At 39.8% G+C, this 144,179-nt stretch overlaps 9 protein-coding genes across 22 annotated transcripts in view; 4 read left to right on the top strand and 5 right to left on the bottom strand.

Moving 5' to 3' along the window:
- LOC124145164 overlaps positions 1-7,186 on the top strand; it is a 9,216-nt gene extending 2,030 nt beyond the window's left edge. The window contains exons 2-6 of the mRNA XM_046514852.2: positions 2,902-3,270; positions 4,242-4,604; positions 5,132-5,221; positions 5,828-5,924; positions 6,731-7,186. Of these exons, the coding sequence (XP_046370808.2) occupies positions 2,902-3,270; positions 4,242-4,604; positions 5,132-5,221; positions 5,828-5,924; positions 6,731-7,118 (1,307 nt within the window). The 3' untranslated portion in view covers positions 7,119-7,186. The remainder of the gene's footprint in view (positions 1-2,901; positions 3,271-4,241; positions 4,605-5,131; positions 5,222-5,827; positions 5,925-6,730) is intronic.
- Positions 7,187-19,863: 12,677 nt separating this feature from the next.
- On the top strand, positions 19,864-20,734 carry LOC125373227. Its single transcript, XM_048384224.1, has one exon. It carries the CDS (start codon positions 20,021-20,023, stop codon positions 20,732-20,734), a length of 714 nt encoding a protein of 237 aa, XP_048240181.1. The 5' UTR covers positions 19,864-20,020.
- Positions 20,735-37,347: 16,613 nt separating this feature from the next.
- LOC124145232 lies at positions 37,348-48,078 on the top strand. Its single transcript, XM_046514960.2, has 5 exons — positions 37,348-37,829; positions 38,709-39,041; positions 40,010-40,126; positions 42,459-42,534; positions 42,825-48,078. The coding sequence occupies exons 1-5, from the start codon at positions 37,748-37,750 to the stop codon at positions 43,663-43,665; spliced, it is 1,449 nt and encodes a 482-aa protein (XP_046370916.1). The 5' UTR covers positions 37,348-37,747; the 3' UTR covers positions 43,666-48,078.
- Positions 48,079-72,659: 24,581 nt separating this feature from the next.
- LOC124145230 (E3 ubiquitin-protein ligase XIAP-like) lies at positions 72,660-81,391 on the bottom strand. Of its 5 annotated transcripts, none has more exons than XR_007218308.1 (4): positions 80,884-81,390; positions 78,924-80,666; positions 74,618-74,763; positions 72,660-74,416 (listed from the first exon to the last, which is right to left on the bottom strand). XR_007218308.1 is itself a non-coding variant. In XM_048383910.1 (4 exons), exons 2-4 carry the CDS (start codon positions 75,649-75,651, stop codon positions 74,372-74,374), a joined length of 486 nt encoding a protein of 161 aa, XP_048239867.1. In that variant the 5' UTR covers positions 75,652-75,655; positions 78,924-79,666; the 3' UTR covers positions 72,660-74,371. The 5 variants fall into 5 exon arrangements, 3 of the variants coding, with proteins under 3 accessions (XP_048239867.1, XP_048239866.1, XP_046370914.2); XM_048383910.1 differs by lacking the exon at positions 80,884-81,390 and adding an exon at positions 75,357-75,655 and having other exon boundaries at positions 78,924-79,666; XM_048383909.1 differs by lacking the exon at positions 80,884-81,390 and adding an exon at positions 75,357-77,959 and having other exon boundaries at positions 78,924-79,665.
- A 2,495-nt stretch (positions 81,392-83,886) lies between these two features.
- LOC124145215 lies at positions 83,887-109,397 on the bottom strand. 4 transcript variants are annotated; one of them, XM_048384025.1, is made up of 13 exons: positions 109,235-109,397; positions 106,430-108,759; positions 105,608-105,783; positions 105,347-105,404; positions 104,698-104,802; positions 103,858-104,196; positions 101,290-103,561; positions 94,354-96,899; positions 93,930-94,078; positions 89,402-89,729; positions 88,853-88,998; positions 86,571-88,091; positions 83,887-84,376 (listed from the first exon to the last, which is right to left on the bottom strand). In XM_048384025.1, exons 2-7 carry the CDS (start codon positions 108,576-108,578, stop codon positions 103,326-103,328), a joined length of 3,063 nt encoding a protein of 1,020 aa, XP_048239982.1. In that variant the 5' UTR covers positions 108,579-108,759; positions 109,235-109,397; the 3' UTR covers positions 83,887-84,376; positions 86,571-88,091; positions 88,853-88,998; positions 89,402-89,729; positions 93,930-94,078; positions 94,354-96,899; positions 101,290-103,325. The 4 variants fall into 4 exon arrangements, with proteins under 4 accessions (XP_048239982.1, XP_046370867.2, XP_046370870.2 ...); XM_046514911.2 differs by lacking the exons at positions 93,930-94,078; positions 94,354-96,899; XM_046514914.2 differs by lacking the exons at positions 93,930-94,078; positions 94,354-96,899 and having other exon boundaries at positions 103,248-103,561.
- On the top strand, positions 93,283-97,566 carry LOC124145228 (baculoviral IAP repeat-containing protein 7-like). Its single transcript, XM_046514952.2, has 4 exons — positions 93,283-93,334; positions 93,874-94,181; positions 96,811-96,956; positions 97,253-97,566. Exons 2-4 carry the CDS (start codon positions 93,878-93,880, stop codon positions 97,301-97,303), a joined length of 501 nt encoding a protein of 166 aa, XP_046370908.2. The 5' UTR covers positions 93,283-93,334; positions 93,874-93,877; the 3' UTR covers positions 97,304-97,566.
- A 2,306-nt stretch (positions 109,398-111,703) lies between the features above and the next one.
- Positions 111,704-115,434, bottom strand: LOC124145225 (putative inhibitor of apoptosis). 3 transcript variants are annotated; one of them, XM_046514944.2, is made up of 7 exons: positions 115,249-115,434; positions 114,644-114,771; positions 113,715-114,488; positions 112,901-113,067; positions 112,706-112,754; positions 112,326-112,400; positions 111,704-112,014 (listed from the first exon to the last, which is right to left on the bottom strand). In XM_046514944.2, the coding sequence occupies exons 3-7, from the start codon at positions 114,463-114,465 to the stop codon at positions 111,773-111,775; spliced, it is 1,284 nt and encodes a 427-aa protein (XP_046370900.2). In that variant the 5' UTR covers positions 114,466-114,488; positions 114,644-114,771; positions 115,249-115,434; the 3' UTR covers positions 111,704-111,772. The 3 variants fall into 3 exon arrangements, with proteins under 3 accessions (XP_046370900.2, XP_046370898.2, XP_046370899.2); XM_046514942.2 differs by having other exon boundaries at positions 113,715-114,771; positions 115,249-115,433; XM_046514943.2 differs by having other exon boundaries at positions 113,715-114,767; positions 115,249-115,433.
- Positions 115,435-117,696: 2,262 nt separating this feature from the next.
- Positions 117,697-121,928, bottom strand: LOC124145221 (baculoviral IAP repeat-containing protein 7-B-like). 3 transcript variants are annotated; one of them, XM_046514934.2, is made up of 6 exons: positions 121,815-121,928; positions 119,704-120,477; positions 118,893-119,059; positions 118,699-118,747; positions 118,319-118,393; positions 117,697-118,007 (listed from the first exon to the last, which is right to left on the bottom strand). In XM_046514934.2, exons 2-6 carry the CDS (start codon positions 120,179-120,181, stop codon positions 117,766-117,768), a joined length of 1,011 nt encoding a protein of 336 aa, XP_046370890.2. In that variant the 5' UTR covers positions 120,182-120,477; positions 121,815-121,928; the 3' UTR covers positions 117,697-117,765. The 3 variants fall into 3 exon arrangements, with proteins under 3 accessions (XP_046370890.2, XP_048239992.1, XP_048239993.1); XM_048384035.1 differs by lacking the exon at positions 121,815-121,928 and having other exon boundaries at positions 119,704-120,576; XM_048384036.1 differs by lacking the exons at positions 118,319-118,393; positions 121,815-121,928 and having other exon boundaries at positions 119,704-120,576.
- A 4,283-nt stretch (positions 121,929-126,211) lies between these two features.
- On the bottom strand, positions 126,212-135,214 carry LOC124145213 (baculoviral IAP repeat-containing protein 3-like). 3 transcript variants are annotated; one of them, XM_046514908.2, is made up of 7 exons: positions 134,836-135,214; positions 130,442-132,676; positions 130,047-130,222; positions 129,766-129,811; positions 129,123-129,227; positions 128,336-128,866; positions 126,212-127,768 (listed from the first exon to the last, which is right to left on the bottom strand). In XM_046514908.2, the coding sequence occupies exons 2-7, from the start codon at positions 132,603-132,605 to the stop codon at positions 127,536-127,538; spliced, it is 3,255 nt and encodes a 1,084-aa protein (XP_046370864.2). In that variant the 5' UTR covers positions 132,606-132,676; positions 134,836-135,214; the 3' UTR covers positions 126,212-127,535. The 3 variants fall into 3 exon arrangements, with proteins under 3 accessions (XP_046370864.2, XP_046370865.2, XP_046370866.2); XM_046514909.2 differs by lacking the exon at positions 134,836-135,214 and adding an exon at positions 133,870-134,826; XM_046514910.2 differs by lacking the exon at positions 134,836-135,214 and adding an exon at positions 133,875-134,826.
- Between the last annotated feature and the right edge of the window lie 8,965 nt (positions 135,215-144,179).

Raw genomic sequence — 144,179 nt, 5'->3', positions numbered from 1 at the left:
CACTTATTAAAACCATCAACTTCCTCAGTTACTTACTCATAACAACCGTCCACTTTCTCAGTTACTGACACATTACAACTGTCCACTTCCTCAGTTACTTACTTATTACAACCATCCACTTTCTCAGTTACTTACTTAAAACAACCATCCACTTACTCAGTTACTCACTCAATACAACCATCCACTTACTCAGTTACTTACTCATAACAACCGTCCACTTTCTCAGTTACTTACTTATTACAACCATCCACTTTCTCAGTTACTTACTTATTAAAACCATCCACTTCCTCAGTTACTTACTCAATACAACCATCCACTTCCTCAGTTACTTACTTATTGCAACCATCCACTTTCTAAGTTACTCACTTATTAAAACCATCAACTTTCTCAGTTACTTACTTATTAAAACCATCCACTTCCTCAGTTACTTACTCAATACAACCATCCACTTCCTCAGTTACTTACTCAATACAACCATCCACTTCCTCAGTTACTTACTCAAAACAACCATCCACTTCCTCAGTTACTTACTCATAACAACCATCCACTTACACAGTTACTTACTCATTACATTCAGCTGTACACAACCCTAGTTACTTACTCATTAATACCATCAACTTTCTCAGTAACTTACTCATAACAACCATCCACTTACTCAGTTACTTACTCATAACAACCATCCACTTTCTCAGTTACTTACACATTACAACCATCCACTTCCTCAGTTACTTACTTATTACAACAATCCACTTTCTCAGTTACTGACACATTACAACTGTCCACTTCCTCAGTTACTTACTTATTACAACCATCCACTTTCTCAGTTACTTACTCAATACAACCATCCACTTACTCAGTTACTTACTCATAACAACCGTCCACTTTCTCAGTTACTTACTTATTACAACCATCCACTTTCTCAGTTACTTACTTATTAAAACCATCCACTTCCTCAGTTACTTACTCAATACAACCATCCACTTCCTCAGTTACTTACTTATTGCAACCATCCACTTTCTAAGTTACTCACTTATTAAAACCATCAACTTTCTCAGTTACTTACTTATTAAAACCATCCACTTCCTCAGTTACTTACTCAATATAACCATCCACTTCCTCAGTTACTTACTCAAAACAACCATCCACTTCCTCAGTTACTTACTCATAACAACCATCCACTTACACAGTTACTTACTCATTACATTCAGCTGTACACAACCCTAGTTACTTACTCATTAATACCATCAACTTTCTCAGTAACTTACTCATAACAACCATCCACTTACTCAGTTACTTACTCATAACAACCATCCACACTCTCAGTTTACTCATTACATTCAGCTATACTCAACCCTAGTTACTTACTTATTACAACCATCTACTCTCAGTTACTTAGTCATGAAAACCACCCACTTTCTCAGTTACTTACTCATAACAACCATCCACTTTCTCAGTTACTTACACATTACAACCATCCACTTCCTCAGTTACTTACTTATTACAACAATCCACTTTCTCAGTTACTGACACATTACAACTGTCCACTTCCTCAGTTACTTACTTATTACAACCATCCACTTTCTCAGTTACTTACTCAATACAACCATCCACTTACTCAGTTACTTACTCATAACAACCGTCCACTTTCTCAGTTACTTACTTATTACAACCATCCACTTTCTCAGTTACTTACTTATTAAAACCATCCACTTCCTCAGTTACTTACTCAATACAACCATCCACTTCCTCAGTTACTTACTTATTGCAACCATCCACTTTCTAAGTTACTCACTTATTAAAACCATCAACTTTCTCAGTTACTTACTTATTAAAACCATCCACTTCCTCAGTTACTTACTCAATATAACCATCCACTTCCTCAGTTACTTACTCAAAACAACCATCCACTTCCTCAGTTACTTACTCATAACAACCATCCACTTACACAGTTACTTACTCATTACATTCAGCTGTACACAACCCTAGTTACTTACTCATTAATACCATCAACTTTCTCAGTAACTTACTCATAACAACCATCCACTTACTCAGTTACTTACTCATAACAACCATCCACACTCTCAGTTTACTCATTACATTCAGCTATACTCAACCCTAGTTACTTACTTATTACAACCATCTACTCTCAGTTACTTAGTCATGAAAACCACCCACTTTCTCAGTTACTTACTTATTACAACCATCCACATTCTCGGTTACTTACTCAATACAAGCACCCACTTACCAATAACTTACTAACGACAATCACTCACATCACCTTTTTCATACTCATTCCAAACATCCACTCCCTCAGTTACCCACTCAAAACAACCTCCAACTTTCGCAATTACTTAATCATCACAACCATTCGCTTCCTCCGTTACTTACTCATTACAACCATCCACTTCCTTAGTTACTTACGAACGACAATCACCCACAACGCCAGTTACTTTCTCGTCACAAGCATCCACTTCCTCAGTTACTTTCTCATAACAACCATCCACTTCCTCAGTTACTTACTAACGACAATCACCCACATACCAAGTTACTTTCTCGTCACAAGCATCCACTTCCTCAGTTACTTACTGATTACAATCGTCTTCTTCCTCAGTTACTTACTTGATATTGCTATCGCCGTGATATTGCTGGAATATTGCTAAAACGGCGTAAAACCATACTCACTCACTACTTATTACAACAATTCACTCTCTCAGTTACTTACTCATTACAATTATCCACTTACTTAGTCAATTACAGATTCGATTGCTAATTTGACTTCACATAACATTCACAAAAACCACAACGATCAAGAGATATTTGAAGCGGCACGAACTGCATTTCGAGTTTAAACGTTCTTCGAGAGAAGCCTCTTATAAGAGTATCTGTCCCGGTGTATTGTAGTGTCCTCCCAAGCCTGGAGGATCTCCACAGCGTGTTACGGGAACGTGGGCCTCAACTGTTCCTTCCACTACTTCCGGTGTGCAGCTACTGACCACGTGGCGGTGAATGGTGCGGAATACCTGTACAAGGACAGTCCTAGGTGTGGCACGGGGGTGGGCAACTGCGACTCCCACCAACACACGTGTTGCACCCCGCAGCAAGAAGACTGCTCTCTCCCCTACACCCACGCGGATCTTGAGCGACTCAAGCTTTGTCTCAGACATCCGCCGTGCATCTTCAAGACCCCGTGGAGCACCCACAAGTGTGTTGCCAACAATCATCTTGTACAGTTTTCTAGCTACTCGGTTATCTTCTATGAGTGCATTAAAGGTATGTTTTTATTTTTACATGCTTTGTGTGTACGTCTTGGTACAGCTTTTAAGGTCCAGTTATTAACTACACTGATGGGACAAACATCATAACGTTCTTGTAATGCAGAACACTCGGAGCCACAACTCTTTTAGAGGCAGACTATGCTGACTGAAAGAATATTCTGTCTCAAAGAATGTTACATGATCGATCCCAAACTTCCGCCTTTGCCAGGAGACATTTAGAGAATAACCAGCCAGCTACGAGGAATTACGGATTAAATGTTTGGATGAAATGTTTGGCAAATGGATAAACACATGGTACAAAGATGGTACTTGTTGTTATCATGTCTGACGCTCGGTATTTGGCGGCTAAAACAAGGACTGGTCGGCTCTGAGTGGGATATTCATGTTGAACTGTGGCATGGTATGTCCGTAGGCTAGCACTATAAAATCGACATTAGTCCGTACAAGTACAAACAGCCACACACAGAGGCACACAAACGTTCAATAATCTTGTACGCGACGTTAAACCCCTTTTCACCTCACCTCTTTGTAGACTGACTGTTAGTCTATGATTCTCTTCTACGTCGCTTCAGATCAATTGACTTGACACCTGTCGCTAGGCAGCAAGTGAAAACATACCAGGAGACATCCTCAGTGATACGATTGGGGGAGGGCGCTGACAACTCTAGAAACATAATCAGAGCGAATCTGGAATTCGAACCATCGATCACAGATTTCTGACACCCTAAGGGACGCAACCCTGCATGCAAATTGCGACGCCTCGACGACTGTGTCCACGGTTTAATGTAGAAGACTGTTCCTCCTGCAATAGAAGGACGTGACTATTCAACAAATCTTCTCTTATATCACTACGAATCACCTTTCAACATAATAATATGTTGTGGGAAATCCACAATTCATTGTTTTGTTGATTCTGTTTCATATACGTGCGTCATATATGTGACTGTGAATGTGCATATGTTTCAGATGAACATATCGTGAACTTCTGCGATGGCTCTATCACTGGCACCTCTGTTTCCATCATGTATGACCAAGTTCGAAAGCCGGTTGACTCAGACACAACATGTTCGTGTAGGACTTCCGGTACAGGTCAAGGTCAAACGCCTCTCTTCATAGAAGCCCTCGATGTCCACCTTGGTAACAACTCCTCCGCAGGCTGCTCGTCACTGATGCTCAACGCACACGACCGGAACAGCATCTACGACTGCAACTCCTACGTCATCCATCCCTCGCAGATTCTCATATCGGTCAACGGAACTCTCCCCATTACTTCACAGCTCACAGTAGCGAAGAACAGTCCTCCACACAGAGTGTGGATGCGTATTCAAGGTATTGAGTATCCAAATCCCTGAAAACACCTTGTTTGTCTGCCAGTTCACCGTTTTATGTATATCAGTTTAACAGTTCATAATTACCATAGATACAGAGTGACCATGGATCCGTTTCATATATGTTGTTATTTGCACTATCTGGAACGTGGCAGAAAATGAAGAATATGCTCCCTTGAAAATATGACTCAAGATACAGACATTCAACAGTGGGTAGAGGACCTATTGCATTTATTATATTTTTCCAATACATTTTATGTTAATAACAGGCCCCCCAGCTTTAGGATCAGATTTACCTTTCTTTAATTGGATTATTATTTCATTTATTTAATGATTTTGCTGTTAATAAGTAATATTGTGGTCGGTTACTGTCAGATACAATTGTTTGAAATATTAGGAAGACGCAACTGTTAGGAATAAGTGACGGCAAATCTTTAGGACTGGTATTTAGTATGTATGTATTTATCATTATCATTCAGAAGACATTCTGGTGTAACTGGTTCCTTTTATGGTTTTGTCGATTTACAGCTAAGACACCTATCAAGGTCACGTGTAGGATACTGACCAATCAACAGCCGGAAGTTCAGATAAACTCGTCTGATTCAACTGTTTCAAAATGTAAGCTGATTTTTTTTTATGATACTTTAAGTTTCGAAATTGTTGTGACAGATATTATACTATTTACTGTACTGTGCTAAGCATGTATTGAAAAAGGTGGGGATTAATGGGTATTGCTATTCGTATCTCAGTGTGTTTGTTGTTTGACTCTGAACTCAACAATATTACCGCCATAGCACTGTGTTTTGTAAATAATCGAGTCTGGACCAACCTAACCAGGGAATATTATGAGGAACGTTCCACGCCGTCGGGGTACGATGACATGCAATCAACCAAGTCACAGAGTCTGACGATCAGGTCCGTTTGCTTTGGTTGCCACGTACGACAAGCATACTAGGTTAATTGGAGCCAATCCTAACATGGAATCCCCACCAGGTGCCAGATATGAAGAATGTCTCGTTGTGTTAAGTCTAATTTATCCTTTGTGCAATACACAAATATCGGCCTTAAGACACTGGTTTATGCCCAAACACACATGTTTGTCCAAAACATACATCTATTTGCTTTGGCATTATTTATATCTTTGGATGTGTTTTGTATCTCCGCATCAGTATCAACATGAGCAAGCATGACTACTTTCTAAGCATGTCTCTGTCTCTCTTCCAGCTTCTCTTGCGAAAAACATCTGGATTATCTTAGGCGGCAGTGCCGGGGGCATCGTCCTCGTCGCGGTTGTGTGCATCGTCTCCATCTGCTGTATAAGGTGGGTTTGACGGGGCAGGGCGGGGCAGGGCAGGGCGGGGCGGGGCAGGGCGGGGCAGGGCGGGGCTGGGCAGGGCAGGGCAGGGCAGGGCAGGGCAGGGCAGGGCAGGGCAGGGCAGGGCAGGGTGTCCTCTCCTTGTGGTTTGCAATGTACCGTGCTTAATGTTACCACAATACTACTCATAGCATGCAACACGTAGCTACGTCAGAATTGCAATATTCCATTATGATTTCGAGAAATAGATTGCAGATTTACATTGTGATACATTTTACATGATGTATTACGTTTTGTCTCTCAAGTACATAGATGTCTATGGAATGTATTTTACTATTAATATGTAAATCTCAATCACTTTCATTTGTTCAAGGTATAATATCATCAGAATATGAATGTGCGTATGAAATAAAATCCTAAACTGCCTGGAAAAAGAAAGCATATATTCATGTTTTGTGGTAGCTGAAATTAAACAAACAAGAAATGGTTATTCGACCGTGGTGTATTTGATTCTGAAGTCATAGTTGTTTTTTGGACCTTAAATTTGCAGTGTTTCGGAGACTATTTTGAATCTTGTAACGTTTTGATATTTGATAAAGTTTGTAATTGCTGTGTCAAATCCAATTAGCCAGTGTATACTTTCTTCTGCTCGACAGTTTAGATGCTATTTACACTCGCTGACTGCTTCGAATTGCTGTTAGGATCAGTTTTGGATTAATCGCACATTCATCTCATTTTGGAATGACACATAAAGGAATAGAAATAAGTGTTATTTGTGTTACCGTGTTTCTGTACCAATCTACTCTTTATAGGAAGCACCGGCAGAAGAAGACAGCTGATAATACAAAAGAGCCGCACGAATATTTTGAAATTGAACCCCCTGGTGTGTTTTCTGTGGAGAGAACCACAGAGTCCAGTGATTACTATGAAATCAGGGACAACGAACCCAGACCGGTCACTGACCATTACTATTCCAGTGCTGATAGCTTGGAACGGGTCAAACACTCGGCGCATGCGCCAAATCCCAACGTTGTATCCGGTTATGATCATCTTCGTCTGAAGAGCGGAAGTGACGCCCCCGTGGCGCCCCACTACGGACGTCTTGGAGCGGTGACGTCAGAGCACAGCTATAACCACCTGAACGAAAGTAGAAAAGTTGTGTTTAAAAGTGAATATGACAGGACTTCAGTGGCAGTATAGCACATTGTTGATTAAAGAAATTTTAAGATCTCTAACAAATATTTTTGTTAAAAAAATAAAACAATATATATTGAGACATATAATTTGTCATTTTCTGTGTGGGTTGGTCTTTATGATTTGTGCTTCCTTGAATCATTCATATGCTTTTCCAGAACAACTCAAAGAATCACTACCTCGATCATCATTTTGTGGCGTAAGTGAGCGCCGTATCCCAATTGTCCGGGTGCATAGCTGCGATTCGCAGATGCGTCACTGCTACTAGACCTGGCCAAATAGATTTGGCAATTAATGTGTCCGACTATGCTTGTCGTAAGAGGCGACTAACGGGATCGGGTGGTCAGGCTCGCTGACTTGGTCGATGCATGTCATCGATCCCATTTGCGTGGATCGATGCTCATGGTATCGATCACTGGATTGTCAGGTCCAGACTCGATTATTTACAGACTGCCGTCATATAGCTGGAATATTGCTGATCGCGGCGTTTAACAACAAACCAACCAACCCACCGTCTGGAAGAATATGTTTTCACAGAGATAACCACTTATTCTGGGTTTATCCTCAGTCACCCAGTGTATCATGTCCCCATCCTATTATAAGAAATGGGGCGGTCGGGTAGCCTAGTGGTTAAAGCGTTCGCTCGTCACGTCAAAGACCCGGGTTCGATTCCCGACATGGGTACAATGTGTGAAGCCCATTTCTGGTGTCCCCCGCCGTGATATTGCTGGAATATTGCTAAAAGCGGCGTAAAACCATACTCACTCACTCACTATTATAAGAAATACCCTGGACTAATTCACAATCCTAGCTACGTTTTTTGACGTCGCCGTTCCCATTTCCATCACGATATTGCACAGACTTTCTTTCGCCCGTGAGAGTATTTTGATTGGACTATTTTAACTGTCAAAGGGAGGTCCAGACGAAACTATAGTTGTGACTTGGTCCATGGTATTGCTGATGATAATAGAATGAAGATTTAACACACGGGATACTGGAGATTATCATATACCTGTCAATATGAGTGAGTTTTAAGCCGCTTTTAGCAATATTCAAGCAGTATCACAGCGGTAGACACCAGAAATGGGCTTGACACATATCCATGTCAGGAATCGAACCCGGGTCTTCTGCGTGACGAGCGAACGCTTTAACCACTAGGCTACCCGACCGCCCCTGTCAATACGAGGTATTTTATATGTGTGATTGAGCCAACAAAGAGACGGTCATATCACAGGGGGTGTCATGACCAGACCTGTATTACACACCTTAACGGCTGACGTGGCTTGTCAATGCATTTTGAATGAGCGATCGATATCAACCCGGGTGGTAAGAAATTAGAGTTACGCCCCTTAGTGCGTCGTCTGCTCGGCTAGTTTCCAGTGCAATGTCTTCCGAGCAAGGCAAAAGTGTATTGTCTTCATTTGCAAATAGATACACTTTACAATTTGAAGTTATGAAAAGGTTACTATAGGTAGTTTTTAACTTCCCAATATCACCCCTCTGGCATTCGGCCCTCGGGATGATATGGAGATGATATGGGGGTATGGTATGATAAAATAACCCTTAATTGTCTTACCCCCTTCGCGTGATTTTGATAAAATACTACGTATTTAATAAATATTTCTGAGCTTGAGAACCATTCTCTTATATCCCGCCACGAAGCAAAATGCGACACGTTGTCGAAAGTCACGTGTCATACCACGAGTTAACCTCACCTGAATCGAACATCTTTTTAATTCTTTTATAATGCAGATTTAAATATGTCGACAAGATAACTTTGTGATAGCAGTATCACTCGGGGTATATGTCCTGATTTTACGTTCCTCGTTAGGTTCGAGGGTATAAAACCTAGCGCGGTTTAAAAAACCCACACATATACCTTCGTGATACTTATATTGAAAAAGATCTGCACATTATACTGGCCAAACTACATGAAGCGTTATAAAATCAGTTTCCCACTTCTGCCATACTCCATACGGTGTATAACTAGAGTGAGTGAGTCAGTGAGTTGGGTTTAACGCCGCTTTTAACAGTATTCCAGTTATATCACGGCGTGTCAGCTTAATGTGGGAGGAAAGCCCGAAGTGATGTAGGTCTTAGACGTTTACCACTTCGGTGAAACCAACGAGCACGGGTATGGTGCTGACAAACCTAGAAACATAATCGGAGCGAACCGGGATTCGAGCCCACGATCATAGGTTTCTGGCGTGCCCAAGGGACGCAACTCTGCACAGCGAATCGCGGCGCCTCAGACGACTTGGCCAGCCGTGCCCCCCGTGTGTAACTAGAAGTGAGTGAGTATGGTTTAATGTGTAACTAGAAGTTAGTGGTCATAAATATCAGAAAACGATGAACTGTTTTAAGTATATGTTGTGAATTTGCAGTAATCGCCTGCGTTCTGGGGATCAGTGCATAAAATGCATGTGCTTCTCACAATTCATACATGTAACTCTATCTGTTTACTTTTACAACGTGAAGACTCGTGAAGATCCGGGGTAGAATAGATCTTCAGCAACCCATGCTTGCCGTAAAAGGCGACTAACGGGATCGGGTGGTCAGACTCGCTGACTTGGTTGATGCATGTCATCGATCCCAGTTGCGTGGATCGATGCTCATTATGTCAATCACTTGATTGTCTGGTCCGGACTGGATTATTTACAGACCGCCGTCACATAGATGGAATATTGCTGAGTACGGCGTAAAACAACAAACAAACACAACTTTTACAACTAAAATATGAATAAGTGAGTGAGTCGGGATTAACGCCGCTTTTAACATTATTTCAGTTATATCACGGCGTGTCAGCTTAATGTGGGAGGAAAGCCCGAGGTGATGTAGGTCTTAGACGTTTACCACTTCGGTGAAACCCACGAGCACGGGTATGGTGCTGACAAACCTAGAAACATAATCGGAGCGAACCGGGATTCGAACCCACAATCATAGGTTTCTGGCGTGCCCAAGGGACGCACAGCGAATCACGGCACCTTAGACGACTGGGCTACCCGTGCCCCCGAACTAAAAGATAAAAAGCTACACAACAATACCACGGTATATCACGCATAAGAGGCTGATGAAAAATTGTTGCTTTATTCATATGTGATAGTCAAAACAGCTGGTTTCCCCCATGTCTATGTGGCTATAGTGATATTCTGTGACTGGGCGTGTTCACAAATAGTTTTACAAACGGAAGAAGCCCCTCCTTTCATCACAAAACATCTTAAAATACAACGCATCTTTAGATACCACCATGTTTAACAACTGGCGATATAAAACCATATCTCTGTTCGAAGCTACCTTAGAAGAGCCCTTCGTGATGTCAAGGAAATATGTGCAAGCTTTGTCTTGTGAAAGATTTATTTCTTTATAAGTATTTGTACACCGCATCCCCGTTCCATAAAACATATCTGGTTCAACAAGGTTTTCAAATAGTTTCTTACAAAGGGATATGGAATGCAAGATCGCGAGAATGTCCCTTACAGTATTCCATAGATATGACATGCCTCCAGCTACAGTACATTTTGTAATTGAAGATTTCTCACTGAAGTTTTTTTTTTCGTTGGAGTCATATAAATGTTTAAAGCACCCTTCATCTATAGCCCAACTGAACAGTTGCATCTCTGTGTATCGCGCCAATTGAGAATCATAGCTAGGACAATGGTGGAGTCGACTAACGCCTACAGTGACAAAGGCGTCCAGTGTTACATAAACATCTTTTTGAATCTGTGACTGTCTGAGCTACCCGTCCAGTATATTGTCAACTAAATATCTACGAAGCATCATCGATGCACACATGACGTGCACACAGCTTCGGCCGCCACAGTCGTGACAGACGACATATCCCTGCACACCTGTGAATGAGAAACATTCCAGAGATAACTGGTGTCAAACATGCGTGTGAGATAGAATTCGAGGTCCGTGATCAGCTGTACAGTGTATCATTTATAAAGCATATTAAAACAAATTCTAAAGGCAATATTAGCAGCGAAGAAAACGTCAAAAACCTACTCGTATTCCGGAAACTACCGAGAGTTAATGAGATTTATCATCACGACACCTGACGTCACAGCGGAGAAATGAACTTGCAGACGATCACTGTTTCCGTGTAGCGTTCGCCATGGCATCACCAGACAATGTCATTAATGAAATCGTTGGATTTCTATCATATGGAATGCGACAATGCGATAAATGGGAAAAATGTCGCGTTGTCGCGCTTTGGTTAATTTTGACACTTTTTGCTTGTTTTTGGTAGGGCGACAATGCGACAACGCGACAATGTCCCTTTTAGGATTCCATAGACTTTCGCTCAAAGATCTTACACACATTCATAAGTATGAGCCCGTGGTAAGTCAAAACTATCTTGACAGCAGCGAGGAAAGCGAACTAGATCTATCGAGTGAAAACGATCAATCAGATGTTAACATGGAAAGAATTAGCGAACATAATCTATTAAACGCCACCCCGACATTTCTAATTGATATGGATGTTTGTCTTATCAAAAATCGTGAGACAGTAATTCAGGTAGATTGACGCTTATTAATGTCAAACATTGTCCATGTGTTGTCTTTACGCCAAGGGATAAAACCAAGGGATAAATTAGCCTAGGGATAAACCTAAATTTGTTTTCTGGACAAATGAACGTTATGTATTGATTGTAATGGCCAGTGATTGTTGGTTCAGTTAATACTGCCGTTTAAACAGTTGAAATACTATTTAAAACAAAGTCACATGAATGTCGCATTCATGCTGTAATCCTCCAGTAGTCGGTGTGTTGCAGATAAACTCTCGAATAGTTAAGAACTAATGTTCACCCTCCAATAGCTTTTAGCTCCATTAGCCGATCATGCCAGTCGAACCGTGTTTGTGATCTTTGGTAGACAGTACGTATAAACGCATCCTCTCAATCAGTTGAGGAACTGCGCTCACCATGCATTGGTTTGCATATACCACTCGACGTTCGCACGTTACCCTGCAACACATAACCACAGTGGTTTTGCAGGCTTTTCTTTTTGCAATGAACATGCCGCCGTGATATCGATTGAAAAAAAATGAAATTCTGTTTGTGAAAAGGGCGCTAACCCCCAAATACACGAACCGTCCTGTATTTGTCTTAACACTTTAAAACTACCATGATTTCTGACCTCTGAGGTAAATGAAACGTCGACACATGAGAAATTAAATTTATTTCGCAAAAACAGCGACGGAGTTGCCCCATCTGGTATCACCAGTTTCATGGAGTTCTTTGCTGCACTCTCGGCTGTAGTTGTTTCAGTAATTACTGCGAGAGTTGATGTTTAATCTCGATATCATGTCTTTGGAGACAGTATTGCAATGACGCAATCAGTTCATATAACGTATTCAGTCAAAGAATGTTTTTAACATTTAATACAGATACATTTTATATATACAATATATGTTTAACCAAGGTCTTCTTGTTTGTTATTTCGGGGTCCATCGTCGTGATATTGCTGGAATATTTCTAAAAGCGGCGTAAAGTTCACTCACACACACACTGTTTTAGTATGTCTAGATCTCTCTTATAGACTGATGCCTCAAAATGGTAGGAACACTACACGACATGCCCATTCAATTTCCCCTTTTCTTCACGCTGACATCGCTGTATCTAAACTTTCGCTTTGTAATGTAAAGGAATGACACTTGATAGTTTTGTTTGATGAACTGGTACACTTCCATTTTATATCATTGATGTATTTTTGTATATATTTTATCGTTGTGTATTACCATTTGTTTCAATGACATATTGTCTCTCGAAAGTCGACTAGCGACTGGTTGTAAAAGTTTATTTTATACTTCTTTTGATATATTGTAACTGTATTCTACGAGTGAGACAAAAATAAACTTGTCTCTGACACAATAGCCCATTTGGCGTCTTCAATACGCCGAGAATAACGGAAAATCACTTCTTTGTCATGTTCACTAATGCACTGTAAACAGAGGGAAATGGCGTCGACTCACCACTGCGTCGTCACCCCTGCAACTCGGCCTTCACCTGGGATTTCGATATGCATTCACATTGGTGTTGGGATGTGGACAGTTGCTTTTCGTTTTTCATATAACAATGAAATCACATTTGACACACCACTTCGTGGTGGAAATATGTACTCTGTATGACTGTTTAACATGTTTTAAAAACTTCAATAGATCTCCTTAAACATTGGCATATTTACTAACATCAAGAAACGCCATTTGAATATATATAGTTTTACACAAAATTACACCGCCATAGATTACTATTTCCAGACTGTTGCAGGGGTGAGTTGTGAAATAGACATTATCAAATTTAACAACAATTCTTTCAATTTTAATAACCAACAAAATACAAAATTCGGTATACGTTCTTGCTGCAGCCTTTTCGGGCCATTTGTTTTGATGTTTTTTTCTTGAAATTTCAAGATATTTAACTTGAATTTCAAGATGTTAAGTTGAAATTTCAAGATACTAACTTGAAATTTCAAGACACATACAAAGTTGAAATTTCAACTTGTTTCAACATAACATTGAATTTCCAAATAATGATCTTGAAATTTCAAGATACAAGATAACTTAGTATCTTGAAATTTCAACTAAGTATCCTGAAATTTCAAGATCATTTTCTTGAAATTTCAACATAACATTGAATTTCAAGATAATGATCTTGAAAGTTCAAGATACTAAGTTGATATTTTAAGATACTAACTTGAAAATTCAAGACACATACTAAGTTGAAATTTCAAGACAATGATCTAGAAATTTCAAGATACAAGATAACTTAGTATCTTGAAATTTCAACTTAGTAAAAAAAATTAATCAAGAATATTTTCTTGAAATTTCAACTAATTTCAACATAACATCTTGAAATTTCAAGAAAAAAAGTAAAAAACAAATGTCCCTAAACAAGACATGATTTCATCTTGTTTCAAATCAGAAACATTACAAGTGGGTTATACTTGCGCATCGCCTGTGGCGGTACGTGCGCTTGAATTGTAGTTTTATTGAAAACACGCTGTGGTCATATCAAATCATATATCATCTCAAATCACATCAACTCGTAAGGCTAAGGGGACGATTAATATACATAACACAAACAAAGAATATCCGTGACAGATAGTTAACTTAAAGGTGTCCATCGATCGCTCATCCCACGCACTGCTTGATATAAAAACGAGGGTTATTATCGTGTTCCTTTTGGCATAAATCCTAAATAGTAGCTGTACCACTGACATCGTGTGCGGAAAGGAAATTCCATTGTGACGTAGTTAGGTCACGTATTACTCTCAATCTGCCCTTTTAAAAAATTCTTTAGACAGTCTCTAATAGCACAATTCTCCTCGGTTTTCGATAATGGTAACTCATAAACTCGCAATACCAATACATCCATTCTACATCGCCGTGTCGTTGTGGAGGTTCTGCGCTAGGTTGTGTGGCCTCAGAAGAATTCCTGATGGTGTTCTCAGAGAAACCTGTTTCTTTTCAGAAGTCACTGGCATCATTTGCGTCGCTGCCTCTAAAGCGGTCTGTGTTGGTGTAACTTCGCTATCGCAGCAACAACAAAAAGATCGGATGGTCTTCCGGAAAGGTTTAAACAATTTCATGAATAGAAATATCTTGAACATGTGATATGAATAGTAACAAATTGCAACGAAGCTAGACACTCCAGGAGTGGTGACCTTGCAAGCTTGGACAAGGTGTAGAGGAAGAAAAGATGTGATATGCAAAATCATTATGACTATGTTCATCAACGCGAGCTTAATCTTCCTCGACGTGTGGCTATGTTCCCCGTTTGTGACCACAGCGGGGAGGCCTCTGGCGTACTTCCTGATCTTGTAGAAGAGCCCAAAAGTGACACACAGCGGCATCAAGATAACATTGGTAACACAAAGGACACCAAACCACCAGTTTCTGCTAGTGTAAGTTGGGAACAGTCTGAGAAGCCGTTCGTCCCAAACAAAATAGTCATTCGTTGTGTAGTGAAGGAAAGGTAAAACAAGGTTGAACAACCATGAAAACAGGATGATTTTTGCCAGTTTGCGCCACGTCATATCAAACCGATATGTCAGGTGTCCACATGTAGCAAGGTAAAGATTCCAACCGAATGCCATTATACTGTAAGCGACGATGCCATGAAAAGCTATCCCAAGAGTCGTCAGAATCCGGATAAAGTCCGGCGATATGATCATGGCTTTCAACGGTACATGAATATATATTAAAATAGTTATCTCTAAACAGATATCCGCCACCGCCTGACTTGTGAGCAGTTTTCCAGAATATCCCTGCAGAGATTTAGTTTTCGTGGTTGTAGCAATGATGACCCCGTTGCACATTATACTCCAAAAGTTGCAGGAAAGCGTTAGAGATGCAATGGGTAAAGAATGTGACTTGTAGGTGTCATTTTCAGCCATGTTGTATTCGTAATATCCACTGTACAGTGTCCTATGATATCAAATGTGACGCTCAGTATACAGTTCTCCCCCTTCACAAACTCTCGACTGAAAGAGTGTGGAATATATATTCTCACATGGACCAGTCAATATATCTTGAGGGTGGAGGTGGGTACATGTGAGAAATAATCTGAATTCATGGATCCCAGACGTGATGGGGTTCTTATACTTATGACCGGTAAATTTACGCAATGTGTTGAACGCATTTCGAAAGAAATACTTTGTCCAAAGAGAAATTCAAGATACCCCCGTTAACCTAAAATGGTTTGTCCCTGATAGGAATTGTAACTTATTATTCGTCTTTCCATTGACAATACATTTGAGCTGAGGCGAAGATAGTTAATGCTAATGATGTCAATATTGCTTCATAATGGGCATGAAAACCAGCTGACGATCTGATGCATTATAGGATCAAGTGACTAATGATGTTATTGAAATGTACACGGTAGCCTTGGGTTAAAAACTCCATAAAGCATGAACATCAACGGTTAAGCTGGATGTATACATGGCAATGTGATCTATGAGGTATTGGCACATGGAAATAATATGATCTTATCTGCTGGGGAGTAGGAGATCTAACGGGTTCTAAAGGTTGGTGTGGTGAGATGGTGGCGCACAAGCTTGTTAAAGAAGTCGGGGGTCAAATTCGAAATTTGCATTTTGCAGCCAACGTCACTAATATCTGGTCAAACCACCTCTGTTCGCCAGAAATACACGAATTCTTCGAGGCATGCTTCAGATACGTCGACCAATGTCAGCTTGACTTATGCTGTTCCAATCATCAGTGAGAGCAACAGCGAGTTCTTTGAGCGTGGTAGATGGATTTTGACGTTGGCGTACACGTCCAGTGACGTTAGGACTGAGTGCTGACCATGGCATGACATGGATGTTTTGCTGTTGGAAGAATTAGGTCACAATCCCGGCACAATGAGCACATGCATTATCATTTTGAAAGAGGAAACGTTGCCCAGTAGGTTGTGCAAATGGCACCACGAACGGTGCACTGATGTTGTCCCGATGGTATTGACCTGTGAATCTGCCCTGCATAAAATGGAGCGCAGATCGGCCAGTCATTGTGATACCACACCACTGACACCTCTCGTACAGCTTCACAAAGATGGCGGCTGCCATAGGCGACGACCTACTCGATCATTTAACGGAAACATCAGCGATTTCATCCCTGACACACATAAAAACATAGGCAATCGTTGCGGGGTTTAAAAGATGAAAAATATATATTCGCGTCAAGTAGGACAGGCAGCGGTAAATCACCAACATTCGAAGGTATACCAGTCGTGGATCTTGCTTTTGTGAAACGTTCTCTGATTGGACTATCGTTATGTACGGTAGTCCAATCATATTTAGCACAAGAGAGTGGGCTTCACATGGAAAGGGCGGAAACAAGACTTTGACGAGTGGACGCTCTTGCCTCGGGTAGATGAATTGGTCTTGCGCAATCAAGCGAAATACATCAGGTGTAAAAAACGTGCTTGATTTACAATGTAAACAAAGCAGAATTAAGGTTTCACACTGAAAAACATTTTCGAATTTTTGTTTGTTTGATTAACGCCGCACTCAACAATATTCCAGGTGTATGACGGCGGTTTGTAAATAATCATGTCTCGACCAGACAATTAAGTGATTGACATCAAGAGAAACGATCCACGCAATTGGGATACGGTGACATGCATCAATCAAGTCAGCGAGCCTGACCACCCGATCCCCGTTTGTCAAGGAAAGTCGTCTTTTACGGCAAGCATGGGTTCTGAAGACCTATTCTAACCCGGATCTTCTCGGTTCGCAGTTTCTAATGTTTTGACAGATCCGTTTTACTATTTGTTGCATATGTTGGGATAATTATCGTAGCCTGAATAAGAGAAGCCAAAGTAGATACAAAACAGTGATTTAGTAAATATAAACAGGTTTTATTAGGCGTAAAATGCACTGACATTTATTTCGCGAAAAGGGTAAGCATGTCCTGCTTTACCAGTAGCTCCCGCCATTCACACATTTTGCAAAAAAGTAAGTATTTATTTCTTGTCAAACGCCTCATAGCATGTACTCCTGCCATACGACGGGGGCCTGTGAACAATCGAGTATCGACCAGACAGTCTAGTGACAAGAAAGGGCGTCTACTGTTATTGTTGGAATTAAACACCATATGTTAACTTTGGATGACCTTTTGCTGCATGCGAATGCAGAGATTTTTGTGTTTTACAAGGAAAAGGAAACACGTAAATATTTTTGTTTTGCACCACGAGAGCAGTTTTTATATGTTGGCTCTAGCCTTTTTGTTTGCGTTTGTACCATTCAACGGCGGCGGTATTTATCTGCATTTTCGTCGCAGTCTGTTGGTTACAATGAAACACAAAAAACGAGTAACAAAGGATGACGATTGATTCAGATTCACATTACATAACTCATTAATGTGTATACGATCTCTGTATCAACGAAAGTCCTCCTCTGAACATCCCGTAAACCACTGTCAGTGAACACAACATTTTGTGAAAGATCACCGGAAGTGATGTCATACGTCAACATTGCTGTACATACTTGGTATTTTCTTTGAGATAAAGATAAAATAAGATGCAATGTACACATAATCAATCATGTTTACATTTTCAATCATGATATTGAATTCGCATTTCTTAACAAATATATTTTCACGGAATACGTTACACAACATGTGTACATGTGTAAACGTGTTGTTCAACGTCATAATTATTATAGGCTAATAATTATTATAGGAGTTAACTTTTTGTTCTTATAAGAAGTTGATAAACATCGCGTGATAGTATATTTCTTACCTTAAAAAATGGTTCTCGTTTATTAACAAACTTTTTTGTATGATGTAATCAATTGTTGGACCATTTTGTTTAATCTGGAATTCACAGGATATTAAACTGGTTACTTGAATATTTTTGTGTGAAACGAATTGTTAAAAGAACCCTTGATTACTATTAAACCTGACAACGTCATATGAAAAGTACGTTTTGGCATTTCGTTACCTTACAATAAATGTGACCCGTGAAGATCCGGGGAGGAATAGATCTTCAGCAACCCATGCTTGCTGTAAAAGGCGACTATGCTTGTCGAGAGATCTAGAGGCGACTAACGGAATCGGGTGGTCAGGCTCGCTGACTTGGTTGATGCATGTCATCAATCCCAATTGCGTGGATCGATGTTCACGATGTCAATCACTGGATTGTCTGGTCCAGACTCGATTATCTACAGACCGCCGTCATAAAGCTGGAATATTGCTGAGTGCGGCGTAAAACAACAAACCAAATCATAAAAATACAATAAATGTATAATACTGAGGAGGCGGGGTGGCTGTTTGTACTGTTTGATGCCGATTTATAGTGCTAGCTCATTGAGATACCATGCCGCAGTTTAATATGAATACCCCACTCAAACACAGTATACTGACTGCAAGCCCACCAGTCCATGTTTTAGCCCCTTTATGCCGAGCGCCACACAGGGTAACAACAAGTACCATCCATAAACGTCTTTTGGTATCACGAGGTAAGAAGATCGAGTCATCGCTCTCCGGGTAGACGCTATATTCAAAGGACCATGAGACCCGTGAAGATACGAGTAGAGAATAGGTTTTCAGCAACCCATGCTTGCCGTGAGAGACGACTAACAGGATCGGGTAGTCAGGCTCGCTAGCTTGGTTGATGCATGTCATCGTATCCCAAATGCGTAGATGGATACTCATGATGTCAAACACTGGGTTGTCTGGTCCAGATTTCTTTTTACAGACCGTCGTCAAATAGCCGGAATATTACTGAGTGCGGCTTTTACCAACAAACAAAGAACCAAGCAAACTTAAAGCTTGAGGTGAAAATGATAAAACGGTGTAATACAAAAACATTATATCTGCTTCATTACACAATCATTGATATTAACCCTGGAAAAAACGTAAAACACCACCCCTTTGATCTTCCTATACCCCTAATGTCCATGTGTCTTTTGTAAAAATCTACATATTGCATTGCTATTATTTTGATAATTGTCTTCGACTCCGTCGATACCTACTGAGCCATTGTTACAAGCACAATGCATTTCTCTCGAGATGATTGCAAGCACTTAGTCACATCATATGATGCACTGAAGCAGTTGAACGGGTCGTCCGCTCTCCGGGCTGACGCTCTATCACTAGACCACGGAGACAGTGGTATAATATTGAGACAACTGCTACAACATTATGATGAAACACGTGCGTTTGATTTAATAAGTATATTTGTTTGTTAAGAAAATAAAATATTTTTTGTGTACTTGATTAATATACAATTTATGCCTATATAATTTCTTTCGTTTGAGGGACGAATTAGAACGAAATTATTTTCTCCTAACGTCGGAAAGCACAACAAAGGGAGGTAACCTGGTTTCGTAATGGGTATATAAGTAAAGGCGGGAAGTTGAAACTTCATTCTCAGGTGCGGTGCAGTCGGGCTGGCTATATTAAACATGGACGCTCACAAGCCCATATCGGAGAAGTTAGACGAGATTCTTCGCCAATTGGAAAGATCAAAAGCCGAAATAGCGCAATCAGTTGAAGATCGTTTACTTGGTTTTCGTGAAGAATTTGAGAAAACGACCAAAGAGATATCCAAGTTGAAAGCTGATAAGGAATTTGTGTGGAAACGAGAAGGTTGTAGAATACAACACTCATTCAATACTGAAACTTTGGACAATTTAAATCAGTTAAAGTTTGCCTTAGAATTTAAGAAATACGACTACGCGGCGGAGCTTGTTGAGACGGAAAAAACTCGGATCGAGCAGAGAAACAAACTTATTAAGATTGCCGATACGTCGGAGGGTGGATGGGAGACTGTAAAAAAATATGTTGCACAAGATGTGGCGTCCGACTCTGAAGACGACAAGAAAATTACAAGAGCAGAAAATAAAGCTGTCAAGAAAATCAAGTCCAAGATGGGGCGTTCTGCACGCAGTCCGTACTATAGACCACGTGGTGGTCGTGCTCCTAGTGCTACTGTCTCTTCTGCAGAGCCAGCGGCAGTCAACAGCTTCTCCATGTTCAATCAGCCCTTTCGGAGGAACTCATCAAGGGGAGCGTGCTTCTCATGTGGGGGATTTGGCCATTTCAGACGTCAGTGTCCGATGTCCGGAGAACAACAACCCGCTCAGACTACAGGACGAGGAGGAGGATCTGCCCATTAATAAAGAAACTGACTCACAAGTTAAGTATGACGTAGGTCATAGTGATAATCATATGTTACTGACTGATGATTATTTTGAATATGAACAGGGCCATGCAGAAATCATTGTGAAGGATAGGCTAAAACAAAACATTGCTTTTTGGCGTCGAATCGGAAGTTCAGACTACGTCACTGATATCATAGAAAATGGATACAAAATTCCTTTTTATTCAACACCACCCAATACGGTTTTAGGCAACAACAAGTCTGCTAGATTGCACGAAGAGTTTGTATCAGAAGCTGTGTCTCAATTACTCAAAAAAGGTTTAGTGGTGCAGTGTGATATAAAGCCTACATTTGTTAATCCTTTGTCAGTGTCAATCCAATCTTCAGGTAAGAAGAGACTGATCTTAGACTTGTCATGGGTCAACAAGCATGTATGGAAACAATCGGTGAAATATGAAGATTGGAGGACATCCATGATGTACATAAACAAAAATGACTGGCTTGTAAAGTTTGATATTCACTCGGCTTATCACCATATTGACATATTTCCTCTTCATACCCAATACTTAGGTTTCTCATGGGGGACTGGTAAAAAAATGACATATTACAAGTTTCTTGTTTTGCCATTCGGGCTTACATCGGCGCCTTATGTTTTCACCAAGGTGACCCGTCAGTTTGTAAAGTATTGGCGTTACAAAGGCTATAGAATTGTTACTTTTCTTGATGATGGTCTTTTGTCCAGTGACTCTATGGCTAATACTATGATTATTGGAAATGCTGTCAAGCAAGATCTCATAAAGTCCGGTTTTGTACCAAAAAGTGAAATTTTTTTGTGGGCTCCATGTCAGGTTATGGAATGGCTAGGCTTAATAATTGACACGAAGTGTATGAAACTATCAATCCCTCGTCGGAAGGTTGATAAGTTACATCAGAGTATCATCCCGTTATTGAAAGGTAGCGGTATTGTCCCGGTTAGAAAAGTGGCTTCAGTCGTGGGGCAGGTGATAAGCATGAGTTTGGTTGTAGGATCTGTCGCTCAGCTCATGACTAGGGCTTTGTCTCTGCAGACGGTGAGTATAACATCATGGAATGAGTTTGTTGTTTTGACACAGTACAGCAAACATCAACTCGAGTTTTGGTTACATGAGATAAATAAATATACAGAGAGAATATGGTGTGATCAGTCCATAGTAACGAGAGTGGTATACAGTGACGCCAGTAGTGTCGGCTACGGAGGGTATTGTGTACAGTTTGGTGAGGAACAGTCTCATGGGCAGTGGTCGGTGGAAGAAGCTGCGTTGAGTTCTACACACAGGGTATTAAAGGCAGTGTATATGGTTCTGCAGAGTTTTCTCCCTTTGCTGAAGTCACACAGAATCAATGGTTTTCTGATAATAAAAATGTTGAATCGATTGTAGCTAAAGGATCTATGAAATCTGGGCTGCAAAACATTGCTATGGACATTTCTAATCTTTGTCTCCAAGGTCAGATTCAGTTCGAAATGCAGTGGATACCCCGGTCAGAAAATGAGAGATCAGATTATCTTAGCAAGCTTGTGGACACGGACGATTGGGGAATCAGTGATTTTGTATATCAGCACATACAGAGTATGTGGGGTCCATATGATATAGATGTATTTGCCTCGTATCATAACAACAAGGTTGCTAGGTTTTATTCCAGATATAGGAATCCTGGATCATGTGGAGTGGATGCATTTACCATGAGTTGGTCTGAAGGCAACAATTGGATAGTGCCACCTGTTTATTTGGTATCTAGCTCATTACGGCATTTGAGAATGTGTCAAGGCAGGGCTACGTTGATAGTTCCTGTTTGGTATTCAGCTACTTTTTGGCCATTGTTATGTCCTAGGGGAGAGTTTGTTTCATAGGTGAAGGAAGTGGTTTATCTGCCTACTTACAAAGATGCATATGTCCCAAGCAGACAAAGCAATGGTCTGTTTGGTGTTTATGATTTAAATTTTAACATGATGGCGATACGGGTTCAGTTTTGAATTTCCTGTTACAGGTGTTTTTGATCATGTGTTTGGTGACGAGATAGCAGAGCTACCGCCGAGTGTGAAGGAATTAGCCAAAGCAATACCGGGACTGCTTAATCATGCCAGAGCGACTTCCACGTGCAGAAAGTACAAGTATGGTTTCCGTGCCTGTAGGGTTACCGTTATCTCCCTTACATTGTGCGCTTTATTTGCTGTCAGTTATACAGCGGTCGGGTTCTTTTTCGCCCGTGCAGTCAGCGTTTTATAGTATTCGACACTTTCATGTTATTGTTGGTTTGCCCACTCCCACGAACAACACGTTGGTGATAAATTTGTTGGAGGCAGCCAAAACGGAAGTTAGTTAAACCCGTTAAAAAGAAAGAGCCTATTACGGTTGAAGTAGTTGAAAGGATGTTTGATTGCAAAATGCAAAACCAAAATGTATATAATTTGAGAACTGTGTGTATGTGTTTGCTTGCATTCGCAGGTTTTATGCGGTCTGCTGAGTTGCTTAATATTAAGCATGGCGATTTGTTGTTTTTGGATTCTCATATGACTGTATTTATAGAAAGGTCCAAGACCGATGTATACAGAGATAGAGCTTGGTTGGTTATTGGTAGAACAGGGACAAAGATGTGTCCTGTGAAGTGTATGGAATGTTTCTTGGAAAAATCTGGATTAAAGGAAGAAACTAATTCAGAAACTTATCTTTTCAGAAATCTGTCCAAGACCAGTGATGGCTATATATTTAGAGCCGAAAACAAACCGATGTCTTATACTCGGTTGAGGGAATTATTTATTGAAGCCTTTAAGCCTTATGTACCTGCTATAAAATGCTACGGTTTGCATAGTTTGAGGTCAGGTGGAGCAACAGTGGCAGCCAATAGAGGCATCCCTGATAGAATGTTTAAACGACATGGTCGCTGGAGGAGCGAGAGTGCCAAAGATGGCTATGTTAAGGACAGCATCGAAAATAGATTAAAAGTGTCTCTTTCTTTGGGGCTTTGAATTGCCCGTTCTTTGTTTCCTCAGTCAGTGCACCGTACAGTATCCCAATATGTTGTAGTTGTGTATTTTGTTGTGTTAAGGGGGAGAAGGAGGAGAAATATAATTTCTTTCGTTTGAGGGGCGAATTAGAACGAAATTATTTTTTCCTAACGTCGGAAAGCACAACAAAGGGAGGTAACCTGGTTTCGTAATGGGTATATAAGTAAAGGCGGGAAGTTGAAACTTCATTCTCAGGTGCGGTGCAGTCGGGCTGGCTATATTAAACATGTTCGGTTATCTATGATGCCGATTGGAGTACACGTCGGTTGAATCAATATTTTTTATTATTTATGTGTGTAGTACCTGCGGCTGTCCATATGATGATCAGGATGTTATGCGTTGCTTGCAAGTTGTGCTGGCGAGCCATGATAATACGTCGTGAGATGGATCGGTATCCATAGTTGAAATCTCGAACACTCCAGTTGTGAGAGTATGGATTTGGGATATACTCTGATGAGTATGCGCTGACGAGCCATTAGAATACGTAATAAGGCGTCGATGCCTGTGTATATGTACACGTTGAAAATATGAAGCATCGAATCTATATTCATGTAAATTACGGTTGGTTGATGGTCATGATGCTGGTGATGTTCCTGATGCGGACGATGTTCATGATAATGTGAATACTTGTTGAAGAATAAACTGCGGTCAGTCAGTGCACCGTACAGTATCCGAATATGTTGTAGTTGTGTATTTTGTTGTGTTAAGGGGGAGAAGGAGGAGAAAACAAGTGCGTTTCTTGTCCATAGAATTAAAAGAAAAAATATTGTTACTTAAAAGTGAAAATCATTAATTTTATGTTGTGTCGAAAAAGCGTCAAATTCTGACACACAAATGTGTTTTTAATACTATGAACGCAAATTAGGTCAGATATATTAAGTAATACAGAAACGTCATTTTTTCTCTGATTTTGATAAAGACAAATACAAGCCATGACGCCAGTCAGAAAACGTGGTCAAATTTTATGTAATCCATAACGTTTGATGACATAATGGTACAACCTGAGGGCAATGTGGAAGTCAAACGCCAAGGGCGGAAGTCTCAGTCTTAGAATAGGCTCGCGATCCCATTTCGCTTTTACTTCAAAATCGATATTGTATGTCGGTTACTCGCGAGCAGAACAATACAAAACAAGGGACGGGGGGACACGGGTGTCCTAGTGGTCTACGGCGCCGCTGTGCAGAGTTTGGGCACACCAGAAACCTATAATTGTGGGTTCGAATCCCGGTTCGCGCCGATTATGGTTCCTGGAACTCCATATAACATGTACATTAGATTAATATTATCCATAAGGATAGAATGATCAGGTGTAATAACTTTCAGATATTAGTACATGCGCAGTTTAGTAATTCTCAATGCTGATTGGTCAATTGAGGTCATATGACGCCAGTGCAAAATACGATATAACACCATCCATTGTTCACGACGCCACAAACTGATCACAGAAGCGACTGATCGCATCATTGATTCATCTATTATATAAGATGGCAAAATGATGGCATGTTAAAATACACATCCTGGCCGCGATACAATTGCGGTAAATATGAATAGTATTACGTATTAGTGAAAGTATGTTAACCGTTTACTTTTCATTTTTAGGAGGATTATGTGTAGACCCGTAGACATTCATTCAGAAAAAAATCAGGAAGATAAGTATGAAACGAAAACCTCCTTAAATTCTTGACACCTTTAACAGTAAACGCCTGAACCTAGCATTTCAGTGTCCTCGTACATCATGACGAATAACGCAAAGAAATGTATATTGTTGGATGGTACAGGTACTTAAGATGACATACAATTACAGTGTTCGTTTCTCTGAATGTTTGAGGTGTGCCTTTGTTTTGGGCCCAGCATGCATTAATCGGCAGCGGGCTACCCTTTTCTATCTGGAAAATATATCACGTCAACGCCAGAGCATAACCAGTCTCAATTACCTGCTGAAACAGATTCCATTGAGCGTTAGAGGTAAAATATGGTGAAATTATATGAATGAATCACTAAAGCTCAGTGATGACACCAGGTATTCGCGATGTGTTGTGTACATAGTCACAATCTTTATTGTCTGTACCATCACATTTTTTTATCAATGTGCAGGCTTCAATGTATTTACATGTTCACATATAGCACCCATATTGGTAGTGGATACCAGGAATGCAATAATAAGTACACAATGTGAATCCGGTACCCATGCATACCGATTGCTATGTGTGCATTTGTCAGGCCATGTTGGGTTAAAGATAAAGCGCGTATGAAGCTCTGCGTTTAGACATCTCAGACAGTCTTGTTGAATACAGAACATGTATGTAGCTCCATGTTTAGATATATCAGACAATGCTGTGTTGATCGAAGAGCGAGTATGTGGTCTCATGTTTAGATATATCAGACCATGCTGCGTTGCACATAGAGCGTGTATGTAGCTTCATGTTTAGATATATGACTATGCTATTTTGAACATAGAGCGTGTATATAAGATCCTAGTTTAGATATGTCAGACTGTGTTGTGTTAAACATAGAGCGCGTATGTAGCTCCATGTTAAGATATGTCAGACCATGATGTGTTGAACAAAAGAAAGTGTATGTAGCGTGGATGTAGCTCACCGTTTAGATATATCAGACCATGTTGTGTTGAACATAGAGCCTGTATGTAGCCCTTTGTTTAGATATATCAGACCATGTTGTGTTGAACATAGAGCGTGTATGTAGATAAGTAGATATATAAGACCACGTTGTGTTGAACATAGAGCCTGTATGTAGCCCTTTGTTTAGATATATCAGACCATGTTGTGTTGAACATATAGCATATATGTAGTTCCATGTTTAGATATATATGACTATGTTGCGTTGAACTTAGAGCGTGTATGTGGCTCAATGTTAAGATATATCCGATAATGCTGTGTTGAACGTAGAGCGTGTATGTAGTCTCATGTTTAGATATATATGACCATGCTGTGTTGAACATAGAGCGCGTATGTAGCTTCATCTTTAGATATATATGACCATGGTGTGTTGAACATAGAGCGTGTATGTAGCTTCATGTTTAGATATATCAGACCATATTGTGTTGAACATAGAGCGTGTATGTCACTCCATGTTTAGATATATCAGACCATGTTGTGTTGAATATAGAGCGTGTATGTAGCTCCATGTTTAGATATATCAGATAATGTTGTGTTGAACATAGAGCCTGTATGAAGCTCCATGTTTAGATATATCAGACTATGTTGTGTTGAACATAGAGCGTGTATGTAGCTCCATGTTTAGATAAATCAGACCATGTTGTGTTGAATATAGAGCGTGTATGTAGCTCCATGTTTAGATATATCAGATAATGTTGTGTTGAAAATAGAGCGTGTATGTCACTCCATGTTTAGATATATATGACTATGTTGTGTTGAACATAGAGCGTGTATGTAGCTCAATATTTAGATAAATCAGACCATGTCGTGTTGAACATAGAGCGTGTATGTAGCTCCATGTTTAGATATATCAGACCATATTGCGTTGAACATAGAGCGTGTATGTCACTCCATGTTTAGATATATCAGACCATGTTGTGTTGAATATAGAGCGTGTATGTAGCTCCATGTTTAGATATATCAGATAATGTTGTGTTGAACATAGAGCCTGTATGAAGCTCCATGTTTAGATATATCAGACTATGTTGTGTTGAACGTAGAGCCTGTATGTAGTTCCATGTTTAGATATATATGACTATGTTGTGTTGAACATAGAGCGTGTATGTAGCTCAATATTTAGATAAATCAGACCATGTCGTGTTGAACATAGAGCGTGTATGTAGCTCCATGTTTAGATATATCAGATAATGTTGTGTTGAAAATAGAGCGTGTATGTCACTCCATGTTTAGATAAATCAGACCATGTTGTGTTGAATATAGAGCGTGTATGTAGCTCCATGTTTAGATATATCAGATAATGTTGTGTTGAACATAGAGCCTGTATGAAGCTCCATGTTTAGATATATCAGACATTGTTGTGTTGAACATAGAGCGTGTATGTAGTTCCATGTTTAGATATATATGACTATGTTGTGTTGAACATAGAGCGTGTATGTAGCTCAATGTTTAGATAAATCAGACCATGTTGTGTTGAACATAGAGCGTGTATGTAGCTCAATGTTTAGATATATCAGACCATGTTGTGTTGCATATAGAGCGTGTATGTAGTTCCATGTTTAGATATATTAGACTATGTTGTGTTGAACACAAAGCGTATATGTAGTTCCATGTTTAGATATATATGACTATGTTGTGTTGAATATAGAGCGTGTATGTAGCTCCATGTTTAGATAAATCAGACCATGTTGTGTTGAACATAGAGCGTGTATGTAGCTCAATGTTTAGATAAATCAGACCATGTTGTGTTGAACATAGAGCGTGTATGTAGCTTCATGTTTAGATATATCAGACTGTGTTCTGTTGAACATAGAGTGTGTATGTAGCTCATGTTTAGATATGTCAGACAATGTTGTGTTGAACATAGAGCGCGTATGTAGCTCCATGTTAAGATATATCAGACCATGATGTGTTGAACAAAAGAAAGTGTATGTAGCGTGTATGTAGCCCCATGTTTAGATATATCAGACTGTGTTCTGTTGAACGTAGAGCGTGTATGTAGTCTCATGTTTAGATATATATGACCATGCTGTGTTGAACATAGAGCGTGTATGTAGCTTCATGTTTAGATATATATGACTATGTTGCGTTGAACATAGAGCGTGTATGTAGCTCCATGTTTATATATATCAGACCATGTTGTGTTGAACATGAAGCGTGTATGTAGCCCCATGTTTAGATATATCAGACTGTGTTCTGTTGAACATAGAGTGTGTATGTAGCTCATGTTTAGATATGTCAGACAATGTTGATTTAAACATAGAGCATGTTAGTCGCTCCATGTTTAGATATGTCAGACAATGTTATTTTCAACATAGAGGGTGTTAGTCGCTCCATGTTAAGATATGTCAGACAATGTTGTGTTGATCACGAAGCGTGAGGGTATGTCACTCCATATTTAAATATATGACTATGTTGTGTTAAACATAGAGCGTGTATGTAGCTCCATGTTTAGATATACCAGACAATGTTGTGTTGAACATGAAGCGTGTGCGTATGTAGCTCCATGTTTAGATATACCAGATAATGTTGTGTTGAAAACATAGAGCGTGTATGTAGCTCCATGTTTAGATATACCAGATAATGTTGTGTTGAACATGAAGCGTGTGCGTATGTAGCTCCATGTTTAGATATACCAGATAATGTTGTGTTGAAAACATAGAGCGTGTATGTAGCTCCATGTTTAGATATACCAGATAATGTTGTGTTGAACATGAAGCGTGCGTGTATGTAGCTCCATGTTTAGATATACCAGATAATGTTGTGTTGAACATAGAGCGTGTATGTAGCTCCATGTTTAGATATACCAGACTATGTTGTGTTGAACATGAAGTGTGTGCGTATGTCGCTCCATGTTTAGATATACCAGACTATGTTGTGTTGAACATGAAGTGTGTGCGTATGTCGCTCCATGTTTAGATATACCAGATAATGTTGTGTTGAACATGAAGTATGTGTGTATGTCGCTCCATGTTTAGATATACCAGACTATGTTGTGTTGAACATGAAGTGTGTGCGTATGTCGCTCCATGTTTAGATATACCAGATAATGTTGTGTTGAACATGAAGTATGTGCGTATGTCGCTCCATGTTTAGATATACCAGATAATGTTGTGTTGAACATGAAGTATGTGTGTATGTCGCTCCATGTTTAGATATACCAGATAATGTTGTGTTGAACATGAAGTATGTGCGTATGTCGCTCCATGTTTAGATATACCAGACTATGTTGTGTTGAACATGAAGTGTGTGCGTATGTCGCTCCATGTTTAGATATACCAGACAATGTTGTGTTGAAAACATAGAGCGTGTATGTAGCTCCATGTTTAGATATACCAGACAATGTTGTGTTGAACATGAAGCGTGTGCGTATGTAGCTCCATGTTTAGATATACCAGATAATGTTGTGTTGAAAACATAGAGCGTGTATGTAGCTCCATGTTTAGATATACCAGATAATGTTGTGTTGAACATGAAGCGTGTGCGTATGTAGCTCCATGTTTAGATATACCAGATAATGTTGTGTTGAAAACATAGAGCGTGTATGTAGCTCCATGTTTAGATATACCAGATAATGTTGTGTTGAACATGAAGCGTGCGTGTATGTAGCTCCATGTTTAGATATACCAGATAATGTTGTGTTGAACATAGAGCGTGTATGTAGCTCCATGTTTAGATATACCAGACTATGTTGTGTTGAACATGAAGTGTGTGCGTATGTCGCTCCATGTTTAGATATACCAGACTATGTTGTGTTGAACATGAAGTGTGTGCGTATGTCGCTCCATGTTTAGATATACCAGATAATGTTGTGTTGAACATGAAGTATGTGTGTATGTCGCTCCATGTTTAGATATACCAGACTATGTTGTGTTGAACATGAAGTGTGTGCGTATGTCGCTCCATGTTTAGATATACCAGATAATGTTGTGTTGAACATGAAGTGTGTGCGTATGTCGCTCCATGTTTAGATATACCAGATAATGTTGTGTTGAACATGAAGTATGTGTGTATGTCGCTCCATGTTTAGATATACCAGACTATGTTGTGTTGAACATGAAGTATGTGCGTATGTCGCTCCATGTTTAGATATACCAGACTATGTTGTGTTGAACATGAAGTGTGTGCGTATGTCGCTCCATGTTTAGATATACCAGACAATGTTGTGTTGAAACATAGAGCGTGTATGTAGCTCCATGTTTAGATATACCAGACAATGTTGTGTTGAACATGAAGCGTGTGCGTATGTAGCTCCATGTTTAGATATAGCAGACTATGTTGTGTTGAAAACATAGAGCGTGTATGTAGCTCCATGTTTAGATAAAAAGACTATGTTTTGTTGAACATGAAGCTTTGTGTGTTTAGATTATAAAAAGACTATGTTGTGTTGAACATGAAGCTTTGTGTGTTATGCCATGTGTGGTAAGTCCATCCTCAGATCGTTCTTTGTTCTTTGTTGTGTTAAACATAGAGCATATGTATAGTTCCAGGTTCAATCTGATAACACCAACTTGTGCTTGGATACATACAGTTACTACTGATCATACTTATGCCAATGTCCAGGTGAACAATTGCCTTGCCTCTATATGTGTTTGTGACGTGAAACATAACTTGGTCAAACCGGGATTCGAACACGCTATCATATGATCCAAGGGACGCAACTCTGCACAGCGGATTGCGGCGCTTTGTACGATTTGGTCACCCGTGTCGCCGCATTTAACGGGATATCTTTTGATTATGGTTAGGTTTTGTTTAGACTGTTTGGATACACACAGAGGTATCACTGATACATACACCAGTCGGTTACATGTCTTGAGATACGGTCATATCCGCATATCATGTATCAGGCATACACGTATCAAGTGTACATACATATGCAGATATGAATTATATTCACATAAAGTAAATGTATGATGCTGGGATACAAACAAATATTTCGTAAAATGCTAATTTTGGGACACATACAGATATCAATTATACTGTTAACCAGATTTAGTTGGGAGACAACCATTTTTTACAGATATAAAAAATAGTCCTTTCTAGTAAACGTTTTGTTTGCACTTTCGCAAACGCCTGGGATGATTGCTGATTTCAGTGATGCATTCATATAATTCTCACCGCTCGTTTCCCTTTACGCCGAATGGTACTGACATTTTGAATTGGGTTCGTGTCCATACAGTTATCAATGACACATTTTTATCGTTTCTTTAGGCAATCCCTCAGGAGGGACTATGTCCCTGGCGCCCATTTTCTGACGAGATGTTGACGTTGTAATTGAAACTGAGATGATTGGAGTTCCCAGACAAACTAAGTGGGATTTGAGAGACTAGAATCATATCTGCAAGACTTGCCAATTGTCCTGAGCCTCGTCCTCTTTTCAGCCTCGATTAAGTCGTGATATCAAACACATAGCACCCCGGTGCTTTCACTCGCATAAAAAATAGCCAAGAAGAATACTACGGTGCAAATGGTCGTTCATGGTGAGTTTAAAATGGTGTCGATGATAGGGCGTCACTGAACAGGGTATTTCTGACAGCTATGGCTGTATCGCCTGTCAACAGAATGTCGTTTGTGATGATATACTGTAAACAGACAAACGGCTTTATCAGTTACCGGTAAAACCGGTATAACTGGTAATTTTTTTACACCGCCTGTATTCACATACGCGAATTACCACACTGCACATTCTCTTCACAATGTTAAAGCTTGTATGCGTGGATAAATGCATTGATTATATTTCTTTAGCGAGACAGAATTTAAACGTTGACATTTTGAGTCAGTATTTTGGATTTTAAAGTTTTTTTCCTACTTCTCTGTCTGACACGGTTATTGCCGAAGAACAACAGGTTGAATGGCATAAAGAGTTATAGTTGACTGCGCAAACTGTACATATTGTCCTTATCACTAACATGCCGATTTATAAATTGAATACAAGTGCAGTGTATATACAAGGTCAACGCGGGAGATTTTCTACCGAAACAGATTTTTTTGGGCGTAAAAGGCAAGATCGCGGTGAAAATTATGTGAATGGATCATTAAGAATCTGTGATGACATCAGGTTTTGTGAAAAGGGTAAGCATGTTCTGCCCTAAAACATCGTTAATTAGAAGACCTAGGACCATGGAAGATATATCGAGTTACCGGTAGATTGAAACAAGCGGGGTGAGAAAATCTGATTTTTACTGATTCGGCAGGGTTTATCGTCTTAAGGGCATGTCTTCATCTGGCCTACTCCTCATATCGCCTACACTACTATCAAAACGAATTTATGGATGAGTGCACATCACACTTGTACCCTTATCCCTTAAGTAAAATGAACTCTTCCAACAAAATAACAAAGAATGTAAATGACTTTTGATACTGGAATTTCATTTTGTATATGAGATCATCTTCACAACTCAAATGTTTTCAGAACATTAAATATCATAAATATTATCATAGCAGTGTACATTTATATCCATCATCTTCATGTTTTATAACATTAGCACTACATCATTACTAGCAAAATTACTGTAATTTGATGAAATGTCCAACTGCATCCAGAAACTGGATCACTGATCTTCTGCCAGTAGCAAGCTGCTGCTTCAGTCTCTCGATCCTTGCACCTCGGTCTCTGTTAACACCAGCACGAGGTCTCATGGCATCGGATTAGTTCAAAGGCCCATGTACTCAGGTCATTAATTCATATTAATGAATGAAATCATTAATGGGTTAATGGACAGTACCATTCTACACAACAGGGGTGAGGAAGTAACCATTTGTATTTAGTGAAGGCCATATGAGGTGTAGGCGATATAAGGTGTAGGCCAGATGAGGGCAAGCACGTCAAAGGAGTTCGGTTTTATAACGACTTTTCGATGTTAATGAAATCGCGCTACCAAGAGACACGCAGACATTTGCCATACGGGAAACCCCCTTCAAACCTTACTTGTCTGATTATTCATTATAGATCACTCGTTTAATTGTTGTTCACGGTAAACGTGCACTTTTTGTCACTTATTATATTAATTCCACAGCTAGTAGAATCCGTTGTTTCACTTGTATCTTTGGTTTTAGACAGTTTATCGCACACGGACGCACACGGAAAAAAAGGCCCTGAAAACAAATTTCATATTGTCAGTGACTGGCAGAATGAGATACAGTGATACTAACTGTGTCATGACTGTGTATCAGTGTAATGACCGATATGTTAACCTAAGCCATATGTTCCCGTGTTTTTTAGGGGAACACTGGACTTGCCTTTGCATGTGTTTGTGCCGGCTTTCACCAACAAGTAATTCAAAAATACACGATTATGAGACAGTCGGACAATGGACTATGCTTTTAGCAGAGATTTCGTTGTCAGACAACACACACTCACATTTGTGTACAAATTGAGAGAGTGGCGGGTGCTACCAGTAAGGCAGCACATGTTGACCCTTTTCACGAATCCCTGGTGTCACTACAGATTTTTTTCTGATTAACTATAAGCTTCAACACAAAGTCTCTACCTACAACGTGGTGCTATTTAACTATAATCTTCGATACATCGTCTCAGCCTACAACGTGATGCATGTTCAACTATAATCTTCAATGCATCGGCTCAGCCTAGAACGTGATGCATGTTCAACTATAATCTTCAATGCATCGGCTCAGCCTAGAACGTGATGCATGTTCAACTATAATCTTCAATACATAGTCTCAGCCTACAACGTGATGCATATTTAACTATAATATTCAATACATCATCTCAACCTACAACGTGATGCATATTTAACTATAATATTCAATACATCGTCTCAGCCTACAACGTGATGCATGTTTAATTATAATCTTCAATACATTGTCTCAGCCTACAACGTGATGCATGTTCAACTATAATCTTCAATACATAGTCTCAGCCTACAACGTGATGCATGTTCAACTATAATCTTCAATACATTGTCTCAGCTTACAACGTGATGCATGTTCAACTATAATCTTCAATACATTGTCTCAGCTTACAACGTGATGCATGTTCAACTATAATCTTCAATACATTGTCTCAGCTTACAACGTGTTGCATGTTCAACTATAATCTTCAATACATTGTCTCAGCTTACAACGTGATGCATGTTTAACTATAATCTTCAATACATTGTCTCAGCTTACAACGTGATGCATGTTCAACTATAATCTTCAATACATTGTCTCAGCTTACAACGTGTTGCATGTTCAACTATAATCTTCAATACATAGTCTCAGCCTACAACATGATGCATGTTCAACTATAATCTTCAATACATTGTCTCAGCCTACAACATGATGCATGTTCAACCATAAGCTTCAATACATTGTCTCAGCCTACAACATGATGCATGTTCAACCATAAGCTTCAATACATTGTCTCAGCCTACAACATGATGCATGTTCAACCATAAGCTTCAATACATAGTCTCAGCTTACAACGTGTGTAAATATAAGCTTCAACATTTAGTTTCAGCCTACAACTTAATATCTTGAGGTACGTTATGATAATTCTATATACACAGAATGGGTTTGTGAACACTACGAACACCTGGTGTCATGATTATAGCTATTTGATAGTGATTCATACACACAAGCTTTTGATACAGTCGGAAACGTAGATTTCTGACGAATATGGAAACTATGTTTTCGCTTTTATCGTAAGCAACATTTTTAGTAACTGTTTCCTTTTGTCATTGCAAAGCAGTCATTATTTCCACGCTCCAATTTTACTGTCACACCTATATCGTACCTACATATAGCTTTAACATAATTTGCAAACAGGCTACTATGTACATACATAACACTCATTGGTATCTACAGATGTCGACAGATACTGACAAATATTTTATTCCATTTCAAATCGAGTAAACTGTTGAAAATATGATGTAATGATTCATGAATACATGAAATGTATTACTGTGGTTATACAAAGAAAGAAAAAAAAACAAATAGACAGACAAACAAACAAACAAACAGTAGTTAGCCAGCTGTGAGAGTGTGTCACACAGTGCGTGTTGATTCACGTCTGTCTGGAGTTTGCCTGTACCGATTCATTTATTCACGATCATAAGACTCAATCAATGGGCATTTATACAGTGGCTATAAGCGATATAGATACAATGAAAATACAGAACGATACGAGACAGTGACAGGGTTACTCGGGTATGGTAGTGTTGTAACAATTCCTTTCACGTTAGGGAGAGGGAGTTGGGTGGATGGAGGGCTGAGGGTTGGTGGCGTGGGGTCAATAGTGCAACTGATAATGTTGTTTTGGGAGTGTGGGTGGAGGTTACTGAAGTATGGGTTGGGGTTTGTAAGCTTAACTTGTATGTATTTGTAGATTGGTGTGGTCGTGGGCAGGTGGGTTTGATATCTCATTTTTGCGTTGATTTTAGACGGATGTCTTTGCATCGAATATATTTCGAAGTCAAAGAAGTGAATTAAAGAGTGGTGAGTGTAGAAATGAACAATTAACATTGGTCGCATTGCACCTACTCCCAATCTGTTTGATGTTCAATCTGATTCATTAATATTCAGGTTTAGTTGTATAATATTGTATAACTTACAAGCAGCTATTTACAAAAGAATAATACTAGTTTAAGTCAAATTAAGGAGTTTAATAATTTCCTAAGATGAAAATCTCACGACCGCGATGATAAACAAAATGTTGGAAATACCATATGCCACACATAAACATGTGAAAAACATATATTTTCTTGAGGAAAATGGTGATTATTTGTAGTATTTAAAAGGAGAGTCAAGAGGAATAGAAATGAAATGAAAGTTTCCATCGACCTTACAATATTGGAAACATTCAAAGACCAAGGCTAAATAAAGCACAAAATACCAATTCTTGAATATCTTCTTCTCCAATAAAGAAAGTAAGAATACTAACTAATCCTTCAACAGATTCTGTTTCTGCACTGTTGACTAAGTCAACGCATTATTCAACATATTCTGTTTCTGCACTGTTGACTAAGTCAACGCATTATTCAACATATTCTGTACCCGCATTGTTGACTAATTTAACGACTGAGGCTCTTGTGTCTCGTGTGTATTGAATAAACAATTTGCCCAAACAATACAAAATCAATATCACACTTCCTTTGTAAGTCTAAATAAAGGTGAACAATGATAATTTGCTTAACTTTGGCGTCACCCGAAGCTATATTAGCAGCTCATTACTCAAAAAATGAAAATATACACAACAAATATTTGGTCATTGCTACAAAACACGCATTTTATTGCTGTCAATTGGAGAGCCTAACAAATTATATATTTCACAACAAATTAATTTCAGGACGTTCATCTTGACAACGAGATATGTTTTGAGTAAACACTGAGGACAATTTATTTTTCTGATATGTTCGGTCCTTTCGCAGATGTAGGCCAGGTGTACTACCATCCAATACAGCCTAGTCGTCTCACGGTGAAGATAATAGGCCATAAGCATGTGGACGCACTGGATCGTGAAGTAGAGAGCAGGCAGGTTGGTGGCGTCAACATAGGAATTATTTGTCGCCTTGACAAGCTAAAACACATCCTGCACGCTACATATACAACACATAGAATCATATTAACACCCTTCTTATTCCCGTAGTGGGAATATTGAACCTGAAATGAAAATGATAACCCCAAACGGCATTGCATCGACAAAGTGTTTATAACAGTCGGATTGACAATGTGTTACAACACTAGCCAGCCTCGATTTTGTCTAATGGATGCATTTCCAGCCAAGCGAGGACAAAGGGGATCTCGTGACGATGGTTCTGAGGTCAAATATTTAGAGGTATATATTGTGCTGGTACAGCAAAACTAAGTTATTTGTCCCGGTCGGGGTATATGTACACTTCTCTGAATTGACCGCGTTCTTATTCCCAGATATAGTATAATTAATACATCAGCTTACATGTTAAACACACCAGGCTTTCAGCAGCGGTTCCGGTTGAATGATATCGTTAAGAAACCCGTCAGATGACATATCAATCTTGTACCTGCTACAACAAATAGGCCGCAGCAATATACGGGACGCACCAGGGGTGAATATAAATAGCAGAAGACCCTTTCATAAGTACTTTGAAGAACACAGTTACACCACAGCCACAACACATATGTATTGACGTGCTCATACACCCGATCTACCAGTCGCAAACCTGTTTCGTCCCTCAACTTCTAAGAATGGAAATACCTCCGCTGGATACACGTCTGCGGGATAACATGATATCGCTTCTATGTTTCCCATGTAAATGTTATTGATTCCATTTATCTATTGGATGGGGAATATGTGTTTTTTCAATGTCTGCTGTGTTCGTCGGCTGTGAGTGTAGACAGGAGGCTGATTCCAGCTGACGGTGGACCAAATACAATGAAGAGGAGAAAATGCGTCGCCATGTTGGTGTTCTCGTGGGCTATTGTTGTGGTGTTAACATGCATCGGCATGGCGGAAGGTTGGTGTCTTGTAGGATTTCTTTTGTTTTCCTAAGTTAGATTTACAAATTAACGAGTCTGGTGTGGGTCACATGCCATTTCGTCACATTCCTGACAGTGTCATAATGTTGCACATACCGGCGAAGTGAGTCACGAACGTCAACTTGCTGTCTTCTCGTTGTGTGTTCTCTACCCATGAATGCATTTCTACTAGGTTCTATCATTTGCACGAGAGCATTCACCCTATACCATTCACCCTATGCATACTATAATGAATTGTTCGAGCCAGGATATAAACCTTATCCCAAATGTGATGTACTTCACACAACATGCTATTTGGACTTATTCGATAGTCAATCGGACACGCGCATGGGCATTTACGATTTTATTGAACTTTCCACAATGCAAACTCGTGCATTAACATGTGTACAAATCATTCCGTACTTAAATGCGTTAGCTCTTCCTGGCAGGGTCATGGCATGACCATGGTTCGAGTTTCATGCATGTAAAACGTATGTATTGACGTCCTCGCTGCGATATGAATTCAAAAGAACTTCAAACGACTCATTTACAAACATACCATATATGTCATGTATATGGTTGAAGAGTGATGGCGTAGTCTGACCAAATCAGTTGGCTTATTCCTTATGCTACCAGGCTCTCCCAGTTGCATTTGAGACGATATCTAGTAATGGTTATAACGTGGCGTGTTTCAAGCATAAGAGTTGAGTACATTTAATTTTATGGCCTAAGTCGTTGCGTCAACTCAAAACGAAGCAATGATCGGAAATAGACCAGGGTAGTATCGTACTTTACTGGAGACATGATACACTGGCTACGTTTTACCAATGGAACAGTGCACGGGCTCTTAAATATGGCATTTTTATATTATTCAACAGGTTTGACCACATGTCTGGATGATATAGTTTATCAGGATGGAAGGATCAATCTGAACATCGCTCTGTCCGAGCTGAATGGATACAATGGGAACTGCTCTTGCAAATTACAGAGGGTCAATATCGACTCTAATGTGACAATTACGGCCAACGATGTAACTAAAATGTGTGAGGTTGGTGTATTGACAATATCAACCTGGGATATATGTGAACAAGTCCAGCAGGGAGTTACAACATGGAACCTATACCTTTCTGTTATTGAGCAGAAGATATTGCTTGACGTAACAGACAACAAGAACCAGTCTGTTGGGGGAATGATAAGCTTTACATCATTAAGTAAGTTACAACATTCTTCTTGAAAGCATAGTTTAAATGATGACAGATAAATGTAAGTGTAATAAAACATTCATATCTGGAAACAGAACCCATTCTAATTGTACATAAAACCCATTCCACAGTGTTATGAAATCTCTGCTGTAAGGAGAGTCCATTATACGATTCCAACTATATAATAATCACATGTTTATGAATCACTATCAAATAGGTCAGCTTATTTTACCCCATATGAGGCTACATGCACATGTCACAAACATGCAAAGGCATGTCAATTGTTTTACTAAAAAGACACGGGAACAAATGAGATTGATGACAATCGAGAATTGCATTGAACATATTTTTTGTCAGAAGCCACCATAACAGGTTATAAATGTTGTTATCCCGAAAGCAAGAGTCGTGTGACGCTCTTTGAAATCTACCTAGAAAGAGCATGTTGACTAACCTCATAATTTGTGAAAAGTAGACCCTAAAGGCTGGAGCTGATGGAATTTCGACCTATAAAATTTTGCATTTGCTAATCTGTCACAGAATATATTTATATCTATATTGCTATTCTGACAAAACTATAATACCTTGAGGTTTTGTTATTGATTGTACTATTAAATCACGATATGTTAGGAGTTATTTATTTAGTCGTTGAATGTCATTTAGAATTGACACACATAAGGGTGAGAATGTATAGGTGTCATCTTCTTTATTATCAGGAACACAACGTTTCGGAGCATATACCAACGCCTTCATCCCCTTCACCTTTCTTCATCTTCCTTCATCAGGTGAATCATTCACCTGATGAAGGAGTAAGTATATACTCCGAAACGCTTTGTTCCTCATAATAAAGAATTTGACATCCATAAATTCTCTTGCTAATCTAAATATATTATTTGCTATTTTGAGTGAGATTTCAGAGAGGGAAAATAGCCGGCTGAAAGAGAATGTCAACATTAGGGTTTCACCTTGTCCATTTTCAGAAACCATAAGTCTTCGGTGTCGAGGAGCCAATGTGATTATACCGGAAACAACAACGCCAAAAATAACAACGACACCCATCACGACGACAACAACGGAAGGGCCCATTGAAGGGACACGTAAGCTCAATAGTTACATTTGTTATACTTGGTATAAGACCAGAAGAATTGTATAAATGCAGCGTAACATCAACCTCCGTCAACCACAATCTATGTCAATACATTTGGCACAGTTGAGCCCTCATTAGCAGCCTTCCTTGGCGTGTCAGCCCTGTGTTAGTAGGTTTCACCCAAGTTGTAAACGTCTACGATCTTGGTCAATTTCTTATTACCGACTAGCGTAACCCGTGACACACTGCAATATTCTTCAAAACGGCTTTCGTCCAAACTAAAGTACAGACATAACTACAGTACAATATTAAATGACATATCGTTAACTGGGAAGCAATGTTATACTTATCCTTCGAGTACATACAACACCAGGCTATATTCATTTTTTCGCTGCCAAGCTCCAGTTCAATGTGAACTGTGGTCGTCATCCGTACACATGTGGTCACAGGAATCTTGTGACAAAGCAAACAAACTTGATCAAATATTGTACGATAATGTTGTGAGCTTGTATTGGTTTTCACAACATTAATTCTATTTCGGACATAAATAATGTCATATTTTTTCTAGAATAACGTACATTCCAACACCAGACTACACAAACAATGGAGATACTTTTGTGATCACGAAACGTTTCAAAGGAGTAAATCCCATTTTTCTTGTTTGAAGGTATCAGATTTTTTTTAGGATTCAGCTCGCAGCAAATAAACTGTCGTTTGTTGTCTGGTCTTGTTTATAAAAACACACACCATAAAATGAAGGTAATTATTGATGATAAGGCAAATACAATCATAAACAATAGTGAGTGAGTGAGTGAGCGAGTGAGTGGGGTTTAACGCCGCTTTTAACAGTATTCCAGTTATATCGCGGTGTGTCAGCTTAATGTGGGAGAAAAGCCCGAAGTACTGCAGGTCTCATCATAAACAATAGAATTGAAGGTAAGATCTTTGTTCGCACTAGGAAGATGTTTTGGTGCAAGTTAAAGCACATGCTTCATAAAGGTGGTAGGAAATGTTAAAAACCAAATACTAGAGTCTGAATCTATACCGCTAGGTGTGAAATACCTGTATGGCCTGGTTCGTGTGTAATTGGAATAATTCTAGGAACAATTTGGACAGTTATTTGGGTTTGGTTGACGTGATACTGAGTGTAGAAACATGATATGTTGATGGTCCAAACGTAATGAAATATACAGAATTTACCTAATTTCCTCCAACAAAACTCAAGTAGAATGATGGTCAAGTAACACAACATTCTACACATGATGATTTACTGTCCGTTTAGTAAATGTAACCACCAATGAGGATGTTTTACGATTTGGTTAACTTCCACAAAGTTGTATTCAGATAAATGTTTCCAATACATGTTCAACATTGCCGGAGATTCCAAGGCAGGAATGTCCGTGCACATTATCTCATACTTGTTGTAAGAGCCTACTTATCAGGATAGGGCGCTTACAATGTGTACAATGAGTGATTGTATGTCTTCATGCTCCGCTGGTCGTTCCTCAGACCTCCGGGTTAATATATGCACAGGCTGCTGTGACATAAAGCTGGACCAATGCAGTCTGCGAGGGAGTAAAATATCCGCTTACTGTCTGCAGCATTCATCGGCTCGTACAAGTAACGCCCATATATGGTGCCCCTCGCAGTGATATTGCTGGAATATCGCTACAGGCGGCGTAAAACCACGCTCACTCACTCAGTCATATTATGTGTCATGATGTACAACAAACCTCCTTCCTCTCTTTCTCTCTCTCCCTCACTTTCTTTCTCCCCCTCTCTCTCCCCTCCCTCTCGCCCTTCCCCCTCCCTCTCCTCCTCCCTCTCCGCGCTCTTTCCCCCTCTCTCTCCCTCTCTCCATCCCTCCCTCTCTTTCCTCTCCCTCTCTCCCTATCTCCCCTCCCTCCTTCACTCTCTCTCCCTCCATCCTTCCCTCCCTCCCCTCCCTCGCTGTCTCTACCTCCACCCCTCTCTCTCTCTCCCTCCCTCTCTCTCTCCTCCCTCCCTCCCTCTCTCTCCCTCCACCCCTCTCTCTCCCTCTTTCAATCCCTCCCTCCCTCCCTCCCTCGCTCCCTCCCCCTCATCCCTCCCCCTCTCTCCCTCCCTCGCTCTCTCTCCCTCGCTCTCTCTCCCTCCCTCTCTCCATCCCTCTCTCCCTCGCTCTCCCTCCCTCGCTCTCTCTCTCTCCCCTCCCTCCCTCGCTCTCTCTCCCTCCCTCCTCTCTCCCTCTCTCACCCTCCCTCGCTCTCTCTCTCTCTCTCTTTCTCCTAGAGAGAGAGAGGAACGTGGACAATGTAAACTTTAATGTAAAGCCAATATAGTTTATATTCTTATGTTTTCAGTTCTGGCTTCAGCGTTCGGTGTGTTTGGTGGATTTGTCATATTGCTTGTACCAGTATTTCTCTGTGTAAGATACAGGTATGCCCATATTTGAATTATCGAAACTCCGCACGGCATATTGCCTTACCATTAAGAAACAAGTTGCGTCGGCGAACTATTTATATCGTTAGGAGCCCTGCAAACAAAGCCAAAAAGAACAGTGTTGTGTTGTTATTCAATTACTTCATTTCGAAGACAATGTATAATAACAGTAATGAAATCTTCTTTTTGCAACTCGTAAAATTGAATAGAATGTGCTTCAATCGTTCTTTAATGCCGGTCTTCAAATCTGAAACATACTTAACGTATTTCCTGTAAACCTATTGCAGAGAAAGGAGGAGAGAGAAGCACAACGCAAAGAAGGCAAATGCAGAACAATCAGTACAAGCCGTAGCAAGGGAAAACAAAGACCCAGAGATGCTGAGGTACTCATGGTTTAAAACTCTGACTATTAGGATAAAGCGACTCTACTATGGAGAGCCTAGACGAGGAAGGTCGCGGAGCCGAAGACGTCCAGCGCCCACAGGCTCTCAGGCAGGAAGAAGGTTTCGGAAACTGTTTGCCAGCAGGAAGGGTTCTCCTAGTTCTACAAGCACTAACAGTTTAAGCGCCAGTCAGGGTCCAGATAACAATGTGCCTGAAGTTCTAAATGAAGAAGATAATGACGATGTCTTTGATGTCGTGAGTCCCCAACAAGGTGGTGGAATTTTCATGGACCGGTGCAGTTTCAATGAAGAGCTGATGGACGTTCCTGAAGAGGCGTCCACCTCGGTAGATGTCCATTACGATTCTCTTGTGCCAAACCAGCATGCCGGTGACGATAATCAGCATGACGTGAGTGATGAAACAGTTGAAGGAGAATTGGTTAATTCCTTGTTCTCGGGTGTGGGTGACGATGAGGATACCGAGCACTCTCCCGGCATAGGGAATCTGAAAGTGGACGTGGAAGGTTCAATTGAGAACAACAACGGTCTCACTGAGACTCAAAGGAAATATCTCGTTGGTGACGAACAGGTGACCGCAATTCCTGATTCTGAGGTCAATCAAGACAAAACGAACGGGACAGGAATATTAGCCAATGGCCACCCCCCTGACTATGTCAATGCAATGTATGCAGTGCCTATCAAGCCACCTAAAAAGGCAAATGGTACCTCACATTTAAGAATGTAACGGGTGGATTGTGCCTTGGCTGGATGTATATATCTTTAATGAGTATGTGTTGAAAAAGTAGAGTGAAACAAACAAAGCCAAAATAGACGGTTTCATTCGTATGGATACCATGTTGCACTTGTGTTGAGCTATTATGCTTGTTGAAACATGATACATGATGTTTTTAAATACTTCACCAGCTACCGGTGATGGCGCTTGCTCAATATAATACAGGAGAGTGGGAGAGTAGTAAACAGGAAACTGAGTTTAATATTATGTATATTTGTAGGAGTAACACGAACCTTAAATGCAAAATTATAGCATGGGGAATGTTTAGATTCTTTGTTTTGAAATTGAAAATTTCCAATTTAAACTCTTATATTATCTGACACTTTTGCTGTGTCAGGAAACAAACACTTTTCATGCACATTGTGTGAGTGGGGGTACTACCGGGTGGGTAGGACATGCTCATCCTTATTATGAACACCTGGTGTCGTCATCGATTTTCAGTGATCCATCCAAATAATTCCCACCGCTATAACACGCCTAATGGAATCTGTTCGAGACTGATTATTCTCTGGCGTAGACGTGTTGTATTTGCATAAATATAACACGTCAACGCCAGGGAATATCCTGTCCCAACGCCAAAACAAATTCCATAGGATTTTAAACTCAAACAGCACTAAACATTATATGACTGGACCACTGAAAATCAGTGACACCAGAAGGTGTTCGTGGTAAGGATGTGCTCCGCTACCGAACAGCAAAGGTCAGCTTCTGATTTTGTTCAGGTTTAATTCAGTTCTTTACCCTACTGCAACACGTATAAAAAAGCAATTTGTCGAATTGACTTATTCTTTTCGCCATATATTCGTAAATCAAAGTGAGTGTAACTTTATAAGAACAGTGCTTTACGAAAGTATACATATAGTTTCTTCCCATGTGAAGCATCAGTTGGGTGATACGCTATAACCAACAACATGGATCTTTGTGTGAGATGTCTTGTTCACCCATGTGTAATGTATACCCGGATTTACATCTTTCGCGACATATTTTCATTGGAATTTGAAATAAATGGGCTTGTGAATGTATTCTGTGATGCGAAGAAACACCCTTAATGTGTCTCTCCCACTGACAGCTGTGCTTTAGCGTTGATGGGCCAGAGGCTGTTCAGTTTTCCAACGGTCGGTGTACATTCTATTGACCGTTGTGGAACCCGGCCCAGTCACGATCGCTGTGTAGGTTTGGGCATGTTGTCTGTATGCGTGGGCCTACTGTATGGAAGTATTTTATCATACCTTTACATTTATTCAAACCCTCTATGAAAACACGGTTCTATTATTATCAGCACGTACCTCTGTGTCCAATGTTTGTGGACTTAGGGTACGTAAACCAGTTAGACAAGTATGCCTCTGGGAGTGATTATGTTTGGAGTGTTGTCCTCAAATACACGCATACATTTGAACCCTGCATACACTCGCAAACATTTCCATCCGAGGTGAACGTTGTGTGTCGTGGGAACAACTCACTCGTGATACATCAAGAATTTAACGAAGACGCGTGCACTTTGTTTTCATATCATCATATACAAAATGTTGTACTATTTGGCTATCTGAATTTGAACAGTAAACGTACATTTTGTATAACTATGTCACTAGCATATTGTGCATGTATGTATGCCCAAATCATGTTACAGTAAACTACGGTTATAACGAACACGCTTATAACGAACTGACGGATATAACGAACTTATTTTTTAGTCCCGACTATTTGCTGTAGTTGTACCGTATATATGCTTATAACGAACTACGGTTATAACGAACTAAAAACAGTAGTCCTTTTGAGTTCGTTATAACCGTAGTTAACTGTATTTATGTGAAAAATTCTTGGACGTTGAAAATGAATGTAACAACAACTGACTTCATTTTATCTATAAAATCTCAAACGAGCACCCGAGGTTATTGACTTTAATTGATTCCATTATGTAAGCAATTAGTCAGAGGTTTTATTATAGCCTGACTAGGACGATAAAACACGCTCCACAGACGCTCAGTAAAACGCTACTATGTAGTTAAAACATAATTTTTCTCCTTCAAGTTATAAATAGTATTTTTATTACCTATAGTGTATAGTTCACCACGATCGAAGGATAACATACCAATTTTTTAAAGGCCTACGGGTCATTAGGTTACCTAGAATGCCATGGCGACGGTCATATCGATGAGACAAACAATAACGCTTGTTCGGGCGTCTTGATCCGGCAGAAATGATGTTGATGGAAAAATAATTTGTCCCAACCGTCGTTGCATGTCATGAATTTTGTATGTGTAGTAACCTGTTCTAGATAATCGCTCCCTTGTAATGAATACTTCATGAATATAAAATATGATTCTAGAAACTAGACAAATGGAATTTGTATACAGGTAATTTGCATGTCTTTCATCGCTACCGAGATTACCCCACCGAGTCTGGTGATGTACATAATTTGAACACAACACGCTGACATTTCAGAATTGATGCATTGCGTTTTATAATACCATTGCCTAATACATTATACCATCTGTTTTTTCTATTACAGGAGGCAGCAACTGCCTTGTAAATGCTTATAAAACAGGATGTATTTATCTGGCATTCAGATCAAAATGTCTCATGTGATAAAAAAAGCTCTTTGATGTCTAGTATAATGTGATACATTGTTGTGATGCGTATAAGTGTGTATTGTATCGTGTTTTATAGCCTTGTAATTCTGATAAGGAATTCGCCTTGTCAGAATGTTCAATGTACTTAAACTGCAGGACAGTTTGCTATTTGATTATGATAGAGATATGGTACGTATGCTATATTTAAGATATATATACTAGTACAAGTGCTTATGTATGTATTTCCTATGTAAAGATATTACAATTATGCATACATGATTCCTATAATTTTAAATGTAAAACAATCCTATGTTAAATCAAAATATGACCATCAAATGTGTAGATTATCTGTTTACTGTTAATAACAATAACCCCTGGATGATGGAGGGAATGTAGATAATATCAATATACGTGTACATAAATGAATACCGTATTCGACGTAATAAGCGTCCCGCTCTAATAAGCGCCCACGGTGACATTTGCTGATATATTGGCTGGTGAAGAATCCCAATTAGCACCCCTTCCGATTGATCAATGTTCACAAGACTTATTTATTCGCGTTTAATACACACTCGTGTGCTATATATGCACCCTTAATTATGGGCAATAAAGTTCTGGAAAAAATATATCTGTCGTACATTAACATTTCAGACTGTCAGCATGAAATTTATCTTTCAACTCTGTCTTTTTTCACCAAAATAATATTCTAATAAGAGCCCCCTATTTCTAATTTTGAGAGCGCCCTGGGCGCTTATCACGTCGAATACGGTACCCGTTGTTAGTGAAGGAAACAAGACACCCGGTGTTGTGTCTGCTCCTCACCTGGGACGATTGAGTGAGGCTGTTACCTGCTTTGATATTTTTTCCTGTAGCAAATCAACAAGATAAGGCTTCAGAAGTGTACATAGGTGTAGAGTCAAACGCAGGCCCTGGCGTGTGATCACGTTGATCCAAGGGTCGTGGGTTCGAATCCTAGATTCGCTCCGATTATAATACTTTGCCAGTTTCCAATATAGCTGTGTAATGTCATCAACTCATATACTGCCTCACGTTGGGTTGTCCCCCCATAATATGCTGACACACTATGTTTACTCATCTTCTCGAAGCAAGGGAGTTAACTGACTATAAAGTCCAGTTTCCACCCTTGTCGAAACTGGTTGGAATTTCTTGGCTCGTTCGTAGTGGTGATTACCACTAACTGTCACGAGTTATGTCCTTTCTATGTTCCTTCGATTGACCAAACAGACTCCACCTCTCATATCATTTGCATTTACTTAAACAAATTGGCGGCACTCATTCAAAACGATCTGATCGATAATCAAGATCTATATTGTAAAAAAAACCCGGGTCTTACGTCGCGAGGTGCATGGAATGGAACTGGACTTTTATAGTCAGTTAGCGCCCTTGCCTCGGGAAGATGTGATCACTCAACTGATATTTTATACGGATCTCAACCCTATCCAATTCACATTAGGTTTCCCATGGAATGAAGAGTAATTGATCTCAACAGTGGCAACTGCAATTCTATTGTACATTCCTTAAAAACGTACATCCGTCATATAGTTTCCATTAACGAAGGACTGGATGTAGCACGTGTGATGAATACTACTATATGCAGGCATCGATGAAGCATTGGACTAACAGACTCGTATGGTGATTAATGTCCCGATTGTCTTGAATTACGGCATTCCATTCTATGTTAGAAATACTTGGAAATCTGTGCCTAGATTATAACAATTGTTTGATATATGTGACATTCTATTTTTCTATATTATACAATGTTATATAGTAAAAATTGTTTTGTTGTGTTTACAGATAACCATTTATATGTGTCAACGTTATAACTTGTATTCAAATGCAGGAACACGACTCAGTGTTAAAAGTCATGAGCTGTTTATTAGAGACGTGCAATTTTCAAAAACGTGATATCAGTTTTCTTATACAAGATGAGCTCACTTTGTCACTAACATGTAGTATTAACTCCATTTGAAAGTGCTTTTCAAAATACATGCTCATGATGTAGTCATAATAGTACCATGAATTATTCTTAATGTTATAGAAGTTGATGTCGCTTTTGATATACAAGATACGGCGAAGCCCTATTACCTCGAACGCCATTATCTCGATATATCATGTATTGAGACAATGTGACACTGTGGTTCATTATCAGTGCATCGCTTGTTTCGAACTACGCGTAAATCGATGACACCAAGTATTGACTGTCGAATACCCGAATGCCCGGCGTGTGTCGAAATGTTTCTTTTTATCCGTATTTCGATACAAATAGAGTTTCTGTGTAAAACAATTTAAGGAGTTAAAAAAGTTGACAGAACCGAGAATTTGATGTCTTGGGTTGGAGAATATTAATTATTCGCTGGTAAAATGCGTGTTGTGAAGCCGTTATCGCAACATATCCTGTTTCTAACAAAATCACTGCGACCACCCCCACCCCCGCAAAACACACACCATCCCACTCATTGTATATTAAATGGAGGATTGCTAACTGTTTGTGGGTTCAAATGAATCAAGGGAAGGGTCTAAGGATTTTGTCACGACAGCGTTACAGACTTGGAACTACATTGTATTATAGCATTGTCCCCCGATCGTTACAACGACGCCAGCCATTCGGCCGCTATGGTATTCTACACACAGCTATAGAAAAGGCAATTACACGGCCCCCATTCAAGTAACGTTTTATATTCCTATTGTCGCGTTGGTCTGTCAGGTATATTTACGTAATGTGCAATAGCTGTTGAGCGGACTTCATTGACAATGGAAGGAAATCAAATCATCCCTTTAAAGAAACTGATCAAGCTATTGCTAATGCATAACTGATCTTTATGGTGGTGACAAGGCGTTATATTAGTGGCATGTTGTATGAATGGAAACACACCTAATGTTGACTGCAGACATCTCCAAGCATTGAGCGTTTGTTATATACTGAATATCTTGACAAAGACATGAGATCTTGCAATCATCAAATAAAAATCACTTATCCATGTTCACAAGACGGCGTAGTAGCCTGGTGGTTGAAATGTTCACACTTCACGCCGAAGACCCGGGTTCGAATCCCTACATGGGTACAAAATGTGAAGCCATTTCTGGTGTCCTTTGCCGCGATATGGCTGGAATACTACTAAATGCGGCGTAAAAGCATACTTACTTGCTCATTCACTGTTCTTCAAAACCATTGTTCATTCTGACAATAATAGGTTTAAACTTTTAATTTGAAATTGAAACAACAGGAACAAAATATTTACCAAAGTAGGGTCACTGCCGCTGTTACGTAATACTAACGTAAATATACAAATTCAAAACCAGTGAATAACCAGTCTCGATTATCCACCGAATAGGATTCCACTGGTCGTTAAAGACAAAACAGCGGCGAAAATTATATGAATGGATCACTGAAAATCTATGGCCTACTATTTTAACAATGACTCTGAACAAAAAGCAGACTGACCTGTCAATACAACCTGATATGACCCGTAACAAAAGCTCTGTTGTGTCAACCAAAGGCGTAGCACACAGATGCGTGACTATTCTCACCCACATCACACCACAACATCATCATTTGAGGCAAACTCTTTTACAGGCGAAAACTACAGTACTGATAAGTTTGATGACATAACGAGTTACTCTTCCAACGTCATGCTTGTACCGATTGCGGAGTCTTGATCGGGAACATGTAAGGCCAACATCACACCAAGACATGGTGCCCCGAGAACAAACGGAAATAATTGAGAAAATGTACGAGTGACAATGAGGACAGCGACAGCAAGGAAGCCGTGCCGCAGCAGAATGGAGACAAAGTCCAAAATGAAAATACGTTTGATTGGAAATGAATGGCAAGAAGTCGGCCTGTAACGTGTGTGGTCTCGTGTCTATAACATGTATCGGGAGAATGTGAAACTTAAACGGAAAAAGCATCGAGATCATGGAAGGTGGATTGATAGGAAACTGAAAAGAAGAAAGGAAGACAAGTTTGTCAATTCATTGACTTGGAATTGTATCCTTTAATTTACAAGCTATTCTCAGTGGCACCATAGTTTCATTCTAGACTGGATGGATTGAGTGACACACGATGAAGCGTCTAAAACGAATAATGACAGTCAGTATATTTCATGTAGATGAGACAGAGGAATAAAGTGTATCTGAATCTGATAATGCTGCTGATGATACGAGTGACCAAGACTGACAATATAAGAAGAGAAGATCTTTAAAGGTTGGACACTGTTACGTCTGCATCGGTTGTGATTGGTTGGTGCCAAATCAGCACCACAAAAATATGTACATTATGTACGTGAACCAGAACCAGTATGATCTGACCAGTCTGACAAAACATTATAATCAACTACAGTGCAATGTCTACAAACTCGGTCTGCCTTGGCTAAGGACAATTCCTAAGAATTACTGGATATGAAGTGCTATTACATTTAAATTAGTGCTTTACCAATTGTATGTTTGTAAACGTCCATAAATGATTTTAACCATCATGTGTTAACACTTCACCCCATTTCTTGTTTATGTATATCTTTCTTTTCTTAGTTTTTTTTATAAGTACCACATCACATGTTATTTTAAGATATAGATGGTTTGTATTTGCGTGACATATTGAACCGAACCGATAGTGTAAAGCGACGGTATCCATACGATCGATACAACTTCGTTGTCAGCAGCTCGCGTTGCCATGATCATGAGGTATGCTCACACCCAGGTTGTAGCTACTTATTCAAAGTAATCTTGTCACAGTTTCCTCAACACAAAGGACTTATCTGGAGGGTTTATAAATACGTTAGGCGGGGATAGCATTTTAGTATGTCGTATTATCTCCAAAAACCACTCTATGCGTGGCTTAGTTAGACAGATTGGCACTCAGCTTAGGAAATAAAGTATGTTTTACTTGACCCCTTACGATAAGTGGGGCATAGACTCTCGTTTCCTACCGGCTATAAGAGTACAAATATTGTGGCTGATTTTGAAAGAATCTTTCCTATAAACTAGATGTTAAACCACGGACTTAATATAATAGGGGGGGGGAGTAACTTTTACAAAGCTGTATGGCTAGACTACTGACAAGTATATTCTTGAAGATCGTTTTAAACAAATACCTAACACCTTCAAAATATATATGCCTGTACTTCAGACATTTTGTATTGTTCAGTACATAATATAAGATACAATACAGCATGGAGTTGGATATTGTTGTATGCGACGTACGACATGTTCTGAGCAGGTTCAGATGTTTATTCAGGAATGTTACAGTCGTTCATCGCATTCAAGATGGCTGACCCCTGGCGAGCACATGTGATATGTCGCACGCGAAGATCCATGCATGTGACGCACCTCTCACGTGAATAGATACCCAACAGAGTTACCTCCCCTACAACAATACGTGCCTGTAAAGCAACGCTACCACAGACATCTAGTATTGTTGTGAGATTTGTTTACGTTACTATATTCTTTCCTGATGTTAATATCACTGGAAGAAGTATTTAAAAAAAATAACAGTTATCCGAATATAATCATACTCTTCTGTTAATATGTTTTCAGGTTCGACCCACTATTATCATATCTTATAGATTAAAATAAATAAATGCAGCAAAGAGGGTTCGGGTGATCTTGGCACAGTCAGGCTGGTTAGGCTCATCATCAGCTCGGGGCCCTTGCCCCCATTTACACACATCCCAGACAGTTAATGAGACTTCTCCTGGGAAGCGTTGTTTATTCGAAACCACCAAGATCGTTTCGGAGAATGTGAAGACTTCCCAACACTACAGCTTTCTGCAGAGTGTCAGGGGGGCTGTGCAAACCCGGGTACTCTCCCAATGTCAGTCAACAGAGAACAACGGGGAGTCGGACAACTTGGTACTTGGGATGCAATCGTCACATTTCATAAACCAGGTCTGCATATTTGCCATGTTTTTCCTGAATCTTGTCAATCATATTACAGTAAACTACGGTTATAACGAACTCAAAGGGACCACTAATATTAGTTCGTAATAACCGTAGTTCGTTATAAGCATACATACAACATAACTACCACAAATAGTCGGGACAATAAAGTAAGTTCGTTATATCCGTCAGTTCGTTATAAGCGTGTTCGTTATAAACGTAGTTTACTGTAGTGTCAAACGGGACAGAGAATTCAATGATATAAATGATTTCATTGGATTTATCAAAAAGGAGATGAGGATCAGGTTCGTTGGCCTTGATATGCCTGAGGTTGTATACGGACCGATAGTATCATTTTCCATGACGCCCTCTACATGTACAGGGTCGTACCATTGATGGACGTCTGAGTCAAAACCACGAGCATGCCGAGGACGGCGATAAAATGATCGAGCCAGGCCATCATATCGCTTAAGGTACTGTGTTCGTGCACAAACCGAGCAACTGCTGACAGTGTAAGACAGTCTCATTACATTCATTCCATAATGAGCACTTCTGTTTCACTTTTCAGGTCAGTCGACATCATTCAAGAAAAGGACTCTGCATTCAGGGTTGCCCGACTTCTCAACACACTGCACATACAGTGGTCGTTCAGTGAGCCTTCCGATTTTATATGACACTTCGCTTGGTTGACACGCATTTCTGTTCCGTCCAGCAGTACAGAACCATCAACAAAATCAACACTGACATTGCGATTATGTCCGGCATCCTTGGCTCGTTTAAGAAAACTGTGGAATGCCTCGTTTTCATCATGACTCTTGACATGCTTCACAAGAGGATCGTCAGACAAATACATGTGTGTAAAAGTGCACAATACAATTATATCATGGCGGTCCTCCACGTTAATCAAACCACACCTTCCCATTATATTTGGTGAATATAAGCGATTGAGGGAAGAGCGAGGGTGGTGGGATCTGTTGTCTGACATGACCTTTCGTGTCGATGCCGTGAATTGCTTGTTTTGTCCAGTCAACAACACCAAAAGAATACAAAAGTAAGCGTACAGCATAAGTATTTGTGACTTTGAACTTAATTTCGAGCTTTCAGCTTTGACCACCAGGTTTTCTTAAGTCTACATTTGTATTCCGCCCGACGTTTGTCCTTTATATTATTAGTACTAACAAGGATAGATGTAAACTGTTAAGAATGAACTAGTATATAGTTTCATAACTATCAGATGCTGATAAAATGGTGCTTGGGAATGTTAGGGGTATTGCCTATGTGTTTGCTGAGCGAGCCAGTTTCGCTCGCTTCTCAGACCACCTCATCTATGAACAAAGGAATTTATCCCGACTTTGTTGATGACATTTTCCTTTCGTGTCGTAGTTAGCACTTTCTAATACGGAAACTCATTCCTCTCCCTTGTTAGAGCTTCGTCAAGGATTAAATGACTTATTTCTTCATTATATAGGAACAGCGTAACTATTATTAACCTTACTGACCTATGACGTCGTGCATACATTTGCCTATTAACGAGTTATCTTGCATACTTGTTTTTGGAGCATCAAAGGAGGCTCTTTTAGCTAGCACAAATGTACCACTAATACCATCACCCATCCTGGTGATGTATGCGAAGGGTTGATCACAACCAGTGTTTGAAACACTGACAGTGACAGTCAACAGTATTCTGGTGTGATGTATGATTTTACACCAGAATCTATTCGACACACGTATGAAATTATATTCCGGTGACGATGACTGACACAATGTAAATAACCATATTTAATTTATATCTCCATTTGAGCCCGAAGATTCATTGTTACATGTAGTTGCTATATGATTGCGAACACTACTAGGTTCAAAATTAATGACAAATAGTGAAAACGAAGTGCATATTCCATTTGTGTATATATACATTTAATGCATCTTCTTGATAATGAACATCTTCAAACCATGAATGTTCATTCTAATAATGTGATAAAAAAGTGAATATCAGTTTATGCAAATTGTGTGCTAACGATAAGGCGTGAATACTTGGTGTCATCATTGACTTTCAGTGATCCTTTCATATGCTTCACCGTTGTTTTGCCTTCTACGCCCAATGGAATCTCTTTCGGCGGATAATCGAGACTGGTTCTCTTACTCTTTATATTTACATTATTGAGAAAGAAAATGTAGAAAAATTGTCCTTTCCAGAATTGAATAACTATACATTAGTATGCCGTTGTTTTGTTGTTATGTTGTTATGTTTTTAACATCACTATAGTAACATGTTGTTGGAGAGTTAAAGTGCTTACTTGAGTAGTCTATTTGCTTTTACGTGCGCATCTGTCTAGAAAAGGTCGGGCGCGAAACACAAAAGAGTGTTCGACATTAAACCGACAGTGTCAAATATGTTAGAGCCATAGATAGTGGGCGAATTTCAAATTTTTCTTTCAAACGGACGAAATTGATCAGTGAGATATATCCCTTTTGGATTCAAATTTTGGATGAGTTTAGGAACATAAAGACTTTAAACATTTCTGGTTGATGGCGAAATATGTATTCATTTGTTCAAAGCGTACTAATTAATCAGATACCGGTCGAACCTAACCTGTGCATAATTTATAACGATAGAACGATAATCAGGGGATTGTTTGTATCGGAAATAGTATATACATGATTTAGAAGGTTAGACAGGTCATTGCTCGAACATAATCAATGAACTACTTTTACGATATTAACAATTAAATATATGCTTTAAAATGTACTTAGCTGAAATAATTTTCTGAGATACTGTTCATAAATTGCCTAATTCCATTTTATTTTCTGAACGAACAGTACAAAAGTTATGTTTCCCATCTGTTTCCTCATGCTCTCTTACGTACAGGTGTGTTGCATCTACTTCGCCTAATGATTAATACGTATTCTACCATGACATTGATGAATGCTTGATTCTGATTGGTTAAAAAGAGGTTTCCTTTTTGCTACGGAAACCCCTTTCAAATATATTAATCCTTTTAAAAAAAAACCGTGCGTATGAATACATAGATAGCCTACATATCGATTTACAGAAAATGGCTGCCGATCGATCACCCCCATATGAACTGTAAAACATATCTATATTTCCTCTAATACACGCTGGGTCTCTAATACCAGACAGGTCTCTAATACACGCTGAGTCAAGGGCTCTCGCGAAATTAATAGACGGCGTATAGTGTCAAATAGAGGAAATACGGTAGTTTGATATCGGATGTTTGGGGCGTTCTAGGCCGCAACCCTGACTGCTTCGATGATGACATTAAAAGATTTAACGAAGGCATATCTTTTGCATACAAATGAAATGTTTATGAAACTGTTAGAGAAATGTTCTATGGTGACCAGAATCGGAACAATTTAAGCTATTTCCTCATTGAAACAACCGACAATGAAGTAAAATAGGCCTGTAACATTATAAAAATTGTTTGAAAAAACAACATCACATCAGCAGGGACAGTTAGTCAACGTGTTAATGTTGAACAGCATCACACTGTGCATCAGTACTGGGTTGTCTTCTGGTTTCCTGTAATTCTTTAACAGCACTGTTACTGTTAACAATTTCTTTGGCAGCCATAACTGAGAGTGCAGTGCAGATACAGTGACAACCGGGACACGTTAGGACGGTTCTCATTTCAGGGTGGGGAGGTATAATTCAAAGATTCACACATTCAAAATAAGTGAAAGAGTGATATCTAATAAATTTTGTTGAGAAAATAATAATTGTTTATTTTTTTGGTAACTTTTTCTGAAACCCACGAACAGGTATTTTCATATTGAAACAACCGACAATGAAAGTGAAATATAACGTTATAAAATGTGTTTGAAGACATTTTATTCATGACAACATGGTGTTTACAAACCTTTTTCTGATCCATATCAATTACCATCTCCGTCAACCACCACCGTCAGAATTTGGCAGGAGGGCATTTGAAAGTGCATCAGAAAACACTCCCTTTCGAAAGTCCACGAAAACAATGTTCCAACTGAAGTGACAGCTTATCAAACTTGATGAAATTCATTTCAGAACACGCACAATTATGAAAATTATACACGACCTACTATTTCTGGACCAGAAATGTCTTAAGTTCTGTCACTATTTGGCTTTGGATCCGTGAAATCTTGAAATTGACAGGTCACACCATGCAGTAGTATAGGTAATGATGGTTCTGCCGCAACTCCACTGGAGCTGGATTTATATACCTATACTGCTACTACAGGTGGCATTTTTTATGCCAAAATGATGATGCGATTTAATGATAGTCATAAGATTAAGTTAAATTGGCTCTAGCTCACCAATACCTGGGGCCAATCATTGCTTCTATTAGTGATGTGATTCAACGAAAGTCGTTTTAAAAGAAATATCAATATTAATTAATAATGGATAAAATTTACTATAGCCCACGAGGATATTGGAAAGGTGTAGGAGCAATAAAAAAATTAGCCACCACGGCTAAGGTATCTAAAGATGTGGCCAAGGATTGGTTAAAGAAACAAGCGATGTGGCAGATATATTTACCGGCACCGCGTTATATACCGAGGAAGAAGTTTGATATTTTTACAACGAATGAAGTTCATCAGGCTGACCTCTTGTTTCTTCCCCACGATAAGGTAAAACGCAAAACGTACAAATACGCTTTAACGGTAGTGGATGTGGCTAGTCGATACAAAGAGGCTGAGCCATTAACATCGAAAGAATCAACAGAGGTAGCTAATGCACTGAGTCGCATATACAAACGTGGACCGCTAAAATGGCCTAAGCTATTTCAAGTAGATCCCGGTCGCGAGTTTATGGGATCGGTAACTAAACTGTTAACAAAGAACGATGTCAAAATCGTCCGTGGTGAAAGAGAGGCCCACCGCAGTCAAGCTATCGTCGAAAGATTTAACAGGACATTAGCGGAACGTTTGTTTGGCTATCAGTATGGGATCGAAATGAAATCCGAGCGATTGAGATCAACCGAATGGGTGACACGATCATCAGCCGTTGTATCAGCGCTGAATAATGAAGTGACGAGATTAATAGGGAAGAAACCATCCGATGCGATTAAAATGAAATCCGTGACTTCCGAATCTTCAGCACCGAGGAGAGGCAAAGAACGAAAACTTCCGGATAGAGTAAGGGTAAGATATTTATACCAGGCCGGTGAACTCGAAGGAGGCCTACGTCGCGCAACCGATCCCATATGGTCCCTTAAGACGTATAACATTAGTCGATTGGTTACGAAAGAAGGAGAGCCCATTCTTTATTATCTTCAAGATGGACCGGGTAGGGCATTTGTACGAGAAGAGTTGTTCATAGTTCCCGATGGTACGGTATTACCACCATAACCATAAGCATAGGTATTTACACCATCATTATCAATCCATCTCTTTGTATCTAAGGGGGATAATGATGTCTTGTTCATTCTTAATCCATATATCCTATGATCGTAACTTCTTAAAGAGTTCATCTCGTGTTTGAACGTTCTACCGTTGAATAATGATTCTTTATACTGTTCGTGTTTGATATGCTTTTTCACAACGTACTTCTTAACACCCTTAGCTTTTCTTATCTCCCCATTATCGGACTTCTTTATAGAATACATCTTAGGTCTTAATCCCACATACTCCGCTATAGGGGTCCCAGCACATTCATCCTTCATCTTACCCAACACCTTTTTATTTACTACGCTGTGCAGTGGATTATCTTTAGGGTAATTGCTCGTGTCGTACATATCTATTTTTTCTGCCATATCTTTATACACATCCTCGGTTTGTATTTCCATCAACAAAGAATCTGTGTCGGTATATAACACCTCGCATCTATCGCCGTATTGCTTCTTAAGTTCGTTGTAATAAAAGTCATACATTAAGTGTTTTGACAAGTCGAGAATACTCATACCGACGTACACCGGTCTGTTGAATTTTATATTACTCTTCTGCATATGCAACGCGGCTAAGTCGTTATCGAATATCTTGCTTCTGTTAAAAGCCGGACTGGCTATAAGTTTCCTGAGTCTTTCTTCCTCATTAGATCTGACTAATTTAACATCAACACGCTTCCTTAGATTCTCCATAGTTTTACCAAATACCGAGTTATTCATGAGCTTATATAGATTCTTTTCGAAATCGCTGGTAGCTATCTTTCTTAAATCTGTGTTCAACCTTATATAGGGCTCCATCCAAGGGCTTTGATCAAACTTTAGAACTCTGTGTATTTTCTTAAGTTTCATACCTAACGATAGATACAACTGGAGATTTCTGTAGTGAACTATATATTTTGTTTTATCCATCAAATTTGGTACGAGTTTTTCTACGTTAGCTAACCTACTATTACCCATCAAGGAGCGTTGATATTCCGACATCCAATCTTTATTAACCATTAATCTTTCGGGAGCTAGGGGATAACTGTTATGATCTTTATGTAACGAACTTGGATATTCCAAGTCAACTTCTAGTATGTACCCTTTATTCACTTCGATATTATGGATATTATTCACATTGATATCATTGACCCATTCAAAACCACCCGTGGGTAAAGGTTGACTCATAGCCCATCCGTACAAATTGTTAGCGTCGAGATATAATATGTGGGTGTCGGGTTTACTGGGATCGTATCCTTCCACTAATTTATTATTAGCTTTAGAATACCTTTTAGCTGCCATCGATATACCACCTCTTAATCCTTTCTCAATAAACAAGTGCATATCGTAATCTGTGAGTAGTTTTAGTTCTACGCCGGTCTTCTTCAACAATGCATCCCACGATAGTCCGGGACTGGAATAGTACCATGCCGGATCCAAGCCATATTGTTTGAAACACGTCTTTCTAAATATCTCGAATATATCGGCGAGTAACAGTACATCTGTTTTTAAGTACAGATCGTGATAATCGCCTAAATTCTTACAACCTAATTTATCCCACACCGTCAGAGCGTGTTCATAATCGGCATCTGTTATTCTAGATTCTGTTAAGTTACTATAGAATGATTCGAGGGTTGGTAATTCAGTTTCTTCGAATCTAGACCAATCATCCATATATTCGTAAGGATATACACCTTTTCTCAGCAACAAATGACGAGTTATCTTATCAGTATATTGATTTGTTATCGCGAAGTCAACGGGATTGTTCGCATTAGCTAAATTGTCCAGGGAAGATAACAGAAACTGTACGGAGTCTATGAATCTAAGCCCATTACTTTGCTTTGTTCTAGATTTCCCATCCTTGTCCCTATAATGTATAGGTTTAGTCAACGCGAACGATATGTATTTTTCCATATTATTAGGAATGCACGTTAAACCGCCGTCGGTCTTCGAGATAGCTTGCATAATGAGATGTGAATCGTATCCCCTAAGGTTATGAAACACAACGGGGATGGGTATTGTTTGAGCATTCATTTTTAGTTTCAAGTTACACTCGTTATGAGCGGCTCCCCGATAATTACCCGTGACGTGACAATGATCTCTTACGGAATCCCCATCTAGGGGTTTATTACAAACGTGACAACTCGTTGACTTCTTATGGACCCTCCAATCATCCCTCGTCATACGCATGGGTATCTTACACGATAGTTTTTCCCTGATTATTCTCTCTTCATTTTGTAGATATTCTAGGAACTTTCCCGCTGCATCGGGACTTCTGTAAATCACGGGAGGGTTTGTTTTCCCATCATACCTTACAACTATATATCCAAACCCACAAGGAATATGTTCTTGAGTTTTGTACGTAAAACTATTATCTTGATTATTATGGTTGGTATTTTCTATGGGTTTGATAAGCGCTTCGAAGTCGGCGTAAATTACGTACGGTACTGGCATTTGATTACAATAATGTTCAAATTTTAATATATTTTTTCCCTCTTTAGGCATATCGATCCTGATAGCATTCTGTCCAACACCTCTACAGTCTTCTTTATGCGCTTCTAATAGATCTTGTCTGCTGTACCCATGCAGGCATCTTTCACAGAAATATTTCTTTCTAGCATGTTTTGTTTGATCGTATAATAGCCTGTTTAAACTCTTTATCCACGTATAATGATATTTACCATCTTTTTCGATCAGAAATGAATTGATTCTGGGGATATTTTCCGGAGCGGAGCTTATCCTGTGTACAACAATTCCTTTAGAATGTCCGAAAACATTTATAGCTAAATTATTTTGCTTTTCTACCTTATCAATTTGTGATATTGGTGTAGGTTCGTCTATACCATCGAAGTTGAGTCCATCGTTTTGAGGATAGCTAGAAGGTCTATTTGCAATTTTAGAATCTACGGGGAACAATGCAGATCTTATCATCATTCTTAAACAGTCATCGGATTTATTTTTTACGTTAATTATGGCTTTTTTCTTCTTATAATACGGAGGTAAATCTATATAAGATCCACCTTTGAAGGGCATATAATTCGCTATATCTAAATATAAACTATCGATTTTATCAACACCCCAACCCGAACCTCTATTAGTCCAGCGTTCTAAAGTTTCCTGTATCCTCTGAATTGATGTATCTAATGATGAATTTATAGTATCGGATTCGGTTATAACTTCTTGATTGCTACGGAAATATGGTTCGGTATATTCGGTGCTATCGTCTGTGTTACTTTTACTCAATGTCATTTTAATCGTCAGCTGGTATTTTATACTATGTAAATCATCTAATTCCTCGTTAATTTTACTCGATATGATGGGCTTAATATCGTTAACATCCATGTTGGAATTAATATCCATCTTCCAACCTCTTAGATATTTACCAACGCCGGCGGATGTGGGTACAAATATTAATTCTTGTTGTTGATTATCATCATCATTATTATGTTGAATATCATTATCAATAGGTTGATTATTATCTAGTAAAGCGATCAATTCAGCTCTTCTCATTCGAGAATAACCTCTCAGCCCACTGTTTCTCGCTCGAACTTTGAGTTCTCTAACAGTCTCGGGTCTGTTGTATTCCAAACCGAGTAAATCCATCAATTCAGCTTTTCTCATACGAGAATATCCACGCAGTCCACTTTGCTTTGCCATAGCTTTTAATTCTCTGACAAAAACCATTGTGGTTGAATGGTATATGCAAAATGAGACAAATGTCTAATTGGTTGTTTTCATATATCTAAATACATATTCTCCCCAACCTATTCCTCTCATTGATGTAATCTCTCTTCCTAGCATAAATAATCTGGTTCCTGACCCTATCAGCACCGTGTTCCTTACATAAACAATAACGACCTTTGACCCCTATCCCGCATACAGAACACTTATAGTTAATGTTTCCGCGCCTGATGTAATAGTTGTGTATCCTGCAGTAAAAAAAATCAACACAGCGCCGGTTACAAAGGGTAGTCTTTCCCATGAGTGTAAACTTGCAGTTATTCATGGTATATACATCTATCATATCATTTGTCTAAATGCAAATCACAGCTACACTGTGAGATATTGATTATGCTATTTATAGATCGCTCTAAACTAGGTCATGGCTTATACATATCCACAGCTGTCACTCTGACTTATGCATGGTATAGCTGAAAATCAATACAGAAGTCAATCCAATAATAATAAATGTGATCTCTCGGTTCTTTTGTTCCTCTGACGGTGTATAAAACTGACTCATTGTTGGTCTCGGTATTGGGTCTAGTTTTTTCCCATAAACGAGGAAGTATTCGTGCATGGCAGATTCGACATCCTTAAACGTTTGAATTGAATGTCCTTCCTTAATCAGTTGTTCATGAATAAAGTCTAATCTCTTCATTCTCTGCTGTGTATATTGTAACTGGGCTGCTTGGTATTGTTCTAAAGCTTTATTATGTCTTTTCTGCTCCGAACCTCTCATACTAGAAAATAAAAAATTACTCCCCGAAAAAGCTAGAGCATTAACAATAGCTCCACCGACCATCATCGCAATTGATGCCATATGTATAATAATATAAAATATTCAAATGTTTAATTACTTCATTATGTCTTCCGGGATAAGTCCTTGTTTGATGAGCATATCCTTCGTTGCCATAGCTAATCCAATATCCAGAACCATCATTGGTATGTCATATCCATTAAAATCTAGCTTGGGAGGTGTGGCTTTAGTAATCATTTTAACCATACGGGCATAGCCAATGGCCAAGCCGGTGACCACCGCTGAATGATACGTCGCGTTTACCAACATTTTACCGTCTGTAGCTGGAGTAGTCATGCTTCTTATAGCATTATATGAGGACTAACCTCTAATTGAACTTGTTGTTGCGGCGGGGGTGACGTTTTCTCTTCTCCGGACTTATAAAAGAACCATACAACCGCTATACCAGCAACTCCTACTAGTGCCCATGTTTTAATAGGATTAATATTTGAATTATTTATTAATTTCGCTTTGCGCGCCAGCCCTCCCTTTCTTCCTGCAGCTATTTTTTTGGGGTTCTTAGTAACTCTGGGTTTTAGTATTTTCTCATTCACATGTTGTGTTTTCTCATTCACATCCTCATTCACTTGTTGTTCCGCAATCTGTTGTTGCGTTTCCACAATCTGTGGTTCCTCGTTCACAATCTGTGGTGTCACCTGTTGTGATTGTGTCTCCATTATTATTAAGTGGGCACGTATGTTTAAATTGACAATACCTAGCCATTATTAAAGCTGTGGTGAATGGAGCTAAGAACATTCCGAATCTATGATAAAACTCACAGCTCACTGCGCTTATAGCGTGTTCGATGAATGGGTCTTTCTCGAGAGATTCGCATAAATACAGGCGATGTTCTGCTGGGATGGGGAGAAACGTACTATCTACGGCTGTGTATAGTTGTAATATAGAAGACCCTATCGTTTTAGTCATGGTAGCTCCCAGTCTAGACTCGTAACGAGCGTACAGTTTTTTAATCTCTTCATCGGTCATGTTATCAATTTTTTCGATGGTATAATTTTCCCCCAAATATTGGGAACATTTTCCACCGGCTACCAAAGCGGCAAGTCTTTCTCTATGTTTATCTAAAGATTTATCAGCATGTTGATCTGCATCAGATTCTTTGAGCATTTGTTCGATGAGTTCGTCGCATTCCATAATGTAATACCTAAGGAGATATTTAAGTCTAACATAATATAATATGACATATCCAATACAACCCGTAATAATGAACTGTTGTGAAAGAATGAGGATTTCGAACCACATTATGTCATATTAACCGCTAATGTTCAATTTATCTAATTTTTTACTATAATTTGGCCACATTTTGCTACAATTTGCTACATTTTTGCTACATTTTTGCCACAATTTTGCTACAATTTGCTACATTTTGCTAAGCAATTGCATAAGCAGCTGGTTGATCGGTTTTTAATACGAGTTTACAGTGCTTCGTTGCCGCTAACACTTTTCTGACTTTGTCTCGTTCGCCCTTGGTATAAATGACATCATTTTCGCGTAAACATTCCTCAAATGAATCTCGATCTTTGCAATGAAACAGTGCTACCCATTTGGTCTGCTCTCTGAGATCTTTCAGGACAGAGTTGTATTTTTGAGTAAGTACCAAAACGCTATGTTGAGTATGCCGACCGGAGAATGCTAAATACGAAAGCATATCTTTCTTTTTTGTGAGTTCTTTACTAGCGCTGCAATCGTCTATTACGAAAAGGGTCGATTCTCCTTTGTATTTCTCGTGACATACTCGGAGGCAGTCTTGTAAACGATCGCCCGGATCGACTCTGTGTACCCCGTCGTCATTCATTACCCAATCTCTCGATAGGTATGTTTTATTAACGCTTATAGTCGGGCACAGAATAATAATATGATCGAAAACGTCCCGATAATGACTTTCTAAAATATCTAGAATAAAGGCTGTTTTTCCGCAGCCCGTTTGCCCGCATATGATAGCGCAGTGCGGATCTTTAGGTAAAAGATTATCAATAGATTGCTTGCACGAATCTCCCATTCTGTATATTAAGTTGCGCATCCATAATCACGTACAAATATATGTTTAATTTACCAGCCGCTTCCTGGAGCTTCGTTATCTGTATGGTGGCACCCTCGCTAGCATTTTCTATTCTCCTCCCACTACCGTGTAATTGGTCATCGTCCGTTGTTCGCATGTCGAGCCATAGCGCGTACTTCGTGGTGAGGTATTCACCCATCGATACACTCCCGAGAGACAGATCTTTCACGACCGCATTAACTTCCGGGGAGCGTTTTATAGAAGGAAGTTTTTTAATCTCATCCCACTGGTGATACGCTAGCATTCCTTGGCTATATAGTTGATTAGGAACGCCCTCGATAGTCAATTCTACTTTTGTAATCTTGGGATTGTAGAACTTCTCGGTATTTCTTTTAAACGCATCGGAGGGGTCCTCGAACAACATTAAAATACCCTTCAACGACCTCGTGGGGACGTTTAGATTGATATTCCACATCGTATCTTTTTTGTCCCTCGTGATCTTTCGGTGTCGCAGCACGCGATCGTACAAAATGGCTAAACTTCCGGTATACTGGTTACGAATTTGTCTGGCTAATTCGGGATCCGTTATCATATCGTACTCCAGCGATATATTGTCAATGGAATAGCTAGCATCATCATTAGCAGATCTGATTACTCTACCGTAGTCATTAAAAGTGAGTTCGTATTCTAACCTATCGCCTAGGGATGCTTGATAAAAGGGCATGTGGGAATCTAGTAATTCAAAGTCTAGGGGAACATAGAATCTGTTACCTAATGCGTCGGCAACGGCCTTATCTTTTTCGTTGGTATCAACACCATTTTCAGCACCCACGCGCAGTCTCAATGTGTTCTTATTACAAATACCTTGGTACTGTAAGTTTTCCCGCTCTTTATCCGTTCTCCAGAGATCCATGTAACAATAGTATACATCGCTATCGTCGATACTCAAAACCTCATTACCGCTAATTTTAATGGCGATTTTCTTAACGATAGCACGACCTATGTTCTGAACGGGCTCCCTGTTAACGTCTGTAGAAGTCAAACTAATCGTAAATGCTAGTCGGACAGTTCTGGGAACTAACACATCGTGTGCGCCGAGATTAGGAAAGCGAACCAGAAGCGTTTGATTCTGATCGATGGTACTCGGGTTATTAGTTATAGTTACAGACTGACGAATTGCTTTGACCCCTAATGGATCTCGAAGTCTACGTTGTGGGTTTAACTTGCGTCCGTATTGTGAAGACATTGTTTATATTGAAATTATGTACCCTATGTTTAATATAAAAATGGCTAATTTTGAGCATAATGAATTAGATCTAAGTGCATTTGATGACTTTGATAACCCAAACGAAGAGGGTACTGATGAAACCAACTTTGGTGGCACGAATCTTAACGATGAAATTTTACAATCAACCGTCAATGATTATTACGATGCCTTAAAAGATGATAAAAATTATGTTATCCCAATAGGTCGTGACTATTCAAAGTTTAAGCTAGATGGTAAAGGAATATTGCGAGTGCGTGACTCTCCGCATATTGATCTTATGCATTATAGTACTCGTAAGCCCCTAGCCTTGTCTACTATAGCTGGTAAACATAGTCGCGAGTTTGTTCGTGATAAATTAGGTTTTGTGGAATACGGACGACTTCCCGCGAAGACTACTAAAGTTCTTCGAACCGTGCGTACTGAACTCGGTAATACAGATGATTTGGAAGCAGCCTCTAACGTGGCCACGAACGGACTCGGAGAAATCTTAGATACCTATTACAATAATTCCACGGTCAGTGTATCACCATATTCAGAGTTCAGTATTAGGGAATTACGAGGTCTTGACAAGTCAATGCGAACAATGCGGGGAGAACTCATCAATAATACAGCCAAGATATCCGAAATCGACAAGCATATAGCTCAAGAGAAAACAAAACTCGAACAGGCGGGCGATGAGTTCAGTAGACGCCGCATAGCGGAAAGATTGCGTAACTTAGAAGACGAAAGATCGGCCCGCCTCGAAGCAGCTTCCAGTAATAGAAAGGCACTTCGTTCGCAAATCAGTCGTATTCGAGAAACTATCGATCAAGTCCTCAACGATGATACTACACTGGCCGATAAAATTAAAACATTGTTCAGAGAACAGGGAATAACCATTGTCAGTATTTTAACCGCGTTGGGATTTATTATATCGACTTTGACTCTCTCGTTAACAGGTGGTAGTACAGGTGGAGGTACACCTCCTAGCGATAAAAATGGTATAAAAGAGTGGATAAAAAAGCATTTAAAAGCATTAGGTTCAGCACTGGGAAAGCTCGCTGAGAAAGCCGCGGCTGCACTTCCCGGTATAATAGGGAGTATAGTTTCCTGGTTATTGAATTTATTAGCTAAGACCACCACTTGGCTTAGTCAAAACTTGTGGGGGCTGATCGTAGCAATTGCAGGGCTGTTGTACGTGTTCACTAAGAACTATTTATCCAAATCATGAGTAAGCCAACCGAGACTCCACCCACTACGAGCGCTGTTTTTTCATCGATATGTTGTTGATTTTTAGCCTCAATATGCGGTGGTACTTGTGCGTGAGTAGATGGTTGAGCGATAGTTGGTGTTTGCGGTTTGACTATTCCCTTTTCGCCCGTGATCGTTTGCGTTATTAATTCGACGTTAATATCTGAATTTATACCTGGTTTTTGTTGATCGGTAGCGATAACAATTTTATTATTATAGCCTATCACTTGACCGATCTTAAGTTCCATATTACTCGGAGACATGTATAGTCCCGGCGCATAAACGAAGTCCACTTTGGATTGAGCGTACTGTAATGCATCTTGAAAACGCTTTATAGACGATGGTATGTCAACTGGTGAATTAATGGCGTCCTCCACGTTTGCGACAAACTGTTTTTGCGCATCGAGCGCCGTCCCAGTACCGATAATGGATGTTCGTGTTTGCGATTGTGCACCGAGAATTGCCCATACATAAGTTCTTATCGATTCATTAAATCTTACAAATCCTGGGTTAGTAAAATTATTTTCCGTTTTATCATTAAGAAATTCATTCCAAGCGTTTGCGGTATCGTTCATTTGTATAAATTTTGTAACAATATAAGCCAAACCACCCTTAAAACTCATAAGAGAACCTCTCCAATCGTTACTCGAAAGTTCCCAGCCATGATTAAGATTATGCAATCTTACAAAAAGATTGTCTTTCTGTAAGAATTTAAATGGATCGAATGGTTGATGAGTTTTTTTAACTAAATCATCGCTGACTTCTTTAACAGTTCTTTGTCCGCTGTACGGAACACCTAGACCATGGTTTGCTCCTTTAATGCGCCAATCTTTACTCGTAGAAATATTAAATTCATTACAAATACGCTCATACGCGGACCTATCATAATTATTATTTGTGGAATTCCACGCTCGATCCTGCGGTAATGGAGCACTAATTTCTTTAAGTATACGTCTAATCTGATAATACACATGAAATAATAAAACAGACTTATTTAGCATAAATCCTGGGGCATTAACAGATACGCCACATCCCGTTGTGGCACACCATATGGCAAAGTTTAACTGATTCTGCCAAAATTGCATCGGATTGTGAAACCAATCGTGCACCATTTTATCGCTAGTTGCCGTGACCCTGTACTTTTCAAAGATATCTGGGAATTTAACGAAAAATTCAGCACCAGAGGCAGTTACTATAATCGATTGATTAGTAATGTATCTCGATTTCATATTTAAGTTATGATATAGTATCATTGTATATTTAATATGTATGTTACACTACCTGGAATAACAAATGGTCAGTCTATTGAACTGCTTCATACTATCGATAACTCGGATGGACAGCTTGAAGTCGCTATCTGCTGTGGACCAATATAAGTGCTGCAAAAAGGAATAATAAGATGATTATACCAGGTGAAAACAGGGGTAGTGAAAAACTCATTATTATACCTGATGGGTATTACAGCGTATGCTCACTCAATGATGAAAATTTTAAGTCTAATGGAATGAGTATCACACAAAATGAGTCGAATGGGACAGTGAAAATATACACTGGAAAAACAGGTATAATTATTGACGAGAACTTAGCAATTACACTTGGATTTGGACAGTCAGTAGTAGTACCACCCAACAAAACAGTGAATATACATGCATTACCCGATTTAGTTCCCTATAAAGAGTTGTGCATCCATCTTGATCAGATCAGTACAACGGATAATATTCAACAAGAAAGTCCTTCAACTCTACTCAGATGTGTTCCAGTTAAAGATGAAAAATATAATAGCGGTAGAACGGAATCTTTCTCAACATTACAATATAAAAAATTAAAGCGTGGTATTATTTCAGACCTCAAAATTTCTGTATTAGATGTAAAACATCAACCTGTACATATAGGATACTTAAGTGTAACACTCCATATTAAAAATAATGGTTAATTCCATATTTAAGTTATGATATAGTATCATTGTATATTTGATATGTATGTTACACTCCTGGGAATAACAAATGGTCAGTCTATTCAACTGCTTCGTACTATCGATAACTCGGATGGACAACTTGAAGTCGCTCTATGCGATGTAACGTATTACCCACTGTGGACCAATATAAGTGCTGCGAAAATTAATAATAGGATACATATATTAGATGAAGATGCTCCTGACAAATACATTACTATACCTGATGGGTATTACAGCGTATGCTCACTCAATGATGAAATTTTTAAGCCTAATGGAATTAGTCTCTCACAAAATGAATCGAATGGGATGCTGAAAATCGACACTGGAGAAAATGGTGTAATTCTTATCCCATACTTAGGAATTACACTTGGATTTGAGCTTAAAATTATAAGTTCTAATGAAACACAACATGGAAATACATTGCCCGATTTAGTTCCCTATAAAGAGTTGTTCATTCATCTTGATCAAATAAGCACGACGGATAATATTCAACTTGAAAGTCCTTCAACTCTTCTCAGAAGTGTTCCAGTGAAAAATGAAAAATATAATAGCGGTAGAACGGAATCTTTCTCGTTATTACAATATAAAAAATTAAAGCGGGGTATTATTTCAGACCTTAAAATTTCTGTATTAGATGTAAAACACCAACCAGTACATATAGGATACTTAAGTGTAACACTCCATATTAAAAATAATGGTTGATGCATCAGGCCCTGGAACAGTAAGACAATGTAATACAATTGCGCTTTCCGATCTCGGAGACACAGAAGGATTCGGTAAACCCGGTACCAATGGTAAGTTATATGCTTTACACTTACACGATAATGTATACAATCGGAAAGAAGTCACATTCACGGGTAATCTAGGAGATTTAAGCGATGTTGATGTTAGTAGACTCCTTAAAAACACTTCGTACAATATTACTCGCAACGACGATAATAAATGGACTATGGTTGAAGCAAACATCGAGTGGCTACTGAATATCGTCATTACCCCACCTTATGTGATGATGGGTAAGGGACATAATTTAACTAAGATAATAAATAGTGGCATCGTACTCGCGGCTTATATCCCATCAAAACGAAAAAGTGTGTTGGTCACTCCCCTGCCAGATGACCCAGGTCATATGTTATATAGTCGTCCGTCCTTAAAAAACATTAGTTTAAATTTGGTTACTGAATTCGAAGATATTAAAGTTAACCTGAGTGCAATACCTAATATTTCTACGCTTATTATTGAAGTCTTGTTCGGAGATGCACCGGAAGATGCCTTCGATATATTACCAGGTCTATCGATTAAATGGTTCAAGAATCACGAGCGTCAACGTTGCAGTATTATTCATATCGGAGCATCGCCCGTTGCAACCCTCGAGGGGGTCCAAATTATTAAAAGTGATAGTATTTCTCTTACTAAGATATTCTTGCCGTATAATATACATTTGATAAGGTTGATGTATAGTCTCAAAACATTTAAGCAAGACCAATTAAAGACTATTATATGATCGTTATATACACTATGAGTTTATATCCGGCGCTCAATGAAGCATTTGAAAAGATGGATACCGTTGATGGATTTCGATTACATCAAATAAGCGACATAAAACATCGAATAGGGAAGGAGAGGGAGTTGAGACTTGGATTGTATAAAAAGTATCGCAGAGCCGTGAATGTTCTGGACGGAGTTAACACCGCTCTTGTAGTATCTGGCATGGGACTCGGTGTAGCGGGTATCGGTTTACTATCAACTATAATCGCCGCGCCTATCGTGCTCGGCATGGAAATAACCGCTGGAGTCTCGGGACTGGCAGGAATAGCGATAAAATTCATTTCTCGTAGGTTACAAAAGAAAGCATTAAAACACGATAGTATTCGGATACTCGCCGAAGCAAAGTTGAACAGCATTGAGGATCATATTTCGACAGCAATGGCCGATTGTAAGATATCCGAGGATGAGTTTCGTTTAGTGCTGTCGGAGCTCAACAAATACAATAAAATGAAGCAGGAGATTCGATCAAAATCTCGTAAGACCAGTGGTATTAGCGAAGACGAGAAAAAAAAGTTCATAGAAGAGGGGAGGCAACAAGCGCGTCAATTATTCCGTGCCAAAACCAAAGAACTGGTTGGAGATTAAAAATAGATTGTTTACTATCGTGTGATTACATTTAGACAAATGCTAACATAAATATATAATAATGGAGAAAGCTATTCAATGGAAAGAATTACCACAAGGTTTTTATTATATCAGTGATGTCAAACCAACCAAATACGGTTATCAATTGTTTCTTATCAATTTACAAAAAGAGTGTAGTTATATAGTCTGGTCTCCTAGTAAAATGAACGAAGAACTTAATAAAAATGTTGAATATCGCTTTATCGATAAAAATAATGAAGAATATTTTTATTACCATTTAGACTCATCTAAAGCAATGATTGGCCCCAGGTATTGGTGAGCTAGAGCCAATTTAACTTAATCTTATGACTATCATTAAATCGCATCATCATTTTGGCATAAAAAATGCCACCTGTAGTAGCAGTATAGGTATATAAATCCAGCTCCAGTGGAGTTGCGGCAGAACCATCATTACCTATACTACTCATGCAGATTCCTCGTTTCAAAATATCCGGCTCGTCTGCAGCCTAAACAGCGGCTGTTCAGTCATACTCAGTTCCATTGGTAATCATATGGATGTACCAGCAGGCTCGATCAATCCCAGTAAATCTACAGGTAAATGTTGAACCACATCATAGATCGGGGTTGTCATCTTGCTTCTTTTAACTAGATCAAGTTAATGTAAACACATGATTGTCAGCCATTGACAGCTGTGAGGTGTGAGTAACCGTGATTTAGGTCAAGTTCTGCCACATCCAAGTTCGGGGTGGAGAGGCATTTACTTTGATGTTATTATTGTTTACTGGGGGTAATTGCTATCTAACTAATAACTCTTAGACATGTTAAATGTGTATTAGAATGTTAATTCATAAAGTTTGCTGTAGAAATATATTCGTTTAGCATTTTAAAACCTTTATCTATTACCCGTCACCCCTACAATAGAAATGATGGCATGTTCGATTTCCAAGAAATGACCGCTCTCACAAATTTCCGAGAAACGACAGCCAGTCCACAGTGTTCAATAGTGTGCAACAGTTCGAAAGAAATTAAAACATCTCTCTTTGGATTAAGTTAGGAGTGTTATTTGTCAACTTCGTTTGAAAAACTATGTGTTTTGAACACTTATTATGAACTACTCACGACTTTGGTGTTTTTTAATCTTGAACTTTAGTAATATTTGTTACATATATAACTACCTGTGACCACTTTTCGGAATGTTCTAAGATCACGGACCTGTGCACCTGTGTTATTACGCGTTGCAAGAGAGCGCCGTTTTCAAAGCGTTGTTGCCGTCATGGTAGAATGGAGATAAACCTACTGTGTTTTGAAATTTGATGTAGTCCCACTGTAGAATAGAAACCTCTTTATTATAATTTGGAACCTCGCGCTAAAGCGCTCGGTTCAAAATTATAATAAAGAGGTATCTATTCTACAGTGGGACTACATCAAATTTCAAAACACAGTAGGTTTATCTCCTAAATAAGCGCCCAGGGCGCTCTCAAAATTAGAAAAAAGGGGCCCCTATTAAAATATATTTTTCAAGAATTTAATTGCCCATAATTAAGGGTGCATACAGCAATCCAATCGGAAGGGTGCTAATTGGGATTGTTCACTGGCCAACATATTAGCAAATATCGCCGTGGGCGCTTATTAGAGCGGTGCGCTTATTACGTCGAATACGGTATATGCGAAAGAACCATCCTCTACTTCCTACATGCCTGCTGATGGTAGTCAGTTATAAATTAGAAGTTTCGACGGTAGTTTCCATACCTGTAAATGTCTTTCGATACGATAGAAAACAATTGATCCTTTTTGGCATTCGTCACAATTTGACAGTGATTCAAAAAACGCAATGTTTATGATATGGTCGGAATTCTATAATGGACACCGCTTTAGCAGGGATTTCTAATGAATCAGGAAAGGGTTTTGTTGATTTTATTTCTTGGAGTGTGACTAGATGAAGAATATTAAGAAGGATGAGAATTTAAGTCTTTGAAAGGCATTTAGAAGTGATACACATAAGGAAGAGAATTTATGGATGTCAACTTCTTTATTATGAGGAAAAAACGTTTGGGAGTATATGCTTACCCCTTCATCCAGAACAGACCACAGAATCCTAATAATGAAAAAATATCAGTCAATCTCCTATGTAATTTTGGTTCGGCTGTGAAATAAACTTTATATTAACCATAGCAACATACTGCGCTGCCTTTGACAACAGTGGATTACATTAAAGTATTAAAGGCGGACTCGGCTCCTAGTTAAGTTTGGATGTTGTGATAAGTGCCTTGCATGAAACCTCCGACTGCTAAAGTGGTATACCCATTACTATTTGAGTTTTCAGATAGTCTCCTTGTACACCATACATGTATCTATGCAGACTGCTGTTTCTGCACTGTATACTCATTGAAATAAATAAAGGAACCCGTATAAAATGAGAGTGTAGACGTAACCTGACATGCCGTATTCTGTACTAGAACTTGCCAATGTTGTTAACACACATAACCATTCAATATTTCACTCTCAGCTTTCATTTGTGGACGTGAAGCACTCATCAGTTAACACCCTCCTGATACGTTGCAACACGTATGTGTTCCCTTATTTCTTTCCTTCAGTATAACCTAATGTGCAGGAGCAGGGCTTGATACAGTTAATCTTATCCATGCTTATATAGGAAACTTGATTGAAAACAAACATATCCAAATGAGAAAACAAAAATTAAGTCGGCTACATAGCGGAAAAAATACAGGGAGAACATATTTAAGGGGTGTCGGGTATATATGTGAGTAACAGATACAGGAAGTAGTCGGATTATCAATGAAGAACAGATACATCGAAGGAAGGATACAGGAAGTCGGATATAAACGGAAGAAGGGGCACAGGGAAGTCGGATATAAAACGGAAGAACAGGCACAGGGAAGTCCGATATATAACGAAAGAACAGGCACAGGGAAGTCGGATATATAACGGAAGAACAGACACAGTGAAGTCGGATATATAACGAAAGAACAGGCACTGGGAAGTCGGATATATAAACGAATTTACGGAAGAACAGGCACAGGGAAGTCGGATATATAACGGAAGAACAGGCACAGGGAAGTTGGATATATAACAGAGAACAGGCACAGGGAAGTCGAATATATAACGGAAGAACAGGCACAGGGAAGTCGGTTATATAACGAAAGAACAGGCACAGGGAAGTCGGATATATAACGGAAGAACAGGCACAGGGAAGTCGGATATAAAACGGAAGAACAGGCACAGGGAAGTCGGATATATAACGGAAGAACAGGCACAGGGAAGTCGGTTATATAACGAAAGAACAGGCACAGGGAAGTCGGATATATAACGGAAGAACAGGCACAGGGAAGTCGGATATATAACGGAAGAACAGGCACAGGGAAGTCGGATATATAACGGAAGAACAGGCACAGGGAAGTCGGATATATAAATGAAGAACAGTTGTGCAGGGAAGTCGGTTATGTAAGTGAAGAAAATATATATGATCTCCATGCATCAATCTAGTATAGTTGTGAATCACTGAATCGCAATTCAGACAGTGTTTGGCGGAGATACATTTTTACAGCGATGATCGTTTACACTTGAAATAGCAATCTTTTAAGTATTCCACTACAAAACAATAGTTTTGTAGAAGTTCGTCTGATCTGATACCAATTTGGATTATGAAGTCGGTGTCCTTTTGATTGTTTGTAGGACTGTGATGGTGACGTTAACAGTGATGTCTAGTCCTGGGATAGGCTTCGTCTCAGGAGGTGGTTTACAGGCCTCTGCAAGATGTGAAAGGTATAATAAGAATGTGAACGTGTCAGATCCATAACGCAAAAGCACTGGTGTACGAACGTTTCAGATTCTTTGCATTTTATGGAACGTCTTTAATATGACTATACTTGTATTTCTTAATTTGGCCGAACATCAAGAACAGTAAGTAAAATATCTGTAATGTATCGATCTATAACCGTGTAGCCTACCCCTCCCTCTCGCCAGATGACCACACCCCTTTTGACAACCGGGCAGTTGGGCTGTAGTTCGGCATGTCTGTTCCATGGGTCATCATCCGCGAGCCAGTCTGTTGCCTGACACCCACAGTGGTAACAAGCCAAAGTTGTCGTCTTGCCTGAAACGACCCCTCTGAACAAGATATATTTGTTTTAATATTCACATGACATGAAATAAGATATGACTCACAATTAAATTGTTCATTTGGTCACCAATACCAAATTGGGGAAAATAGATCTGATAGCTCTTTTCACATACTTCCGTCGACAGATTTAATACGGCAGTTACAGCATGGCTAAAGAAATATATCTAATGGCCACCTACGAGTTAAATAATTGTATCAATACATACTATTTCGAACTGGGGGTACGGCTGGCCCAGTCGTCTAAGGCGCCGCGATTTGCTGTGCAGTGTTGCGTCCATTGGGCAAGAAACCTATGATTGTGGGTTCGAATCCCGGTTCGCCCTGATTATGTTTCAAGGTTTGTCAGCATCATACCCTTGCTCGTTGGTTTCACCGAAGTGGTAAACGTCTGAGACCTGCATCACTTCGGGCTTTCCTCCCACATTAAGCCGACACGCCGCGATATAACTGGAATACTGTTAAAAGCGGCGTTAAACCAAAATCACTCACTCACTCACTCATTCGAACTTCGTCCATCTGATACGGTACAAACTGAATCATGGTGGTTGTAATGCCATCGTATATACCCCATCGATATAACCCGGCTCGGGCAACCTGGGTGAGTTTCTCGGGGGACATGGCTCCAACGGCATCATCAACACTCATCAGTGTCTTCAATCTGTCCTGGAAGAAGAGGTCAGGCCTCTCTGGGTACTTTCCTGGAAACCTGTCAGACAGGTTCACCAGCTCCTGGATGCCAAGGCCACCTTCAGCCTCTGGACTGGCTGAAAGGAGGTCCTTCATCTCATGGACGTCCCAAGAACATGCTTGTGAGATTTTGTCTATATCGTGATCTAAAAGGAACTTCCTCATCTTTCTCATTTCTCTAAAAGAAATAATGAAACAAGCGGAGTCATGTTAGCTGGACCAGAAGGACAAAAGTATGAACATTTAAGCTTAGATCAATTTTCAACATGTTTACACTGAATAGAGGGACCACGGACGTGCCAGAACTATATGATCGTTGCTTCAAATATTGTATTCGCGTGGGACTCGCATTGCTATTTCAATGTGGTTTTCACTAAAATGGCAAAGACCTAAGACCTGCATCACGTTGGGTTTTCCTCCCACATTAAGCAGACATGCCGTCATTTATAATTAGCTCCCACCCCACCTCAACGAACTCACTCCATTGATCGTATATGTTTCTGTGTGTCAAATATGCCTATTGCCGTGATAATATTCTGTTCGTCAGTTCAAATCAGTTTTGAATTCAAATCATAATCCGAGGCTCAGTATGTATTCATCCATCACATATAATACCCTGTTAGAATTAAAATAAGTTTAAAATACACACATCCGCATTAAACATGTTTCAAGAAGTTATTACTGTAATTGCACACTTCATCCTAGTCCTGCACCATGACTGGAATATATTTCATTTATGAAAAAATAATAATCTAGAAACGCATACAAAAGCAAGTCTAGCCAGCGCAAGCTAGTTCTATTCCACATAGGGAATTGTTTTTAGAGGCAAGAAGGATATTGTGTAATATAAGATTTCAGAGACTAAATGTAAGTCTAACCTCATCCCTTGTACCAGCTAAAGCGACGCTGTATGCGGCAAACAGGGCACTTGGAGTTAGTTTCAGTAAGCTCAACCATTCGGGAGGTTTAAGCCATGCAGTGTTCACAAAATTATTTGATAGTTATGTGCAACCAGTTCTTAACTATAGTGCAAGTGTGTGGGGCATAAATATGTACAAAGAAATAAGTTATATTCAGAATAAAGCCTCCAGATTCTTCTTGGGAGTGAGAAAGAATGCCTCTAATGTTGCCGTCAGAGGAGAGATGGGGTGGAGAAGCCAAAATACTAAAATTAAAATTGAAGTTCTTCGAAGTTTCCATAAAATCATCACCTCCTGTGAAACATCTGTGTGTGCCATAGTCCATAAATGGTCATTTAAAAGAAAATCCTCCTGGGATTATAGGGTGTGTGAATTTGTGAAAAAAATAGATATTCATGGAAATATGGACGTTTTAGATTTTTGTGTCAAGGCTAAACGTGCCTCATTTCTCAAAGCATGCCTTGAAGTGTTAGATACAAGAGACATACAAAAGTGGTTCTCGGATATATTTAATGACAAAGGTAATTGCAATGGAAATAAATTACGAACATATAGGAAATATAAAGAAACTATCCAAACTTCTCACTATGTGAAAATGTCTCTACCCAGACAACAAAGAAGTATATTAGCCTCATTACATTGTGGAAACATTCCCCTGGCTATAGAAAGTGGCAGGAATACCAAGCCTGTGACTCCCTTGGTAAATAGACTTTGTCAACTATGTCAGGAACAGTTAATCGAAGATGAAGTTCACTTTGTTGTGGTGTGCAAATTCTACAATGTTTTAAGGAAATGTTTATTTGATACATGCAATAATCAGTTCAGTAGTTTCTGTGAACTGTCCACGTTAGATAAATATAAGTGGTTGATGAACACTGAACGTATCCAGCTAGAATTGGCGAGATGTGTTCAGAAAATGTATCACAAAAGGCTGCAAGGTGTACAATAACTTAACTATTGAATATGAATTTTATATGAAAAGTGTAATTGAGTGTGTGAGGTTATGGGTTATGGGTGTGTGTGGGGAGGGGATATGAATGTTGGTACGGTCAGAAGAAAGGATATGGAGTGTGTGTAGATGCATGAATTTGGGTATGGGTGTATTTGTGAGTGAGGTTGAGTGTGTGTGTGTGTGTGTATGTGTGCGTGCGTGTATGTCTCGAGTGACGGGGTGGGAGATATCTGAATGTGTTTGCGTGTCTGTTTAGTATGTGCGGGAGAATATTAGAATGATTGATTGTGTGCGTGCGTGCGTGCGTGCGTGCGTGCGTGCGTGCGTGAGTGCGTATGTATATATGTGTGTATGCATGAAGGCATTATGTGATTGTGTTAGTGAATATGTGTTTATGTAGATATTAAGAATGTGCATGGTTACTTTTTATATCTAATTGTATTTTAATATTTGTAATACCTTAAAGTGTCATTTCGGCCCACTGAGGCCTGGTGTTTGTATTTTAAGTATGTGCTAAATGTTGTATTGCTTTGTAACACATGACACTGTAATAAACTATATTATTATTATTATATTATGTATCGGCACGGCTCTGAACGTCAGGTGTGAGCTGGAAGTATAAATACACTCATATACAAGCGGCGACATCAGTCGCGAAAGTGTCTCCACCTCATCTGAGATGACCAACAATGCAGGTTGCCCCAATCTATTTTTAGATCCACAAATGAACGATTACACCTGGAAACCCAACGATGATATTTATAGCGCCAACAGTGTATTATCATGCAGACTTGCGAATAAAACTAAATACATATGATGCTAACATGAAGTAAGTTACATGTTAGTAATTCTTTTAGTATTTTTCACATATTACAAATGTGACAATATTACTAACTTTAGAATCAATAGATTGCACCATTGATACACCAACCCCCCCCCCCCCCCCTCCACACACACACATATATATATATATATATATATAATAATATAGAGAGAGAGAGAGAGAGAGAGAGGGAGACAGACAGACAGACAGAGATACGGAGAGAGAAAGGGGAGAGAGAGAAAGGGGAGAGAGAGAAAGGGGAGAGAGAGAAAGAGAGAGAAAGAGAGAGAGAGAGACAGAGAAAGAGACCATTTAGTAGAATCGTCAAACAATTAATCAAGTACAAGTTACTTGAATAGCTTAAATTGAAGAAAACTTCCACTACTCTTAGTCTATATTCTAAGTTTGTTTGTTTCATAATATAGTTTGTCGATGCCATCCAGTGACTGAAAGAATGACAGTTCCACTATATGTACACAAACACAGCATAAAATTCACACTATTCAAATTCCAACTCATACACGTCCTTACTTCCTTGTGCAATGAAAGGTTACACCATTTGAACCACAATGTTTGTAACCGACATACCCCGCTAGTATTTTAACCGCCATGCCTTTGTGATTGGGTTATTCTTGCTGTGACAAATGTGACCTTCATTATAATATTAATAATCTGTCAATGCAGTCACTGGTTATCGATGTAGTTGCTTATACATATATGTACATAGTGATAAATTTATTGAACAGCTTACCTGTCTGTTGTCGTGGTATAATTCTGTAACTCCGGTAGAGGCCTGTGTGAACTGTCCTTTATATGGAGAGTACACACTCTCCCTAGTAATCTTGGCTGAGTGTTCTATATACGACTCTGACATCGATCAGCACCAGTGATAAGTACGTACATGACGTGGATCTCACAGTGGGTATGGCTAAATATACGGCATACGTTATGTATCAGTGTATGATCAATTTGGATTGCCCTGACATTTATCAACACATTTTTCCTTATCCTCTTCGCATATTTGATTCGCATCTTTGATCCAAACAAGGTGTGGTCATCTTTAGCAATGATTTAAAAAGGTGGAAAGAAACACAATTCTAGGGAAGGTTGTTAGATGCGAAATTTGTTTGTAAAAAGAAGACTGTAAAAGATGAAACAGCTGAAATATGTTCCATGATAAAGAAGACGTACATACATGCATAGTGCTGGTATGGATGTGCTTGTCACAAACAGATGGATTGCTTGGGGTATTTGATCATGACTCAAACTCACCTTTTTATCAGTGACATGTGATATCTGGTGGTATGTCCAAAGTCGTAATTACCTGGTGAACAGTAAATAAAATCGACAAAATCCTTTCCATATTTAATTTTGTAAGATATCGATGCCGAAAGCAGGATAGAGTGAACGACTCCGAGTATATTATGAGCATGGGTTTATGATTTTTTGGTTGGTGTGTTGTGTAACGCACGCCGCAATATTCCAGCTGTATGACGGCGGTCTGTAAAATAATCGAGTCTGGACCAGACAATCCAGTGATTGACATCATGAGCCTCGATCCACGCAAATCACCGTGAAATAGTGATGATACCAGGTGAGCGTATACTGCCTCACAGGTGGCATGAATGCAGGAGAGAACTGCAGATGCGATTGTTGTAAAGTAATGTTATATGTCAAATACATACATCAAATTCCAAGAATGTCAGATAGTACATGTTATCTGCCATGGTTCCTGTTACAATACAGAAAACATGGGTGTTATTGAAAAAGGCTTAATAAGACTTCACTTATAAAAAAACAATATATTTAATGCTGGAGTTATAATTTGGTATTTCATTAGAATTAAGTACCAAATCTGACAAAGCTTATAACACTTGAACCCCAGTTGATTTGAATGTATGAATTATTGAAGCATACAATCGTGATACACTGGATAGTGCTCCTCCGTATTTAAAGAAGAGCAAACGCGCGGCAAGAAACTCGCTATAAACCTAAATATATGTCTCTGAAACAATAATAGTGAAATGACGAAATTTACATATTTATTGAATTATATAATTTTGTTATAAATACATAACATTTCGGAACAAAGAATAAAGTGTACAATATTATCCATTATAAAATGTTATGTGGGCATGTTCTTGCAACTTTTAAATGTCTATCAAAGACTTCATTTAATGACACAAAGAGAGACTAACTCATACAAAGTTCTGCTGCAGTTCCTGGTGGCATCACAGAGCTTTCACTGTGTATGGGGGTCTGTGACATCAATAGGTTCTGATACTGCCCCTGATGGGTCGGTCACACACCACACACGTGTTGAGGGACGCGCCGCAGTCATCACAACACACCACGTGACCACAGGGTAGAAACACAAGACACACGTCTTTCTGCCGACATGACCGACACTTCCCATGCTTCCGGTGAGATGAAGTACGGGGTCTTTTACCGTAACCAGATTTGACAGAGTCAGCTGACATCCTCCGATGTGCACCTGGCGTCAGACAACACAAGTGCATGATCATGCATCTCTGTGTGCACAATGCATACCATACACATTATATAACATCATTTTACACGTATTCAGCACAATAGTGTTAGATTTTGAAATGTTCTATGAAAGTGAGTGATGGCCATGGTTTCATAGGCATCAGTCTACTATTGGAAGTACATTCACATAACACTGAGGTTGTACTGCAGCTTGTGCTTACCTAAGGGAGTTAACTCGTCGTTAACTGTACCTCCACACGTTGCACGCCGCCCGAGATGTGTGACTGTTATGAGGGACTAACCTCACAGTGGGTTAGTCAACAGTCACTTGTCGGTATTTATAGCCCAACGTCATCAGTATATTTACGCACTGTGGTTTTCCCTTGCTAATGAGTGATTAATCCCTCTGATACTAATAGTTACACATACATCCGATACTCATGCATCGTGTGTGAGAATGAGTCCATTCGTTTGTAAAAAGGTCATTAGAAAGTTATAGATCATTGACCATAATCAATAGTTCAACGGTTCTTCGATCATTCTGAAAACCTTACATTCCGCAACTTGTTTTCTGTATCTATCTAAAGAAATATTATGAAAGTTGTGATGAAATAATACATTATGCGTTCAGATGTTTCCGCCCATAAATGATCAGTGATGATCATTAACTCTTTCTCTTCATAGACAACTTCGTCAGAGTTGTTCTGATACATATTGATTCATGTATTACATAGTAATGTTGTGTTCATTGTCCAGAGACAAATGACACTTAAAAAACAAATGTGATTATACATAAGTACTCATCAAGACAATTATTCATAACAGACGGTTTAAAGGATCCAATCCCAACGTTTTTCAACCATTCCTGATTGCACACGTTCTCACTCCGAATTCTTGTCTTAACCTAAGACCGCAATGGATACTAAATAAGGACATTCGTGACCAACTCGTGTTATTCCGGGACAAGCCGAATAGCGACTCGTGCCCTTCTCATGGCTATTTTGCAACCGAATTCCGTCTTGGCGCAAACGGGCATACCTAATATAATTGTCAACTCGTTACGTAATGGTTCACACATTTTCCCCATATATTATGTATATTTCAGATGCAATTTAAAGCACATCGGGACGTGCGGAATTATACAGTATGATTGAACACATTTAACTGTGTCTTTGGTATATTTTTAGATGCAAGATATATGTAAAATCAGAAATTATTTCTGAGGGATTCTTTGACGAAGAACTTGAAATCATACGCGCATTCTGATTGGTTTGTCGTATTTTCGCACATAACATTCATCAATAGGGGAACGAACGAGTCTTCTTGCAGGTTACGGAAAGGGTCGAGTGGTGACGAACGCAAATAAAGAATTACAACATGTGGAAGACGCTTACCCTCAATCATGCAAGTGTTACATAATATTTCTATAAAAGTGTGTTTAACAAAATGTCCGTTTGTAGTAGCAGATGTGTAATTGGCATTATGGAACACTGGTTGTTTTTTGTATAAATGGTATAGGGTATATAATGAAAACCGAATTATATTTTCTCAGATAATGAACACACGAGTATTTCCGACTGATTGACCGGAGGAAAATCGTGTTCTTATGACTGAGTGGACGGGAGAAGATAATAAACACATATGTTCTTATGACTGAGTGGACGGGTGAAGATAATGAACACATATGTTCTTATGACTGAGTGGACGGGTGAAGATAATAAACACATATGTACTTCTGACTGAGTGGACGAGTGAAGATAGTGAACACACATGTACTTCTGACTGAGTGGACGGGTGAAGATAGTGAACACACATGTACGTCTGACTGTTGGTTGCTTCCATGTAGCTGTAACTAACCTGTTGCAACGTTACAGACAGACCGGGCATACATCAGACAGACCGCGAACAGGGAGACCCAGGGTAACTACGCCTAATGAAGACCGGTACTTGCGTACATTGCATCTCCGGGATCGATCCCTGAAAGTGACGTCATCAGCGACGAATGCCTTAGGGCATATGGTTAGTCGACTGACAGTGGCCAGGCGACTCCGAGCTCAAGACATTAGGGCTTACAAACCTAACAGAGGACAGTTATTGACAGCGCAACATCGTCTTCAGACATTGAGATGGACCCGGACTGTTCGCCGTTGGCAGCGACGTGACAGAAAGTGTGTTTACCGCCGAACGGGAGAAGGAACGGCGGCGTGTTGCGTTCAAGAGGTCGTACCGTATGGTGGATGATGTGTTATGATGTGGGGACGAATTTGTGAGAAGGAGAGAACACCGCTTGTCATCGTTAACGAACATTTAACTCAGCTTTTCGTGGATGAGATGCTTTGTCCGATTGCCCTACCATTACTACAACAGCTGCCACGTGGAACAACGCAACATATTGCATTGGCCTGCACGTTCCCCAGACACGTCCACCACAGAACACCCCTGGGATGTCATAGATCACCCTCCAAGAAGAATGTCGAGTTGTCCCAAGTGACGTCATCAGACGACTGACTTTTTCTTTGGACCGGAGAGGTTTTGCGTGTCTTGTAGCAGGAGGTGGTCAGACACATTATGAATGTGACGAGTCATTGAACGTGAGTGATTTTTAGACGTGCGTGCCCTTTGTCCACTACGTTGAAAATATGTTTTGTTTGTTACCCCACCTCAATTCGGGCAACTGTCATGCCAATATCAAATGCTGTTAAAGCTGTCATCTTAATTGTTGGGGGCGGTCGGGTAGCCTAGTGGTTAGTGCGTTCGCTCGTCACGCCAAAGACCCGGGTTCGATTCCCGACATGGGTACAATGTTGGAAGCCCATTTCTGGTGTCCCCCGCCATCATGTTGCTGGAATATTGCTAAAAGCGGCGTAAAACCATTCTCACTCACTCACTCTTAATTGTTTATGTTGAGATTTTGAACTTTCAACCAATTTTACTTCATGCATCTATCTTTTGTGTTTTTTAAAGAGTGATTTAAAACTATGGTAAAGTTTCTTTTGGCATTTGCAATTAGGTATTAAAAATAGCGTTTTTCGTTTGTACACATAAATGCGACATTCCACTACTGTTGTGTTATTTATCTTGTTAAAATCCTCTCTTGTAATTATTCAATGCAGACCAATACAAATAAAACGGAACATTTCCATAATACATGCATCTATGTTACCTGCATTGAATCTATGCATGGTGCGGTATATTAACTTTCAACACAAAACAAAACACAGGAATTAGTTAATCTGTACAGTATTTTATTATCTACAGTTAAGTAACCATAACATATATTTTCTCAATCAATATATCAACTTAATATAATGAATACACTAAACATTAAAAATGTTTAAATACATCTCACATCTGCATTCAATGCATACATTTTGGATTTGTATGAATGTATATTATTTCGAAAGGAAACCAGAGTAAATACTAGACTGTTCAATTGTAGCACCATACATATCATATTTTAAATGACATATTAATCCCCATGTAATGGGCTGGTTCTGAGACTGCCTCTGATTCGTGCATGGCATACGTCACACGTCCTGGAGACGACGCTGCACTCAGCACAACACACCACGTGACCGCACGGCAGGAACACTGTGTTGACATTGCGCACCTTGCACCGCCTACACTTTCCCCACTTCCGGGAGTGTGATCTCTGTGATCCCCCTTTGGGTTTGTGGCCGGCTGCTTTTTGTGTGGACCCATCCTCTCCTACACCTGCGACAGTAAGGCAATACTACAAGTAAACCGATGATACGCCTGCCAACACATTACTTACATATGATTTACTTTCTTTACTTCTATTTTCACATAAAAGTAAATGGTTAAGGCTCCCAATATGGAAGGAAAGCCCTAAGTGATGTCGGGCTTAATTAGTTGTGATGACAAAGCTGGAAAAGAAATCCGAGCGAACCGGGATTCGAACATTTCTCCACGGTAAATATTTTAGCCTTTGACAACTGCCTCACCAGCCCCACGCCCCCATTTGATGTAGGATGGTGGGTGTTGGGGTGTTGGAAGGGTGGATGGAGGGGGTGGGGAGTGATTTGGTAATCTCCATATCTATGGATCAGTGTTGTACATACAGTAATATCGCCAACAGAAAATATCAGATGTGGGCTTTACACATTGTACCCATGAGTGGAGTCTTGGCAAAAGCTTGAACCACACGGTAACCACGTCCACGAAACGTTACGCACTTAGAAACATGTCCTTGTTTAAATGTGAATATGCGCGATTTGCTCAGGTGAATGTCTTTTGGCACAAATGTGTGCATTGTCAATGTAAAATTTGAAAGAATAAGCCTTCTACTGCCCAACCCAAATATAACCTTAATTTCGAAGTCAAATTTTAAAACAACCGTCACCTGTCTTACAATTTTCTTTCGTAATCAAGGTAGAAGGGGGTAGCCTAGTGGTCAAATCGGTGACTCAAGCCGAACAATAGGTGATGCCCATTTCTAATGTTCGCCGTCTTAATAAGCCTGAAATGATGTTATTCACTCATTCTCATGCGATCGAGTGAGTGAGTGAGTGAGTGAGTGAATGTGGTTTTTAGCAATATTCCAACAATATCACGGCGGGGGACACCAGAAATGGTCTTCACACATTGTACCTATGTGGGGAGCCGAAACCGAGGTTTCGGCGCGACGAGCGAGCTCATTAACCACTAGGCCACCTCACCGATCCTCAGTGATTTTATGGTGTCCCCCCCTGTGATATTACTTGACTATTGCTAAAAGCGGTGTAAAACCATATTCACTCACCTTAGCGTGATCTAAGAATTACACCTCATGTTGCAATGCATGACGTTAGAAGTGCTTGAATTCAATGAGAACCTCAGTTTGTTATATCTTACATTGTATAATCGAATGTGTTTGTCCGTTTTCAGTCAGGAAATACTACATCTAGCTTATAGCCTTTTGCAATGTGCAAGAGTTTGTGTGTGTGCGTGGTTGTGCATGTGCATGTGCGTGTGCGTGTGCGTGTGCGTGTGCGTGTGCGTGTGCGTTTGACTGTATGTATAATGCATAAATATACACAGAATATCCAATCAATCGATCAAGTAGATTTCGAAAAAAATATTATTTTACGTAGCAGTACCATCCACATTTGTCCTCAAGATGGTGTTACACACATGTACCTTGCTGACGGGACCAACCTCAGGTCCTTTGGATAGGGTGGTTCGACTCTCAACTCGGGTTTCGGATATTTCATGGAGGTAACATGTAAATAAGCTAATGTGTCTGGTTATTACATTCCCCTTTATAGTTGTTTCAAAGAGAATGTTGAATACCTTTGTAACTCCAAATTGGCATTGAAGCAGAAACAATCACCCGGTATATAATGTGTAATCACACATATAGACGGTTGACTCCCGTGGGAATGAATATAGTCTATATAATCAAAATCACTGTTAATCTAATCACTAGGTTAACCCATACAGATACATTATTTTACATACTTTTCCTTCGAGTATCTGTGTTACGGCCAGTGTCTATATTCAGTCGGGGGCACGGGTGACCCAGTCGTCTAGGGCGCCGCGATTTGCTGTGCAGAGTTGCGTCCCTTGGGCACGGCAGAAACCTATGATTGTGGGTTCGAATTCCGGTTCGCCCCAACTATATGTCAGCACCATACCCGTGCTCGTGGGTTTCACCGAAGAAGTAACCGTCTGAGACCTGCATCACCTCGGGCTTTCCTCCCACATTAAGCTGACACGCCGTGATATAACTGGAATACTGTTTAAAGCGGCGTTAAACCCAACTCACTCACACTCTATACGCGGCCGGGGATCGAACCCCGGACCTTCCGCTCTACGGGCGGACGCACTACCACAAGACCACGGAGACAGTGAATGTGACAAGACGTTATGCAACAGTATGTATGTAACTGTTATACAAGATCCTCACCTGTGTACAGCCCGAGAACAACCAGCAACAGTGCGGACAGCATCTTGACGACGTGAGTGTTTGGTGGATGTGATGCTCCCACACACTACCACTATGTTATACGCAGGTGTACATGGATCCACGTCACGTCTCTCACCAACATGGAATCTATCTATTTTCCGTGAACACGTATGTACTAAATATAGAATCTGACGTCACGGATGTTTCGGTAACAATTGTCATAGAAGGAAACGAGGACACAAGCTGCAATATATCATTTATTCCGAAATTGTTTTAGAAATTTAATTAGATTCATAGTGATTCATTTGTCAATTGTAACCCGTAAATCCACTTATTCAATTACAAATTTGTTTTATTTCTTCAATTTCTGTAAAGTGAGTTTCGTATTTGTCAACATATTTTGCTATAAGTACAATATTTTATTAACAAGGAACCAATTTCACTTCAAAGTTTAAAATTTGTTCAGTTTTATTAATGAATAAAAAATATATATGAAATTATATAAACTGTCACAGTCAGTGAGTTATTCTTAAAATGTCGGGTTTCGTTGTTTTGCATCACAAATAATGATAGAAATGTGTTTTCCATTCAGGCATTAAAATGTCACCTAGAATGATCTTCGTTCATCTCAAGGATCGGACCAACCGGGTAACATCTCATCAAAACCTGGTAAAAAACATGTCCCTACCGTTCAGTCTATTTTTTAGGAATAGATGCATTTCACTATATATACTGTTTGTGCATTAAAAATCCAAATATTCATATGTTCTTGCATCCATTCTGTATCTCAAAAGTATTTTTGTAGAATTGCAATAAATGAATGAATGTGGTTTGACGCGACAGCATGAAAATTTCTCTCTCTCAAGACTACTGAAATGTGTATTCACCTTAAAATGGTCATGTTAGATACCAGCTTCTGGACTACCTATGTTGGTCGTCATTCCCTAAAGCATTGTACACGAAATATGTGGGGGTGTATCGTGTTCATAAATTAAGTCATCACACAAATATGTGTGGAACCAGTGGCAATATGCATTCGAGTTTGAATACAGGTCATGTACATATACATTAGTTTGCTCACTTGTATTAGATTTCATTCAGTATTCAGATGACTCTTTGCAGACCTCTGTCTCCACACATATCACTGATATCCCCTACACATACAACATGTACATTGACATGAACAATCCTCATAAATGAACGCCTGAGAAATAGGAGTTAGTATTTTGACAGAAATCAATATATAAACGATCACAATAATTCAAACATTTTCATCAGCATTGATGACATAAGAAAGTACAGGTGTTTTGTACTGAATAGGATTGTTGTGTATATAATTTTGTGAGAAATGTGATCTTGATCAAGTTTTGAAGAAACATAACCAGAATAAAGAAGGTTATATGCAATTGTTGGTTATGATATTCCAGATGTTGACTAGTGAAGAGTTCTGGTATAGCTGGCAGGTGGTGGACTTGCGCCACTATCCGAGAAATGGCGTGTCCTGGGCCTGTAGGCGATGCTCTGCAACATGAGGTCACCTGATGAGGAATATTGGCACAGGCTGATAAACGTTTGCAGAAGTATCCCCTCTTCTTACATGCCATTTAATGTTTAACCACACTGATTAAAAAAACCCTTTCTAACTTAAGGTTTTGAGCGCAGATACTAACTTCGCCAAACACACAATGAACAGAAGGTTTGTGTTGATGTAAATATAGCCCTGCACCATGATTGTTGAATATATTTATTTTATGAAAAAATAATAATCTAGAAACGCATACAAAAGCAAGTCTAGCCAGATATAGCTAGCTCTCTATGAAATCAGCATAGGGAAATTTTTATTTTTATATTTTTAGAGTCAAGAAGGATATTGTGTAATATACGATTTTAAGACTGAATGCTAGTCTAATGTTAATACTGCATTTGTCAGTATGATGGTGAGAAACGCTAAATCGGGTCTGTGTCACTTATTTATACAAAACACATTTTAGAAATTGTTCGACGGCTTTTTCTATCCAACATGCTGTAGTTGTTCAGTACGAATCTTTCAATAAGGGATACACGGTCATCAGCTAAAGCATAATATATACATAGGAGGTAAACCAACGACGGTGTTCAGCTTAGAGGTTTGAAACGTGTTCATAATGGTCTAATGTAGATTCGGTACGATATGGAGACGGCATATTTCATAGTCATTTCAGGTGTCCCTCGCCGTGATATTGCTGGAATATTGCTAAAGGCGGCGTAAAAGCATACTCACTCACTCACTCATAGTCATTTACCCCTTCCTTGATTTGTGTGTAGACGTTCCTGCACAACACCGGGCACGTCATCTGCAGCTCCGCATGTCGCCTCCAGGGATCATCGTCAACACTCCAACCGTGGGCGTGGCAGCCACAGGAGAAACACGTCAAGGTGTTATCAGTCCCTGCGGATAGAAAACCTGAATAGGAATATCTCCCAATATTCTATTTGCGCATCCTTAAATCGGAACATGTGCCAGTTGTATATGAGTTGACGTAACATCTTCATTTCTCAGATCATTAAGATCCGACATAACATGAGTGTAATTGGATTGGACGGTTATTAAGCATGTGACATTTGAATCGGACTCTAACCGAAGCTGTGGTGAAGCATAAGTCCATGGTATCTATTATGATAGAATTATTTGGGATATAATGTTATCTTAAAAGTGAGTATGGTTTTATGCCGCTTTTAGCAATATTCCAGCAATATCACGGCGGCTGTCTTCATAGAGGATGACATTTACATAACAAAAGTATGTACTAATATATCTCAACAATGTTGTATGCACAGGTTTTAAACTCTACCTGAGTGGAAGAAGCCTGCTTGAGCAATGGTAGCGAGTCCAGCAGCAGGAATGTCAGCAATATTGTCTGTAGCTGCCATCAGTGTGTCGAGTCTGTCCTCTGTATTCCACAGACGACGATGTTGCGGTTTGGATGTTGGTGGTTGGTATAACAGCAGCATCTTCTGTCTCAGCGTCAATCCGATGCATTCCACGTTGCAGTGGGCGTACGGTTCCTGCAGTTTTGCGTTCATAAAATCGCTGAGAATCCCTCCAACATCTTCGCATTCATAACTCTGATGTCTGCCAGTGGATCTGTTCATTGTTGAATCACGAAACCTTACGATTTTCTGTGGACACAAGACAATACTCTTGCTGGAATTACTGGTTTCAGATTTGCTGAACGACTAAAGAAGAATATATGATCCTAATCTGTTTAAAGAGGGACTAGGTGTAATGTTATATATAAATATTATAAATCGGTGGCTTTCATTATGTGTAACGTGTTTGTATTTCATTTCACAAGTATTTACATTGTTTCGTCTATCTCGTATCACAAGTGAAACAGGTCACAGTCATGTTCACTCGTGCATCCCTTTCTGAACAGCATCAGACCGTATCATTTTACTGCAGGAACATTGGAAAGACACTGCAACTTTGAATCAACCCTTCGTTTCTCAGCTGAAATTGCACATTGTAACTTATGCTCACAGTAAATGATTTCCTTAATTAAATACATAAAGGGTCTCAGTTTCAGACAGGGCATGACTACAGCGTCTTGACCTAGCCCTGACAACAAACAAAATGCCGTGGAGCAATCCCGCTCACAACAGTAACAAATCATGTACGTCTCTTAGTTCTCCCGGGGGCACGGGTGGCCCAGTCGTCTAAGGCGCCGGGATTCGCTGTGCAGAGTTGCATCCCTTTGGTACGCCAGAAACCTATGATTGTGGGTTCGAATCCCGGTGTGCCCCGATGATGTTTCTAGGTTTGTCAGCACCATACACGTGTTCGTGGGTTTCACCGAAGTGGTTAAACGTCTGAGACCTGCATCACTTCGGGCTTTCCAACCCAACTCACTCACTCGCTCACTCTTAATTCTCCAACTGCTGAGACCATTAGGCATATCACATCAGATCAGATATAATAGATCAGACGAAGTCTTCAGACTATTTCGAGCTTCTCGGAAAGGTATTTATATTTGTCAACCCTTGTGTGTCGTTTCGGTATGGATAAGGATTACCCACAAATAACTGGACATCCGTTTCAAAACATGTACGAACCAGCGATCGTTATTTGTAAAGAATGTTCAGTTACGCGTATGTTATTTGACTTAAAATACGGCATCAAATAACAAAATACTGCGTAATCAAATTCAACATACAGCATGAAAATTAATATATATCAATGAATAATGAAAAATTAAACGAGAATCTTTAAACATTAGGTTTGGATACCCGTGCTTCATTTGAACTCGCCCGTATATTCGTACTGCATGTGTATTTTGTGTCAATTGGTCGTTGTAGCAAGAACACTCGTAATTCACATGCTTAAAATTATTGCATGTTGTAGGTTAGTACACTGTAACTTCGTTACAGATAATCTTCAGTTGCAACAATAGAGTGACGTCATAACCGCGTCTCAACTTTAAATAACATGTGTACAATGCAGTATTATATGTATTTGTTTGTTTGTTTGTTGTTTAACACACCACTCAACAATAGTCCAGCTATATATCGGTGGTCTGTAAATAATCGAGGACCAGACAATCCAGTGACTGATATCATGAGCATAGAACCACGCATTGGGATACGATGACATGCATCGACCAAGTCAGCGAGCCTGACCACCCCATCCCGTTAGTCGCCTCTTACGACAAGCACAGTCGCCTTTTATGACAAGTATGGGTTGTTTAAGACCTATTCTACCCAACATCTTCAAGGGTCTGTATCATATACAAATAAAAGAGCACAGTCCTTACCTGTAGGCTGGGGTTAAGCATGTATTTGCTTAGCTTATAGTATGCAGGATGTTGTTATACACAGCAGGCAACAAAACTTCCCCAGTTTGTTTGTGTCTGACGTGTGTATTTAACCCCAACACTATAACTGTACATGTCGTGGCGATATATTTATACAACCCGCCGAGCAGGCACAATGAGATAACAGATTTTAACGGATGTATACATATATTTACAAAGTGATACTGGAATGTGTGTCCCGCAGCTCATCATTTATCTAAGTATTATGTAAATCATCTCTTAGAGTAATGGAAGAGTAGCCACGTTGTATAGTTGCTGATTAAAGTTTAATAGAAAAGGCATGAAATCAATATTTTCTCACTCAGATGATTTGCACTTTTCATTACCCCTACCTTCTATTTTCAACTGTTGTAAATTCATTTCCTTTATGAATTCAGGTGACGTATCTATAATGACCTTGATTTTCGTGAAGAGGTTTTTCTGCAACGTTTCCTTAACACATGTTTTCATTATTATATGTGTACGACGTTTCATGGGTGTATGAGTTTAAAATAGAAAAAAATGAATACCCCGAAGATATTGACGTTTTAATGATGAAAACCTCAACATTATGGGAGCATACCATACCCATAAAACAAACCAGTGTAACAACCAGAGTTAATCCTACATTTAAAGGGGGGATGGGGTAGCCTAGTGGTTAAAGTGTTCGCTCGTCACGCCAAATACGCGGGTTCGATTACCCACAGGGGTACAATGTGTAACATTCAAAACTTTTATCAGTCACTAAGTCGTCTTCTTCATATAGCCGTCACTCCTCCCAGGCCCACGGTCGTCGTTACTCCTAGTCGTACTCTTCCTACGGGTGTCACTACCCTCAGTCGCCTTCTTTACACTGCCGTCACTCCTCCGAGGCCCACGGTCGTCATTACTCCTAGTCGTACTCTTCCTACGCCCGTCACTAGCCTCAGTCGCCTTCTTCCTATGGCCGTCACTCCAACCAGACCCACGGTCGTCATTACTCCTAGTCGTACTCTTCCTACGCCTGTCACTACTCTCAGTCGCCTTCTCCTTATGGCCGTCACTCCTCCCAGGCACACGGTCGTCATTACTCCTAGTCTTACTCTTCCTACGCGTCACTACTCTCAGTCGCCTTCTTCATATAGCCGTCACTCCTCCCAGGCCCACGGTCGCCATTACTTCTAGTCGTACTCTTCCTACGCCTGTCACTACCCCCAGTCGCCTTCTTTATACTGCCGTCACTCCTCCCAGGCCCACGGTCGCCATTACTTCTAGTCGTACTCTTCCTACGCCTGTCACTACCCCCAGTCGCCTTCTTTATACTGCCGTCACTCCTCCCAGGCCCACGGTCGCCATTACTCCTAGTCGTACTCTTCCTACGCCTGTCACTACCCTTAGTCGCCTTCTTGCTATGGCCGTCACTCCTCCCAGGCCCACGGTCGTCATTACTCCTAGTCGTACTCTTCCTACGCCTGTCACTACCCTTAGTCGCCTTCTTTACACTGCCGTCACTAATGGCAATAGCGTCAGTTATGTCGTGGGAGAGTCGTGCGACTCATACATGCACTCTTACATTACCTATATATAGAATATCCTTTGAATTCGACTCATTTAAACAAAAATATCACAACTGCCCAGAAGATTTAACAAATGTTAGTTACAAATATAGACACGCTCAGGGAAAAGGTAAATTACATGTCTTGTTATGATTAAACAATGCTATTCAAAGGTTAAACGTCTTAGAAATTCTTGAAATATAACACCTAGAAATAGGTCGACCACATCAATAGTTGGGTGAGAAGATATAAGTGTGTCATGCATCACGCTTACAATACCTGCATGTGATAGTGTGACAACGACACGTCAATTCTATTATTATACACAGCTCACCGGCCGGATAAAGAAATCCATACCATGCTCGTTCTTCAAACGGTATTTACCCGCAGAAGCATTGAGGTAAGCGATATCAAAACTTACTCATTTTCAAACAGTGCCTGGTATAGTTTTGCAGACAAAATATCAAACAATATATTTATCAATCAATATACCAAGTTGTATACTATAACTAAAATAGCATTAAAAAAGAGAACTTTCAAAAAACGCCTCATCTGTACACATGCTTGAAATGACATGCGCAGCGGTCAAACTGGAATTTGTAATTGCTTCTGTAAATGAAAATAGCGCTACGTGGCTGTGCGATATATCCTAGATATTTGCCTTTACAATGGATTAAACGCATGGGGTCATGCCTCATGTCATTTAAACATGTAGAAGCGACTAACCCTTGTCCATACTAACAAGAAATCTCTGCCCAAATCAGAATAAGTAAATACTAAATAATATGTTACATGCTAAAATGATATGTTTTCTCTCTCTCCTGACACATAGTTTGAGAAGATACTTTGATACTTGACTTGACACGAGGAAGCGCCTTGGACCATTGCTATTTCTGATTAATATTTTGATTAATGTGTTTTTCTTATGTGTGATTTCAGCCAAATGCGTCCTAATTTCCGCGGAAAATACCCCTACCTTCTGGACAGTGACTTACGCTCAATTCCTCGCGCCTTCACTCGTGATTGGCGTGAGATCATCTCCCAAGTCTTGGCGGGGATGAGACCGAGTCACCAGATGAACCTACAGGAGATGGTGGCACTGATATCCCAGCGTCCCTCCAGGTACCCTCGTGTTTGGATGACCCTGAGAGAGCGAATCGAAACCTTGCTGGAGGCTGGTGAAGAAATCTCGGACATGACATCTAGTAGGCTAGAGACTATAGCCGCGGCAGGGTTCTACCATACAGGTAACATCAGTAGCTGATGTGTTAGACTATAAGCCTGGGTGAAAAGCCTAATTCACACACACTGATACTATTTTTTCTGATATATAAAGTATAAAGGAGAGTTGCCTATTGACAGTGCATGTGATCGCATATATGTTTCCAAATTAACTATCCATTAAGTGTTCATCCATACCAGGTCTGCGCTGCGCGCTGTCTGCATTCTTCTCATGTTTCCTCCCACTCCAGGTACGAAGGCCGGTCTCATCTGTTGGCTTCTGTCTGCATTGTTCTCATGCTTCCTTCCACTCGAGATACGGAGGCCGGTCTCATCTGCTTGCTCTTGTCCGCAGTGTTCTCATGCTTCCTCCCACTCCACGTGCAGAGGCTGGTCTCACCTACTTGCTTCTGTCTGTATTGTTCTCATGCTTCCTTCCACTCCAGGTACGGAGGCCGGTCTCAACTGCCTGCTTCTGTCTGTATTGTTCTCATGCTTCCTTCCACTCCAGGTACGGAGGAGGGTGTCATCTGCTTACTTCTGTCCGCAGTGTTCTCATGCTTCCTTCCACTCCAGGTACGGAGGCCGGTCTCATCTGTTGGCTTCTGTCTGCATTGTTCTCATGCTTCCTTCCACTCTAGGTACGGAGGCCGGTCTCATCTGCTTGCTTCTGTCTGTATTGTTCTCATGCTTCCTTCCACTCCAGGTACGGAGGCCGGTCTCATCTGCTTACTTCTGTCCGCAGTGTTCTCATGCTCCCTTCCACTCCAGGTACGAAGGCCGGTCTCATCTGCTTGCTTCTGTCTGTATTGTTCTCATGCTTCCTTCCACTCCAGGTACGGAGGAGGGTGTCATCTGCTTACTTCTGTCTGCATTGTTCTCATGCTTCCTTCCACTCGAGATACGGAGGCCAGTCTCATCTGCTTGCTCTTGTCCGCAGTGTTCTCATGCTTCCTCCCGCTCCACGTGCAGAGGCGGGTCTCATCTGCTTACTTCTGTCCGCAGTGTTCTCATGCTCCCTTCCACTCCAGGTACGGAGGAGGGTGTCATCTGCTTACTTCTGTCCGCAGTGTTCTCATGCTTCCTTCCACTCCAGGTACGAAGGCCGGTCTCATCTGCTTGCTCTTGTCCTCAGTGTTCTCATGCTTCCTTCCACTCCACGTGCAGAGGCGGGTCTCATCTGCTTGCTTCTGTCTGTAATGTTCTCATGCTTCCTTCCACTCCAGGTACGGAGGCCGGTCTCATCTGCTTGCTCTTGTCCGCAGTGTTCTCATGCTTCCTCCCACTCCACGTGCACAGGCTGGTCTCACCTACTTGCTTCTGTCTGTATTGTTCTCATGCTTCCTTCCACTCGAGATACGGAGGCCGGTCTCATCTGCTTGCTCTTATCCGCAGTGTTCTCATGCTTCCTCCCACTCCACGTGCAGAGGCTGGTCTCACCTACTTGCTTCTGTCTGTATTGTTCTCATGCTTCCTTCCACTCCAGGTACGGAGGCCGGTCTCAACTGCCTGCTTCTGTCTGTATTGTTCTCATGCTTCCTTCCACTCCAGGTACGGAGGAGGGTGCCATCTGCTTACTTCTGTCCGCAGTGTTCTCATGCTTCCTTCCACTCCAGGTACGGAGGCCGGTCTCATCTGTTGGCTTCTGTCTGCATTGTTCTCATGCTTCCTTCCACTCCAGGTACGGAGGCCGGTCTCATCTGCTTGCTTCTGTCTGTATTGTTCTCATGCTTCCTTCCACTCCAGGTACGGAGGCCGGTCTCATCTGCTTACTTCTGTCCGCAGTGTTCTCATGCTCCCTTCCACTCCAGGTACGAAGGCCGGTCTCATCTGCTTGCTTCTGTCTGTATTGTTCTCATGCTTCCTTCCACTCCAGGTACGGAGGAGGGTGTCATCTGCTTACTTCTGTCTGCATTGTTCTCATGCTTCCTTCCACTCGAGATACGGAGGCCAGTCTCATCTGCTTGCTCTTGTCCGCAGTGTTCTCATGCTTCCTCCCGCTCCACGTGCAGAGGCGGGTCTCATCTGCTTACTTCTGTCCGCAGTGTTCTCATGCTCCCTTCCACTCCAGGTACGGAGGAGGGTGTCATCTGCTTACTTCTGTCCGCAGTGTTCTCATGCTTCCTTCCACTCCAGGTACGAAGGCCGGTCTCATCTGCTTGCTCTTGTCCTCAGTGTTCTCATGCTTCCTTCCACTCCACGTGCAGAGGCGGGTCTCATCTGCTTGCTTCTGTCTGTAATGTTCTCATGCTTCCTTCCACTCCAGGTACGGAGGCCGGTCTCATCTGCTTGCTCTTGTCCGCAGTGTTCTCATGCTTCCTCCCACTCCACGTGCACAGGCTGGTCTCACCTACTTGCTTCTGTCTGTATTGTTCTCATGCTTCCTTCCACTCCAGGTACGGAGGAGGGTGTCATCTGCTTACTTCTGTCCGCAGTGTTCTCATGCTTCCTTCCACTCCAGGTACGAAGGCCGGTCTCATCTCCTTGCTTCTGTCCGCAGTGTTCTCATGCTTTCTCCCACTCCACGTGCAGAGGCTGGTCTCATCTGCTTGCTTCTGTCCGCAGTGTTCTCATGCTTCCTTCCACTCCAGGTACTGAGGTCGGACTCATCTGTTTGCTTTTATCTGTAGTTTTCCCATGTGTCCTTCCCACCAGGTAAGGGGACCGGTCTGACTTGCTATCACTGCGGATGCCAGGCTTTGGACTGGGACTCTACTGATGATCCTTATCTCCGGCATGAGGAACTGCAACCAAAGTGTCCGATCATCAAGAGAGGCGTGGATCTTTGGAGAGGCCCTCTTGTACGTTCACATGCTATTATCAAAATATCCCTCAAACCTCATACGATATAACGATTGAAACGACTTAATATCCTTATATAGATTGTTGATGACCATATTTAGGTATGTTAGGCACTTGAAATTGTATGTAGGGTGCCATACTAAATCACTTGAATAATAACCAGAAAATGATCACATTATAAAGTATGAAACCTGCTATACTGAACATACATGGTTAATGAATATATAATTTATACCCTGAAACATCTGCATGTGTCATGTATCATTTGTTTATGACACTCCGTGGTCTGTTTCAGGGGAACGTTAACAAAAGCGCTAGAAGAAGAGGTGTGTCGGAGTCTTCATAAAAAAATAAACCTTTTTTACATTTAATGGTGTTCTCTCTTCAACACTCTTCTTTTATTTCTCTAGTTTTCCAGTAGTAACTGTTACTCCTTATCTATTTCGCTATGCCTTTCCTAGTTTTCATGGTTTCCTGATCGTGGGTTCAAACCCCATGACTTCAATCACTTCATGTGGTGCAAGAGGAATATCAATTCAGAAAACGAATATCCCCTAATTTGTAACATGACTGCATGGACATGGTTAATGTATATATGTAATACCATACATTACAGACCGCTTCAGTGATCCGGTGGATAGGGCGTCCGTCCAGAGAGCGGGGGTCGGCTGTTAGATCACTGGCCGAAAGATACCTAAAGACGTTAAAAGATGGTACTTGTTGTTACCCTGCCTGATGCTCGGCATTCAGGGAATAAAAAAGGACTGGTCGGCTCGGTGTCAGTATGCTGTGTCTGAGCGTAGAATCCATGTAGTATTGCCGCATGGGATCTCAATGGGCTCGCGTCGGCATTAATCCTACCTAGTACAAGCAGCCACACACACGTGCAGGCACGTCGTTTCAAAAGTGCAGTAATCTAAAACGCGACGGTATACCCAACGTCACCTCACAACCTCATACATGACATGACACATATGCTTCAGGCTAAAGCGCATGATATAATCTGCAAATCTGCCGCGTTCTTCCTCAGTGGTTATGCGAATAAGATCCAATTGAAATATATAGTCAAATCGTGAACACAAGACATTTGAAACAAATGTTTTAGGAGTTCATGGATTCTTGCTGGTGATAGTAGAACTCAATCATATATCATCTTCGTATCATGCGTTTCATATCCACGTAAATAGTGACTTTGAAAGCTGTATATTGCTAGTCCGCGTCGCATTACACACTCTCTCATGAGTGAGTGAATATATTTTTACGCCGCTTTGGGCAATATTACCGCAATTGCACGGCGGGGAACACGATACGATACCGTGAATAGATTCTTCTGCTTTGATCATCTGTGTATTGTCTTTTTGGTGTTGTGTTAATTCTTCCAGCTCCAATATTGCCACGACGACATGCACTGTCTATCATAAATTAATCCGGGGATTTTCATCCCAGTCCGTCTTAATCGCAAAATGAAGTATTTCGCTGCTTGTGGACCCGTCTTCCTTGATGAATACACATTTTACGTAGTCCTGAGAGACATGTGAAACACATCTGTCGCCATTTTAAAGTACAAGCTTTCATTTCTGAACGGTTTGTTGAAAGAACACTACGATTTAAGACACACAATGCAATAAATGATGTAAATATTTATTGTCAAAAAAAAGTATCATTATTCTACAGTTTAATTATCTTAAATATCAAAACACTGCTAACATAAATATCAGATGATATGTTTGAACTTTTTATGTGAGAATACCTCAACATCTATTAATTGTAACTATGAACAAAATCTGACATTAAAAATACCACAGCCAAGGTATGTTTATAGTGTTTATATCAATCATTAAGTATGGCAACGGAAACTGTGTGTGTTAGGGTGCTAATGTTTACCACGGCACAACAATCACATTATAGACGATTGCAATCTTATAATGATGGTGCATACGGCCGTCTCAGCAATAGTCACATGGGTGAGTGACATGACTGACTGAGTATTGGCATGTTGTCCTCTGTCAGCAATATTCCAGCTAAATACCGGCGGGATACAAATAATCGAGTTTCGACCAAGCAAACCAGTGATTCAAAGCATGACCAACGATCCACGCCAATCGATCCACATAAGCGAGGTAAGAGGGCATCAGCCAAGTCACAAAGCCTGATCCATCGATCCACATTAGCGAGGTAAGATGGCATCAGCCAAGTCACAAAGCCTGATCCATCGATCCACATTAGCGAGGTAAGATGGCATCAGCCAAGTCACAAAGCCTGATCCATCGATCCACATTGGCGAGGTAAGATGGCATCAGCCAAGTCACAAAGCCTGATCCATCGATCCACATTAGCGAGGTAAGATGGCATCAGCCAAGTCACAAAGCCTGATCCATCGATCCACATTAGCGAGGTAAGATGGCATCAACCAAGTCACAAAGCCTGATCAATCGATCCACATTAGCGAGGTAAGATGGCATCAGCCAAGTCACAAAGCCTGATCCATCGATCCACATTAGCGAGGTAAGAGGGCATCAGCCAAGTCACAAAGCCTGATCCATCGATCCACATTAGCGAGGTAAGAGGGCATCAGCCAAGTCACAAAGCCTGATCCATCGATCCACATTAGCGAGGTAAGATGGCATCAACCAGGTCACAAAGCCTGATCAATCGATCCACATTAGCGAGGTAAGATGGCATCAGCCAAGTCACAAAGCCTGATCCATCGATCCACATCAGCGAGGAAAGATGGCATCAGCCAAGTCACAAAGCCTGATCCATCGATCCACATTAGCGAGGTAAGATGGCATCAGCCAAGTCACAAAGCCTGATCAATCGATTCACATTAGCGAGGTAAGATGGCATCAGCCAAGTCACAAAGCCTGATCAATCGATCCACATTAGCGAGGTAAGATGACATCAGCCAAGTCACAAAGCCTGATCAATCGATCCACATTAGCGAGGTAAGATGACATCAGCCAAGTCACAAAGCCTGATTCATCGATCCACATTAGCGAGGTAAGATGGCATCAGCCAAGTCACAAAACCTGATCAATCGATTCACATTAGCGAGGTAAGATGACATCAGCCAAGTCACAAAGACAGACCAATCGATCCCGTTGGTCGCCTTTTACGACAAGCATAGTTGCCTTTTACGGCAAGCTTGGGTTGCTGAAGACCTATTCTACCCTGGATCTTCACGGGTCACAGGTTAATGTTGCTACTATATTAGGGTTCAATATCATACAAGTATGCATTCAAATAGTCCATATATTTACATTTTGTGAATTCATATAATTAAACATTTCCTAGACGCTGAATCATTTCTAAGTGGCAACTGTAGATATCATAAACAAAATGAAAAAAAATAACCCATAACTACTAAAATAACTGAAGATAAAGTATTATGAAGGAACTTTTTAATATTTTCTTCGTTTTAGCGAACAACAGCCAATTCTTTTAATTATCATTTAGTTTAGTTTAGTGTATTATCTATATTTATTCCCTTTCGGGTGGATTGGTGGATAATATTTTTACATTGCAACTTCTCGTCTTAAACATACATTCGGAATGCAACAAATACATTTCAGAAGAAAACATGACAAGAAAATGTTTTTCATATAATTATTAACAGAATTAAGGATAAAATATAATACAGGAACTTTTTAAAAGTTTCTGTTTTTTTCTTATTGTATGCTGTTATTATATTTTTTAAATTATCGTTTTTATTATTGCATTTATCATAATTGATTTTTTTGCTGTTGCTTTTTTGGGTGGTTCTGAATATCTTCTTCCACATCACCACCTATCGTCTTTAAGCAAACATTTGTACCAGTATATATAACAAAAAACTAATTGTTGGATATATAATAATAGCTCATGTAGTAGTTGACTGACGTACGCATAGACAGTGAGGCTTTCTTTCTGAGACATGTGACATATTGTCCAATATAGCAACCAATACATATATCATATATATGAAACAGTCAGTAATTTATTATCCCCATTTTACCACTACAAATATGTTGATTTTAATAAACCACCTTCCTCTTAACATTTCTGTCTTTTTTGTTACCTTTCCATGCTATTTGGTAGTATTTTCGTTTACCCATGGGACATATTATAGTTAACATATTAGTTTACACATGAGTGTACCGAAGTGCCGAGAGATTAGATAGGCAGTAAAAAATACGTGGTTTGATTCCCGGCGTGGGTACAACGTTTGAAGCCCATTTTCAGTGTCCGTGGTGAAAGGCTGGAATATTGGTGAGAGAGGTGTGAAACACAAATCACTCACTCACTTATAGATACATAGATGAACCTGTCTAATAACGCAGTCAAGATACTTACTGTCAACTGATTGGCATATGTCCTAGTTGGTTTCGGATTATGTTCAGGTTGGTGTCCATCCACAAATATTACTTATTTTATAAGCCCATACAAAGGATGCTGGCTTTACGGGTTGACTGCGCAGATTGTATCCACGTTATTCCGTCATTGCTATATATAATCTACCTGTCCGGGTATTTTCTGCCACAGCTAGTTTCGTTTTGTGATTACTATCCTACATGGACCATATAACCTAGCACGTACACATACAATGGAAATGTGTTCACATGTCTATTTTCGCTTCCATTTTTAGATATGATTGCAATTCTCCCAGATTTCAATATATGTCACTAAATCGGTATCTATCAGGTCACGGTAACCTGTAAACCACACTTTACAGGGAGAAGCGTGGAGTACAGGCAGACAGCAGACTTAATTATGATATATAACTTGTGTGATTGACATATCGGACCTTCTTTCCTTTGCCAAAGAGAATATTTGTAGCGTGGACGGTATTTGATACTGTAGCAATAACGATAACAAATTCATCTGTATATTATCAGCTGGTTTTAAAAGCATTAATGATGACATGCATGTTCCTGAACCAAGCTTTGTTTTAATGTTAGGCTTTCGATTCATTATCATTGATTTAAAAAACATTGCAAACATTTTCTATATTCGCAATTATGTGGGTATATTTCATACACATCGCACATGCAGTAGTTCATAAAAAAACGAATAATATATACAAGTGATCGGTGCAGCTTCTGATCTTTTACTCATCTATTTGCATGTCAATGTGACATGTCTGACAAGTAGGTTATCAGAGTGGGAGACAGCTTGACCACCACTACCTTGGATCGTACAGTCATGAAGAGATACATTTGATTTGTTGAATTACAAAACTGACACCCGTGCCCTTATTAGAATCAGTATTGCTTATATACTGATGCTCAATAGGTTAGGCATAGAAGAGGTTAATCAGATGACTAGAGCCTTGTATAAGTTTGCGTCCTTCACCTCATGTTGATCATTTTAACCACACAATTACCCATTCAAATATTTATCTAAATTTTGTGAATTCATATTTTCTAACATTTCAAATGTGCAACTACATATATTATATGATTACCTGAATCCAGGAGCTAGGTAAAAGAGTTTATAACACTTTTAATCGTTTGTTCGTTCGCCCGCCCGCAAACAGTTCGTTCGTGGATTCATTTCTTGTTGTTTTTGGGTTGGTTTGTTTTTTCGTTCATTAAATTTGGTTTGAGTGAGTGATTTGGGTCTTATATTAGCGGTGCACTTAAATCACGACGTGATGACTAACATGGAGACAATAAACTCATTATTATAGTGACATTTATAGAGTTGTAAATGTTTGGGAAATGAATGCAATAGTACGTGACCAATTCAGCTAACTGGAATGCAGGAATTACAAATGAAATTATATTGTCTCGATTACAGATATACCTCCTTACAACTGAAAGTTAAAACATAACTCTCTTTCCAATACATGCTCCAGTATCTTCCTTTATGGGATTAATATGGATATAGAAACATCTTATGACAAACATTATCTTTGGACATGATGAGAGAAATAGTTAGTTTTGCTGAGAACAAACATAGATTATCTTAGTTTGGCTTTGACAATGAGGTAAACCTGAATAATTCATTAGTTAATATAAGATATTTTCCGTTTGTGAGTTAACATACATGAGGTGGCTACCAATTTGCAGTTCTGAAAAGAAAACAAGTTATGAACAAATAAATTTACGCTCAAATTCCCACAGATATATGGATGAATCGTGGGTCAGTTGTGTGGTGTAAGACAACATCTGAAGCCCATTTGCAGTGTTCCTGGTGATATATCTGGAACATGAATGTGCTAAAAGCAGCGGAAAACCCTAATCACTCACTTACTTACTCATTGATAGTTACAGGATGAACATGTCAAATATCGCATTTAACATACTTACTCTCAACAGATTCACACATGCTGAACCACTCTGTCACACCAAACAAAGAACAGCGGTTAAACTGCAATGTGAGGTATGTTACGGCGAGGATACTGAAGCCATGTCAGCAAGGTGAACACGAACAGATCCCCGGATGTGTGTCCTGCAGACTGGGCAACGTTCCAGGGCTGGGGCGCACACGGCACAAGCCACCAGATGCCCACAGGGTAGAAAGACGATGTTGGCAGGGTCCTCCAGACAGATCTTACATGCACTTGACTCTCGTAGCTGTTGTGTCTCTTCCTCTGTGGCTTCTAATTCTTCCTTGGCTTTATCTGTAAAGATACAAAAGGAATCAAAAACGAAAACGATTTTATTACATTGATGTATTTTTTTATCAGGGATAAATTAAGAAGGGGGATCAGCATTTGCCTATGTCTGAGACGACTGTCGGAGTACCCTCTTGGCTACAGAATATTGGTAGACTGAACATAAGTTTGATGAGGAGGCATAACAGAATGCAACATGTTGCGAAGTTTTACTAAAGGAAGTATTAAACCACTACTCATACATAATGGTACATTATAAAGGCAAAGCACAGAGCAGAAACTTTAATCCTACAAGAACTCACTTTTGGCTTTAACCTTTGGCATCCTTGATCTGTGAATGCTGTTCCTGTCTGAAAGCGATGTTGGCTCATCCGTATCCCCGTATCCTTCGTCTTCCCCATCCGACACTATCTGACCCAATACGGGCTGCTGTCCAAATAGGATACCCGTGTATGTATCTCCTTGTAGTAGTCCTGCTGATCTGCCATGTTGCTCTCCAGGTGCTAGTAGGCTGTGTGACTTTGTATGTGGCAGTCCCGCTGATGAGGTCTGCGTTGTTGTTGCAGACGCTGCTTCTGATATCTCCAGATCTTCTTGTAAGATCCGTTCTACCAGGACATGTAACTTCAAGGAATCATTGCCTGTCAGGAATACAATGTCTTATTCGTGAAGTACTAGTATAAGCAACGTCCGACGCCATCAGCGTATAATCAAACAAATCACAGAGCCTGACGAAGCGATCAGTCAGTCGGTGAGTGAGAGAGTAATAAACTATTAAAAACATTTTACCCACACTTTACTGCTATTCAGTGTTCGGTTACGTCCACAAAGTGTTTCGCTGCCATTCATCATCTTAAGATCGAATATTTATATGCTCGTCTGAATATGTAATGTTTCCGTTCTTGCTGCTGGCTGGGCAGGCCATGCTTAACCTTTTCGTGAACATATGGTGTCATTTCAGTGATCCATTCATATATATTTCACTACTAGTTTGCCTTTTACGCCCTGTAGATAATCGAGACTGATCAGTATCATTCGTTTGTGGTTTATTTCTATGATGTATACTACATTTGTCAAAGATGAAATGACATCACCCATGTCTGTAATGCAAAATACCAATATACTATTTCGGGAGACTGTACCCTGGTTCCTGAGAATGTCCAGAGCATTTTGTCTGACACAGTCTCTGCTGTAGCCCATCTCCAGGGCGCGCTGACACGCCTCCCGTTCAAGGACATCACCAGCGTCTGATAAAGAAATGATTTATTATAAATTAAAACAGCTATACCATTGTTTTTCTTACTTGTATACCTTACACGTCTCTGTACAAATGCTTCTGAGGCATGACACTGTTTCATTTTTAATATATTCGTGATAATGAATTGTATATCTATTACAACCTTACGCCTGAACGATCAGTAATGTAATCTTACATTTGCAGCAAAGGATACTATCTACTGTATGCTATGTTTTTGCATATATATTGGAATGTGATATAAGTTCGTCAGGACTGTATCAGACACACAAGGCATCAGTTACATGCACAATGCACTGACACATTTGTACGGAACGACATTTTAAAAAGAAGACATGACTGTGGAAAGAATTTTGTCGTTTTTATATATCATTTACACCTGGCGCAGCGAAAACGTATTGTGAGGTTGATGCTGGCAAATGACGCTTTGGAGTTAACTACCATTCTCCTTAGATCACACAATTGCTGAAACATATTGTTCTAACAAGAACGGGTTTCTTTTTTGTATGACATAAAAATTATATGAAGATGCTCACCATTCCTAACCACACCCTCGGCACCTGTAGCTGGAATATTGGCTCCCGTCCGCTCAGTCTGAAATGATGTAATGTAAAATAGTCATTTGCACGATCACAGTCGCTAGCTTTATTGGAACTATTGGTGTCCTCTCTTTTCAATTGTGAAGTCATATGTTATTATTTGCCAACCCATACCTTCATTGCCCTTTGTATTTGTGACAGTTTATTTCACGGTTTCATTTTTACAGCAATTTGGGCCGATTACATACTCAAACATACCTGTAATTTCTGCCCAACACCTGCCAGTGTCTGTGCAATAAACTCATCCCCCTTGATGGCCTTCACGTATGCACAAGATGACCTCCAGCGCACGTGCTCCACCCAGGGGTCATCCCCCTCTTCCCACGTCTTCAGACCAACACCGCAGACAAAACAGCGAACACAGTCGGCGTAACCTGTTCAGGTGTCATTCGTTATTAATGTTTATGTCACACCAACCAATCAACACCTATTCCACCTTTGTTATTTCCTGCAACACAACCTGTACCGTCCCTATCTATCACTTTTTCCAATATCATGTAAGAAATAGAGGTATGTACACATTTGACAGAATACGACCTTTATTTGGTTATTTGTTTTAACGTCCCACTCGTATAGCTATATGATCCATTATTTGAAGTCTGTAGGTTACACACAACCAAATGTTTTCCCATAGACTTCTATAGAAACGTTATATTTTTTGCAAAAATAACTAAGCATTCAACGGCTATTACCTGTACGTGTGTGCACAGTTTGGCCTTAGAGCAGCAATAAAAACATAAAAAATTACTAGCTTAGCCAGCTCCTTTTCCGAGTACAAGAAGCTAATTATAAACACACCACCCCCAGTTTCGCACCAAATATCACCTACATGAAAGGCACTAAATATAGAAAAACATGGATTTACATTTAAAAGACATAAAAATATTACAGAATATCCTCCAATCACAGCCTCATCTCTCGATCTGCACTGAAGGCACTGTCCTAACTGGTTCTGATTTGGTGTAGTAGAACCTGTACGTTTGCACAACATCTAGGACACATAATAAAAGTTTTACTTGCCTGCATAAAAGAAACCGACCGGGACAAGCTCTTCGGGCTTCATGCAATGATGTTCAGGCCACATCTGGAAAGATGTCATCCGGACCTTATTGTCGCTGTAGTGTGGATAAACGGCATCATCGAACCTCAGGATGCATGCTGCGCGATACTGTCTTGTGTGTCCTGCATCTGCATCTGCATCCACCCTGTCGGGATGGCTGAGGGAGACTGGTGATGATGATGCTCCCTTACTCCCACCATCACAGCTTACCTGACCGACTGTTGACATGGTTTCGTATCTTTCTGATATTTGTGACGGGCCATTCATGACCTCGTCGGTGTTAGCACCAAATGCAAACCCTCCGTCACCTCCAGCAACATGGGGAGCTTCAGCCGATTGGACTGAACACGAAGATGGATGTGACTCAGAGTTTGGGTTGATAGGGACATTCCTCCCGTCAGCTCCAGTGATATGGGCACATGAGGGAGCGATCTGTCTATGGAGGAAGAACGGATTGTCCTTCTGTTGCCAGCCCCTGTGCCTGATGCCGCAACTAAAGCATCTGGTTTCATCCCCGTCTCCTGTGGCGTAGAACCCCGCTGCAGCCAGATGGATGCAAAATGCATTTATGTTAATACCACAGAATGATCCCAGTCGCAATGCTTCATATATCATCTTTTCATCTTGAAGGAAATCCTCCCCGGTTTCCAATTTTCTGAAGTATTGTCGTAGGGAATAGAAGGGTGCAACTGTTACTTCTTGCCATGTGTTTATATATCTTGTAAATCCATCTCCGTACAATGCATCTTTATCAATGTGTTTCAACTCTTCCTCTGATTTCTGCTGAAATGATGGGCAAGTATACTGGGATCTTTTGTCAGTCATTTTTTGAAAAAGGTTAAACGCCTCTCTTTTGTCAAAAATGGAAGGTAAGTCCTCTTCCAGTGTTACAGACAAATCATGACTATTCTCACTATAAATATGCAAGGAACTCAGTTGATCCACCGTATGTAAAACAAGTTTGTGTTCCCTCCTATCTGCTGTAGACAGACGCCTATTATGCTTCTCTGTATCATCATCATTACATATATCATCATTGTATGATATGCTTTCGCCAGTAATCTGTTTTTGCAAAATATTATCTTCACTAATTTGCATCATATGTGATACGTTTGTAATGTGCGAAGGTGTAGGTATCAGATGATGCAAATCTCCACGAGGTTGAACTTCACATGCATCAGCTGGTATTTCAGACACATGGACGTTCAAACCATATTCATATTCCTGTGTGTTCAATGTTTGTGTGTTTTGACTACATTCCAATATCCATTGGAGAACATGAGTGCCATAATGAGTTTCTCCAAGATTTACAAAGTCAGATAGTCCTAGATTCAATTCTCGCAAGTGCCAAGTCCTGAATATATGACGTTGTATTGTGTTCCAGTCCATGTTTAACACACAACTAAACACTGGGCGCGTATATGAACAGACCAGCTTGAAAATATTGCTCTCAATAAATGATGTATGAGTTGTTTTGTCATTGATATGGTCACCGCCATTTCTATTTCTGCTGCATACATCTAGAACGATAAAGCTACCTACAAGTGCACTGGCTTTTTGCCAGACTTCCTCTGACACCAGCAATATACACATTTTATGTACATACATCATGGCAACATGAGACGTGCTGACACATGATTCCATTTCACCTACTGTATTGCTACGTTGTAACAATGGATTATTTGCATCGACAACACTGCAGTCCTGAAAAGATCCTGATTTTGACTGAGACAGGTTGCATTTACTAGCCAGGTCACATTGTGTAAGAGTCACAACAGACCAGAGATCTTTCAGAGTGGGGTAAATATATCCTCCTGCTTCAGACACATTTACAAATGTTGAATCTGTGGTCATGTCATTCAAGGGCGGACTCAGTATATCAGCAGGGGATTTGTGGTTGATCAGCAGAGAATGTAGGACATCTGTATCGATCAATTGATGACTAAATGTTGGTCGGGGAACAACATCGCTTGATATTTCCGTCCTATATCTACATGCAATTGGAGGGAGCCATAGAATCAATATCATTTTCACACCACCCATCCTCGCTGCTTCATGTATGATATCTCGACTCGTCAATACAATGCGGTAGTTATCAGACCGTATCATGAAATATGCCTCGTACCGAGATACTGTTTCCAACAGCAATAAAATGTAGATACGTTGAATCGCTTCTTTCAGATATCTTCCTAGGCTGGTTGTGGAGCCTTTACACTTGACACAGTGTACTTTGTAACCCTGTAGTTATCGAAGAGAGCTGCCGGGTCTTTACACAACTTGATGTGCCTGCCTGGGGATACAGGAAGTTGTTAACATGTTTCACATTGCGTCACAAAGAAAAAGCATTCAAGCACTGTTAGACCACAAGTACTTCTTATTAAATATGACACTTGTTATATGGGTATGTTACACAGATGATCATTGATACTGTGGTTGGTTATAATGTGCTGATGTCATGTAAGATGAGAGACGCTTGGAGGAAGACGCTAATACATTCACTGTACATGGTAGCTCTACATTTGGTGACACCTACATGTATCGAATATGGAGTTATACATTAGCAATATACGCATAATATATTATCAACTAACGACCATAATGTTGTGACGCTAGATAGCCAGGTTTTTACATTCACTGTGAGTTACGGTAAACAGATATTCATTAATACTGTAAGAGATCAATAGTGACACAGATCAGCAAGGTCTGCATGTAACAACAACGCCATATAGATGTTTTAGGATCAAGTGTGGACTTAAACAACTTACGGATATGGTGGTAACATGGCGTCGGCTGGCTGTGACTCAATCATTCCGATCAGAAAAGGAAGTCATGTTACAGCCGTGCGTCATTCAGACTAGTAATTCTGCCGGTTAGTTCGGTTGCGTCCCTTTGCAAGTCGTGTATGCAACATAAATAATCTAACCCGCAGCTCGCACACAAAGAATGCAAGTCTATTTATAAGGCAGGGACACGTCAATTCTAGTTTTACTCCTGACTGGTATTTCCCAAGTGCTATTTCTGACTCAGTAATCGGTCGTCGCCCAGGTCAACGTGACCTGTGAACCGCGCTACAGGTTCTACTACACCAAATCAGTACCAGTTTGGAGAGTGCGGTTTTCGTAGGGAGCCTTCAGTGCAGATCGAGAGATATCTGCAGGCTGTGATTGGAGGATATTCTGTAAGATTTTTATGTCTTTCAAATGTACATCCATCCAGTTAGTAAAACTGGCCATGTTTTTCTATATTTAGTACTGTCTTTTTCAACATGATGACTTATGCTGAATGTGACCACAGCTATTTTCAAGTAGGTGACATTTGGTGCGAAACTGGGGGTGTTGTGTTTAGCTTCCGGTACTCGGAAAAGGAGCTGACTAAGCTAGTCTTTTTTTTATATTTTTATTGCTGCTCTAAGGCCAAACTGTGCACACACGTACAGGTAATAGCTGTTGAATGCTTAGTTATTTTAAAAAAAAATATAACGTTACTATAGAAGTCTATGGAAAAACATTTGGTTGTGTGTAACCTGTACGGGAGAATCGTGGCATACAGGCAGACACTGGACACATATATACGTTGTGTGGTTGTTATATCGGGCCTTTGTCCCTGAGGCATAGAGAATAGTTTTAATGTGGACAGTATTTGATGCTGTAGCAAAAACGATGGTAATTATATAAATTTTCAGCTCTCTTTTTTTAACATTAACGATACGATGTATGCTGCTGAACCGAACATTGCTGTAATTTTTCGATTAATTATCATCAAATTAAACAATATGATAAACACTTTCTTTCTTGACAATGTTGAGTGTACATTTTCATTTCATACGCAATCGAATATAGAATAACAAAATGAGAATAATAAACACTAAGTATTTACATGATTCCTTTCTCCGGGAAGGATGCAGTTTCTCTCAAATGTACGTACTGAATTCGAATGAGCAACGTGTGCGTGTTTCTTGTTTTATGAAACGTTATAGTTATAAAGGTGTTCTGTATACTTCTATTACGTTAAGCTATTTGGTATTGTTGTATATACAGACTGTGAATTTTCTTATCCAAAAACGTCCCGCACCTACATTGTCTTCCTGACACCAGTATGACTGACTGACTGAATCTGGTTTTACTCCGCTTTTAGCAATATTCCAGCAATATCCCGGCGGGGCTTCACACATTGTACCGATGTCGGGAATCGAACTCAGGTCTTCGGCGTGACAAGCGAACGCTTTAACCACTAGGCTACCCGACCGCCCCGACACCAATATGAATATTAATTTTAATACTATAATTGCATATACATATACATGGGCATCTTGTTTTTTTATAATGACAAATGCTAGTTTTCCTTTTATTTATTTTGATCCATTTCCACCATAGATTCAAATATGTAGTGTGATGCATTTGAAATGACATGCGTTGGTATTCATGCGAATGAATGAAGTGGAATCCTTGGTTACTTTATTATTATAGTGTTGGGAATTTCATTTATCTTTGTTAATTGCTTGTATTAATGTGAATATATAATTTTGCTCACGAATCAGTATCAGATACATGCATAATAAATAGACAAACACAAAATGGATTTCATTTTCTATCTCTATATAACATAATGGACAATTTTTTTCCGATATTTCAATGAACAATTTTCTTCTTTCATTTACAAATAGGTCGAATACACCAAGTGGATAATTAATTAAATGTTTTTTGAAGCTTTCCGTTGCAAGTACTGATAAATAAATTTCTGATTGAAGAAAGATCTTGCTTGAAAGTTAAGTAAATATCGTAACGTGAACTACCCGGCAAAGTGGAATGCCATTCGTTGAAGAAAATATTTATATACCGATATCGAATTTTTTTAAGAAACATATTTACAGCTCTAATTGCCTGACATATCCATATAAAATCCAGTGAATGACATCATGGGCATCGATCTACGCAATTGGGATACCATTACGTGCATCAACCGAATCAGCGAGTCTAACCCGGTCCCGTTAGTTTTACGACACGCATGGGTTGCTGAAGACCAATTGTAACCCGGATCTTCACGGGGGCAACAGTAAAGGGATTGATTTAAACATATCTCCAGGACAAAAGTCTTGGATAGATTGAAATTCGCGTTAATATTGTCTGTTTTGTATACATTTCATATTTTCTTTCTGAGATAGTATCATTAAGAAAATATTTTTTCTACCTGAGTCAAACAGTCTTAGAATTCGATATCCAAAACAACAACTAAGGAAGAGTGAACATGCATTTATTATGAAATGTGCGTATTTTCGTCAAGCTGGTAGTGTGCCGGCTTATGTTCTACATCCATTCGACGCCCTGAATAGCTCGTCCACACTCTCTGAGGGGGCACCTACTGAAGTCTTCAGCGCATCTGTTGCAGAATACACGGTGGTCACACGGAATAAACCTTATTGCAATTGGCTGAATCCCACAACCAATACAATTCCCCCCACGCGCTTGTGAGCTGTAATCTACCGAGGTGCCATCTGCTAGTACCATCAACTTGTCGAGAAGCAGTTCAAGCGAAAGTACAGCTCTATCTGAAAGATGACAACGAAGTCTCGTTATTCAAAGTTAAGTTTCGGATTGGTTGCCAAAAGGTACATGACGTTATCTCTCGGTCTCTGACATCAGTGCATGTCATTGTGAGTTTCAACGTTCTCAGCCAGTAATGCTGTTACACTGAATGTGTATAATTCGTACCTGTCTGACTGACGGCATGATACATATATCACTTCTTGTATGATAATGAACTGTGAAATAATTACAGTTCTTTACATGGAACCAAACCCGAACAACCTTAGTTCAACGCCTTCATACATGTTTTAATGACAAATAAACACTTCGCTACCTCTCTCGATAATACGTGCAGCCTCCAAGATATCGTGCTGGCTGTAGCCCATCTCGAGACAAAGCCCCAAAGGATCTGCAGCGCCAAATCAGAGATAAAAACTCAACACGTAATTACTGATAATAATTAACAAAACATACAATATAACATGACAGTGATAATTCATAAGGAACTTTGAACACGACTTCTTGTTCGTATCCTTAGTTAAATCTGCCGTGACCTTGGGACATTGTTAAAAGCGGCATAAAATCCAACTCACTCAGTCACTAATTCATTGTTTATTCTAATTTGGACTATCATGAAGAATGCTGCAATAATTAAGCATGGGGAATTTACATGCATATGTACCGTTCATCCAGTGTACAGGTAAGGAAACTTACCATTTTCCCTTTGTCCATATGGAGGATCATGGCCGCATCCACGATGTGCCTGTTCAAAATACAACCGGTAAATGTAATAGGACTGTTTTCTGCATGTGACATAAAGACTTGTTTAATCATGATGATATGGAGAGAGGTGCCGAATAACCAAATTGTGAAATCTTATGTTTTCAAAAATCAATAATAATACAATACCTGGGCCATGCTGGTGACAACCGCCCGTCTGTGTCTTTGACCTCTCACAAATTCTATGTAATCACACCTTGGCCTCCATCTTACGTGCTCTATCCAGGGATCGTCTCCTGGTTCCCAGTCTCGCAAGGCAGTCAAACATGCGAAACACCGGACAGTATCAGCGTAACCTCCAAGAAATAAAAAAAAATAAAATGCATTGACATTATTTGAAAGGAATGATTTTTGTAGTTCCAATGTAAGCATTCCATCGTTATTGATAATGTTTTTAAACATTTAGCGATTTGGTACAAGATATTGTTATGAGAAAAACCATGTGACGAATAATGAGACAAAACATGAGACAACCCATGAGATGAGACATGATACAAGACATGATACAAAACGAGAGACAAGACATGAGGCAAGACATAACACAAGACATGATTTGGTTGGTTGGTTTGTTGTTTAACGCCGCACTCAGCAATATTCCAGCTATATGACGGCGGTCTGTAAATAATCGAGTCTGGACCAGACAATCCAGTGATTAATATCATGAGCATCGATCCACACAATTGGGATCGATGGCATGCATCAACCAAGTAAGCGAGCCTGATCACCCGATCCCGTTAGTCGCCTTTTACGACAAGCATAGTCGCCTTTCACAGCAAGCATGGGTTGCTGAAGATCTATTCTACCCCGGATCTTCACGGGTCCACAAGACATGACACAAAACGAGAGACAAGACATTAGGCAAGACATGAGACAAGACATGACATAAGACATGAGATAAGACATGAGAGACACAAAATATAGATATTATATATTTACGTCTTACCTTCGTAGAAGAAACCAGCTCTGGCAATGGCGGCTAGCAAAGCAACATCTCTTCCATGTGGCCAGTTTCGATATGTAGAGAGACGTTCTGTGAATGTACTGTAATCACCTGTTGGCTGGAGCATGTGTGCACGGTTTCCTCTACTGCTACCGGGGATGATAACAGGATCTCTGGAGTTCCTGACTGGGTGTACGTCATGATCTTGCAGCGCAAGGTGAGTTCGGACAGGCTGATTCCCCGAAGGCAAGGGGTTGTTGGCAAATCGTATATTTCTTGAATTATGCCTACAACAATCTTCAAGATGGACATCGGCAGGCCTGTCCCTTCGTCTCCAGTTCCTGTGCCTGATGCCGCAGCTGAAACATCTAGTCTCGTCCCCATCTCCTGTAGCATACAACCCTTCTCTAGCAAGGACTAAGGCTGGCGCTTCAATATTCACCCCATTAAAGGATCGCAGCCTTAAAGCCTCAAGCCGCATGCTGTCCTGGAGAGGTTCCCCTCCTCTACTAACCAATGCCTCGAAGTTTCCCCTGAGACAAATAGACGGAAAGACATGGATTCTTGAGAATGGAAACTCATATTTAGAATATTCAAAAGAATCTTTGGAATCATGCAAGGTCTTGGTATCCTTCACGGAGTTCGGGAAAGGCATGAGGAACACTGACTTCACATGCAAGCACTTGTCCATAACATCCACTCTAATCATGCCATGCCATAACTTGATGGAGTACAGGAATTGCTTCGGCTTCATTGTTGTCAAAACCAGTCTTTCCTCTGAAGTTCAAATAATCATGGTGAAGATGCGAGAATGAGAATTTAGGAGACATCGAACTGATGCATTTTAATACTTTTCAACAGACACTATATAATTCAAAACGTATGTGAGTAAGGGTTTAAGTCGCTTTTAGCAATATTCCAAATGTATATACGTTGAATCGCTTCTTTCAGATATCTTCCTCGGCTGGTTGTGGAGCCATTGCACTTGACACAGTGTACTTTGTAACCCTGTAGTTATCGAAGAGAGCTGCCGGGTCTTTACACAACTTGATGTGCCTGCCTGGGGATACAGGAAGTTGTTAACATGTTTAACATTGCGTCACAAAGAATAAGCATTCAAGCACTGTTAGACCACAAGTACTTCTTATTAAATATGACACTTGTTATATCGGTATGTTACACAGATGATCATTGATACTGTGGCTGGTTATAATGTGCTGATGTCATGTAAGATGAGAGACGCTTGGAGGAAGACGCTATGATACATTCACTGTACATGGTAGCTCTACATTTGGTGACACCTACATGTATAGAATATGGAGTTATACATTAGCAATATACGCATAATATATTATCAACTAACGACCATAATGTTGTGACGCTAGATAGCCAGGTTTTTACATTCACTGTGAGTTACGGTAAACAGATATTCATTAATACTGTAAGAGATCAATAGTGACACAGATCAGCAAGGTCTGCATGTAACAACAACGCCATATAGATGTTTTAGGATCAAGTGTGGACTCAAACAACTTACGGATATGGTGGTAACATGGCGTCGGCTGGCTGTGACTCAATCATTCCGATCAGAAAAGGAAGTCATGTTACAGCCGTGCGTCATTCAGACCAGTAATTCTGCCGGTTAGTTCGGTTGCGTCCCTTTGCAAGTCGTGTATGCAACATAAATAATCTAACCCGCAGCTCGCACACAAAGAATGCAAGTCTATTTATAAGGCAGGGACACGTCGATTCTAGTTTTACTCCTGACTGGGATATCCCAAGTGCTATTTCTGACTCAGTAATCGGTCGTCGCCCAGGTCAACGTGACCTGTGAACCGCGCTACAGGTTCTACTACACCAAATCAGTACCAGTTTGGACAGTGCGGTTTTCGTAGGGAGCCTTCAGTGCAGGTCGAGAGATATCTGCAGGCTGTGATTGGAGGATATTCTGTAAGATTTTTATGTCTTTCAAATGTACATCCATCCAGTTAGTAAAACTGACCATGTTTTTCTATATTAGTACTGTCTTTTTCAACATGATGACTTATGCTGAATGTGACCACAGCTATTTTCAAGTAGGTGACATTTGGTGCGAAACTGGGGGTGTTGTGTTTAGCTTCCGGTACTCGGAAAAGGAGCTGACTAAGCTAGTTTTTTTTATATTTTTATTGCTGCTCTAAGGCCAAACTGTGCACACACGTACAGGTAATAGCTATTGAATGCTTAGTTATTTTAAAAAAAAATATAACGTTACTATAGAAGTCTATGGAAAAAACATTTGGTTGTGTGTAACCTGTACGGGAGAAGCGTGGCATACAGGCAGACACTGGACACATATATACGTTGTGTGGTTGTCCCTGAGGCATAGAGAATAGTTGTAATGTGGACAGTATTTGATGCTGTAGCAAAAACGATGGTAATTATATAAATTTTCAGCCATCTTTTTTTAACATTAACGATACGATGTATGCTGCTGAACCGAACATTGCTGTAATCTTTCGATTACTTATCATCAAATTAAACAATATGATAAACACTTTCTTTCTTGACAATGTTGAGTGTACATTTTCATTTCATACGCAATCGAACATAGAATAACAAAATGAGAATAATAAACACTAAGTATTTACATGATTCCTTTCTCCGGGAAGGATGCAGTTTCTCTCAAATGTACGTACTGAATTCGAATGAGCAACGTGTGCGTGTTTCTTGTTTTATGAAACGTTATAGTTATAAAGGTGTTCTGTATACTTCTATTACGTTAAGCTATTTGGTATTGTTGTATATACAGACTGTGAATTGTCTTATCCAAAAACGTCCCGCACCTACATTGTCTTCCTGACACCAGTATGACTGACTGACTGAATCTGGTTTTACTCCGCTTTTAGCAATATTCCAGCAATATCCCGGCGGGGCTTCACACATTGTACCGATGTCGGGAATCGAACTCAGGTCTTCGGCGTGACAAGCGAACGCTTTAACCACTAGGCTACCCGACCGCCCCGACACCAATATGAATATTAATTTTAATAATATTGCATATACATATACATGGGCATCTTGTTTTTTTATAATGACAAATGCTAGTTTTCCTTTTATTTATTTTGATCCATTTCCACCATAGATTCAAATATGTAGTGTGATGCATTTGAAATGACATGCGTTGGTATTCATGCGAATGAATGAAGTGGAATCCTTGGTTACTTTATTATTATAGTGTTGGGAATTTCATTTATCTTTGTTAATTGCTTGTATTAATGTGAATATATAATTTTGCTCACGAATCAGTATCAGATACATGCATAATAAATAGACAAACACAAAATGGATTTCATTTTCTATCTCTATATAACATAATGGACAATTTTTTTCCGATATTTCAATGAACAATTTTCTTCTTTCATTTACAAATAGGTCGAATACACCAAGTGGATAATTAATTAAATGTTTTTTGAAGCTTTCCGTTGCAAGTACTGATAAATAAATTTCTGATTGAAGAAAGATCTTGCTTGAAAGTTAAGTAAATATCGTAACGTGAACTACCCGGCAAAGTGGAATGCCATTCGTTGAAGAAAATATTTATATACAGATATCGAATTTTTTTAAGAAACATATTTACAGCTCTAATTGCCTGACATATCCATATAAAATCCAGTGAATGACATCATGGGCATCGATCTACGCAATTGGGATACCATTACGTGCATCAACCGAATCAGCGAGTCTAACCCGGTCCCGTTAGTTTTACGACACGCATGGGTTGCTGAAGACCAATTGTAACCCGGATCTTCACGGGGGCAACAGTAAAGGGATTGATTTAAACATATCTCCAGGACAAAAGTCTTGGATAGATTGAAATTCGCGTTAATATTGTCTGTTTTGTATACATTTCATATTTTCTTTCTGAGATAGTATCATTAAGAAAATATTTTTTCTACCTGAGTCAAACAGTCTTAGAATTCGATATCCAAAACAACAACTAAGGAAGAGTGAACATGCATTTATTATGAAATGTGCGTATTTTCGTCAAGCTGGTAGTGTGCCGGCTTATGTTCTACATCCATTCGACGCCCTGAATAGCTCGTCCACACTCTCTGAGGGGGCACCTACTGAAGTCTTCAGCGCATCTGTTGCAGAATACACGGTGGTCACACGGAATAAACCTTATTGCAATTGGCTGAATCCCACAACCAATACAATTCCCCCCACGCGCTTGTGAGCTGTAATCTACCGAGGTGCCATCTGCTAGTACCATCAACTTGTCGAGAAGCAGTTCAAGCGAAAGTACAGCTCTATCTGAAAGATGACAACGAAGTCTCGTTATTCAAAGTTAAGTTTCGGATTGGTTGCCAAAAGGTACATGACGTTATCTCTCGGTCTCTGACATCAGTGCATGTCATTGTGAGTTTCAACGTTCTCAGCCAGTAATGCTGTTACACTGAATGTGTATAATTCGTACCTGTCTGACTGACGGCATGATACATATATCACTTCTTGTATGATAATGAACTGTGAAATAATTACAGTTCTTTACATGGAACCAAACCCGAACAACCTTAGTTCAACGCCTTCATACATGTTTTAATGACAAATAAACACTTCGCTACCTCTCTCGATAATACGTGCAGCCTCCAAGATATCGTGCTGGCTGTAGCCCATCTCGAGACAAAGTCCCAAAGGATCTGCAGCGCCAAATCAGAGATACAAACTCAACACGTAATTACTGATAATAATTAACAAAACATACAATATAACATGACAGTGATTATTCATAAGGAACTTTGAACACGACTTCTTGTTCGTATCCTTAGTTAAATCTGCCGTGACCTTGGGACATTGTTAAAAGCGGCATAAAATCCAACTCACTCAGTCACTAATTTATTGTTTATTCTAATTTGGACTATCATGAAGAATGCTGCAATAATTAAGCATGGGGAATTTACATGCATATGTACCGTTCATCCAGTGTACAGGTAAGGAAACTTACAATTTTCCCTTTGTCCATATGGAGGATCACGGCCGCATCCACGACGTGCCTGTTTAAAATACAACCGGTAAATGTAATAGGACTGTTTTCTGCATGTGACATAAAGACTTGTTTAATCATAATGCTATGGAGAAAGGTGCCGAATAACCAAATTGTGAATCTTATGTTTTCAAAAATCAATAATAATACAATACCTGGGCCATGCTGGTGACAACCGCCCGTCTGTGTCTTTGACCTCTCACAAATTCTATGTAATCACACCTTGGCCTCCATCTTACGTGCTCTATCCAGGGATCGTCTCCTGGTTCCCAGTCTCGCAAGGCAGTCAAACATGCGAAACACCGGACAGTATCAGCGAAACCTCCAAGAAATAAAAAAAAAAAAAATGCATTGACATTATTTGAAAGGAATGATTTTTGTAGTTCCAATGTAAGCATTCCATCGTTATTGATAATGTTTTTAAACATTTAGCGATTTGGTACAAGATATTGTTATGAGAAAAACCATGTGACGAATAATGAGACAAAACATGAGACAACCCATGAGATGAGACATGATACAAGACATGATACAAAACGAGAGACAAGACATGAGGCAAGACATAACAGAAGACATGATTTGGTTGGTTGGTTTGTTGTTTAACGCCGCACTCAGCAATATTCCAGCTATATGACGGCGGTCTGTAAATAATCGAGTCTGGACCAGACAATCCAGTGATTAATATCATGAGCATCGATCCACACAATTGGGATCGATGGCATGCATCAACCAAGTAAGCGAGCCTGATCACCCGATCCCGTTAGTCGCCTTTTACGACAAGCATAGTCGCCTTTCACGGCAAGCATGGGTTGCTGAAGATCTATTCTACCCCGGATCTTCACGGGTCCACAAGACATGACACAAAACGAGAGACAAGACATTAGGCAAGACATGAGACAAGACATGACATAAGACATGAGATAAGACATGAGAGACACAAAATATAGATATTATATAACGTCTTACCTTCGTAGAAGAAACCAGCTCTGGCAATGGCGGCTGGCAAAGCAACATCTCTTCCATGTGGCCAGTTTCGATATGTAGAGAGACGTTCTGTGAATGTACTGTAATCACCTGTTGGCTGGAGCATGTGTGCACGGTTTCCTCTACTGCTACCGGGGATGATAACAGGATTTCTGGAGATCCTGACTGGGTGTACGTCATGATCTTGCAGCGCAAGGTGAGTTCGGACAGGCTGATTCCCCGAAGGCAAGGGGTTGTTGGCAAATCGTATATTTCTTGAATTATGCCTACAACAATCTTCAAGATGGACATCGGCAGGCCTGTCCCTTCGTCTCCAGTTCCTGTGCCTGATGCCGCAGCTGAAACATCTAGTCTCGTCACCATCTCCTGTAGCATACAACCCTTCTCTAGCAAGGACTAAGGCTGGCGCTTCAATATTCACCCCATTAAAGGATCGCAGCCTTAAAGCCTCAAGCCGCATGATGTCCTGGAGAGGTTCCCCTCCTCTACTAACCAATGCCTCGAAGTTTCCCCTGAGACAAATAGACGGAAAGACATGGATTCTTGAGAATGGAAACTCATATTTAGATTATTCAAAAGAATCTTTGGAATCATGCAAGGTCTTGGTATCCTTCACGAAGTTCGGGAAAGGCATGAGGAACACTGACTTCACATGCAAGCACTTGTCCATAACATCCACTCTAATCATGTCATGCCATAACTTGAAGGAGTACAGGAATTGCTTCGGCTTCATTGTTGTCAAAACCAGTCTTTCCTCTGAAGTTCAAATAATCATGGTGAAGATGCGAGAACGAGAATTTAGGAGACATCGAACTGATGCATTTTAATACTTTTCAACAGACACTATATAATTCAAAACGTACGTGAGTAAGGGTTTAAGTCGCTTTTAGCAATATTCCAACACTCACGTCGGGCTACCCCACTGCCCCAATTCACAAAGTGACGGATGTATCAATATAAGGCGTCGAAGTTTAATATTCTATATGTGTTAGAGATATAGAGATAGACTTTTTCTTAGGTCAGTATAACCTTTTCTCTGACAGGCAGAGCCGAACATTATTATTTTTATATCAGACCACGATAAGGATACTAGTATCTAGCATGTCAAGGGAAACTGTTGTTGTTGATATTATAGCTATGAGGCAAAATGAACAAAGTTATAACATGGCGTAAAGGCAAACAAGTGATGTTCATTATATGAATGGATCACCGAAAATCATTGATGACACCAGGTGTCAGGGTATGACAATAAGTAGGAAATACGTGAAGTTATGACCTGATAATTTTGACATTTTCACTCGTTTCTGCATCATTCATGAACATATACATTTGAAGAGATAAACATGCCAGTTACCAAAACGTAAGGCCATGTGTCATTATAATGAATCAATATGGCATACATGTTACGATTTCAACATACATCAAATGATTTAATGGGTGTTACCAGCCCACAACACGAACGTCGTTGTGTTAGATTTACTTCCTTATGACTGTATGGACCGGTTGCGACAGGCTATTGTGTACAGCTCTATATGAATAGAGGCAAAGCTATTATCACCGCCGACATATGAGCACTTCCAGTCACTTCAATCCAAGGGCAAGCAAACATTCATTCTCCCGTGACTCCATTTAATACGCGATTAAAAATTCAGATTACTGATAAATTTGACTGAAATGCGTCTTTTTGATTTGCGCACTTGTACATGTTGTAACCAAGACAAAAATATTTGATTTGAAATACAGGAGGTTTATTTCCTAATTCTACACGTTCACGCTGACAACTCTTTCTATAATGATCTATTTCTATGCAGATGATTGTCACAGCTACGCGATATTGAAAACAACTACCTACAGCCCATGTTTTGAAAACTGAGCAGACTCTGACTATATCTGTATGTGCTTGGATATAAACAACACACCTCCGTATTAAGTCATGTTGACAAACTATTTTTAGATATGGTATCCGCTACTCGAGTCACTCGAATTTACAAGTTTACGAGGGTGAATATTTATCTCACGTTATTTAATCTGGTTATTTAGATCGGTGGCATTATCACAACCACGGAGAAAGTGGTAGGAGACAAACAACTCACTTGGATATGGTCTTTGTAAAATGAAGCGTGCAGCGAGAGCAGTCAAATGATCAATATCGTTGTGCATGCGACAGCCATCATTCCACGTCAGATGTATTTCAGGTCCGCATCGGGCCAATCACGAACAACGTGTGTTTATAAATAACTGAAGTTACATATGAAAGACTCAAACACGCTACAGGAATTGTAGAGAAGGTGGAGTCCGGTAATCATGACTCATTGCCCCTTATAACATTAGTTTATCACTATAACAAAGAAAATATAAAAAAATATAGCCAATATCTAAAAAATATGCGTCATTTTGTATATGCATGTTTCTATTTACATTTTTAACTGGATTTTGTTTAGGTTGAATCTGTTATTTTTTCACAGACGTGATACATATTTTCAAGAGTTTCTCCTGCCTTGTCATAAAAGCAACCTTATAACAAGGTGCTTGTTCTTGCTAAAAGGTAAGATATTAAAAGTATTAAAAGCAATGTATGTGTCGTGGCTTTTCTAATCATGATTATTTTCAAAGAAATCTCCTCACATATATATCCATTCCTTCTACACAGTGATCTCACTGTGTCACAACGTTATCATGTATAGCAGCTTTACCTCGATGAGTCGAAAGAGCAACACAAATAATAGCATTACCACTCTGAGTCAAAACAGCAACATAAATAGCAGCTTTACCTCGCTGAGTCGAAACAGCAACACACATAATAGCATTACCTCACTGAATCAAAACATCAACATGAATAGCAGCTTTACCTCGCTGAGTCGATACAGCAACACAAATAGCAGCTGTACCTCGCTGAGTCGATACAGCAACACAAATAGCAGCTTAACCTCACTGAGTCGAAACAGCAGCATGAATAGTAGCTTTACCTCGCTGAGTCGATACAGCAACATAAATAGTAGCCTTACCTCACTGAGTCGAAACAGCAACATAAATAGTAGCTTTACCTCACTGAGTCGAAACAGCAACATAAATAGCAGCATTTCCTCGCTGAGTCGAAACAGCAACACAAATAGCAGCTTTACCTCACTGAGTCAAAACAGCAACATGAATAGAAGCTTTACCTCGCTGAGTCGAAACAGCAACATGAATAGTAGCTTTACCTCACTGAGTCGAAACAGCAACACAAATAGTAGCTTTACCTCACTGAGTCGAAACAGCAACACAAATAGCAGCTTTACCTCGCTGAGTCGATACAGCAACACAAATAGCAGCTTTACCTCACTGAGTCGAAACAGCAACATAAATAGTAGCTTTACCTCACTGAGTCGATACAGCAACACAAATAGCAGCTTTACCTCGCTGAGTCGAAACAGCAACACAAATAGCAGCTTTACCTCGCTGAGTCGAAACAGCAACATGAATAGTAGCTTTACCTCGCTGAGTCGATACAGCAACATAAATAGTAGCCTTACCTCACTGAGTCGAAACAGCAACATAAATAGTAGCTTTACCTCACTGAGTCGAAACAGCAACATAAATAGCAGCATTTCCTCGCTGAGTCGAAACAGCAACACAAATAGCAGCACTACCTCGCTGAGTCGAAACAGCAACACAAATAGCAGCATTACCTCGTTGAGTCGAAGTATTCTAGGGCCGTGGACATGGCATTTGAAATGTTTTGGTAGACATTTGAAGTTATATGAAATGTGGTAATAGTTTTTATGTACCTATTATATATGATAATACTAGTTCAGTTGCTTGTCGAATGCTGATTATACCGGACCGTTGTAATTAAGCGTATATTTGGATGTTCCAAGCAATTCGCGTTAAGATTTCATTGTATACTTATTTCATATCAATAGATCATCTATCATCTATCTTCATTCAGTAGACATAATTACAAACGTCTGGTGAATCGAATATGGTGTAAATGTGGTAATTTGCCAATTGGGTCAAATATTAATATAATGTAATAATATTCACTCCATATATATTCCTATTTCAAAATCGGGCATTAGATCTGCCCATATTCGTCTCAAAGATTTCGTTACCCTTTCTGATTAAATTACGGATAAAAGAGCAAGTACGAATCTTGGTTTCGTTTATATACCCACAAACATTTGTTTATCGGTTACTTTTCAAAGTAACAATTTGATCCCTGTTGATGATGTGTTTTCATATTTGTTTTGTTCGTGTGTAGTGACATTTGAAAGAAACATGTGCATTCGGTCAATATGTTTTAAATGAAGGACACGTGACCAGAAAAACAACATAATTACACATATTTGATCTGCAAATATTTTATTGTGAGATGAAGCTATCACAATGTGTTACAAATCAACGAAGAAATTATATATTCCTTCAGTGAGTACAATTTCATACACACCATATATCCTGCAAGGAATATATCCTGACAGATGCAAGAAATTGACACAACAACACTCTATTTTGACACAACAAACAACACGATCATTTCCATGTATATATAAAACATCTATATGTATAAAAGGATCATATAGTATTATCAGTACCCACCAGAAGTATATGAACTATAAAGGCAAACGTTGATAGTGAATTATTTTGTTTACATAATAACCGATTTGTATATATCCTATCAAGGAAAAAGAATCTGATACATTTTAATCATTGTCTGGATCTTTAAATACTAAGTTTCATAGTGTGTCCCACACCTGTGTATGAGCATATGGTTCATCAATGACACTTTATCTCTCAGTGGACCAAAGGTTGGTGCATTCAGAAAAATCACATTAACTTCTTATAAAAATGAACTGAAAAGGGAACATTAATAGGTTATTGAAACAATATCTTCAATCACATCGTTTCATGTCATACACAGACTGTAAGACTGGTTAGAACAAAACAGTGTTGATAAGTTTGCGCTTGAAATACAAATACCCAGTGACTGGTTGTAATAGATATACTAGTAGATATGACAAAAATCCTAAAACATTGGCAAGCCAATTCTAATCCCAGACAAAGGAAAAGTTATTACACAGTATGTTTGTGTTACCAAGTTAATATTGTGTACCAATGGTACAAATGATAATGTGTACACACATCTTTAGAAAACATCATGTATGCATATTTTGAATTCAAATAGAACATATTTAAACATATACATAATCAGATAGTTATAATGATACATTTAAAGACAGTATTGGCATCATAAAATATATTACTAAACAATGTTGTCCATTTGTCGACATTAGCTTATGTAGGAATATATTATGAATAAAGACATGACCAATTGCTGGATGTAATGACAGCATTAGCGCTAAGATAGATTTGTGAAACAGGGCCCAGATGTCTTCAACTTGTGTAAGACGATTTAAAGGAGATGTTGTTGACAAGATGTTACTAAACTCATTGCATGTTTCATTAGAAACATGAGAAATAATATCAGACCAAAATGAGAAATGAGTCTTACAATTCGACTTGTTTCCATGCTTGGTCACTGTCAAACTGTCACAACAAGAAAATACAAACTGCATTCAAACTTGTCCATCAAATCAATGTAAAATAGACAATGATAGTTCTTTCTCACAAATGATACTGAAAATACAGTCATATAAATACTTATCTACATTTCGTTCTCCAGAGCATTGTAGCTGAAGTTCGTGAGTGACGTATGTAACTAATGATACATTTGTGACAAATATTCATGATACACATACACGTGACAATTGATACCCCGAATAAGAAAAATCAGTGAATCAATATTTTGGTAAGTATAAATTAGTCATTTGAAATATACTGGCCATATATACTAACAATATAAACAATGTTGTACTTCTAACAATATACAAAGATCTATGAGGCAACATCAGTATTTGAAATCATAATTCATTGTTGAACATATATTTATATACACACAACTTAGAATCTGTCATTGATTACTGTATATTCTCTATATATATACAATTTCAGGAACATTCATTGAAACAAATGAATCTATCAGTGATTTTATATTTATATAGTTTAAGGGACATTCGAAGGACCTATCTATCATTCATCTAATATACATGATATGAGGCACATTAAGGCATTTTAATGAATATGCTATCATTGTCAAGTCATTGTCACTCTCAAGGATCAAATCATCATTTATTAGACACAAAACGACGGTTTTCCGGTATATGCGGGCTAAAATCCATCATTGATTATATGGATGTAAATTGAGGTACTTTCAGGTATTTGAAAGAGGTGAGGTGAAATTGGGTTCAACGTCGCGTCCAAGATTATTGCACTTATATAGCGACCTGCATGTACGTGTGTGTGTGACTGTTTGTACTAGTCCGGATTAATGCCGATTTATAGTGTTAGCTCACTGAGATACCATGCCGCAGTTTAACATGAATACCCCACTCAGACACAGTATACTGACTCCGAACCGACCAGTCCTTGTTTTAGCCCCTTTATGCCGAGCGCCAGACAGGGTAACAACAAGTACTAACTTTTAACGTCTTTTTGTATGACGCGGCCGTGGATCGAACTCCGTACCTTCCGCTCTTCGGGCGGACGCTCTACCACAAGACCACGAAGGCGGTCTATTTGAAAGAACTATCGTTATTATATATGCACACTGAGTCTCCGTCAGGAATGTGAAGGAACTATCTACAATTGGTCGTGCAAATACTATTTTAGCTATGTGCCGGTTTCTGAAATAGATGGTCTACTTTAGTAAATATATACATACAATTCGAGGCATATCTATAATCTATTTTCTAACACTACATCTTTTTCTTGTTTGAAGTTTGATAACTCATCATGAGTTCCAGTTACATTTTATAACCATGTTGCATTGGAATTCGTGGCTTTCCTTGACATCAGTATTTTAACGCCATAAGCCTTATGATCTGAATACATACATGCTTCTGGACTTTTATTGTCAGTTAACGCCTTTTCCTCGGGAAGATGGAATACATATTACCCACTATTCACCTTTTTTAACGTAAAAGTGACAAAATCCTTTCCCCATGTACATGTTCATGTTCATAAAAAATGGAGCAAACGAGTGAGCGATGTGGTATGAGACGAATGAGTAAGGATAAGCTATATGTATGTGCTAAAGTGGACTATTTCTTTCAGGCACGTACAAAAAAGCTCAAATTGTAGTCGTATGATCAATGATAGATACTTTCTTTCTATATTTGATTGTGACTCATTGTGTAACTACAGAGATGAACAGTTCCAGTACCGTAGTCATATACACACTGCATGTCTTTGTCACAATGGACGAATTATGAAGTATAAGGAATCAGGAATACATTTTTCTGAATTCTACAAGAGTCGCAACATTCATGATAAGTGACATTAGTTTTTAATGTGTAAATTTCACAATTTAAACATACGAGAAAATACTTGACTTCCACTTTGTAAAACATTCTCCTTTGGGGAAATTATAACCCCTTTGGGATAGTTATGTGTTATCATCGTGTGTGTCTGATAAGACTGGTGGAATCTTGCATTCATACTAACCATGAATCGAATGCTGATATATCCTACAAAACTAACAGTTGATTTTCCAGTTGCAACCTATTCCAACCTAAAGCTTTTCCGAATAACTTGTAACTTACGGGTAATTCATGCTGTCAACAGAACATGTCAAATGCAGCCAATCGTGTCCGTGAGTTGAATAATCCATTCTCCAGCATGATTTATCAAATAGAATACACTTTCTCACTATATGAAGATTGTCTGAACATTGTCAAACTAGCCATGCTCCGCGTTGAGACTGCATGATACTGAGACTGTCAAGTCTTGTCCTTGAGATGTGCCGCCAGATGGACACGGACAGATCCCCGGATGTGTGTTCTACAGACTGGGCAACGTTCTAGAGCTGGGGCGCACATCGCACATGCCACCAGATGCCCACAAGGGAGGAAAACGATGTTGGCAGGGTCCTCCAGACATATCTTACACAAGTTCGACTCTTTCAGCTGCTGTGTCTCTTCCTCTGTGGCCTTCAATTGTTCCTTTGTGCTTTCTGCAAAAAAAACACATATATCACCTCACTGTTAGGCCATGTCTCATCAGATGAATTTGGTATTTACCAGAAACATAAACATTGAGGGAGAAGGCGGTAATAAGTTAACACTTGTACCCAAATCCTTTGTCTTTTTGGACAATAAAATATGTTTCATAAATAAACATTCGAAAAGGATATACTCTTATTTAATATTAGGTACCGACAAGTACCGAAATGTAGTTATATTAAATCTTATTACTGAAAGTCTCTTAATTTCAGGTGAAAACAAGTACAACCAGAGCATACGTACTGACCGCAATTTTAAGATGCATTGACATATACCAGTATTGTTTTTTATTTGATATGGGAGGGGCAGTGGGGACCGCAGTGGTTAACCTTTTGCTCATCACGCCAAAGAACCAGTTTTACATTCCCCACACATGTACATTGTGTGATGGCCGGGATAATGCTTATAATGATGCTAAAAGTGGTCTAAAATCCAACTCGCTTTCCCATTTCCATTTGAAAGCTTCGTTTCAGAAAACAGTTAGTGTACAACTTAATCCAGGTAATGTTCATACTCACTTCTCCTAGCGGATGACTTTTTTTGCTTGGTAATGGCTATATTTCCGGATGGCATCACTGGCAAGCTTTGAAACGTATTTCCCTTCGACGCGGAGGACCCCTCATACCCCTCATCCTCATCGTCTGACACTGTGTGCTCAGATGCTTGTCTGCTGGGTCTCTGCCATGAGACAGTTTCATCAGCATGTCCCATTGGTATTCTTGCTTTCGCTGCACCAGCTTGAAGATGTTTCTGTTTGACTTGTTGGTTCTGTTCTTGTTGATGTTCTGCACCTAGGATTGAGATTGTCGGAGTCGATCCTGCAGCTGCAGCTTTGATGGTTTGGGTTGGGTCCTGTGTATATCCATTATCAATTGTCACTAATTCATTATTCCCTTGCAGTTCTGTTCCTGAGCTGGAGGTCGTCTCTGCCCCCGATCCAGCAGCTGCAGGTTGCTCATCGTAGTCGCCTTCCGCAGAAGCAGCCATCTCCAGGTCCTCCTCTGCCATGATCTGCCCGAGCAGGACATCCAGTGTCAATGAGACATGGCCTGTGAGGAAGCAGTATAAACAGTGCTGTAGAACCTTCCAACTTATGTTTCAATGATATGTCTTCATTGATACATGTTCGGAAAACTAATATCTTAGACATTTTTCGGTACCTTCCCTGCTTAAAGCTTTCCCTCGATATAAACATGCATTCGAAACAAACTTTATAATATGTTTTACCATAACATATTTGAAGGAAATTTTATATGAGTGTCTATATGCTCCGAATGGTGAATGAAACAAGAACATTATATTTACTCTGGTTCCTGAGAATGGCCAGAGCATGTTGGCTGACACAGTCTCTGCTGTAGCCCATCTCCAGGGCGCGGTGACACGCCTCCCGTTCAAGGACATCACCAGCGTCTGATGAAGAAATGATTCAATGGGCATTAAAATGCATACAGTGGATGTTAAATATACATCTTCATTAATTATTTAAGGCATTGTGCGTTGAGATGATAACCATACGAGTCAGTTAAAGGGAGATATGGAACTATCCATGCAATATTCCAGCGATATGACAGCGGTTAGAGATTATCAATCACTTTTACGAAAATTGTGTTCTGTGTGATTAAATACACGAATGTCTTCACAGTAAAATCAATATGATGTAGACTTAAGTGTAATACGTCCATCTTCATATTTTTAATTCAAAATGAAAAATGGTTTCTTCCATTTTGAAAACCGTGAGAAGATGATAACAATAACGTTACGTGAAATCATAACTTCGGCGACGTCATCACGCTATAGTGCAACAATGTATGTCTGTGTTTATAATAGTGTCTGCAATAGTGGTCAACAGTACCACGTAGTGTGTGAATACAACATTATACCGTTGCTACATATGGACTCACGTATTTCGAACGTTTAGGACAATACATATGTAACCGCTTTAATTTACCATTCGTATTTCCAGCTTGATTTCTGATTTCTGGTATGTCACGTTCCTGAAAGTAGACATAGAATATGGAGTGAATGAATGAATCAGTTAACACCGCTTTGAACAGTATGTCTGCTATATCAGGTCGTGTCAGCTTCATGTAGGTCTGAGACACATACCATTGTTGTGACACTCACAACCACCATGTACCAGTCCCCCATCCTTCACCCCCACCCCGAACAATATTATTGTGCATATCGACAGATATGTGCCTGTTGAGCTTAATAGGTAATCTGACATACCCTGCTTCTCTCCCCTTCCTCCGCAAGTGTCTGTGTAATAAATGCTTCTCCTTTGATGGCTCTCACATAGGCACAAGACGCCCTCCAACGCACATGTTCCACCCAAGGGTTGTCTCCCTTCTCCCACGTCTTCAGACCAATACCGCACACGAAACATCGCACACAGTCAGGGAGGCCTGTGGGGGAGAATTAATTTGTTTAATAGTTAACTAAACCTGTGGTATTTATAATCATAAAATGGTATCATTTCATTCACATTAGCATAACCCTTGTCTTATTATTATTAAATGAATTTTTTCTTACTGAAATTCAGCATTTTATAAATCTGAATTCCAGGTTTAAATTCTGACCATATAAGGTAACAACCTCCATGTGGATCAAAGCATTGTTTTTACCTGCATAGAAGAAACCAACTTGAACAAGTTCTTCTGGTTTCTTGCAATGTTCTTTGGGCCACAGTAGGAAGGATGAAAGTCTAGTTGAGATGTCACAGTAGTTGGGGTAGATGGCATTGTCAAACCTCAGAGATATCTTTTTATGAAGCCCTGAGTTATATCGTGTCCCGGTTGCTGAATCAGATTGTACAGTAGACTCCCTTCTTTGTAATTGTGCGCTAACTGCTCCTTCCCTTGAGGCAGGCAGAACAGTTATAATGTTGTCATCTGTGACAGATTCATGGTTTGTATGGATTCGTGAACTGTGTACACCTTCATCAGAAACAGACGGAAATGCTACTGTGGCATCATCTTTAACCGATTCAGCTGATGATTTGTATTTGTTGTATGTAACTACGTGTAAGTTAGGATTTTCCCGAGCACTTCTTGTTGCTGATTCGATACCAGCGCCACTTGTTGAATCGGCCTCCAAGCTTGACAGAGTATCATCCGCAGTGGTTATTATGTTTGGATCTTTGTGCATGACAAGTGTCAAACTAGCATCATCTGATGAATTAGCCAACGCGACTGGTGGTGATGTAGTGTCGGCTATGGGAGGAGGGTTAATCGGCACAGTTATTTGGTCAGTTCCCATGGCATGAAGACAGGTTGGGGAAATCTGTTTGTGGATGATGAAGATGTTGTCCCCCTGTTGCCAGCCCCTGTGTCTGATTCCGCAACTGAAACATCTGGTCTCATCCCTATCGCCCGTAGCGTAGAATCCTGCGGCTGCTAGACGAATGCAAGATGCGTTTACATTGATACCCGAAAACGAACTAAGCCTCAAGCCCTCATATGCCATCTTTTCATCATTTGAAACATGTTCATGATTAGCGATCTTTACAAAGTAACCTTGTAAAGAAAGAAAAGGTGCAACAGTAAGTGTTTGGAGGGATTGAATATAGCTGTTCATATCAATATGACGAAAAATGTCTTTGGAAGGGAGTTTAGACTCGACTGATTCCTCGTCTTTGTCTGGAAAAGTACTGCCATGGTGGTCCAGGTACTTATTTATTTCATTTTGAGTTGTACATGTACCGCCATACTCTTCGTGTGTTTGTTGGAAGTCACAATCACTGACATTGTATAGAGCGCACAATTCACTAATTATGCGTGAAGTCTCTTTTATATCACATTCAAGTGGCGTTGCTCCACGTTCCTTTGCAACAAGTGCCCGTCCAGTATCAGCTACCAATCCACTAGACGCCCTTCGACTGTCTGAGGGATGGCTATGTTTTCTTTCCTTTGGATATGGGGTATGAGAACCAGTCAATCCTTTGATCGCTTCAAATTCCATGTCAGGGAATAATGTTTGCTTGTGTGAGCTCACTCGTCTATCGTTCATCATACCTTCTGGACACTGCTTCCAACATGTATAGAAATTTTCCTTTTCTTTTGCCACATGAGTCTTTCTTTTCCAATCATTCACAAACTGATTATCCCCGAAACCGCTTTCAAAATGCTGTTCAGATTCTGCTCGACTGCATAATGATTCAAAGAGCAGCGATGTATAAGAACACATAACAATATCATTAAAATGCAGTCGGACTAAAGATTTTGAAACATGCCATCCATTACGAAATTCACTGCGTTCTATATCGGAATGTCTTCCTTCTTGTGAACACTGCTTCGATAGTTCCCATTGTGTATCAGTTTCATTACCAGTGATAGGGGTTTGTGTATCACATTTGTCCTCAACATAAGCTATTGTTGTGTAGTTGGTTTGTTCTTCCTCCTTGATGTTACACCCTTCTGGTTCGGAATCCATCTTATACATAGGAGCATTGTAATATATGGCAGTACTGCCAACGTACTTCTTGGTTGTGATCTGGTTGTTTAACAACTCATCAGTTCTTTTGTGTTGACAGTGATGAGGAGCTGTACATCCTCTGTGCCATGTTGCGTCACTTTTCTTTCTTCCATGATGGATCGATGTTTTTTGATGGTTTGAATCCCATCCGCCATATTCAATGGTCTTAACATCTATATTTATGAATGAATATCTGGCACTGATCATGATGGAGTCATATTCATTTATTATTGTGTTCTGTGATGATTCTTGCAATTGTGGGTTCAAACATGACATTGACAAGTTATTGCCTGCACTGTGGCTGATGATCGTCATTTTAGTTGATTAAGCTTGCTTGGAGGTGCCCAACTCTGCTCAGAACGATACTTCAATGGTGAAACTGTCAACTAGAAAATATTACATAATTAATAAATATTTTTATTAAATGAAATTTCATATTGTCTCTGACTATTTGTATCTGTACCTAGTTCACATTCTAAAATCGTGGCACTTGAAATGGACGTTTCGTAGTACCAGACTGCAGGGGAATTTGGATAAAGGTGGTAACAAACACTGCTGACATGTATTGAAGATTCCCTAAACATTGATAACACCATGCGTACTCCTCATCCAGAGGTCGAGAAGGAAAAATACCACGTTCTCATTCATGAGCAGCACGTATATATCCATTACTGTATATCCCTGTTGATATAAAACCCAGTTATGTTTCTAGTTTTCTCAGCACGATGCCCGTCCGTGTGCCTTTCGCCAAAGTGGTAAACGTCGAAGACCTGCAACACTTCGGGCTTTCCACACGCATTAAAGTAACACGCCGTGATATATCTTGAATACGTTCAAAGCGGCGTTAAACCCAACTCACCAACACTATTGATACAGAACCCCAACATAAGAGACATCATACGATCCAAACATATATTGCACCTTTATACACGTTAAGTTTAAGTTTATATTAATAGTCGTGTGTATGTTTGTTTTTATATGAAAACACCCAGCAAACATAGGTATATAATATGTTAGCATTAGCATCTTTTGGAATCTCTATCATTACACTCCGAATGTGTGAATAAGGATTTACGCCGCTTTGAGCAACTAGTTTGTGTACGTACAGCGTAACCCTGAGAGATTCGAACATCTGTTCCCAATAATAGTGTGATTTAATCAGTAACATGTCTTAGTCTGAGTTTGTATGAACAAATATATATATATATATATTTACTGTAATGTTTCCAACGGAGTCGACAGGTTTCGCTCTCAAATCAGGTCTCAGTTAATTACAACTTTTCGTAACTATACTGTATTGATAAAATGTCCAATCTCACGTACATTATAAACAGAGCAATTATTATAGATATGTCTCAGGCGAGTAATACCGAGGGTTGCAAATCAACATAACCATCGATTCAGAATATATAGACAGGGAAGTAACACGAGGTACTACAGCTAACAACACAGACATCTGTCGTAATTATGTATTGTAACATATGGTTGAACTGGCTCACAACAGTGAATATTTCTAAATGACTATTCTAAAATGTCACAAACCTCACCACACATTCTTTGTATGAAACAAACCACCAACCTTACACGAATTAAACAGACATCCAGATCTGATGTATTTCCTCAGATTCAGACTCTTCAACACAGAGTCTACTTGTCGCAGTACAGGTTACATTTAATACCACCTTCGGTCACAACTCATGGCTATTTTAAGACTGGTTTCCCAACTGGTTCAAATATGTTGCTGTTTAGATATTTAGAATAAGTGTGACATAATAACCTTGCACGAGGCATTAGTAAAGAAGAAAGAGCATAGTGACCGCAATCCCTCATTGTGTAATATATTACTCATTCTCTTGGGTAGGCTTGTACATCGGGTTGAAGGAGGCCTTTGGTGTTGATTCTGTGTAGTTTTACACAGGAAGTATTGCAATACGTCATAATCAATATCAGTGAAAACTGAGGGAAACTCCCGCCTGAGTTGGAGGGAGCTAATTGATCTGACACGATACTATTATTTAGATTCATTCCAAAACTGTCTACCACATACTGAACGCGGTTTGTATTTTGTGACCGATATATGGTTATAAATATCCTAAGGTTATACCATCACAATGTGGAATGTCACAAATAGTGAAAATATTCATTCAATAAAAATGTCTACTCGCTGGAGGTTCAGTCCCATCACGGGTGTTATAGTCTCATTTATACCGTATTAATGATAATGTATGAATTCTGTGGTTGTCCTTTACAAGTAAAGTTGATTATCGAGTAGATTAATAAGATGGATTATTGAACATTCATATATGACTTTTATAATCGATAAACACAACGTCTTTTAGTGATAAAAAGAGTGGGTAATAAGTCAGGCTTGAGGATTATATCAATACATATTCACATTCTAAAACGGTAGCAATTCAAAGCTGTATTTGATGTCATTGTAACCACAGGCACAACTGTGAACATTTTCAAAACGACTACTCTAAAAATAGATCCATGTCACAAACAATCCTTACGACACGTTCATAGTTTGAATCAGACAACCCACCTCACACGAATCAAACAGACATCCACAACAGTATTTCCTCAAACTGCAGTAACATAAAGTCTGGTTTAGATGTACAGGAAAATTCATTTCATATTCTGTCACACGTCATTGCTATTTTAAGGCTGGTTTTCCCCGTAACTGATTAGCCTGTGGTTTACAATATGCCTCATAACTAATGGAACACAACCGCCTTGCACGAAGCATGAATAGAGTAGACAGAGCATAAAGACATCAATCCCTCCTTATGTTGTACACGAAGTTTGGGCTAGCAAACCAGCAGTTGACATTGTAAAATCGTCCGAAGTCGTCTGGGTACTATAACAACCAACCAAAATACCAAACCTGACCGACATCCGATGATCGCATAGTGATTGTGGTCGAAGTAACAATTACAAATTGATATTTATACAGAAATTTGAAAATACATAATATATTATCAACCATAATTAATTATATAGAATTAACAACGAGACGATAGCCCTCATTAAAATACACGGAGTTGTGTGTTTGAATATTAATTAAATTGCCTTTAAAACTTTATGAACACTTTTTATGAAACAACAGTGTTAAACATTGTAAAGTAAAAACATAATAGCTATAGATTGTAACTATAAAAGCATAGTTCGAAGTTCAAGATCTCCTTGATGTGGTTATCGTGCATGAGTGACCCAGTAATTTGAGGCCCCACAACTCGTTGTGGAGATTTGCATCCTTTAGACCTGCCAAAATCCAATGATGGTTGGTTCATAACCAAGTTATAATGCTGATTCTGTAGCAATACAATGCCCGTATTTCATCAGTATCGAAATATCAAAGACGTGCATCACTTCAGCCTTTCCCCCAACGTCAAGCTCATACACGCGATATAACTGATATTATGTTCAAAGAAGCGTTAAACCCCAACTCACCCAATCCTTGTTTGTTTCATTAATTTAGTCTTTCTTCCAACTTAAGACAAATACATAAGATGTGTACACATTGCCTGGATACTTGGAATATACAATGACTGTGTATCTTCACTCTGACCTTATCTTGTGCGGAGGGTGTATGTGGTAATCACTCGCGACATCGAGGGTACACTGACATTGCTGCAGTATGTCTGTCAAAGAAGGCAATGGGTTGCGTGAAAATCGGACATTGCTGGGATCTATTCTGTGTTTCTGTCTACAACCTCGAAGATGAATATGAACAGGTCTATCCCCTCGTCTCCAGTTACTGTGCCTGATGCCGCAGCTGAAGCATCTTGTCTCGTCCCCATCTCCTGTAGCATAGAAGCCTTCTCCAGAAAGAACTATGGCTGACATTTGAACATTTGATCTGCTAAAGGACTTCAAACGCATTGCCTCTAAACGCATTGCGCGCTGGATTGGTACTCCTTGTCTTCTCACCAAAGCTTCAAAGTCACCACGCAAACTAATTGAAGACATAGTTCTTGCTTATGTTAACTTTATAAGTTCATTACAAACTATATGCCCAGAGCACAGAGAGGCGTGTCCGTATCTAGGTGTTAGGATCAATACTCTCCAATCTACCTGTTTGAATCAATCCTCTCCAAAATTCCAATCTCAGATTCCCATATCTGAAATATTGAAATATATATAACGTCAACATCAGAAAATAACCAGCCTCGACTGTCCGACGAAACAGATTCCAAAAGGCAACATAGCGTTAAAAGTAATATGAATAGATCACTGAAAATCAGTGATGACACCAGGTGTTCACGAAAAAGGCAAGCATATCCTGCCCCACAGGTAGCACCCCCTTCTGCACAATCTGCATGAAGGCAATCTGCTTGTCGCCTGACGCTACACGTACAGCAGTTCCTGATTACTATTAAACAGCAGTCCCAAGGCAACTAGGACATGCTAGGGTTAGACCCACCCCAGAACATAAATAAATAAATAACAGAATCAGCCCCCCACCCCTACTCACAATCTTCCAAATCAATTCAATGCGTCTCTTCTAGATTACGAGATCCATCTAGCTTTGCCTTTGAAATAGGCCCGCGGCGTTCTTTGCCCTACGATATCAATAAACATGAATAAACTCACATGTAACCGGACATGTCCTGTCAATACAACACACAGCGCTGCACACTATTATTTCAGCCCCTTCAGCCTCGTCGATATGAATGGCTATGCAGTTAAATGCGTATGCGGGGAATTCCCTTAGACCATGTATGGCGATATACGAGACTCTCGCGCATGAAGCTAGCGCGTGGTCCAATTGAACGGCGTCTGCCTCTCGCAAGGCGCGAAAAACAAGCTTCATCAGGAATTTTTCAGATAAGCTAGCTGGTGCATTCTTTGTCACGTTTTGATTCCTGTCACATTGTGTTTGTGTTGTTGCCAGTTCTATTACAGCGTTATTGACGTTAGCGGTACATAGTGTTCACCACTACTTTTTCCCTCTGCCTCTCGTTTCCTTTAACATTTCGCTAACACTTGACGTGATTGCTGCCCGCGGGTTTTTTCGATTGACATGTGACAATTGCTGTCTGAAACTTGGAATAATCGAATAAAATAATTTCGATTTTCCTTAACGCAGACCGAATAATTTAAGGTCTTATGTTTTCAAACGTCTGACTAACATCTGAAGAAACTGGTATTTTAGGTTTTGAGTATTGAGTATTGAAGCTATGGGCAGTCAGTACGATTGTCGTATTCTACCCTGAAGCTGTGGACAGTCAGTGCGATTGCCGTATTGTAAACTGAAGCTGTGGGCAGTCAGTACAATTGCCGTATTGTAAACTGAAGCTGTGGACAGTCAGTACGATTGCCGTATTGTAAACTGAAGCTGTGGGCAGTCAGTACAATTGCCGTATTGTAAACTGAAGCTGTGGACAGTCAGTGCGATTGCCGTATTGTAAACTGAAGCTGTGGACAGTCAGTACGATTGCCGTGTTGTAAACTGTAGCTGTGGACAGTCAGTACAATTGCCGTATTCTACACTGAAGCTGTGGACAGTCAGTACGATTGCCGTATTCTACACTGAAGCTATAGACAGTCAGTGCGATTGCCGTATTCTACACTGAAGCTGTGGACAGTCAGTACGATTGCCGTATTCTACACTGAAGCTGTGGACAGTCAGTACGATTGCTGTATTCTACACTGAAACTGTGGACAGTCAGTACGATTGCCGTATTCTACACTGAAGCTGTGGACAGTCAGTACGATTGCCGTATTGTAAACTGAAGCTTTGGACAGTCAGTACAATTGCCGTATTCTACACTGAAGCTATAGACAGTCAGTGCGATTGCCGTATTCTACACTGAAGCTACAGAGAGTCAGTAGGATTGCCGTATTCTACCCTGAAGCTACAGACAGTCAGTACAATTGCCGTATTCTACCCTGAAGCTGTGGACAGTCAGTACAATTGCCGTATTCTACACTGAAGCTGTGGACAGTCAGTACGATTGCCGTATTGTAAACTGTAGCTGTGGACAGTCAGTACAATTGCCGTATTCTACACTGAAGCTGTGGACAGTCAGTACGATTGCCGTATTGTAAACTGAAGCTGTGGACAGTCAGTACAATTGCCGTATTCTACACTGAAGCTATAGACAGTCAGTGCGATTGCCGTATTCTACACTGAAGCTACAGAGAGTCAGTAGGATTGCCGTATTCTACCCTGAAGCTATAGACAGTCAGTACAATTGCCGTATTCTACCCTGAAGCTGTGGACAGTCAGTACAATTGCCGTATTCTACACTGATATATATATGCAAGCATCCAGGTCGGATTAACGGGACCTGACGGAATATTGCTGCCGCTTAGGGGAGTCATGGGAGGAATAGGTGCCAGGTATCCCTTACTTGTCGTAAGAGCCCACAAACGGAAAATGTATAATGGGTATGTGTGACTTGACTGATTGCATGTCTTCGAGCCCCAACTGATTGACTTGTCCAGACATGACTATTTACAAGTCATCATCATACAACTGGAATATTCCTAACCGGTGTTATATATATCAACGCCAGAGAATAACCGGTCTCGATTATCCGACGACACAGATTCCACTGTGCTGAAGGCAAAAGGCAAAATTAACACACCCACACTCACTAACTTGATGTCAGTGACAACATCATGAACTACGATGAATTACAAAACACATACTTTACCAACAAGTGAGATTTATATAGGTTGTGTTGATACTTGCTTACACAATATATAGATATACAAATACTTTACAAATCACAAACTTTCAAAGTTCCGTTTAAGCTTTTATTAGTCCAATGTCTAATATGTCTAGTATTAGGATAATGCCAATATGAGTCAGTTAGGAACCGCCTGAACAAACCAGTAACTATTGAACAGTGCTGATCATAGTGCAGCTTAGTATATCAGCACACAGGTGAGGTGAGGTGAAATGGGGTATAACGTCGCGGTCAAGATTACTGCACTTATATAGCGACGTGCATAGTGTGTGTGCGGCTGCTTGTACTAGTCTGATGCCGATTTACAGCGCTAGCCCACTGATATACCATGCCGCAGTTTAACATGAAAACCCAACTCAGACACTCAGACACAGTGGTGTGAAACCATACTCAGTTCCTCACTCGCAACACACAGCGGGAAATAGCTGAAGTAGTAAAGAAGATAAAATTGTCTTTTGTCCATAATTTAAATATTGTGCAGAAACAGATTCATAACTGTCAAAAGACGTATCCACATTACCTTACAATTGGAGAAGCCCATTACCCTATTTCAAACCCACAAAGATGGGTTCATATTAAGCTTTGTGTGGGATACCTAAAACACAACATAACAGGTCACTCGCTTTAACAAAGAACTTCATTGGTATAAATGGTTCTTAGGTGCTTAGTTGTTTTACCCTATCATCATAGTGGGGGTAGACAGCGGTGGCAAATGTAAGAGTTGAAGATGCAGGTGCTGCATTTCCTGAAGTGACTTCCACCTCTGTCAGCTGTGAAGGGGCACACTGTTCCGGACAAAAGATGTGTTGACTTGATGGAATTATATCTGCTTCCCTGGAACTGCAGTTTACTTGCTTGATGCCTGCAACCCTGACCTGGTCGAAGACTCCATTCTCTTCTTGAGATGCATGTTCTGTTGACGAAGTGCCTATGTTCTCTGTGTTCAGGTCTTGATGATTGTTCAAGGTCTGGTCCCCGCCAGGAGTTGCTGTGGCCACTGATGCGGATATCGATACCCTGTCTGAGCCAGCAGTAATAGATATAGGTACGTTTCTGCTGTCCGATCCCGAGAGTCGCCTCTAACGGCAAGCATGGGTTGCTGAAGACCTATTCTCTAGCCGGATCTTCACGTCTCCAAAACGAAAATGCAGACACTATTGTGGGTTGCGAAAACATCGAAAGCATCTTCTATACTTCCTAGCTCGACCTCGCATAGTGATTGTGGTAAAAGCAACAGTTACAAATTGGTATATGGACAGAGCAACATGTAACTAGAAATTGCAATTTTTAAAAAATTATTTATCACAATGAATGATATAGTTTTAACAAATACATGAATAGAGCTGTGTGCTTGGTTTTCAACTTTTATGAACACTTGATATATAAAATTACAGTGTAAAACTTTGTACCATAAAAACATAATAACTATACATTGTAACTATAAAAGCATAGTGACAAGTTCATGATCAAGATCTCCTTGCTGTGCTTATATTGCAGAAGAGTTGCATCCATTTGACCTGCCAAAATCCTATGGTGGTTGGTTCATAACCAAGCTATTATACTGATTCTGATTTACCAATACAATGCCCGTATTTCATCAGCGTCGAAATATCAGAGACCTGCATCACTTCGGCCTTTCCTCCAACGTCAAGCTCATACACCGCGATATAACTGACATTCTGTTCAAAGCGGCATTAAACACAACTCACTCAGTCCTTGTCTGTTTCATTTAGTCTTTCATCTAATTGTTGATATAGGATCCACAAGAGACCTGATGACGTATGTTGTTACAAAGCACAGCTGTCATGTTGGAGATTGACATCCACCTGGCAGTGTTCAACCTACGCGAGTTAAATACTTTTGAGACATCTCATGTATCTTCCCATGTCTTTGATATATCTGATTATGATCCATCCATAATCCAGATTACAAAACTTCTTCAAATCTAGTTTAATAAAGACATAAGATGTGTACAGATTTTCATTGCCTGGATACTTGGAATATACGACGTGTTTCTTCAGCGTTATATTGTGACCACGGGGCTTATCTAGGGCGGAGGGTGTATGTGGTAATCACTCGCGACATCGAGGGTACACTGACATTGTTGCAGTATGTCTGTCAAAGAAGGCAATGGGTTGCGTGAAAATCGGACATTGCTGAAATCTATTCTGTGTTTCTGTCTACAACCTCGAAGATGAATATGAACAGGTCTATCCCCTCGTCTCCAGTTGCTGTGCCTGATGCCGCAGCTGAAGCATCTTGTCTCGTCCCCATCTCCTGTAGCATAGAAGCCTTCTCCAGCAAGAACTATGGCTGACATTTGAACTTTTGATCTGCTGAAGGACCTCAAACGCATTGCCTCTAAACGCATTGCGCGCTGGATTGGTACTCCTTGTCTTCTCACCAAAGCTTCAAAGTCACCACGCAAACCAATCGAGGACATAGTTCTTGCTTATGTTAACTTTATAAGTTCATTACAACCTATATGCACAGAGCACAGTGAGGCGTGTCCGTATCTAGGTGTTAGGATCAATACTCTCCAATCTACCTGTTTGAATCAATCCTCTCCAAAATTCCAATCTCAGATTCCAATATCTGAAATATTAAAATATATAAACGTCAACGTCAGAAAATAACCAGCCTCGACTGTCCGACGAAACAGGTTCCCAAAGGCAACATAGCGTTGAAAGTAATATGAATAGATTACTGAAAATCAGTGATGACACCAGGTGTTTACGAAAAAGGCAAGCGTATCCTGCCCCACAGGTAGCACCCCCTTCTGCACAATCTGCATGAAGGCAATCTGCTTGTTGCCTGACACTACACAGCAGTTACTGATGACTATTAAACAGCAGTTCCAAGGCAACTAGGGCATGCTAGGGTTAGAACCCCCCCCCCACCCCCCCACCCCCCACCCCCCCTCCACACACACACACACAACCCCAATCTAGCCTTGCCTTTGAAATAGGTCCGCGACGTTCCTTGCCCTACGATAATATAATTATCAATAAACATGAATAAAATATACAGAAGCATGAACTCACATGTAACAGGGCATGTCCTGTCAATAGAGTGCACGCCTTCACTCTTCAGCCTCGTCGATATGAATGGCGATGCAGTTAAATGCCTATGCGCGGAATTCCATTATATAGCCAGGTATGGCGATATACGAGACTGAAGCTAGCACGTGATCATCGGGAACTTTTCAGACAAGCTAGCTGGTGTATCGAAGCCTTTGCTCACTAAAAGGACGACATGTGTCGTTTGCGGGGGTGTCTATACATGGATCTGGCGTTTCTGATTTCACCATGCGTTATCTTAAAGTGGACTCATAATTCTCTACCTGTGCGATAAGAACAACCATCTTTGTCATGTTTTTATTCCTGTGACATTGTGTTTGTGTTGTTGCCAGCTTTATCATAGCGATATTGAACCCAATGTGACGTTAGCGGTACATAGTGTTCACCACTAATTTTTCCCTCTGCCTCTCGTTTCCTTTAATATTTCGCTAACACTTGACGTGATTGCTACCCGCGGGGTTTTTCGATTGAAGTGACAATTGCTGTCTGAAACTTGGAATAATGGAATAATATAATTTTGATTTTTCAAACGTCTGACTAACATCTGAAGAAACTGATATTTTAAGGATTTGAGTATTCTACACTAAAGCTAGGGACAGTCAGTAGGAATGCCGTATACTACGCCGAAGCTAAGGGCTGTCAGTATGAATGTCGTATTCTACACTGAAGCTATAGACAGTCAGTACGATTGTCGTATCTTACACTGTAGCTGTAGACAGTCAGTACGATTGTCGTATTCTACACTGAAACTATAGACAGTCAGTACGATTGCCGCATTCTACACTGAAGGTATGTAGTCAGTGGGATTTCCGTATTCTACCCTGAAGCTTTGGACAGTCAGTACGATTGCTGTATTCTACCCTGAAGCTGTGGACAGTCAGTGTGATTGCTGTATTCTACGTTGAATGTATGCAGTCAGTGGGATTGCCGTATTCTACCCTAGAGCTATAGACAGTCAGTGGGATTGCCGTATTCTACACTGAAGCTTTGTACAGTCAGTACGATTGCTGTATTCTACACTGAAGCTGTGGACAGTCAGTGGGATTGCCGTATTCTACACTGAAGCTATGGACAGTCAGTACGATTGCCGTATTCTACACTGAAGCTTTGGACAGTCAGTACGATTGCTGTATTCTACCCTGAAGCTGTGGACAGTCAGTGTGATTGCTGTATTCTACGTTGAATGTATGCAGTCAGTGGGATTGCCGTATTCTACCCTAGAGCTATAGACAGTCAGTACGATTGCCGTATTCTACACTGAAGCTACGAACAGTCAGTACGATTGCCGTATTCTACCCTGAAGCTGTGGACAGTCAGTGTGATTGCTGTATTCTACGTTGAATGTATGCAGTCAGTGGGATTGCCGTATTCTACCCTAGAGCTATAGACAGTCAGTACGATTGCCGTATTCTACCCTGAAGCTGTGGACAGTCAGTGCGATTGCTGTATTCTACGCTGAAGGTATGCAGTCAGTGGGATTGCTGTATTCTACCCTGAAGCTGTGGACAGTCAGTACTATTGTCGTATTCAGCCTGAAGCTATAGAGGGTCAGTACGATTGCCGTTTTCTACTCTGAAGCTATAGACAGTCCGTGCGATTGTTGTTTTTTACACTGAAGCTGTGGACAGTTAGTACGATTGCTGTATTCTACACTAAAGGTATGTAGTCAGTACGATTGTCGTATTTTACACTGATGCTATAGACAGTGAGTACGAATGACCCTTTCTACACTGAAGCTGAGGCCAGTTAGTATGATTGCGGTATTCTACCTAAAGGTATTTAGTCAGTGGGATTGCCGTATTTTACCCTGAAGCTATAGACAGTCAGTACGATTGTCGTATTTTACACTGAAACTATAGACAGTCAGCACGATTGCTGTATTCTACACTGAAGGTATGTAGTCAGTGGGATTGTCGTATTTTACACTGAAGCTATAGACAGTCAGTACGAATGTCGTATTTTACACTGAAGCTATAGACAGTCAGTACGAATGTCGTATTTTACACTGAAGCTATAGACAGTCACTACGGTTGTCGTATTTTACACTGATGCTATAGACAGTAAGCACGATTGCTGTAATTTACACTGAAGCTACAGACTGTCAGTAC

Source organism: Haliotis rufescens, unplaced genomic scaffold (assembly GCF_023055435.1).
Source record: "Haliotis rufescens isolate VD_foot unplaced genomic scaffold, xgHalRufe1.0.p SCAF_5, whole genome shotgun sequence".
Taxonomy (NCBI): Eukaryota; Metazoa; Mollusca; class Gastropoda; order Lepetellida; family Haliotidae; genus Haliotis; species Haliotis rufescens.
This window is presented reverse-complemented; position numbering and strand designations above follow the sequence as displayed.

Bases quoted from the DNA above. Each gene is read 5' to 3' on its own strand.
- LOC125373227 (XM_048384224.1), top strand. From the start codon at position 20,021: ATGGACGCTCACAAGCCCATATCGGAGAAGTTAGACGAGATTCTTCGC.
- LOC124145232 (XM_046514960.2), top strand. From the start codon at position 37,748: ATGAAGAGGAGAAAATGCGTCGCCATGTTGGTGTTCTCGTGGGCTATT. The intron at 39,042-40,009 runs GTAAGTTACAAC...GTCCATTTTCAG, and splicing joins GATAAGCTTTACATCATTAA to AAACCATAAGTCTTCGGTGT. The intron at 40,127-42,458 runs GTAAGCTCAATA...TTATGTTTTCAG, and splicing joins AGGGCCCATTGAAGGGACAC to TTCTGGCTTCAGCGTTCGGT.
- LOC124145230 (XM_048383910.1), bottom strand. From the start codon at position 75,651: ATGAGAAAGATGAGGAAGTTCCTTTTAGATCACGATATAGACAAAATC. The intron at 74,764-75,356 runs GTATATACGATG...GGGTCGTTTCAG, and splicing joins AGCCGGGTTATATCGATGGG to GCAAGACGACAACTTTGGCT. The intron at 74,417-74,617 runs GTAGGCTACACG...CACATCTTGCAG, and splicing joins TCATCTGGCGAGAGGGAGGG to AGGCCTGTAAACCACCTCCT.
- LOC124145228 (XM_046514952.2), top strand. From the start codon at position 93,878: ATGCGTCCTAATTTCCGCGGAAAATACCCCTACCTTCTGGACAGTGAC. The intron at 94,182-96,810 runs GTAACATCAGTA...CCTTCCCACCAG, and splicing joins GGCAGGGTTCTACCATACAG to GTAAGGGGACCGGTCTGACT. The intron at 96,957-97,252 runs GTACGTTCACAT...GGTCTGTTTCAG, and splicing joins ATCTTTGGAGAGGCCCTCTT to GGGAACGTTAACAAAAGCGC.
- LOC124145215 (XM_048384025.1), bottom strand. From the start codon at position 108,578: ATGATACGGTCTGATAACTACCGCATTGTATTGACGAGTCGAGATATC. The intron at 105,405-105,607 runs GTATGTTTGAGT...ACATCATTTCAG, and splicing joins GTGTTGGGCAGAAATTACAG to ACTGAGCGGACGGGAGCCAA. The intron at 103,562-103,857 runs GTGAGTTCTTGT...GTATCTTTACAG, and splicing joins GCCAAAGGTTAAAGCCAAAA to ATAAAGCCAAGGAAGAATTA.
- LOC124145225 (XM_046514944.2), bottom strand. From the start codon at position 114,465: ATGAAGCCGAAGCAATTCCTGTACTCCATCAAGTTATGGCATGGCATG. The intron at 113,068-113,714 runs GTAAGACGTAAA...TATTTCTTGGAG, and splicing joins AGCTGGTTTCTTCTACGAAG to GTTACGCTGATACTGTCCGG. The intron at 112,755-112,900 runs GTATTGTATTAT...TATTTTGAACAG, and splicing joins TTGTCACCAGCATGGCCCAG to GCACATCGTGGATGCGGCCA.
- LOC124145221 (XM_046514934.2), bottom strand. From the start codon at position 120,181: ATGCGGCTTGAGGCTTTAAGGCTGCGATCCTTTAATGGGGTGAATATT. The intron at 118,394-118,698 runs GTAAGTTTCCTT...TTGGCGCTGCAG, and splicing joins ATATGGACAAAGGGAAAATT to ATCCTTTGGGACTTTGTCTC. The intron at 118,008-118,318 runs GTAGCGAAGTGT...GTCATCTTTCAG, and splicing joins TGCACGTATTATCGAGAGAG to ATAGAGCTGTACTTTCGCTT.
- LOC124145213 (XM_046514908.2), bottom strand. From the start codon at position 132,605: ATGACGATCATCAGCCACAGTGCAGGCAATAACTTGTCAATGTCATGT. The intron at 130,223-130,441 runs GTAAAAACAATG...TCTCCCCCACAG, and splicing joins AGTTGGTTTCTTCTATGCAG to GCCTCCCTGACTGTGTGCGA. The intron at 129,812-130,046 runs GTATGTCAGATT...GTCTACTTTCAG, and splicing joins AGGAAGGGGAGAGAAGCAGG to GAACGTGACATACCAGAAAT.